Here is a 124,727-nt window from a genome sequence, read left to right on the forward strand (position 1 = left end):
ATTAGCATTTCCGTGTTTTCAGGTAACTTGTCAATTTTTTATTTGGAAGGCATCTTTGTAAAGCATCTTAAAGAAAACATTTAAAATTCAAATGCAATATATTTTTAAATACAGCAGTCAATGGAGTAATGCTGTAACTAATTTTATAAGGTATCTTATACATAATGTTGACTTTAAAACTGTGCCAAAATTAATGCCAGTATTGTCCTAAAAAATAATATTTAATCTTGATATAGTGTACTGAGTGGCTTCTGAAATGTGCATTTCATCACCAAGCCACCTTATATATTAAAGTGTTTTTCTATGCATTAAGGACTAACATTTTTTTTATGTTCTCACTTTTATTGTCTTCATTTTTTAAAAAGAATAACAAATAGAAATGTAATGAGAAACTTTGTTTTAGTAAAGTGAAGTCTGATAGAATTTTTGTCTTTAGTTATAAGCTTGGTTTTCTGTTTTTTTAAATATATTTCCTATTTACATCTCACATCTTATTCCAAAAAGGATATGAAGCTTTAAAAATATATACCAAACAATAGGATAACATGAAGTAGATGAGGAAATTGAGATGATGGGAAATGAAGACAGGAAACTAATAATATGTAGTTGTAGTTTAGATTAATACTTTCAAATGCATGTTGTAAAAGCCTTTATCTTTGATAAAAGGGTAGCTGTAAATTGGTCTGAGTTTCCTACTTCTCAAGGTGAAGAAGGACTCATGAGCAGTTTCAAGATTCACACTGTTGATAAGAAAAACCAAACAACATGTTTAGGAGAAGCCCAGCCTTTGCTAGGACTAAGAACCAATAAAAATCATAGGTTTTTATACTGGCTCCCATGGTATACAGCACTGTGTTTTCAAGTTCCTGGCAATGTCGGATTCCCTTCAATGCAAGCTGATGCCTGCACAGCCAAACTCAATTACATATAATTTTAAAAGCCCCCCAAATAATACTCAACAAATGTGCAACTGTCTGATGGTTTGACTTGATTCAAGAATAAACTTTAAAGGGTGGAGTGGGGGCTGACATTCTTTGAGTTATGGACCACTTTGAAATTCTGATGAAGCTATAGACACTTTACCAAGAGTTGTATGTACAGAGTGTCCATCATTTGTGTATGATTTTTGGGGGAGGGGCCATGAACCCCAAGTTAAGAATCTCCAATATATTTTTTTAATTTTAATTTTTTGCTTCAATTTTTAAAGAATCCCCAATATTAAAGAATAAATGGATCACATAGCTTTCAAGTTTTATCTTACCAATATTTCATATAACTGAGTTTTATGTAACTGGTTGCAAATAATATGAGGTTTTAAGTCTAATGAATTTCCACACTGAAAATATTTTATCTTGCCAATTAAGGACAGATCGCTAAGCTCATAAAATCAACTGGTTGGAGGGTCGGTCTTATGTTCTCTTATTCAAATGACCAGAAAGATACACAAGAAGTTGCCTAATTAATTTCCTACAGGTGGAGGCACAGGGTCATGATTTTCCTTAGAGATTATCTCTCTTTTACCTGTGGGCAAATTTTCGAAGCTCAAAAGTTCAATGGCATAAAGCAAAACCAGATAATTTTAGCCTAAAAAATGGTTCAACCAGCTGTCATCACCATAGTTGTCATAAAAATTTCTATTGCAGCAATGATGAACTTTTTAGTGTTAATCAATTAAACTTGTTAGCCTTCCAAAATAGGTTAATTGCAAATTGGTTTCTAGTTCTCCTAAGTGAATTTACAGGCTACATTGGATTATTAAACGTAGGAAAAATAAGGACATTTGCCAAAATGGGTATTCTGGTTTTAGAGCAGTTCATCTTAAGCCTTTTTCCTGGTACTTAGATATCATGTTCTGTTAAAAATTCCCTCCCTACCCCGCAATTTTTGGTACAAATCAAGTCATTTGTATATAGAAAAAATTATTTTTTTTTTCATCGTTCATTCAACAAAAACTCATTGAACTTAGAAGCATGCTACTAAATAATCCTTGACTCACAGAGCTGTCATTGCAGTGGGAAAAAGGTAGAGTAGGAAATAATACAATAATTCAGAAGTAGTTTTATGTTATCAAAATATAAGTTAAAAGGGGCACCTGGGTGGCTCAGTCATAAAGTGTCTGCCTTCGGCTCAGGTCATGATCCCAGGGTCCTGGGATCGAGCCCCACATCGGGCTCCCTGCTCTGCAGGGAGCCTGCTTCTCCCTCTCCCGATCCCCCTGCTGTGTTCCCTCTCTTGCTGTGTCTCTCTCTGTCAAATAAATAAAATCTTAAAAAAAAAAAAAAAGTTAAAAAAAGAGAAATGGTGATCAAAATGTGGTTGAGTGAGGAATAATGTGTATTTCTCTTTTGCCCTATTCAAAATCATCTGACTAGATGAGTCAAAAGATCATTTTTTAAACTTTAAATAAAATTTTTATTTTAGAATACTTTTAAGTTTGCAGAAAATTTGCAAGGATGGTGCAGAGAAATCGTGTATACTCCCATCAATTTTTTCCTATTGTTAACATCTTACATTAATATGGTATGTTTGTCATAACTAATGATCTAATAGTGATAAATTATTAACCATACTTCACATTTTATTTGGATTTTACTAGTTTTTCCCTGATGCCCTTTTTCTGTTCCAGGATTCCATCCAGGACACCACCTTACATGGAGTTATCTTGTCTCCTTAGGCTCTAAGCAGATGTTTTCAATGACCTTGACAATTTTGAGCACTGGTCAGGTATGTTGCAGAATATCTAATTTGGGTTTGCCTGATTGTATTTCTCACGGTTAGACTGACTTTATAGACTTTATGGATGAAGACCTCAGAAGGATTATTCTCAATACTTCAGATCAAGGGTATATGCCATCAACATGAGTTATCACTGATGTTTAACCTTGGCTAAAGTAGTATATACCAGGTTTCTCCACTGTAATGTTATTTTCTCTTCTCTTTCTATACTGTATTCTTCAGAAGCAAGTCACTAAGCATAACCCACACCTAAGGGAATGGGCAGTTATGTCCCACTGACTGGAGGAGGCAATATCTACATAAATTATCTGGAATTCTTTGTATTGGGAGATTTGTCTACCCTCACTCCCTCCCTCTCTTCTGCTTTCTTCATTCCTGTTCTTTCATTATTTCCTTATATCAGTAGGGACTTACAGACTTTTATTTATACTTTGGGTTATAATCCAGTACTACTACATTATTTATTTTGTTGCTGAAATTGTTCCAGCTTTGGTCATTAGGAACTCTATAGGATGCTCCAGACTCATCTTGTGTATTTCCACCCATCCCTGGAACCAGCCATTTCTTCAGAGACCTGGTTTCTTTTATTGGAGAATATTAATTAGAAATCAAGATCTGGGCAATAGGTTTTTCTGTAGAATTTTGACCTGATAGTACCGGGCCAGTTCCTGAATGTCAGGGGCTGCTTTTTTCTTTCTCAAAAAGCATCCTTGACTGGAAATTTAATACAAGCAATTATGAAACATAATTGCTAATGAAACTAACGTAAGCATAGGCTATGTTGGCAGAAAGTGTGCAAAAATGAGGAAGACTAGTTTCAGTATATCCTTCATGGGACCTACTACACCTGGAAATCTTTGTTCAGTTTGGTCACAGTTTAGAGGAATATTAACAAATTGTGGCCCTTCAGAAGGGGCTGGCCAGATATAATGTCTGGAATGATTAAATAAGAATGATTACAGAAAATGGATATTTGACCTGAAAAGATTTAGGCTGAACATGATAGTTTTTTTCCCTGTGATATGAAATGTACTTTGTGTTCCAGAAGACAGACTGAGGATGAGATGAATGAGTTATTCACCTGATTATTCACTGGTTTTCCTCCAATATAAGCAATAACTGGCCAACAGTTTAACCAAGGAATGAGCTCCCTCATGTGGTAAACATCTCATTGCTGACGTGTCGAAACCATTTCATCTGCATGCATTAAACTCCATTTTTATTCTTTTGACTCTATTTTCATTTAGCTTATTAGCAGAAGTTTCAGTTTGAGAGCTTGAAATTTTGTCTCAACTGACTCATGGAAGGGAAATATATTGTCCGCCTTTCAGTCAGACTGGATAGGCTACGTGGACTCAGGAGTGCCTTGGAAGCACTGGATGTGAGGAGAGACAGAGACCTATTATAGTTAGTGACATCGTCAGACCGATTCACTTGCTCACTGCAAGGGTGGCTGGAATTGTAATCTGCAACCTCGATGCATGTCTGTCTACCAAGCGCAAGTATCTGGATTAAGCAACACTACGCTTCATCCACCTACATTTCTTCAGCTGTTAAATTTGCTGCTAGGTAACAACCTGCCCTATTTTACCTTTCCTCTTCCTGATGAGTAAGGTCTACACAGCAGGGGGGGGAAAGGTCCACAGATATCACAGATTATTTTGATTGTAGTCAGTCCTAATTAGTTTGGAGATACCAAGTTGTACTACATACAGAAATTATATTCAACCAAATGATATCAGTTCTATTTCTACACATTGGTTTCGTAATAGTATCGGTTAATGTAATAGTATTTCTGTCTCATCATTTTAGAGAAAGTCTATCACGTTATGGAGTAAATGCATTTGAACTACTTTAATAATGTTTGTGTTTAGCCTTGCGTGTATAGTATTTTATTGGATGAATCTTCCTTTCGAGCTCAGGACTTTGCTGCCCTTGCACAGCTCAAGCGAAAGGCTGCCAGGAGCTGAGGCCGCCATCACACTTATTTAGCAATTTATTTACTGATGTGCTTATTTCAATGATGAATGAAACGTGGTTTCTACCTTGTCCTTAGGGAGCTTAGCATCTGAGAAAGGAGCTTATAGGCTACAAAATGAGGTAGAGATTTATTGTTCTTAACCATGGACTCTTCATCTTGGTTCTGTATCTGATATACTTGAGGTATATCTGTGCTTTTCGTGTGGTCATCTCATTGCATGTTCCTATCTATGTCCATTCTTGTCCCAGTATCCCAATAACTACTCTTTGATGGAATCTTTGTGCTTAAGGCTTCCTGTGTGAAGAAGAGGAACAAATTATGCCTTCTAATATCTTGGTGGTGGTGGTGATAACAGAGAAAAGATTCAGGAGAGGCAAAGTTCCCTGGTAAGCTGATGTACATTATCTACTCCTATGGGCCCCAAGAATGGGCAGTTGGGCCAGGATGAGAAGCTGCTGGCTAATGGTGTACTATCAACTCATTCTAATTAGAACATTAACAACAGTTGCAGTTTCTCCCTTCATTACAGATTCTACTAACTTCACAGATGGGGATAATGGAAAATTCCTGGAGGAATGTGAGTTGGGGGAAGAAGAGGAGGATGAAGGAGAAAGTAGGAGAAGGTGAGCCCAAGGGGGTGATGGAGCCCTCTCTTATTTGATAAAGTAGATTTTATGCAGGTCTTCCCAACTTTGCATTCAGTAGGATCATGTTAGTAGCTTGTAATTGGTCACAGTGGGAGTATTTACACCATCCAAATTGGCAAACTCTACAAATTAGGGCCTTCTCCCCTTGAAGAGCTGTTTGTTACACATTTACCAGTACACTGCTGAATGTGCCTATGGGCCTAGAATCTAGACTCAAATTCCAGTGTATTTCCCAATTTAAGAAAAGAGGTTCTTGTCTCTCCCAGTGCTGGACATGAACTCAACTTTGTGGCTTCCTGGGCATGGAGACAGGCTATGGAAATCTTTTAATAGCATACGGGGGCACTTTGCTCTACATCCAGCATTAAGGCATCTATCTCTTATTTTTTGGCAAAATACCTTCACCACCAAAGGTGGGAAAACATTTCCTCACTCTCCCCTTCCCTTCCCCATTAAAGAAGAAAAGTAGTAGCTTTAGAGTTTGCTTTGCATATTTATATATTAAGAGTAAAACCGTCTATATTTTTATTTTTTATTTTTATTGTTTAGCTGATGACTAACATTTACTTTTTATAACAGAGATAACTTATTTTACTTTGACCAACAAATTTGTTGCAAATGTTTTTGCTGCCCAGTATTTATATATACGTAGGATAACAATATCCTGATTCCCCACTCCATCCATATATTTTGGTTGGAGTTGGCCTACTTTTGGCTCTGGGAATAGGCAGTACTCAGATCTGGCCAAAGTCATGGTGAATGGCTCAGGAGTGGGCATGTGGCCAATCAAGGGTCCCAAGATGCAGAGGCAGTGGCAGAGACTATTGAAAAACAGGCATGTATTCTTTTCTACTGAGTATCAACTCAGGAGAATATAATCCAGGAACTGCTAGGGAAGGAGAAGATCCTACTCACAGAGTTTCATTCCTACATCCAACAATGCCTGTAGTCTTAATTACTCCTACATTTGATAGCTACAGAGCCTATAAGAGTTTTTATTGGCTTAAACCAGATGGAGTAGTTCACATGCAACCAAAGGAGTTGAACTGACACAGTATGTTTTACAATTTCAGTTAAGAGAATTAGTGATCTATCCAAAGAAATTAATGACAACTCTTCTGATGCTGTATGTAGATATTTTCAATACAAATAAATTACGTGCTTGCTTTTATTTTTCATAGTATTTTACTAAATTATTTGCTTTGTTTATAAAGATATATTTAACTAAAAAATTATAAGCAAACTTTTTTTCAAAATGTCTGTAGATTATTTTATGTAGGAACACTCTTCTTTGACTCATTCACAGTTTTCACTGCTTTCACCTTTTGTAGGGCTCCTCCTCGAATAGGCAATTTTTTAAGAGCAATATCTGTATCAGCCAGAGGTCCTCCGAGTAATCGGGCAGGAGTGCTTTCCACTGTTACTACCGGACCAGAAGGCACCTGACAAAGCAAAAGGTATATATAAGAGTTCATTTACAAAATTTTTCAATAAGAGAAAAACCCATTCATCCTTCAGCTGACTTTAGAAAAGATACAAACTTATAGCTGTTTCTTGGGAATCCTGGAGGGCTGATCAGGTCTAAACCAGTACTGGGTGAGAGTAAAGGTATCTTGGATATAAATATGGCTTAATTATGTGAAATTTGACCAAAGAAAAGAAAAAATATGAGGAAAAACCCCCATGGAAATATCATTCTATGGAGACTAAATTCAGTATCTACTAAGAAAAATTATGAAGCAAAACAAACAAAAAAACTTACCGTTGTGTTAAGGCCTTTAATATCTGTCCTGTGAAATATTGCATTTGGTGGATGCTCACCATATCTAGAGGATTCTATAGCTTTTTCCTGAAGTCTTTTTACTTTCTGAAGATTTTTAAATTAGAAAGAAAGTAATACGAATTACTATTAAAACATTAACTATCATACTTGCAATGAAGTATGTGAAGTACATTTAATTGTGCCTGATTTCTACTTGAACTGTTTATTAAGTAGCACTGTAACCTGTACTTTCTCACTTAGGCTATGGAGATAGTTATTAGTAAGTTACATCTTTTATACATTGCAGAAGACACCAGTCACCTGAGAACATTACTGAGATTTCCAGAGGTATCACTCATATATGACCAAGGAATAAAGCAGGTCCTACGGAAATCACATTTTAGCACATAATTTAATAAAATTACTAAATTTACCTCAGGTGACACATGTTTTCAAAATATTTTGCATAAATACTAATTCAGAACACTTAATTATTTTCAAACAGAGTAATATAAATTGTATAATTTGTTGCACTTTTGTTCAAACTCAGTAGTTGAGGCACTAGAACATGTAAAATTTGTGGTAACAATCTGCATGGAATGGCTGATTTTCATTAATTATTCCTTCAAAGTACAGGCAGTTGTGAGGATATTTTTTAAGTAGAGTTGGGAAGAATTTTTAGTGAGAAGGGGGAGACACAGTATCTCAAGTGAGCTTTTGTTCTTAACTTTGGTTTCACTACCTTAATGTGGTTTCACTGTTTTCATGGACTAATTTAACATTCAACAATTTCATATCTAGCCGAAGAATTGTAACATTACATAAAAACATACCCAAAGTATTAGTGGAAAGAGTGGGAAAAGCAATGAGGTTTTGAAAATACATGGTGCTTCTCACATATTTCAAGTGAACAATCAACATTATAAAATTTTTAGATGAGTTTCCAGCTTATTCCTAAAGCAGCTTATCACCTTTTCCCAAAGGGATGCTTATCCTCAGTTCTCATTTAAGTGTTAATATAATGTTTCTTTTGATGGTCACAGAGGGGAAATACCCTTGGGGGAGAGGGTAACCCAGACAGTTGTTTTTTCTGTTCTTCACTCTGCTTCTTACAGAAATGATCAATGACACAAAGTGGAAAGTAGGAGCACATTTCTCCTGCTTATTCCTGGCTAATCATCATCTCCTTTAGGCAAGCCAGGAATATCACCCCTGCTCCCCACTGCTAGAGCAAAAAAACTCAAAGTAGCATCTTCTGAAACTACGAAAATGCATAGTTATCATCCTACATTGCTTATAAGGATCTAACAGTGTTGGTATTCTATAGAAAGGTCAGGAGAAAAGGTCACTGAATATTTATTACTGAAAAAATCTGCCTGTCAGCATTGTCTATTTGTTGTGGATACGACAATATTTTAAAAATCCTACCTTTAAAGTTTTAGCGTTTGATGTTCTGGCCAAGAAATTTTCCCATGATTTATTAGCCAATTCTCTTTGCTTGTGTGTGGCTTGTATCTGAAATGAGAAAGATAATTAAGAGTTCTAGTTCCTATGAAAGGATAACAAAGGGCGTTTTTAAAGCCCTTATTTTGAAGGAAGACCTAGATTTTACCAATGTTAATTTTAGGGCTGACTAGCAAAAGAATTAGAGTAAAATCCTTCCTGCATTATGTGGCTAAGATTTGAACTGCTTTTCATTAAATGTAAAGTAAAACTGTTGTTATGAAAATATTAAATATAAAAATAACAATAATCATTCTCAGCAAGACTGATTGCTTTATGTGATTATCACTTGTGAAGACAGATTATAATTCAGAACAAGCTATATAAATGACCCAACAGCAAATTCACAGGAGAAAATAAAGAGATTCCTGCTGCCACTGATAATAGTTTACGGAAGGTTATATTGGTAAAACTACTAATTTATGACTGTAGCAGTTTAAGATAAGCGGTTTTGTGAGAGTGCTGAGTTGGTTGTGGTGATGCAGTCTAGGGAGATAACCACTAACAAACTGCAAAGACTATATAGTTCTCTAAATATATAATCAGAGAACACATGCCCTTGGTTAGTAAATAATATGTTATTAAATATAGATTATGAACCTAAGAGTATTTAATTAAACAACTGCTTAAAAATAAGTGGGGTCAAAGCCATGATAACAAATCAACGATAACCAACAAATCAACAATAGCTCGTCCACACAGCAGACATTCTGCCATTCAACAGAACTAATGAGGCAGCAGAACTTCCAATAGGGCTATCCCACTTAAGAACAAATAAATTACTTAAATGGCAGCATCTATGCAATAAAAACTCTTAAATAAAAGTTTCAAGCAAATTGGTGTCTAAGATGGAGTGGAATTCATAGATGGACGCAGACAGAATTCCTACTAGGCTGTAGATATAAACATTTAATAGACGATGTGAAAGATCAGGCAATAGAAAACACTTTGGAAATCACCTTAAAGAGTTTTAAAAATTTAATTGTAATCATGAAGGGTCACCAAGCAGAAGTGGGGAATCTGCATTGTCTTTGTATTTGGGGGACAAGCTAGAGCCACTTAAAGACCCATTTGCTCAAAAACTTCTGTTGTGTTCAGTTTCCGACTGAACACAAAGCTTTAGGAAAATGGCTTATATTTTCCTGGCAGGCTTTTTCCTGATTAGTTAAAGTCAGAGACCAGCTTACCTCTGGATCTATAGATAGAACATTCATTGTAAGTTTTATGGCACTGAAGTGAGGATTGAAGCTTTTATCAATATGCCTATGGTTGGCATACCAGTAAGGACCTATCACAGAATGAGGGATGAGGGTCAACTTTCTCAGTGAGGTTATACATATATAGTCACAGAGATAACACTGTCAGATAGAATTTGCTAAACATATACACCTAAATAGGCCACAATTTTTGGAACTCTGACATTTCAAAAAATGTGTCTCAGGTGTCTGTTAACTTTTTTTTAAGATTTTATTTATTTATTTGAGAGTGAGAGCATTAGCAGAGGGGAGGGGCAGAGGGAGAGGGAGAAATAGGCTCCCCACTGAGCAGTGAGCCTGACATGGGCTCAGTCCCAGGACCCCGGGATCATGACCTGAGGCAAAGGCAGACGCTTAACCGACTGAGCCACCCAGGAGCCCCAGGTATCTGTTTACTTTTTAAAATGTAAGCCTACAGAAATCAAATCATAATGCCATAAACCCGTCCTGAATATAGTAATTGAATCTCAGGCTGTTAATTCCATGGTTTCTTTAAAAATTGCACAGAAACACTGAAAATAATTGTAAGAAAAACTACAATATAACTCTAAGTGCTGAAACATTCAGAGGTAAGGCAAATATATCCTATGGTAAGCTTGTTTATTGAGATTATTATTTCCTGCCTTAATGGTATATGTGACTTACTTTTGTATATACTTTTTGTTCATTTTGCACATCTTGGTTTGCTTGGCTTTCAATCATCTCGCTTTGAAGAGAAGCAACCATCTTTCCAATATTTTCTGATGCTGTTGTAATAACTTCCAAAATTTTTTTATCTGTATTGACTGGTCTTAACTTTTCTAATTTTATTTCTTCACATATTTCATTCCATATTTCTCCAATCTGTTATAACAAAGTTTACGTTTAAAAAGTTAAATTAACCAAAAATAAATGATATAATTTTGGGTAATCCTTTATTTGGGTGGTTGTTCCAAAGTTAACACTTACTGAAACACTTCTCCTCATCTTCCTACTTGGGAATAAGTGCATTGGGAATGATTTGAGGCACCAGTTACAGTTGAGTATTCGGAAGTAATTTCTCAAATGTTTTACAATGATAAGGTATGCATGGATGAGGCTCCACTACCTAGGTTTAGTTCACTACCATTGTCACTGCCCTCTGGTTTAGAGTCACACCATTTTCACAGCTGCAGAAACTGCTGCTTTATTCTTATCCTTTTGAACTACTGATGTATTCCTCCCAAAAGCTCTGTATTAATAGCTAGGTTGAGGGGGTGCCTGGCTAGCTCAGTCCGTAGAGCATGCAACTCTTGATCTTGGGGTCGTGAGTTCGAGCCCCACATTGGGTGTGGAGCTTACTTAAAAAAATAAAAAAAAAAAATAAAAAAAGAATAGGAATGCTTTTAAAAAATAAATCAAAGTTAGGTCAAGCTGAACTTGTAGGGCAATTACCATGGGAATAACTGGGGTTCCAGAGCACTGTCCCCTGCCCCTTACCTTCTAGCTCAGAAAGTAATTGAATCTCAAGCTCTTAATTCCATGGTTTCATCATACTGACAGCTCCATCTCATATTCTAGGTTGTCTGTAAATTAATGTGCTTGAGTATGCTTATATTTGTAGAAAAATTTATATATCTAGGATTGGGATAAAATTGAGCTTTGTTTTCAGTTGAAAATAGAGACTTATTCATTTATAACATTCAAAAACATAGTACTAATATCAGAAGAGAATGTACTTAAAAAGACTTTGCTGAAACTTCAAAAGTATTCATTTGCCAATAAAAATATAACGAACAGGGTGAGAAACCTAATATCCTTTAACTGATATTTGATCATCATATAAATTAAGGATAAAATAATCTTTAATAAACATTAATAATTTATGTTAATAAGCAATAATTCATTTAACTATAGTTCCTAATGCTCTCTAAAGAGAAGAAATTATATATATATATTTTTTTTTTTAAAGATTTTTTATTTATTTATCTGAGAGAGAGAATGGGAGACAGAGAGCATGAGAGGGGGAGGATCAGAGGGAGAAGCAGACTCCCCGCCGAGCAGGGAGCCCGATGCGGGACTCGATCCAGGGACTCCAGGATCATGACCTGAGCCGAAGGCAGTTGCTTAACCAACTGAGCCACCCAGGCGCCCCAAGAAGAAATTATATTTTTAAAAATTCTGTTAAGCTTCTGAATAGCTCTGTCAGTAACATCCATCTTCTTTTATAAAGTAATAGTTAGATGAAATCATATCCTATGGTAGATACCCAATCAACTGTAGGTTTCTTGAACAGTACCAGATGCAAAATGGAAAATAAAAACTATATAGAGTATATAGAGTACATGGATGATTGCTTACAACTATGAATAGATCTTTTATTTCCCAAATGATTTTTTTGTCGTATTAGAGTTTAATAGTAAGATTATTAAGAAGGTACTCACTTTAAAATCAAGGTATCTATGTATGATACAAAGAGTGACAAAATCTTCAGCAGATAGGCCAGGTAAATTTTCAAAATCTAAACAAAGTTTATAAAGAGAGAATTACTGTAACAAAGCAAGTGATTCCAAAATGTATGTATCTATCATAAAAACTAATGCCCAGAGTTAGTTTTTATTTCATCTTGATTATGAAAAAGTTAGTTCTGTGAGCCTCTGGCTTGCTGAAGAGTGTTTGACAACTTTTTTCCTTAATAGGAAGCAAGGACTTTAAAAACTCAGGTACTTCAGAATTCTAATGTTTAAGCCTAATCATCTAAACCACCTTTAATCCTGGAACTGCCTGGGGAGCTTTGAAGGATGCTGATGCCTGGGCCCCAAACCCAGAGATTCTGATTTTAATTGATCAAGGGCATAGCTTGGGCATTGGGGTAACAATGGAACATGCACTTATCTGTATAAAGGGACTTTTGATCATCATGGTTGAAAAGACTCCAAAGCAAAATCACCTGGCAAACTCAGCAAAACAGAGTCTCTTGAGAATTTGACAAGTAGCTTCTTACCCAGTTTGCCCAGCACAGCATAAATTTTTGCTCTGATATTCTCGGCAACATCCATTACTGCAAGAGTCGGGCAGTTTGCCGGCAATGGCATGATTTTTTGCTCTTCTTGGAAACTGGTAAATAGAGGTTTCTTTGTATCTAATCATTGTATATCATGAAAACAGAAAGGACAAATAAAAACATTAGTAAATATCTAATTTTGAAATTTTAGTCCAGACATAGAATATATAAAAATATTATAACAGAATAAAATAGTACATTGTATATGGTTATTCTTTTGAAAGCATTAGTAATCAGTTATCCCTCATTCTGTGGCAAAACTTAAAGCTTTCATTTTAATTATACATAAAATATAGAAATTTCACAAAATAACTTTTTAAAAAGTGAAACTCTTATGTAAATAACTTTTCTAATTTTGAGATCCAGAAATTGAATAATGTCAGTTTAACAAATTTGTAATCTCCTTTGCTATTGAGTTCTATATATTATGCTATAAATATAAAAACAGTTTTATGATGTTACAGATCAAAACTCAGAAATAATAAATAGAAATAGAAATCAGAAGTTAAAGGGGAACTATTTTTATTTAAAAATTAACAATATTAACAGTTTAGATGAAAAGAAACTTAAGAGGCTTAGAAAATGTACTCTAGAATTGTAGATTGCTGGTAATTAAAATTTATGAACATTTGATTTATTTTTACTTAGAAAACAATTTCTTCTGGGGCTCCTGGGTGGCTCAGTTGGTTAAGCATCTGCCTTTGGCTCAGGTCATGATCCCAGGGTCCTGGGATTGAGTCCCACATCGGGCTCCCTGCTCAGCAATGACTCGGTTTCTCCCTCTCCCTCTGCCCCTCCGCCTGCTTGTGCTCTCTCTCTCCCCCTACCCCTCTCTCAGGTAAGTAAATAAAATCTTTATTTTATTTTTATTTTTAAAGATTTTATTTATTTATTTGACAGAGAGAGACACAGCGAGAGAGGGGAGCGGGAGAGGGAGAAGCAGGCTTCCCGCAGAGCAGGGATCATGATGCGGGGCTCGATCTCAGGACCCTGGGACCATGACCTGAGCCGAAGGCAGACGCTTAACAACTGAGTCACCCGGGTGCCCCAATAAATAAAATCTTTAAAAAAAAAAAAGAAAACAATTTCTTCTTTTATATAAAAAGTAAACTTGCTTCATGAATATGGATCAACAGAAATGTACAAAATACTATAAAAATTGTTTTCAGGCACTCTATTTATATCCCAAATTTAATTGGTGAATGAAATGTTACTGAATCTATTTGTAAAAGCAAGTAACTCAACGAACTTCTTTAGGACATGATGTTAGGTTTTTTGGGTTTTTTTTTTTTTTTTTGAGTTAAACAATATAATCAAATATCACTTCTTGAAAATATTCTATAAAAATATGAACCCACTACTAATTTACTTGGTTTTCTTCCATTCATTCAGAATTTGATAGCAAGTTCTACAAACTCTTGTGAGAAGAACTTTAAACAAAGCGGTGGAAGTCCTCATACTTCCCTAATATCTTTTAAAGATCTCTTTTTAAAAATATGGATGAACGATGAATAAGCCCAGGGGATGTAAAGAACAGGGTGGTGACTATAGTTAACAGTACTTTATTGTATATTTGAAAGTTGCTAAGAAAGTAGATTTTAGGGGCGCCTGGGTGGCTCAGTCGTTAAGCGTCTGCCTTCGGCTCAGGCCCTGATCTCAGAGTGCTGAGATCGAGCCCCGCATCAGGCTCTCTTCTCAGCAGAGAGCCTGCTTCTCCCTCTCCCACTTCCCCTGCTTGTGTTCCCTCTCTCGCTGTGTCTCTCTCTGTCAAATAAATAAAATCTTAAAAAAAAAAAAGTAGATTTTAAAAGATCACAAGAAAAAAAAATTGTAACTGTGTGGTGATGGATGTTAACTAAACTTGTGGTAATCATTTTGTAATATGTACATGTATCAAATCATCATATTGTACGCCTAAAACTAGTGCAATGTTATATGTCAATTATATCTCAATTAAATATATGCATTTAATTTCTACTACTAACAGTTATAAATACACTTACCAATGATCATCCCGTGTTTATCACGTTTTACTCCCAGTTCTTTTTCTTCCTTTCTCCACAATTTAATTAAAAGACTAGCAGCTGTCTGGTCCTTCTTCCCTCGCCAAGCATTGACATGAGCCACAGTTTTGGGATTATCACAAAATTCAACCATTATTCCAAGTATTAGATTACAGAATTTTTTTTGGTTCAACTTTTGCAAGAAAATGGAAAAGGAAAAGAGTTGTGATAAATTTTAAGAATTATTGCCTTCAAAAGAAAAAAAAACCAAACAAACCCTAAGAAACACTTTTATTAACCAGTAACTTTCTTCTAAATGACTGCCTTAAAAAATTCACACTCTACTTAAGTATGACTTGGGACAATCTCATTAAAAAGTATGTTTTCAGACATTAAGACTTAGAAGAAAAAGATTCAATATAATTCTGATGTAATCATAAATATATGTCATGACCAAAAATGTAATTGATTTGGTTCAGTCCAGAAAAAGAGAGATTGTAAAAATAAGTGAAGATGTTCATTTTAAGTGGAGCAAGGTAAACAGTACTATACATAGTTCACTGTGATTATAGGATCTTTCCAATTTACATGCTTTATTAAGGTTTGTAAAGACTCATAACGACTACAACCTTGTTGTGACTAAGAAAATAACTGATGGTAACTGCAAGTGGCAGTCACATTTGAAAAAAATCAAAATGAGATGTAATTTTGTATTTTGCAAAGTAAGTATTTAAGAAAAATTATCAAGTATATTTCCTTTGTTTTGATACTAGCTTTCAGCAAACCAAAATTTAGGTATAGAAAAGTCCATCTAGAGTTATATTCTCCACACAGTAATAATTTGTGTCTGGAATATTTTTTGTTGATTAAATCATAGTATACCGCTAATAGAATATAGCACAGGAAACATGTAACCTGTTGTTTAAACTGCAAACATTATCAGTTTCCTCTTTTATAAAATGAAGGATAATATTACCTGCTTTAGAGAGTTATTATGATGAATTACACAAGACTGCCTGGCACATAGAAAGCTCTAAATAATATTTAACATTATTAGCAATTATTATCATTGCACACTGAATAAATATTTTAGCAGATTGTATTAAACAGAGCCTCAATTGGGTTTTTATTCCTATACTTCACTTTCAGGAGAAAGAGGCAAATTTCAAGGGTTGGAGTTGATTTAAAAAAAAACTTCATTAAATCATATTTATAATCTGTAATTAACTTGATTGATTTAATCCACCTTAAGCACAATCTAATAATTATATTTATAAAAATAGAAAACACTTACATGGCAAAAATATGTGTCAGGAACTATTCCAAATACTGTATGTAAGTGTATATGTGTATATATATATATGTGCATTTGTGCACATGCACACATAATCACTCATGTAATTCTCCCAACAGTGCATGGGATAGATACTGTTGTCATCTCTGTTTTACAGACGAAGAAACATATAACAGAGATGTTAAATACTTGTCCAAGTTACACAGCTAACAACTATTGGAGGCCTCAGTCAGACTGATTGCAGCCTATGCTCATAACCACTGTACTATATGGCTTCTCCTACCAGTCTTCTTCATGCCTTTCCATCAGAGAAACCCTAATGGTGAAGGAGAGTGAACACAAGTGAGAAATGTCTTTGAAGTCTTTTATATAACCTTAAATATTCACATCGAATTTAATTATTTAGAATATACATGTTTAATATAACCCCCATTTCCTAGTCTTTAACTAAAAACAAGATTCTAGGAAGACGTGCCAAATTAATTCTGTGACTTTGAGAAACTCCTGACAAATCACCACGTGTCTCTGGGCATACTTGTACTCTCATCAGAGAAACATGGTGAGCTATAGAGCATTTAGTAAAGCCACACATATATCTTTCTGTATTATGTCCAATTTTCTGAACCTTCCAAGGGCTTCTAGTTACGACTCACTCCTGTTTATCAAAATGGGTTATTATTATTATTAATTTATTTTTTGTTTGTAATGTTTTATATCTAATGAGTTTGCTCTCCTATATGTAATACCAACTAATTTTCCTTCAGAGAGATGAAGGGACACAAATCACTTTAGTACCTTTGCTAAATCCAAGTAGGTTTGTTATTCTGGTTTGTTTTTTTTTTAAGATTTTATTTTAATTTATTTGAGAAAGAGAGAGAGCATAAGAAGGGGGGGGCAGAAGGAGAAGCAGGCTCTCTGCTGAGCAGAGAGCCCGATGCGAGGCTCGATCTCAGGACCCTGAGATCACGACCTGAGCCGAAGGCAGACGCTTAACGGACTGAGCCACCCAGGCGCCCCATGGTTTGTTATCTGTTAGTAAAATCATGAATGGTGGCAGTCAAGGCAGTGCCATAGGTCGGACTCTACATGAGACTAGCTCTCAAAGTTGTTGTTTTTTTTCCTCAAAGTTTTATTGAAACCAAATTACACTTGTCCCACATCATCTTGACATGGACCTACTTAGAATTGAGGCCAGTAGGGAATTACTTTGAGGATAATTGAGGGTCTTTGCCATTCTTTGTGGGTGTTAGATGGCAACTGTCTTTTCTGGCAAACTTATTATACTCATTCCTGCTCATTCTGTAAAATGGTCTAAGACACACTCGATTCGTCACATTACCTACAAACTATTCAGTTCTTTAAAAATGCTAATCTTTACTCCTTTGTCTAATGTGGCCCTTAACTTTTAATACTAAGAGAAGAAGCTAGACGTTATTAATAATGCTTATGGGTTTTGATGTTGTCTAGCATTTCACAAACTATTTCTTTAAAGGTGGGTGGGGAAAATCCCATAAAACAAACTATCTGCTGTTATGTGTTTGGGAGTGCTGACCTAAGTAAATAGGTTTCTTCGCAGGAGGAATTTTCAGAGCCTTTATTATGCCAATGCAATAATAATGGATCTTCAAGTGAGATTTTGTTTTTTAAAACAAACATTTAAACAATTTGTGGGCATATTTAATTATAGAATAGTGGCACTTAGTTTTGGAAAGAGTTAATAAAAACATATTTATTTATTTGTTTACAATTATTAACAATCATACTTACTGCCAGTAAGTCCAAAAGGAGAAAAATGCCTTCCTTTTCAAGAAAGTAATCTTCTGAGGGATAACACCCCAAAATACAGCACCTTAAATAAAAAGGAAGTTACTCACTTAACAAGGATTTTACTGTCTCTATACTTTTGTCTACTAATATATTTTTTGAGTGTTTTAGATGCCTCATATAACAGAAATAATGTATAAGAGATAGTCTTCTGTCTCACATTTAGACAGAAAAAAAAAAAGATAGTCTTCTGTGACTGACTTATTTCACTTAGCATAGTGTCTTCCAGGTCCATCCATGCTATAAATGGTAGGATTTATTTCTTTTTTAAGGCTGAGTAATACTCCATTATATGTATATACCATATTTTCTTTCTTTATCCATTCATCTATTGATGGACATTTGGGTTGTTTCCATATCTTGACTATTGTGAATAATGCTGCAGTGAACATGGGAGTGCAGCTATTTCTTCAAGATCATGATTTCAATTCTTTTGGATATATACCCAGAAGTGGGATTGTTGGATTATGTGGTAGTTCTATTTTTAATTTTTTTGAGGAATCTCATACTGTTTTCCACAGTGGCTGCACAATTTGCATTCCCACCAACGTCAAGAGTTCTCTTTTCTCCACATCCTCACCAACACATATCTTTTTTTTTTTTTAATAATAATCATTCCATCAGGTATAAGGTGATAATTCACTGTGGCTTTGGTTTGCATTTCCCTGATGATTAGTGGTTCCATAGGAATCTTAGGATTGTTTTTCTATTTCTGTAAAAAAAATATCTTTAGGATTTGATAGGGATTGCATGAAGCTATACATCAGTTTGGCTAGTATGACATTTAAACAATATTAATTATTCCAGTCCACGAACACAGGATGTCCTTCCATTTATTTGTGTCTGCTTTAATTCCTTTTATCAGTGTTTTACAGTTTTCACTGCATAAGGTTTTCACTTCCTTGGTTACATTTCTTCCTAAGTACTTTATTCTTTTTGGTTCTATTGCAAGTGTGATTGTTTTCTTAATTTTCTTTTTGCACAGTTCGTTATAGTGTGAATAGAAATGTGTATAGACATGCAACTGATTTTTTTATTATTATGTTAATCACCATACATTACATCATTAGTTTTTGATGTAGTGTTCCATGATTCATTGTTTGCATATAACACCCAGTGCTCCATGCAGAACGTGCCCTCTTTAATACCCATCACCAGGCTAACCCATCGTCCCACCCCCCTCCCCTCTAGAACCCTCAGTTTGTTTTTCAGAGTCCATAGTCTCTCATGGTTCGTCTCCCCCTCCAACTGATTTTTGTATTTGATTTTGTATCTTGCAACTTTATTGAATTCATTTATTAGTTCTAACAGTTTTTTTGGTGGCATCTTTAGGGCTTTCTACATAAAAGATCCTGTCATCTGCAAACAGAGATAATTTTACTTCTTTTCTGATTTGGATGCCTTTTATTTCTTTTTCTTGCCTAATTGCTCTGGCTAGGACTTATAGTACTGAGTAGAAATGGTGAGAGTGGGCACCTTTGCCTTGTTATAGATCTTAGAGGAAAAGCTTTTAGCTTTTTACCATTGAGTGTGATGTTAGATGTGGAATTTTCATCTATGACCTTTATTGTGTTAGTTTCTTCTCTACTTAATTTGTTGAGAGTTTTTATCATGAAAGGGTGTTGAATTTTGTCAAATGCTTTTTTTCTGCAACTACTGAGATGATTATGTGATTTTTGTCCTTCGTTCTGTTAATGTGGTGTATCACATTGATTTGCTTATATTGAACAATTCTTGCATCCCAGGGATAAATCCCACTTGGTCATGGTGTATGATCCTTTTAACGGGTTGTTGAATTTGGTTTGCTAATATTTCCTATAGGATTTTTGCTTACATGTTCCTCAGGACTGGCCTCACAAAGTGAATTTGGAAGTGTTCCCTTTTCTATATTTTGGAAAAGTTTAAGAAGGATTGGTATTAATTCTTTAAATGTTTGGTAAAATTCACCTGTGAAGCTGTTGGGTCCTGGGCTTTTTTGTTGGGAGGTTTTTGATTACTGATTCAATCTCCTTATTGTAATTGGTCTGTTTGGGCTTTCTATTTCTTCTTGATTCAATCTTGATTGTATGTTTCTAGGAATCTATTTCTTCTATATTGTCCAATTTGTTGGCATATAGTTGTTCATAATAATCTGTTATGATCTTTTTTATTACTGTGGCATCTGTTGTGATATGTTCTATTTCATTTATCTTAATTTTGAGTCTTTTCCCTTCTTTCTCTTAGTCTAGCTAATGGCTTGTAGACTTTGATGTCTTTTTAAGACAAACCATTTTTTTTTCTATTCTCTCATTTATTTCTGTTCTAATCTTTATTTCTTTTATTTTGCTAACTTTGGACTTAGTTTGTTCTTCATTTACTAGTTACTTTAGGTTTAAAGTTAGGTTGTTTATTGGAGTCATTTTTTTTTTTTTTTAGTTTTATTTATTTATTTTGGGGGGAGGGGCAGAGGGAGAACAGACTCCCCACTGAGCAAGGAGCCCTACACGGGGCTGATATCAGGACCCATGAGATCATGACCTGAGTTAAAACCAAGAGTCTAACACTTAACCAGCTGAGCCACCCAGGCACCCCCATTCTTCTTTATGCTTATCCCTCTCCCTCTGCACTTCCCCCCACTCATGCTCTTTCTGTCTCTCTCAAATAAATAAATAAAATCTTTTAAAAAATTACCTCATTAACATAAACTCAGATGTGGCTGAAAGGGGCTTGTTATGAATAACAAAAGACACTACCTTCATAGTTATTACTCTGAAGCTATTACAGGAACTGAGAATAAAAGACCAAATACTGTAACAAAAGATGTTCTCATTGCTCTTATTGATTAGGAAATGACAAAAGTTTTAGGAGCTGTGTACTAGGAATGGACCAAATATATATTTCTTAATATAAAGCACAATAACATAGCACTTAAAAAGAATGTGTATTCTGCTGCTATTGAGTGGAATATTCTGCATATGCCTGTTAGGTCCATAGTCATTATTTTTCCCCCCAAATATGTTGCAATGTGGCTTTCATGAGTCCCACCCAAATAGGACAAAAGAAATGTGTTAAGTGTTAATGATACATGAAACTCAAGTAATTTTGTCCAAGACAAAATTTTTTAAATTAATGTTAAGAAAAGCAGTATGTGTGTATGTATATAGGTATGATTTATTTTTGCCCTTTAGGAATGCTAAAAAGTTTGAGAAAAAATATTGCTTAGGAAATACCTAATCAATTGGTTTTCAGCTCTTGAAGAGGAGATGAATGAGGAATTCAGCAGTCTTCAAGTATAAGAATACTGTGTAAGAGTAGATGCTGTGTTTTCCCAGATGAGGCCAAAATGGAATGGATTCAAATAATAAAAACAAGGATTTAAGTTTAGATACAATAATGGTTTTATAAATGAGCTATGGACAAGATTACTTTCCAAAGGACATTGGTAAGTGTCATTTCTGGACTATTGAAAAAGGTATTGGAAGAGTTGTCTTTCTGGTGTGGTTTTGAGGGAAGAACTTTTTTTATGAAGTAAGCAAACTTTTACTGAACCTTAAATTATGGTACAGAAATACATTTTAACTGATCTAAGTCCAACACCATGAAGAAATTATAGCACGCAAATGTTCCCTCCTCTATCATGCATACTAGGATTAATTTTATTTATTTATTTATGGTTTTTAAAAAAGATTTTATTTATTTGACAGAGAGACACACAGTGAGAGAGGGAACACAAGCAGGGGGAGTGGGAGAGGGAGAAGCAGACTTCCCGCAGAGCAGGGAGCCGGATGTGGGGCTCGATCCCAGGACCCTGGGATCATGACCTGAGCTGAAGGCAGACGCTTAACGACTGAGCCACCCAGGCGCCCGGATTAATTTTATTTCTATTCAATCTACAGTTTTAATTTTTCTAGGCTTTATTTCATACGAATTTGTGTAGTTTTTCAAAATTGGATAGAAATCTTAAATCTATCAGGAAAAAAAAAATCAGACCTCAAGCCAACAAATATCATAAAAGTAATTTTCTTGTATTGAGGTTCTAACTAGGGTACAGTAATACTCACCAAATGCTGTCCAGTGTACTAAAAAGAAGTACATTATAGCCTAATCCAGTCTGTAACTTTGTGGGGTCTGTTTTCATTACACGAAGAATTATATCCACTCCTTCAGTTCCAAAAATTTCCTAAGAGATTTATTTAAAATTATTTTTTGAAATAATCTAATTCTTTCCTGTTTCATCCTGTCCCCTAAAACTTTTTATAACAGAAAAATAGAACAACATTGTTAGTTTTATACAAATATATTTTTTTTCAAATTTGCACTCACTCTCAGGAATTTAAGACAAATTATTATAAAGCTAATCATTTTTAGAAATGGCATCAATCAATATGCCAGCTTAATGTCCCTTTCTATTTTTTGTTTTTCCCTTTCTTTTTTAAAAAAATAAACCATAAGCTTGCCCCATGATTTTCTTCTGCATTATAATAATGTAGTCCAGTATCCTGTCAGATGAATACTAGGTAGCAAAAACTAATCTAAGAGGCTAAAATTCTATCATGGAAGACTTTTTAATATTCCCAAGAGAGAAATAAACATCTAAATGGTAGTTAAAACCTTTAATAATTTATATTAAGTTATTACCACTTATTATTTGTTGCTTACCAATTACCTTTCTCATTGTTTTGTTGTTCAGTTCTGGTACCCAGTAAGCAAGACTATGAGTATTTTTCCAGAAGAACACAGGCACAGGGTGGCAGAATATAAGAAAAAATTGCATCAAAGTTCAGAGCTGGTATGCATTTACTGTTCTTCTTGCCTCTCACTAGAATCCCTCTATTGGAAACTTCATAATTTAAAATTTTTATCTTTCCAATTCTGTCTTTTGCTATTTAAGTTATTAATCTTAGAGACTCAGAGTTTGTTACAAAATTTAAAAAGATCAAAGGGAATTAAGCTCTTTTTGTCTAAGTTTTAGTTCTAGGTATGAACCTGATTTTTTTCTTTAAGTTTTTATTTAAATTCCAGCTAGTTAACATACAGTGTAATATTAGTTTCAGGTGTAGAATTTAGTGATTCATCCCTTATATACAGCACTCAGTGCTCATCACATATCCATCACCCTGAATCCAATTTAAACTCAAAACAGCATTTATAATGCGATAGCCACTTTGGAAGAACTGCTTGCCAGTTTCTTAAAAACATATACCTTCTTTATGAACATTAATTGCACTCCCAGGTATGTATCTAGGAGAAATGGAAGCATTAGGTCCACAGAAAGACTACTACAAAAATGTTCCACTGAAGGTTTATACATAATAGTCCCAAATGGATACAACCTAAGTGTTTATCAATAGGGGAATGGAGAAAAAAAAATGGGTATATTCAAACAATGAAATACTATTCAACGATAAAAAGGAATGAACTGCTGATACTTGCAATAACGTGGATATATTTGAGAAATATGACGACAGGACCAGATATAAAAGAGTAAATCACATTTATATGTGATTCATATAAATCACACTTATATGAGTGTGATTCCATTCATATAAAGTAAAAGAATAGGCAATACTAATTTATGGGGACAGAAATCAGAATAGTGGTCACCTGAAGGCAAATAGGGGGATGGCTACTAAGGGGCATGAAATAATTTCAAAGAGAATAACAATCATCTCTGTTTTAATTGAGGTATTGGTTAAATGGGTATATACATTCATCAAAACCTATCAAATTTACACTTAATATATATATATACTTTATTGTATATAATTATACTCTCCTTATAAAAAAGAATATTACATTAAATCCTCACAAGATTAAAAAAAAACCAAATTTATGGACACCAAGAAACAGTTCATCTGGATTGGAAGATCTGAACAAAACTTTGATTCACAGGCATACATACCTTCCTAGGAATATGATGTTCACAAAGACCAGATAAGATAAGTAATATATCAGATTGAATTTCCAAAACAATGGCTTCTTCTTTGTCATTAGCCTTGCTTATTGTATTTTTAAAAACTCCTGGTGTGAAAAAATTGAAAGAATGTAAACTTATTGGACATTGTATTTTTATTTTGATCAATTACTGTTTTGAAATCCCTTCTTAAAAAAAATCTCTTCTTATAAACTTTCAGTTAGAGAAACTATTTTAAAAGGAGCTATTTTAATTGCACAGTTATGTAGAAGCTGTAGACAGAAGATGATAAGTGGATTCTTTGAGCTCTGAATACAATCAGTAGCCCCATATATATAGCATTTCTAGTACAGAATTAATGGAGTGTTATTAAAAGATGCCCTAACAACCTGATACTTTGCACAGCAAACAGAACTGTTTATAGAAGTATGCAGTGTCATGAAGCAGAGATGAGTGCCTTTGCAAATATATGACTAAAATGCCTCATCACAACTTGCTCATCTCCTCATGGTTAACAGGGTCAATTTTAGGCAAAGATAGAAGACCTCTCTAAGTATGTTTTCTCTTCCTGTTACTTCTTTCTGCATTCTCTCCTTATGCCTACCTGTAGGTATCTTCAATAACTTTAAGTAGCAGTATTCCCATGTCCTTTGAAATATCTCCCTTGCTTCTAATCAAAATTTAGAAAGACTGGAAAATAGCCACTTACACTGATGGAATGACAGTCACAATAAAATTTTGCCTCATAAAGGAATTTTCCTTTAAGCTTTAAATGGGGAACAAAAATCATTGCTTCCTATTAAAGGGGTCCTTGGCACTACCAGGAAGGAGTGGACTTATGTTCCAAAGTGAGAGGGACAGGGAAATCACAACTTATTTCCAGAGCTGGCCCTGAAGGGATGATTCTTGGTCCTGTTAGGATGAATGACAGGTGCAGGATCAGTCCCTAGCAGAGCTAGTTGAGTATGCTGGAGGCTCAGTTCAGGAGCATGCCAGGAACAGATGGGCCTATGCTCCTTTATTAGGAACATGTAGGAATCCAACCTAGTTGGCCACAGGTCTGCTTCTCCTTTCTAGGTGATCTCATTTTCCTTCCTACGTTGAGTGCCGGCATGCCACTTTCTCTGTTGTCTGTAACACATGTTATGTTTTGAATTATTTCCTTCATATTTCAGTATCCTTTAGCTCCCTGCCTTTACCCTCTCCTTGTTCTATTCCAAGTCATCTGATAATTTCTTCCAGATTCCTTTTCCTAAAACAGCACCATGCATATAACTTCCCTGATCAAAACCACGAATGGCTCCCCACATCTAAAGAGGATGCTATTTAAAACTCTTCCTAGCTTGCCCCCTGAACAGACATATTATATCTCATATTACTTGTTTTCATAAAACATTTTTCCAATTTGTTTTTTTATTTTTAAATTGAAGTATAGTTGATAGATGTCTTCATAAAACTGACTTCATTTAAGCTAGCTCTGAACACACTGTCATACATATTTTAACACCATGTCTCTGCTTATGACATTCCCTTGCTTTAAAGACCATCTCCTCTTTTCCCTCTCAGAACTAGCTTTACCCTCACACCCAAGCTCATTAAAGGTACTTATCAAGATTACCTAGCCTTAAAAACTACTGAAAACTCTTGGTTTCTGTGGTATTTACTCTCTGTATTACTCAATAAGGGCCTTGCTGATGGTGTAGGGTAACATGCTATCTTTCTAGGATACACATCTTTTTTTTATTCTGATTAGGGCAAGGTCCACAGTGTCTTGTTCTATACATGTTTGTGATACCAGTGCCTGCACAAAGAGTATTGTAAACATTTGCAATTACAATGCAATTACTATTTGTCGAGCCAACTATTTGTTAAGTCCTCTGTTAGATTGTGTAAGCGAAGGAAGGTTACTGCCTTTAAGCACTCCCGTGATAAAGATCAGCTTCTTTCAAGTTAAAGGGAAAAGATCCTAAGAAGAAAAGAACCCTTTTCTCTACCCCACACCTCCTACCCAGGTAAGATTAAGACTCTTACCTGGACATATAAAATATAGTATTTTCTGGACTCCATCCAGTTAGGTTGGAACCTTAACACTGAGTTCTGTACAATGGGATGTGCATGGAAGTGATAAAATCTACTTTCAGGTTTGGTCATCCTCAGTAAACTCATCAGAAAGTGTTTTTGCTTAGCACCCTTTTCAGTATCCTTATTTTAAAGAGCACCACTCCACTCCACTAATGATGGAAGAGGAGGCACTTTAACTTAACATGTAGAAGAGTTTTTGAGCAGGCATTTGTAATTAATTGACATTCAGCAAATTATCTCTTACTCATGAGGCAATCACTGAATTTGAATATGACCAAAATAGATCTTTTCAAAGTCAAGAAATGTTAGGGCCAGAAGACTACTTATTTTTTAATTAACAAAGGTAAAAAGCTTTTGTTTGGGGTTCTGAATTTTATTCTGAGCTCACATGTATGTATTTTGGGGATAAGGTGATTCATTATAGTCAATTCTAAGTTGAAAATCAAGGATATCCTGCTATATCATAACAGAAAAGAATCTCCTGTGTACATTTCTGTATATCCCAGCATACTAGTGCTCTGGTATGTCAAATGCACTGTAATGTTATCCTCTTTTAAATGACTTCAAAAGCCTGATCTAAAAGTGGTCATCTTACTACTAGAAAAATGAAGATAACAGTAGCCCATTAAAAAAAAAAAAAAAAAGATAATCCTAAATGAAATAGTATCTGGAGTAAACAGATGTTTACAGAATGAGTGATCATGATGTTTTAGTATTGACAAACTGATTTATAGCAAAAATATGAAACAAAAATCAAGAGAATATTCAGGAGTTTCTTAGCTAGAATGATAAAATAAATTTGTAAAAAGCATTTTAAACAAAACCTCTAATTTATAAGTATTCTACTTTGATAAGTGCACAAACATGTTTTACCTATCAGTTGCTGAATTGTTCCCTTTTCACAAAGATCACTGTTTATAGTCTCATCCTCAAGGTAGACCATGGCTCTCAAGAGTCTTAAACTGTAACGCATCTGGGCAAACTTGTTGCCACGGCCACCTGTACTGTGAAAACTATTACCATGGCTGAAGAAAGAATCTGTGGAGAAATATTAATAATTTAATACCTTACATCAAGAAATTTAAAGCAAAAACATTTCAAATAAAACAGAATATATCAAATACCTTATATATCTACCCTTGAGTTTAAGCAGATGTTAAAATTTTGTCATACTTGCTTTAGTTTTTTTTTTTTAGAGGAATAAATATTATCCTTTCCCCCTTCTCCTATTCCCAGAATAGAAATATGCTTTAAAAATTTACTTGAGGGGCGCCTGGGTGGCTCAGTCGTTAAGCGTCTGCCTTCGGCTCAGGTCATGATCCCAGGGTCCTGGGATTGAGCCCCGCATCGGGCTCCCTGCTCAGTGGGAAGCTTGCTTCTCCCTCTCCCACTCCCCCTGCTTGTGTTCCCTCTCTCGCTGTGTCTCTCTCTGTCAAATAAATAAATAAAATCTTAAAAAAAAAAAATTTACTCGAATGTGTCATATTGTATCTTTTGTAACTTGCTATTACTAAATATTATGCTTTTTAAAGTATTTACATTGTCACAAGCAGATCTAAATCATTTAATTGCTTTCAGCATTCATTTTATTTGTTTTAGAGAGAGAGAGAGAGAGTGGGGGATGGGCAGATAGGGAGGGAGAGAGAATCTTAAGCAGGCTTCATGCCCCGTGTGGAACCTCATGTGGGGCTCAATCTCACAACCCTGGGACCATGACCTGAGCCGAAATCAAAAGTCCGATTCTTAACCGACTGAGCCACCCAGGCATCCCTTGGCAATCATTTTGTAAATAAATCACAGTTTATCCATTCACTAGTACAAACTGCTACAATGAGCATTCTGGTTCATGTCCTCTTATTCCCACTGAGAAAGGTTTTGCCATGTGACACCAGAATCATATAGAGTATACCCACACTGAATTTTACTAAAGTTCCTAAATTGCTTCTCAAAGTGGTTATATGGACACAATGTACAAGACGAATAGATTTTCCCAATCTGTTAAATGAGAAATGACAGTTCATTATTATCTTAATTTGTGTTTCTCTGATTACCAGTAAGATTGAACATCTTTTAATGTTATTTTTAAATTTGAAATTTTGTCTGTGACTTGGCAGTCTCTATTCTTTGTCTACTTCTTTGCAGAGTTATTTTCTTTTTTCAGTTCTTTATGAGTCTGGATTCTAATCCTTTATCAGTCACAGGGGTGGAAAATGTATTCTCTCAATTTGAGATTGTTATTTTATCCAGATTTAGTCATACAGCATTTCTAAATTTTACATTATTAAATGCATTAATCTTCTGTATAGTTTAAATTCTTCTGGTTTTTCAGTCTTTTCCTACCCTGTTATCATAAAGATATTTTCCCATGTTTTCTTCTAAGATTTTTACAGTTTAACTTTTCATATTTAGGGATTTAATTCATTTTGCACTTGATTTTTTTAACAAAGTGAAAGAACCTAATTTTTATTTTCATTGAAGGCAATAACATCTTTGTTAATGCCAACCTCCCATATATGCTATTTCATTGGTCTATTCCTTGTCTAGTACCATACAGTTTATTTTTTATTTTTTTTTAAAGATTTTATTTATTTGAGAGCAAGAGAGAGAGAGAATGAGAGAGAGAACACAAGAGGGGGTAAGGTCAGAGGGAGAAGCAGACTCCACGCCGAGCAGGGAGCCCGATGTGGGACTCGATCCCGGGACTCCAGGATCATGACCCGAGCCGAAGGCAGTCGCTTAACCAACTGAGCCACCCAGGCGCCCAAGTACCATACAGTTTAAATTACTATAGCTTTATGGTAGGTCTTGATAAACAGCAAGGCAAGTTCTCTTTTCTTCTTTACAATAATATGCATTCTTTCAAAGGTTCTTTTATGTTTAAAGCTAAAAAAAATTAAAAAATACTGTTCTGAGTATTTTGTATGGGTTAAAAATGTAGGTTCTAGAGCTAGACTGCCTATACTAAATCCTGGATCTGACACTTCCTGTGCGACCAAGAACATGTTATTTAACTTTTCTGATTGAGTTCTACCCATCTGACCAACATGGATAGTAATAGTACCTTCAACCCCTGGATTTGTTGTGAGGAGTAAAGTTAATACTTATAAGGTGTTTAAGGCCTACCACACAGTAGGTACTCAATAACTGTTAGCTATCAGTCTTCCCCATGTTAGGCAGCATTTCCTCTTTTGCTTTATAGTATTTTGTAGACATAAATGACATAAAGGATAGACAGAATAATTGTTTTATTTAATGCATAGCAACTTAACAAGAATAAATTTAGTAATTCTGCATATTAGAAACTAGAGAATAAAAAAAATCAGCTATAATTTTTTTCCTTCCTCATGGATATATGATTTTCTTGATCTACTGAAAATGTATCATATAAAATTATTTCCAAAGCAAAATGACTTCCAGAAAAAAAATGCAGTATCTCCCTTATAAACATTTTTTTAAAAAGAAAGTATTTCTTATATCCTTTCTAAGAATGAGAATTGAAATAAAGTATTTGTACAAATTGGTAGTCTGCTAATTTGGTAGACTGCATGTGGAATCATTGCTTCTGGCTGGGGATTTTAAACTCCATGAAGGTAGGGATTTTATTTATTTTGAATATAAATGTATCTTTAGCAGCTAAAACAATCTAGTACCTAGTAGGCAGTCAACAAACATTTGTTGAATGAATAATTAAAATATTTCCAGGACTTAGTATAATTGTTGGATAAGCCTAATGATACAAAAATTTAAATCAGGTTATATGAATGATTTCTTTTACTGAGAGGTATGCATCAATTATAGTTATGATAATTACTAATGTGTCTAACCTTAAATGAAATCTCAGATTTTTTTCTTTAAAACAACATGTAAATACGTAAAAATCAAAGGGAAATCAGATCTATATTTTTATTTCTCTTTTCTTTAATTTTATTTTTTCTATGCATATATTGAGAGTTAAATTGAAATATGTAAATTAGAATTTTGACAGATATCACTCACCTTCACTGTCACACCATTCTAGAAATGCAAGGACTTGAGCATTACCCTGACACAACATATACTCTTCTGTTAATAAAGGAGCCACTGATGACAAAGTGACAATTGCATGCAGTTGTAATTCTTCATACTGTGCCGCAGACCATTCAATTATTTTGTGTTTCTCAGGCTTTTTAAGATAGGTAAACAAAGCCAAGATAACTTTGCCATCAATTAATAGCTATGAGGAAGGGCAAAAAGTACTTTGTTAGAAACATAATTAAAACAACTTTAATCTAAGAAAATTAAAGATTTCCAGTGTGATGTTTTATTAGGAATTTAAAAAAATTTCCTTCCTAAAGATCCCAACCTACAGTAAGTACCAAAAACAAAACAAAACAAAACCAAAACCAAAAAACAACCAGTTGGCTGTGATCCCCTTATCTCGGATATGCACTCTCTAGCTGACAATAATATAATAATATAATATAATATGTCTGTGCTTATATATGTAATTTAACTCCTGCTTATGATCAAACCACAAGAGCAGAAAATTTGGGGCAAATAAACTGCTGGCATTTCTCTCTTCCCTCACTTTTTGAAAAAGAAACATTTCACAGACTCAACTGTATACTATAAAAATATCAATTTTTCCAAAATAATGACTGTGGCTAATTTTTTTATTTTTATTTTTTAAAGATTTTATTTATTTATTTGACAGAGAGAGAGACACAGCAAGAGAGGGGACACAAGCAGGGAGAGGTAGAAGCAGGCTTCCCGTGGAGCAGGGAGCCCCATGCAGGGCTTGATCCCAGGACCCTGGGATCATGACCTGAACCGAAGGCAGAAGCTTAACAACTGAGCCACGCAGGCGCCCCATCTGTGGCTAATTTTTAAGCACTTGCAACAGAACTTATACAAATATTCTAGTCAACCAATGCCACTCAGGTCACAACCCATATTTATAATTACATGCCTAGAATTTTAAAATTGTACTGAATCCATGATTTCAATAAAATAGAAAAATGCATAGCTATTATAATATGACAACGTAGTTAATATTATGGCTGATTCTGATTGATACTTATATATGGTTCACAAGATAGCAGCAGACAATGTGCCATATTCTATTCAATTTTCTTTTCATTTGGCATTATTTTATAAAGACTTTTTCACAATAACACCTATGAACTTCTCTAAATTTTCTACTAGTCCACTGGGAATGAACACAAGATTTAGAATTGAGAAAGCAGGAATAAGAACAACAGCTAGTTCTAGCATTACTATAAATGTTAAGTGGATAATGTTTTCAAAATACTCCATGAACTAAAAATAACAGTACACATATTCATTATCACTACAATTACTGGGCCACAAACATATGACATAAAAAAAATTAGTTGATTCCACCTCTCACATAGTGCTTTAAGAAGCTCACCATAGTCTTTATGCCATTTGACTCTGTTGTCAACTAAAGTGGTTTATAAACTGTAGTGTACATTTTGTCTCCATAGAGATTTTAATAGTTATATAATACTTCACTGTACTAATAAAACCATATTTTATGTAATGATATTTTATTTGCATTTCAGAAAATACATTTAGATTCTATAGAGCATATATTTTTGATGTAAATAATAAAGTTGTAACTGTAAAGACAATTTTTTCCTTCTCTGAGCATATTTTAGTGCGTATATATGTGTGTTCCTCAAAGTGGTATTACCAAAAAATTCTGAGCTCTTTTAACTCATAATAATTCCGTGAGATAGGTGTTATCCTCATTTTGAAATTAAGATATCTGGGATTGGGGCACCTGGGTGGCTCAGTTGGTTAAGCATCTGCCTTCAGCTCAGGTCATGATAGTCCTGCATGGGGCTCCCTGCTCAGCAGGAAGCCTGCTTCTCCCTCTCTCTTGGCCTGCTGCTCCCCCTGCTTGTGCTCTCTCTCTCTCAAATAAATAAACAAAATCTTAAAAAAAAAAAAAAAGATATCTGGGATTTACAAAAACTAAACAGCCTATTCAGGATCACATTGCTAAAAAATGACAGCACTGCATTCTGCCTGACTAAAGCCTTAACCACAATATGGTCAGAGGTAGACTATTAGGCTGGATGGACCTATATGGATTTTTTTTCATTTTATGTTTTCTTATTCAGGAGATCTAAATACATAAAAAAATCTCTAAGGTTCTCCTGCCTTTTTTTTGTTTATGTGGTTTAAATTTGGTGAATTCACTGTTTATTAACAGGTAAGCAAAAGAAATTTTGAGAAGATGAAATTCTGGCCAATAAGAGTTACTTTCTATGGTAAACATATGGGTTAATGAAAGATTTGCCGTCATGACTTTAAAAAAGTTATACTACAAAGTGAGACACTTTGGTTATTTTTACCTGTATAGTAGGTAAATCTTTACATAAGATCACAATTATATTGAATAGCAATTTCTTCAATTCAAAATCTTCATAGGAATTAGAAAGCTTAAGACCTTTTACCAAAGGATTTTGACTTTTAACTGTGAGAGGGGAAAAAAAAGAAAATAAAGTAAAAGCTAAAATAATGTATAAGACTCATCAAGATAATTATAGGTTGAAAGTTTTATGGTTTTTACCTTCATTAAAGGTTGCAAATAGTATCAAATCCCTGGTAAAGCCACATTCCTAATATAAATACACAGAAGGATAATTTAATTAGATGGAAATTACAGATGCCTGTATTTACCTAGTATTTATCTTAACCAGATTCCCCTTGTCATTCATTTGAATTCATAAAGTACTAATAATAGAAAGGGATGAAAGCAGGAAACATATAGCCCAATAAACTTGTAATTAATATAAACTTCTGTTGGCTCTAAGAAATATTTTTACAGTATTCTATGAATATTTTATAAGATGCTGTTTAAAATTTGGTAATTACCCAAAATGTATTAAGACTACAAATTACTTATCTAACTCATTATCTATACCTTTAAGTGACAAAATAAGGGTGAAAGATATTTTCGACAGCTTTTCTTCTTTTTTTTTTAAATTTTTATATTTTTTATATTCTTATGTTAATCCCCATACATCATTAGTTTTAGATGTAGTGTTCCATGATTCATTGTTTGTGCATAACACCCAGTGCTCCATGCAGAATGTGCCCTCCTCAATACCCACCACCAGGCTAACCCATCCTCCCACCCCCCTCCCCTCTAGAACCCTCAGTTTGTTTTTCAGAGTCCATCGTCTCTCATGGTTCATCTACCCCTCCGATTTCCCCCCCTTCATTCTTCCCCTCCTGCTACCTTCTTCTTCTTCTTCTTTTTTTTTTTTCTTAACATATATTGCATTATTTGTTTCAGAGGTGCAGATCTGAGAGTCAACAGTCTTGCACAATTCACAGCACTTACCAGAGCACATACCCTCTCCAGTGTCTATTACCCAGTCACCCCATCCCTCCCACCCCACCCCCCACTCCAGCAACCCTCAGTTTGTTTCCTGCGATTAAGAATAATTCCTCATATCCGTGAGATCATATGATACATGTCTTTCTCTGTTTGACTTATTTCGCTCAACATAATACCCTCCAGTTCCATCCATGTCGTTGCAAATGGCAAGATCTCATTCCTTTTGATGGCTGCATAATATTCCATTGTATATATATACCACATCTTCTTTATCCATTCATGACAGCTTTTCTTCTTAAACAACCCCCTTCCCACCTTGACCCCAACCACTCTCATGTGAAAAGTTTCGTCAAGAGATAACATAACAGTTCCTACTTAACATGAAAAGCCCTGAAGAATAACCAGAATTCCAAATATTTCAGCATGAGAGAACCCATTCCTGCCAGAGATATCCTAATTGGACTTTTTAATTAGGGAGAGTTTACAGGGGCAAACCCCTAGGTTTTTGAGCTTGCAGTGTTATGGTGCTACTGCTTTAGGATCCATATGGCTTCTTTAAATGTGAAGATGTTATTTGACTCATAAAACTCACCGGAATGTTTGCAAGGATGCTAATGAGTTTATTAACTAACCAGGGGCTTCCAAAGAAACATAGGTTTACCCAAACATTGCAGCCTTGACCAGAAAGCTAGGTAGGATTGTTGCCCCCATTTACACATATAAATTCTGTGATTGTTCTTTGTTGAGATCATTTGATAACCAATAATCATTTGATAATCATTTAGTAACCATTGGGGTTGAGGACTTCATTCCCAAATTTCCTTTAAATACAACTTAGAAAGTTTGTGGCTATGTGAATATCATTGCCAAAAATCTCAGCTTCTGGGCCTCCCCATATTTTATAATGTAAAAATCACTGAATGATTGACATCCCAGAGTAGAGATCAGAAGTCTTTCTGATCAGAAACATGAGGCCAGGAGACAGTGGAACAATAGCTTCAAAGTGCCAAAAGGTAAAAATGTTCAACTTAGGGGCACCTGGGTGGCTCAGTTGGTTGGGCGACTGCCTTCGGCTCAGGTCATGATCCTGGAGTCCCTGGATCGAGTCCTGCATCCGGCTCCCTGCTCGGCGGGGAGCCTGCTTCTCCCTCTGACCCTCCCCCCTCTCATGTGCTCTCTGTCTCTCTCATTCTCTCTGTCTCAAGTGAATGGATAAAATCTTTAAAAAAAAAAAATGTTCAACTTAGAATTCTATATTCTATGAACACAGACATCAATAATTAAGCTGAATTAAAGATATTTTCAGATAAAAGAAATTAAGCAGAGTAGCTTCTATAAGAAACCTTCCTACAGGTAACAATTATAAACTCTGAACAAAATATAAAAACAACTGTCTTGTGACAAGTAGATACTGGAGGGGAGTCAGAACTTTGAAGGAGATGGTACTGCATGAGTTTCCCTTTTTTAAAAAATGGCTTTTAGATTGAAGCCAGGCCCTAGTCCACACCATGTGTGGATGCTACAACTCAGGATAAAGCTGTTATCTTAGTGGTTTGAACACTCAGAGGGCAGAGGTAATCTCAGGGCAACTATTGCTCCTGGAAAGTGAAGGGAGAAATCCCATAAAGGAGAGAGCTGTGGAAAGGGAACTTCAACTTCTGTGTATAAACTGCCAAGTCTCTGGCTAATGCCTGAATCATGCTAAGGTAGGGACTACTCAAGCATCCTAGGTAAGGCTAAAAGAAATGAATTGAGATTTGACCTGCCATTCACCGTAGGGATGAGGAGCCAAACTAAATGCCTATTAATACAAAAGAATAAATATTTTTCAGAAGAGTACACCAGAATCCATGGTAAAGATGCTCATATTAAACAGAAAGACAAGAACTCTCAGCAGAGAAATAGAAACTATAAAAAGGAAACAAAAATTCAAAAACTAAAAAAGACAACATCTGAAATAAAAATGCACTGGATAGGATTAATAACAGAATGAAGATGACAGGGAAAACAAGTCAGTGAATTTAGATATATAGACCAATACAAATTATCACATCTGAAGTATAGAGAGAAAAATGATTGAAAAAAGTGAACAGAACCTCACGACAAACATGCATGTAATCTGAATTACAGAAGAGGGGAGAGAGAGAAAAGGGCTGATAAAATACTTGAAGAATAATGACCAAAAATGCTCCAAATTTAGTCAATTTACATACTCAGGAAGCTCTATGAATCAATCTCAAGCAGGATAAATACAAAGAAAATCCCATCTTGGCACATTACAGTAAAACTGCTGAAAACCAAAGGTAGAGGGAAAATCTTGAAAAACAGCCACAAAGCAAAGTGATACATTGTCCATGGGGAAACAACTTGAAATAACAAATACTTCTGATCAGAAACATGAGGCCAGGAGACAGTGGAACAATAGCTTCAAAGTGCCAAAAGGTAAAAATGTTCAACTTAGAATTCTATATTCTATGAACACAGACATCAATAAATAAGCTGAATTAAAGATATTTTCAGATAAAAGAAATTAAGAGAATTTGTTGCCAGCAGCCAGCAGATCTGCATCATAAGAAATGGGAAAGGAAATTCTTTAGGTGAAAGAGAAATGATGCCAGATATAAACTCGTATCATCAGCAAGGAAAGAAATGCATCATAAATGGTAAATATGTAAGCGAATTATAAAATATGAAAGAGAATCTCAAGTTTCCAAAAGGTTGTAAAGAACTGGCAGAACTACTGGTGACCATAATGACATTATAACATAACTTGCTATCACAACAAAGTTAATAAATTTTACAATGTTTTTTAGGACTCCTTCCCCCCACACCAGCTATTTCCACAATCAAAATTAATGCAGTCTGACTCATACTTACGATCATTGGTGCTCCGGGATTTTGAGCTATAATTGTAGTGATTACTAATATATCATTTCTAAGCTGATGATCATAATGACTAAAACCTCTCATAAACAGATTTTTAAATACTTCCTTCAAAGTCCTGGAAAGTAAAATCAGATCTTTAAAACAGTATTTCCATACATACAATGCTACTTAAGTGTCTATCAACAAAATCCCCTTTTTTATATTATACTATTCATTTCAAAGTATTTCTGATCGTTTCTACATTTCCAAATATGCCATGGAATTCAAGTCTGTATCAGATAAGAATCCATCAATCCAAATCTATACCTGTGGGCAAAGTGACTGCTCTAAAGTAAAGATTAATTCATATCATTTTCCTTTTTAAACTACTTAAAGGTTTTTCTTTAAGATTAAAAAGTCCTACCTTCTTACCAAGGCTTATCAAGCCTTTCATGTTATGGTCCCTGCTAACACTGTTCGCTTCATCTCCCACGATTCTATTTTCTGCTCCCAATATATTGAGTATCTTCCAGTTTTTTATTTTGCTAAGTTCTATTTTCACTTCTGTTCCTCTGTCTAGGATGCTCTCTGAATGCAAAACTCTTCTGTGTTGCCAGTTTGTATTTATCATTTAGATACCAAATTAGGGTTCATCAGGTTCATCTTTTTTTTTAAGATTTTATTTTTTTAAGTAATCTCTAAACCCAGTGTGGGGCTTGAACTCACAACACCGAGATCAAGAGTCGCATAGTCTACAGACAGAGCCAGCCAGGTGCCCCTTACTTGCCCTTCTTATGATAATAGTTCCTTTATTTCTATTTAGGCATTTACTCTTTTGGTCTTGCGAAGTTGCCTTCAATTTCCTTTTAGCCAGAGCATTTCTCTGTCACTAGTAAATCATTCTGGAATGGCATATGGCCATCCCAGACCACTCAGGACCAACAGGGACTCAATTCAAAGAATTTTCTTTGGCCTTTCAGAAGAGGAAGTCTTCTCTTCTGCTTGATTTGGGGTTGTAATTATGTGAACCTAAACTTCCTTTAGGTCTCACCATGTGGAGCTTGGGAATAAAGCTAACACTGTGGAAGACTGTAGAGGGATGATGAAGGTCACATCCTGTTATTTGCTGAGCACATGAAACCAGTTTTATCCTTGACCTTGTAGTTATATAAGCCCATAAGTATCCAATGTGGTTTAAATCAGTTGGGTTGGGTGTGTGCTGAATTGTTCTTTTCTAGAGAACATGTAGCACCTGTGATAGTCTCTTTCATAGCATTTAGTTGCCTGTTTACTTGTCCATCTTCTAACAATGCAAATTCCTTGGAAGCAGAGATCATGTCTGCATTGTTTTCGTTTGTATTTCTACGGCCTAGTACTGAAGTTGGCACAGAGCAGACAATAATTATTTGATGAATAAGTGAATAAGTAACTTAAAGGCTCACTTATATTTTATTGCTAATGCTTATTGCAATATCCAGAAGAGAGTAAGTATTTAAAAATAAGTTATTGAATGAACAAACAAAATAGTTCTTTTAAATGTCTAATTTATTTTATACTTCTTCAAAGACATAATTTCGTTTTGTTAACAAGCTACTTTAAAAGCTTTCCAAATAGAAAAAAAATGGCTTGCTATTGCACAAATGCATTTCTACCACAGCATAAAAATGATGTCCTGAAACATAGTCATTACATGACTCAAAAGCCTAATCGAAAACAAATTCAAACAAAGACGTTAGTTATGTTATTGGTTATCATTTTAAGGTTAAAAAACATTCCTACCTAACTGTTTACTTACAGCAAACATTCCAAGTTACTAAGCTGTTGTATGATTTCTTCTTTTGGAGATTTTTCCAATAAATTCCAAAGTATTTCTGATGAACGAAACAGAAGCTGTCCAGAGGGATCTGGGTCATTGAGATGAGCACAGATTCCACTGGCTGCTTGTGCTTTCATCATTAAAGTGCAATTAACTTCTGAAAATAAATTTAAAAATTATTTACGTTGTACAGTCTTGACACGGTTAAATAGAAACAAAAATAGTTGAGAAAGAAGTATTTAATAATATACAAACCAGAAGTTGAGAGATGTTGCAGAGCTTTAAGCACCCAAAGTTTCTCAACAAGTTGATTTTCAAGTAAGGTCAATGATTGGACCATTGTTTTTGCCAATCCTCCGACCTCAGCCATCTTAATCTTGTATGATGAACTTGCTTGCTGGTAACCTAACAACAATTAGTTAATAAATATGTAAGTTACCTCACATAGTAATCATCCGTGTTCAGACAAAGGAATGAGTAATATTATTAAACGACAGCAATAACAACTTTAAAAAAAGTGTATGGCATTTTAAAATGGTATTGAACAGGGATAGGCAAAATTTTTTCTTTTTTCTTTTAAGGATTTTATTTATTTATTTGACAGAGAGACAGCAAGAGACGGAACACAAGCAGGGGGAGTGGGAGAGGGAGAAGCAGGCTTCCCGCTGAGCAGGGAGCCAAATGATGCAGAATCTATCCTAGGACTTCAGGATCATGACCTGAGCTGAAGGCAGACGCCTAACAACTGAGCCACCCAGGCGCCCCTGGGCAAAATTTTTCTATAAAAGGCCAGGTAATGAGTCAATTCAAAAATTTAAAAAATTAAATTTAATATATATATTATATATATAATATAATGATGTATGTCCTCCTTATAAAGGTCAAGGATTTAATTATTTCTTTGGAGTCTTCCTGCAGAATAGACAATATCTAAAGAGTAACTGGGCAGAGTCATCATAAACATTTTCCAAGAATATTGACTCATCAAGACACCTGGCTCAAGGGCATAAGTGACTTAATGGAGACACCTATTGTTTCTGGGAGTCTGAGAAGACAGGTGCACCTGACCATAATCCTCAATAAAAACCACAGGCCCCAAGCAAGGACAAGACTCACTCTTCTTTCCTTTCTGAGTCTTCTGGATGCTCTGTCCATATCTACACTCTCTCTATGTCTTCAATAATCTCTGCTCTCACTTCCACTTGGCTTGTGTTTGATTCCTATCCTGCACAGAGCCAACGACCCTTTTGGCTGGTCCAGTGGGAACCCCTCTGGGTCCTCGGACCTAGCTCGCCTGCATCAATCCCACTGTGTCTTTCCAAGTTCAAAGAGAATGAGAAAGAATATTATTTTACAGACATAAGTTATTACTAAAAGACCTTTGAAAACTTCACCTGTAATATGCTTCTTTGGTGGTTCTGCATGATAAAAGTCAACAATACACTTACAAATTTGTATCCTCAATCCAGAATTTGGTATTTTCATTAATTCACCTGCCAGAAAGAGAAATGACTGCTATTTAATAACACTGTCATGTTTACTTGCAAATTTAAATGTGTTAGTAATATGATTAAAAATATCCTCACTAGAAGTTCAAACTGGACCATGTAATTTTATACATGCGCACATGCATACGTGAAATATCTTGGACCTATCCTTATAATATTTGGCCCCTCAATCAACTCAGCCTCTCCTTCCCGGGAAGAAAAGAAGAAAATATGGTTAATAACATAAATAATGGAACCAGACTGTTTAAGATTAAATACTGGCTCTGCCACTTACTACCTATGTGAACTTGTGTCTTACTTTTCTCACCTATAAAATGTGTATAACGATAGTTACTACTTTAAAGATTGCTGTGGGAATTAATATGAAAAAAAGCTGAGAATAGCGTTTGGCATATAGTAAGTTACTGTTATTATTCTGGCAAGATATGGGTTAGCATTTTTCTCTTTAACTAGAGAATCAGTAATTTGTTGCCTCTAATAATGCATCCTTTGCTTAGAGAAGTTCCAAGTGTGCTCTGCTTTTCAATTTGCAGACAGACTGGAAAACAGTGAGTTTCTAGGCAATCTTTGCCCTACATATAATAGTTTCATGTTCTAGTTATCTTGGTGGAGATGAAGGATTGGGAAGGTTCTTTTTCAGGCCTATCTAAATTACTTCTGAACTGGCTTCAGCCTATACTTCAAACTGGATTGTTCTTGCTCCAATGAACTACAAGTTATGATCCCTAAGAGAATCTGAAAATGATCTGTGGGATTCTGGAACTATTCCATGTCCTCTGCATGCCTGGGACAACTGGAGTTGGGAGAATCAGCTTCAGGGCTGAACCAGATGTGAGTGGACTCTGTGAGGGAAACAGTTAATGAGGTGTTCCTGGAACACTCCTGTTTTGCATTAGGATTTGCATAATGTTCACCTCTGGAAATGATCAGTGAGTGGGGATGCAAATGGACAGAAGGAGGAAGCACATAGGAAAATCTCACCCTTGCTTTAGGGGAATCTATCTGCAAAAGATACCACTAAAAAAAGAAGAAGAAAAGAAGACAGTTTCAAGATGATTCCCTTAATTTCTTTTGAACACTTCCTTTGATGTTGAAAAAAATCACTATGTTTTGGAAAACTTTATTCAATAGGAACAACTAAAATTTTCCAACAAAACTAATGTTCAAGTTTATGGGAAATTCTAAGGTTTCTCATCTGCTTCTCTACCCTTTTTTAAGTTTAGATCATTTCTCACAGTTTCCTGTTTCATAATCTCAGAATAGAGTACCAACTTTTTCCCTCACACATTTCCAAAATCCTACTCTTGAATCAGAAATAACTATCGCTTAAAAGAAAAAGTAATATGATTTAATACTACATAATAGAAACTGGAAGTTTTTAGTAAAAACGAACAGCTTTGTTCAACCCTTTATAATCTATACAATTATTTTAGTTTAAACTCATGTTTCCAGCTATTAAAAAACAAGGTAGAGAACAGTAGCACTTGCAGTCAATAATCAGTGAAGGGAGCTCATTTTAAGCTAAGAGTTCATACTTTCTTCAAGTGTTCGAAGGCAGGCAAGCAATTATTCAGCAAAAAGCAGACTGACACAGTAAGAAAGAGCCATGTATTTATCATACAAATGCCTATCAATACTCTTAGAGACAACATTTAAAAATAATAAGGGTAACAGAGGCATTTTTTAATGTTATCAACCAAACCTACATCTTTTATCTGTTAATATTATGATTAATGATCATTAATGATAATGGGTTGGCTTCCCAGTGTAAACTTCAATGCTAGAGATTCACAGAATTAAAGTTTCCTGTTAGTTTCCAACCTGGTTGTTCCTTGTGGTCACCTTATCTAACTCCCCATTTATTCTAATTTCCTTGATGCCTTTATCCACTCTAGGCCATAATAATTTCTCCCAGAATATCTACCGTTGAAGACTATGAAACTTATTTAGATATAAAAGGATTAAAGTCTCCCTATTTTATGATTTTATTTAAAATTTTAGATTATTTAATGAATAATTTGGATCTCAGTGATTCTAGCAATTAGATTCTAGCAATTATTAGAGTTTAATTTGAAAACATTTTTGTGATTATTGAGAGGTACATATACTTCAGATTTACAAAAAAGTTATATTCCAACAAACTAAATAACATCAAGACAAATAAGCATCTGCCAGTCCTTCAATTAAGGAACACAGAATCTTGTTGGTATCATAAAACGCCTCAGTGGAAAACAATACAAAAATTATCAACAAGCACACTATGATTAATTGCCAATCAGAAACAAGAAAAGGACCTACATTTGGAAGAGTACTCTAAAACTTAGTAATTAAGACATTTCTTTCTTGTCAGTAGGGCCTGTCATATGCTACACCCCTTAATCTTGAAGAAATCTTAACTTACCCAGAAGCGCGATTGAATTAGCAGTATCTTCAGCATATGTTATTTCATCTGATACTTTCTTTTTCAAAAATGGCAAGCTTCAATAAGAATAAAGAATGCAGGAGTTATGTTTAATGAAGTCCTTAATTGAACCATCATTGGCAAAGGAGGGGAAAATCCTTTCTAAAGAATAAAATGAGGATAATAGCCTGTTCCGTAGCCCTGGGAGAACTGGCAACTATCAAAGAATTTTTGTGTTTCTAACTGATCAAATAGAAGATAGAATAGGTTTATGAAAATGAAGAGAGATGAACATAAAAGGCAAGGGTTAAGAAAGCCATCTTGCAACACTGTATAAATAAAAAATTTAAATATTTAATTACATAAAAACAATAACAAATATTGATATTAGAATTATACTTCACAGCTACTATAACAAAAGTTACTTGAAAATAATTTATTTAAAAATCATAAAAGAGGGCGCCTGGGTGGCTCAGATGGTTAAGCGTCTGCCTTCGGCTCAGGTCATGATCCCAGGGTCCTGGGATCGAGTCCCACATCGGGCTCCCGGCTCAGCGGGGAGCCTGCTTCTCCCTCTGACCCTCTCCCCTCTCGTGCTGTTTCTCTCTCGCTCGCTCTCTAAAAAATAAAAAAAAATAAAATCTTAAAAAAAAAATAAATAAATAAATAAAAATCATAAAAGATAGGGCATTCAAACCTAGGTCATTAGTCTAAATGTCAAAGGAGAAATAAAAATTATTTCTTCAATACAAAATATGAACTATTTTGGTATTTCATGAGTTCAAAATTTGAACCTCATGTGCTATATAAAAGTATAATATATCCTCTCTATAGGACTTTTAATTCAAGTTTTTCAAGAAAAAATTTCAAGATATTTCAAGGGCAAGCTATGAAAGGACAATTTTATAAATGCCACAGAGGTTCATTTTTTAGTGTTTGTTAGAATTTTTCATTTGAAACCAATAACTTATTACTTGTTATCCAGCTCAAGCTGGATCTCTAAAGTGAAGAACTCTAAAATTACTTCTTCTTGTCCTCAAACTTTTTCCTTTTCTACCAGAGGAAACAATCTATAAGATAAAGCACTAGAAGAGTTTCCCCCTCAAAAGGTTATAAAAATAACATGCATTATACTTCTGAAGTAGTGAGAAAACATATTACATAGAAGCCAAAACAGAAAGGCTAGGTTTTATTTTTTATTTTCAATGTTTTTATCCCCCAAAATTGTCTTGAGAAGGGGATCAAGTGAGGGTGAGGTGTGGAGAAATATACAGGATGAAAACAGAAATTAGGAAAGGAGAAAAAAATTAAATAATGTGAATAATTATGAAATCTGAGGGAAAGTAAAGAGTGTAATTCAAAAGTCTTGTCATTTTATGTAAGGAAACATTCAGTCACAGCTTTCACAGAGAACCAGTTCTTGGTGGTGCTCTTCACTGGCATTACTCAAAGTAATGCTTACAGGCCTGGTATTCTAGGACTTGCAGAGCCTTGAAATTTGAAATGATAACAATATAATCTCACATCAATATAATAATAATTTCTGATTAATACATAAAATTTCCTTGAAAGCACCAGAGCAATAGTTTATTTCTTTATTTTTCACAATCTGTATTAAAAAGTAAGCCCTGGTAAAGGCATTCAATAAAGTATTTTTTATGATTTTGTTCAGATATCAAAAAAAATGAAGTGTATATAGTTATAAAATTTTTAAATGTTACTGCTACTAAGAGTTGAAACTACCATGTATACATACTACTACTACCATTTGTATACTAAAAGAAACATGCTATTGAAAAAGTTAAATTGGTAGAAAGATTTAGAAGGTTAAATTTATGGAAAGGTTTATTCCTACTTAAAGAAATCTCCTCTACTATATTATTTTGAAAACTAAAAATGGATATTTTAATGTATATCTGGATTAGCTACTATGCGGCAGCAAACAAGCTGAAGATACTACTAGTTCCCCCAAATGGTTGGAGAAACAATAATATAGAGGATAGGATATATTAATCTTATAATGCTGACCTCTAATTTACATTTTAAAAATTATATTTATGTAATTTACATTTACATAAACAAATTTAAAATTGATTTTATAATGCTGACCTCTAATTTACATAAAAAATATATACCAGAAATGACTGGTGATATTTTATACTTCATTCAAATTTGAAAAATCAATAAAACATGACTCAGAAATTAATATATCTTGGAGAGTCAAATTTTCTAAAAAGAGAAAAAAAACTAGACTGAAACTATTTAGCTGTGTTCATAAATTTCCTCAAAAATTCTCTAAAAAGTCACAATTTCTTGCTTCCACCTCACATTTATTGCTCACTTGAGAACAACTTATTATGACAAAACATTTTAATATACTTACAGTTTAATCTCTTGTGGCTAGCTATCTCAGACTACAATAAAATTGACTACCTTTGAAATATCAACTGGAATCAAGTGATCAGGTGAAGTTTTCTGAGTCATCTCTTTACTATACCATACTGCATATCTTTGTAATACAAAATAAAACATAATAAAATACTGCATGCTAATGTAAATTAAAGAAAAAAAACTTACCCACATAATTTTAGGATATTAGATGCAGATTCTATAAAGTGGGGCTGGTTTTCAATTTTTTCTGCACACAGATTCAAAATTTTAAATATTTGTGCTAAATCCCTTAGGGGCTTTAATACTTTTAGTTAAGAAATAAAATTAAGATTAGTATTTATTAGCATAGTCTTTATAGATTTCGGTCAAGAAAATCTATAGAATTCCATCTATTTTGTTAAATGTGGTTGACAATGTTTTAATTATACTAATTTTGAACTGTATATAGGAAAACTTAGAACCATATTTTTTTCAGGAACAGTATTTAATTTTTGTCTCAGTAACCTCTTATTCAAAATATTGTTTTCTCTTCTCACCATATCTTTAGAATTTGATTACTAACTATTATACCATGGATTCAGCTGATCAATAACTATTGGCAATAAGTAATAACACATTGAAAACAGTTAATGACTCACTTTTATCCTTCATCTTTTCCCCACTCACACATAAAACATACAGTGCTCCAGAATAAACAACCCAACCCTACCTTTTCTTTATTTTATTAACATTATTCAGATGCATTTTCTTGCTTTCAAGGTATAAGTTGAGATTTTTTTTCATTTAAAACTAGTATAAAAGCAAAATTTACCTCTTCTAAATCTTGAAGTAACAGCACTTTTTATCTATTTAAAAAACTCAACTGGTACATAAACAAATTTCACGGATATTCTTTTAAAGCCAAGGAAACATGATAGTTGTGACATACTTCTTTGGTTGAGTCCTATCACTTCTAGTCTCTTTCTAGGAGCTTCTTAGGAAAAGATGGGAAAGCTGGATATACTGGAAGTACAAACCTCTGTACCTACGGAAGTGACCAAGATACTTCTCTAACTTATTTTTGCTTTGTTTTATCATATGTAGAGCCAGCATATGAAAGGCCTTCAGAAATAGAGCCATTTGGGGGCACCTGGCCAGCTCACTCGGTTAACCAGGTCTGACTCTTGATCTCTATCTCAGGGTTGTAAGTTCAAGCCCTAGTGTGGAGCCTAGTTAAAAAAAAAAAAAAAAAAAAAATAGAGCCATTTGCCACCAACTCTCTAACTTGAAGAAGAAAAAAATGATGGAGGTGTTGAGGTATCAGGGTCAGACAGGGAAAGAAATTACTTGCTAGTAGACTTTTTTGGCTACCAGTAAATAATGCTCGATATCCACAAGCCCTCAACAAATCCATATAAAAGGAGGCTAAAATAAGGCAAGAAAAGAATTCAAATAAAATTTTAAGGCACATTTCCCTGAGTGGGAGGCTTAAGATGTTTGAAATACTGAAACAAGCTAATATTAGAGACTTACATCTTTAGACAATTTTTGGAGGTTGTGGAGACCACTACTACTGAAGGGGTGCTCTATGGACCACTGCCAGTTCTGAAATTCTCTGTTACCAGTCTGTGGTAAGACGACTACAGACAGTGAGAGTTTCCTGTGACAACTGTATTGCCTTCTGTAATAGCTAATGCATGCAAAGCTTGTAACAAAAACAACAACAACCTAACAATAAACTGGTTCTTAAGCACAGACAGTTCTGAGTTGCACTGGTTTCCATATATTCTGATCAGGTGGTATATACAATGGGAATAACATATTTATATAATATCTTACTGGTTATCAAGCACTTGCATGTACATTATCTCATCTAGTCTTCCTAGCAAACTCAGGGGGTGCTGTTATCCCCATTTTATAAGGCTGGAGAAGTTAAGAAGCTTATCAAAATTACAACTAATCAAGTATATTGGTCGAAAGAAGACTTTGACTTGGCCCTCCTAACTATATCCACTGTCTCTCTGAGTCTATAAAAACTGCCATTAGCTGCACAGAATTAAGTACATTAATCTGTTTCTTCAATTTTATATTCTGAAAACCAAAAAGTATAATTCTGTGAAAAACACAAAATGTTAGATATTTTCTGTGGTAGACAGAATAATGGCCTGCCCAAAGATGATCACATCCTGAGTCCCAGAACTTGTGAATATATTACCTTACATGGCAAAGGGACTTCACACGTGATTAAATTAAAAATCTTGAGATGGGAAAGTTATCCCAGATTATCCAGATAGGCTCACAGTAATCAGAGGGATCCTACCTGGGAAAGAGAGAGGCAGGAGAGGATCAGAGAAGATGGGACCACAGAAACAGAGGTGAGAGTGGTGCTACTTTGAGGGAGGGGCCATGAGCCAAGGAATGCCGGCCACCTTAGAAGCTGGGAAAAGCAAGGATGGGGATTCACCTCGAGAGCTTTCAGAAGGAAGCCAGCCCCGCCAATATCTTGACTTTAGCCCAGTGATGCTGATTTTGGACTTCTGACCTCCAGAACTGTAAGATAAAAGCTTTAAGCTGTTTTATGGCACTAAGTTTGTGGTAATTTGTTACAGCAGCAAGAGGAAAATAATATATTTTCTAATAAAAATTCTCTCATTTCAGGATAAATGAAACAAACATACAATACATATATATGTAAAGGATACAAGTCCATTCTGATAACACTGCATCAGTTTCTTGACAGATTGAAGTTGTTTTTCTTCTAAATCATCCTAAAACAAGTTATCTATTTTAGTTCTTTTGTACTATTAAATCTGTTGAGATTTTTAAAATTTCTTTAATATAAAAAGAAAGTAGACATTAAATTTATCAAGTAATTCTTAAATTACTATATTATAATGTAAGCATTATAAAATGTTTCCTGAAAGAGTGAAGGTAAAAATAAACGTATCATTTAAATTTGACCAGGCAACTGAGAATCAAAACTAAGTTAATATAAAAGCAGCATTTGTTTTCTTTTTCTTTTTTTTTAAAAGATTTTATTTATTTATTTGACAGAGAGACACACAGTGAGAGAGGGAACACAAGCAGGGGGAGTGGGAGAGGAAGAAGAAGCAGGCTTCCTGCAGAGCAGGGAGCCCGATGTGGGGCTGGATCCCAGGACCCTGGGATCATGACCTGAGCCGAAGGCAGACGCTTAACGAATGAGCCACCCAGGCGCCCCAGCAAGCATTTGTTTTCAGAAATAATATTAACAATACTTGAATTTGCTGAGCAGTTTTCTATGTCATGCACCATATATGTACTATAGATACATGTCATTTCATTAATTTTTAAAACAACCCTATTAAGAAGGTGCCATTACTATCTCTCTTTTCCAGAATAGGAAACTCAAGCAAAACACTCATTTGTCCAATATCAGCTAGCTGATAAGTGGTGGTGTTAGAAGTCAAATTTGGCAATCTGTCTGCAGAAATTGTATTTTTAACCTCTAAATTATGCCCAGTATACTGGCACAAACATCTTCAGCCAGTTAAAACAAAACAAAAATCAATACAGTGATGTGTTTGTTTACATAACTGAATCACTCTGTCCTTTTAAAGTTCTTGTATCCTTCATGAGAAGCTGTGGCATTTTATACATTTTTAATTTTTTTTGGTCTACCCTTATTTAACAACTAGTAGGAGCTCTATGTCATTGAGTTTTGTTTTTTTTTCTTTTTTTAAAATGCAGATATATTCAAAATTAAAAATAACTTTTACAACAAACACAGCCAGCAAGAGATACATTATTTTTATTGTGTTTTTTTCTATCTTAAAATGTAGAAACTAGGGCGCCTGGGTGGTTAAGCGACTGCCTTCGGCTCAGGTCATGATCCTGGAGTCCCGGGATCGAGTCCCACATCGGGCTCCCTGCTGAGCAGGGAGTCTGCTTCTCCCTCTGACCCTCCCCCCTCTCATGTGCTCTCTCTCAAATAAATAAATAATAAAAAAAAAGAAAGAAAAAGAAAATGTTAAACATTTAAAAAAAAATGTAGAAACTAAAAAATGTAAAATAATAAGTAAATTTTTGTGCCTACTAATCACTAGACATTGTTTGGTTTTGATTGGCTCTACCATGATCAACCCATTTTCCACATATTAAAAGTATGCAATCTTTATCCTGTAGTAATTTTATACTTTGTGTTGGCTTTTAGGCACTCTGTTGATTCTTGGGTAATGTCAGGAGAGTGTGGTGTGTGAGCATGCATTAAATGGATTTATTGTCTTTTCTCCCAATGCCTAAACTCTCCACTTTGAATCTTATATCTGAAATAATTTCATTTCCATTTCCATATAAGATTCTTCTCAAAACAGATTACTTATGAGTATGTATGAGTATGTATGTGTGTGTGTATATATATCTCCAGATTTCATATCAGAAAATTTTAAGTAGTACATCATGATATGCTTTTTCTACCCTTGCTCCCCACATCCTACTTGGTAACAAGCAATTAATAAAGCCTAGAAGAGTCTTCCTCTACTCTTATGATACCTTCTGTTTATAATCACCATTCATTTGTCCATCCCACAAAACCAAATGTAATCTCCTCCTCCAGCCTCCCTTCCAGGTTAAATACATTCATACTAACTTATTTAAACAGTTCTTGAATACAAGACACTTACTAGTTGAAATCTTTTCAACAAAAAAAAGAAAGGAGACTTATTTTGGGGGAATACATGTTACCTTTCAGGGAAATCATAGTTTATAAGTGATATAGCAGAGAAATTTTCTCTCAAAGCTTACTTTATCAGTCTCTTCAAGGAGGTTGATGACACGATTTAGGTCCATGGTCTTGAAAGCACCCTAAAAGCACACACAACTCTTAGAATTTGTGTCATGAGAATCAAGAAATCACATCAAACACACTATTTTTACATGATATTCCTTGGCAACTTAAAAATATCTTACGACAAAAAGATAGGGGAAGGGGATGATGGAGGGATGGACAAGATGGGTGAAGGGGGATGAGAGATATAGACTTCCAGTTATGGAATGAATATCATAGGGATGAAAGGTACCAACAGCACAGGAAATATAGTCAATGGCATGTAATAGTGTCTGGTGACAGATGGGAGCTACACTTGTGGTGAGCACAGCATAACTATAGATTTGTGGAATGACTATGTTGTACATCTGAACCTAATGTAACATTGTGTGTCAACTATACTTCAATTAAAAAAAGGGGGAGAGTGAAAAGCTTATAAGAGTAAATCAATTTTGGAGTTAAAAGAAAAAAAAAAACAAAACGCAGAAATATTAAAGTGGTCCTCTAAGTAAAGAGAGAGCCTAAAAGTAACACAGACCAGAAAGGAACACAGACAATATACAGTAACAGTCACCTTACAGGAAATACAATGGCACTAAATTCACATCTTTCAATAGCTACCCTGAACGTAAATGGGCTAAATGCCCCAATCAAAAGACACAGGCTATCAGATTGGATAAAAAAAGACCCATCAATATGCTGTCTGCAAGAGACTCATTTTACACCCAAAGACACCTCCAGTTGAAAGTGAGGCGGTGGAAAACAATTTACCATGCTCATGGACATCAAAAGAAAGCTGGGTGGCAATCCTTAGATCAGACAAATTAGATTTTAAACCAATAAGAGAGGAGGAAGGACACTATATCATACTTAATGGGTCTATCCAACAAGAAGATCTAACAATTGTAAATATCTATGCCCCTAACATGGGAACAGCCAATTATATAAGCCAATTAATAACAAAATCAAAGAAAGAAACACATCGACAACAATGAAATAATAGTAGGGGACTTTAACACCCCCCTCACTGCAATGGACAGATCATCTAAGCAAAAGATCAACAAGGAAATAAAGACTTTAAATGACACACTGGACCAAATGGACTTCACAGATCTATTCAGAACATTCCATCCCAAAGCAACGGAATACACATTCTTCTCTAGTGTCCATGGAACATTCTCCAGAATAGATCACATCCTAGGTCACAAGTCAGGTCTCAACAGGTACCAAAAGATTGGGATCATTCCCTGACTATTTTCGGATCACAATGCTTTGAAACTAGAACTCAATCACAAGAGGAAAGTCGGAAAGAACTCAAATACATGGAGGCTAAAGAGCATCCTACTAAAGAATGAATAGGTCAACCAGGAAATTAAAGAAGAATTAAAAAAAATTCATGGAAACCAATGGAAATGAAAACACAACTTTTCAAAATCTTTGAGATGCAGCAAAGGCGGTCCTAAGGGGAAAGTATATGGCAATACAAGCCTTTCTCAAGAAACAAGAAAGGTCTCAAATACACACCCTAACCCTACGCCTAAAGGAGCTGGAGAAAGAACAGCAAATAAAGCCTAAACCCAGCAGGAGAAGAGAAATCATAAAGATCAGAGCAGAAATCAATGAAATAGAAACCAAAAGAACTGTAGAACAGGTCAATGAAACTAGGAGCTGGTTCTTTGAAAGAATTAACAAGATTGATAAAAGAGAAATGACCCAAATAAATAAAATCATGAATGAAAGAAGAGAGATCACAACCAACACCAACAAAATACAAACAATTATAAGAACATATTATGAGCAACTATATGCCAGCAAATTAGATCATCTGGAAGAAATGGATGCATTTCTCGAGATGTATCAACTACCAAACTGAACCAGGAAGAATTAGAAAACCTGAACAGACCTATAACCACTAAGGAAATTGAAGCAGTCATCTAAAATCTCCCAACAAACAAAAGCCCAGGGCCAGATGGCTTCCCGGGGGAATTCTACCAAACATTTCAAGAAGAATTAATACCTATTCTTCTGAAACTGTTCCAAAAAATAGAAATGGAAGGAAAACTTCCAAACTTGTTTTATGAGGCCACCATTACCTTGATGCCAAAGTCAGACAAAGACCCCATCAAAAAGGAGAATTACAGACCAGTATCCCTGATGAACATGGATGCAAAAATTCTCACCAAAATACTAGCCAATAGGATCCAACAGTACATTAAAAGGATTATTCACCACGACCAAGTGGGATTTATCCCTGGGCTGCAAGGTTGGTTCAACATCTGCAAATCAATGTGATACAATACATTAAGAAAAGAAAAAACAAGAATCATATGATCCTCTCAATAGATGCAGAAAAAGCTTTTGACAAAGTACAGCATCCTTTCTTGATTAAAACTCTTCAGAGTGTAGGGATAGAGGGTACATACCTCAATATCATAAAAGCCATCTATGGAAAACCCACAGTGAATATCATTCTCAATGGGGAAAACTGAGAGCTTTCCCCCTAAGGTCAGGAATATGGCAGAGATGTCCACTATCACCACTGCTATTCAACATAGTACTAGAAGTCCTAGTCATAGCAATCAGACAACAAAAAGAAATAAAAGGCATCCAAATCGGCAAGGAAGAAGTCAAACTCTCACTCTTTGCAGATGATAGGATACTTTATGTGGAAAACCCAAAAGACTCCACCCCAAAACTGCTAGAACTCATACAGGAATTCAGTAAAGTGGCAGGATATAAAATCAATGCATAGAAATCAGTGGCATTCCTATACACCAACAACAAGACAGAAGAAAGAGAAATGAAGGAGTCGATCCCATTTACAATTGCACCCAAAACCGTAAGATACCTAGAAATAAATCTAACCAAAGAGGCAAAGAATCTGTACTCAGAAAACGATAAAATACTCATAAAGAAACTGAGGAAGACACAAAGAAATGGAAAAACGGTCCATGCTCATGGTTTGGAAGAACAAATATTGTGACGATGTCAATGCTACCTAGAGCAATCTACACATTTAATGCAAGCCCTATCAAAATACCATCAACTTTTTTCAAAGAAATGGAACAAATAATCCTAAAATTTGTATGGAACCAGAAAAGACCCCGCATAGCCAGAGGAATGTTGAAAAAGAAAAGCAAAGCTGGTGGCATCACAATTCCGGACTTCCAGCTCTATTACAAAGCTGTCATCATCAAGACAGTATGGTACTGGCACAAAAACAGACACATAAGTCAGTGGAACAGAATAGAGAGCCCAGAAATGGACCCTCAACTCTATGGTCAACTAATCTTTGACAAAACAGGAAAGAATGTCCCATGGAAAAAAGACAGTTTCTTCAGCAAAGGATGTTGGAAAAATTGGACAGCCACATGCAGAAGAATGAAACTGGACCATTTCCTTACACCACACACAAAAATAGACTCAAAATGGGGGCGCCTGGGTGGCTCAGTCATTAAGCGTCTGCCTCCGGCTCAGGTCATGAGCCCAGGGTCCTGGGATCGAGCCCCGCATCGGGCTCCCTGCTCAATGGGAAGCCTGCTTCTTCCTCTCCCACTCCCCCTGCTTGTATTCCCTCTCTCGCTGTGTCTTTCTCTGTCAAATGAATAAATAAAATCTTTAAAAAAAAAAAATAGATTCAAAATGGATGTAAGACCTAAATGTGAGACAGGAGTTCATCAAAATCCTAGAAGAGCACACAGGCACAACCTCTTCGACCTCAGCCGCAACAACTTCTTCCTAGAAATATCACCAAAGGCAAGGGAAGCAAGGGCAAAAATGAACTATTGGGAACTTCATCAAGATAAAAAGCTTTGCATAGCAAAGGAAACAGTCAACAAAACCAAAAGACAACCGACAGAATGGGAGAAGATATTCACAAATGACATATCAGATAAAGGGCTAGTATCCAAAATCTATAAAGAACTTATCAAACTCAACACCCAGAGAACAAATAATCCAGTCAAGAAATGGGCAGAAGACATGAACAGACATTTCTGCAAAGAAGACATCCAAATGGCCAACAGACACATGAAAAAGTGCTCAACATCACTCGGCATCTGGGAAATCCAAATCAAAACCTCAATGAGATACCACCACACACCAGTCAGAATGGCTAAAATTAACAAGTCAGGAAATGACACATGTTGGCGAGAATGCGGAGAAAGGGGAAGCCTCCTACACTGTTCGTGGGAATGCAAGCTGTTGTAGCCACTCTGGAAAACAGTATGGAGGTTCCTCATAAAGTTGAAAATAGAGCTACCATAGGACCCAGCCTTTGCACTACTGCGTATTTATCCTAAAGATACAAATGTAGGGATCCGAAGGGGTATGTGCACCCTGATGTTTATAGCAGCAATGTCCACAATAGCCAAACTGTGGAAAGAGCCAAGATGTCCATCGACAGATGAATGGACAAAGAAGATATGGTGTATATATATATATATACGATGGAATATTATGCAGCCATCAAAAAACCCCCAAATCTTGCCATTTGCAACGATGTGGATGGAACTAGAGGGTATTATACTAAGCGAAATAAGTCAATCAGAGAAAGACATGTATCATATGATCTCACTGATATGAGGGATTCTTAATCTCAGGAAATAAACTGAGGGTTGCTGGAGTGGTGGTGGGTGGGAGAGTTGGGGTAGCTGGGTGATAGAGATTGGGGTGGGTATGTGCTATGGTGAGCGCTGTGAGTTGTGTAAGACTGTTGAATCACAGACCTGTACCTCTGAAACAAATAATACATTATATGGTAAAAAAAAAAAAAAAAGAAGATAATAGGAAGGGAAATATGAAGAGGGGTAGTCGGAGGGGGAGATGAACCATGAGAGACTATGGACTCAGAAACAAACTGAGGGTTCTAGAGGGGAGGGGAGTGGGGGGATGGGTTAGCCTGGAGATGGGTATTAAAGAGGGCACGTATTGAATGGAGCACTGGGTGTTATATGCAAACAATGAATCATGGAATACTATATCAAAAACTAATGATGTAATGTATGGTGATTAACATAACATAATAAAATAAAAATTAAAAAAACCACGCCTCTTGAATTCTAGTATTATCTTATAATTTTACTCTCTTTAAATTTTATTAGTCCTGAAAGGCCCAAGGATGCATCTGGAATAATAGCACTTCCATACTTTGTAAAGTGAAATGATCCTGTACATAGATATTACACATCCCAAGCATGCAAATTACACTGAGTTTGCCTACGCAGATATACATAAGACTTGTCTCTAAACTACAGGTAGGAGATTACCTTCCTGAACAAGGAAGATTATCCCCTCTCTCGGTTAGTACCAGCATTCTTACAGTCACCTGCATTAGAAAACAGAATGTTGCGGTTCCTGGGTGGCTCAGTCGGTTAAGCATCTGCTTTTGACTCAGACTCAGGTCATGATCCCGAAGTCTGGGGATCCAGCCCCCTGTGGGGCTTCCTGCTCAGCAGGGAGTCTGTTTCTCCCTCCCCCCCCACACCCCCTGCTTGTGCACACTCTCTCTCAAATAAATAAATATAATCTTAAAGAAAAAAGAAAAAGAAAATAGAATGTCCAAGGTCTATAAATTTTATATCTTAAATATTTCTTGAGCCCATGCCATCTTACTGATTTATTCAGTTCTCATCTCTCACTCAGTTGGGAAGTTTCCCTGTTGCTCTCCTTGCCTCTACTCTTGCACAGTTAAACATGGGTCTTCTACTCTAGGTTTGGATAATAAAACTCAAATCTGAATATAACTCATCTAAATCATTCAATGACTCTCCATTAATGGCCCTCACTCCTCCTATATTTTCTTTTTTCTTTTTTCTTTTCTAAAGATTTATTTATTTGAGAGAGCGAGAATGAGAGAGAGCACATGTGAGGGGGGAGGGTCAGAGGGAGAAGCAGACTCCCCGCCGAGCAGGGAGCCCGATGCGGGACTCGATCCAGGGACTCCGGGATCATGACCTGAGCCGAAGGCAGTCGCTTAACCAACTGAGCCACCCAGGCGCCCCTCCTATATTTTCATTTGTTGTGATAATCCTATTCCTCTCCTTGGTTAACCCCCACATGTGCTTCAAAACTCAGCTCAGGTGTTTGCCTCCCCAAGGGATGAAAAAGTATAGAACAAATATCCTTCCTTTGTGCTCCCATAGTACCCTACGGGCATACCCATTACAATTCCCATCATAGTTCTAAAATGATTTGCATGTTTATCCCCTACCACACCCGGCCCCAAAGCTCACTTGAAGACGAAGACTTGTTCTCTGGCGTCCCCAGCACCAAAAACTGGGCCTGACATATAAAGTTACTTGTAGGTAAGTGGAGAAGGGAACAGAGGTGCTATCATCCCAAATTTAAGTAGTTATACAAAAATTTTTTGTATACTATTTTCTCTTTGTTTACATGTATAAATACATGTATTTATATACTGTTTTCTTATTGGTTACATGTGTAAATACCTAATTTCACTTAGTGTTAACACCATTTTATTTTCGGATTTTTAAATCTATAATACATACCTTTCCATATTTCTACATAGGTATTATTCCATTGCCTCTTAAATCTAGAATTTCCTTTCCTTTCACAATGACAAACTCATATTCTGATTTCAGGCAATGTCTTTCAAAAACAATTTTGAGCTAGGTATTCTAATTTTAAGTCTGTAGAATAAGTAATTGGGTGAATTTATTAACTCCAAATGATTTTTCTTAAAAAATTAATGAAAAATGATTTACTAAATACTGATCTATACCTGGTATTATGGTTATCCTTAAAAACTGTTATATTTTACTGTTAACTGCTTAACTGATTACATTTACTGTTACCAAAAAATTTGATGAATACAATTTTGCCTTCTAAGATTTGGGGATTTAACAGTGCCATCTACCACTACCTCAGTTGTCTTCTTTTTTCCTTTTGTGTTCTCTGAGAAATATATATAGTGAGTTTTTATTTTCAGATTTTCTGAAATATTGGCTTTGAGGGCTGGAAAGCATATGGAAGTGTAAAGTCAATGCAAAATTTTCTTTTTAATACCTGCATGTATTATCAGAATTGTTCTCCTCAAATGAGCAGGTATAACTTTTATTAAAAAACAGAGAGTAGTAAAGATTAGAGCATAGGTTCCTCTTAGATTTCTGTTGCATTATTACTTCATATTACTCTGTGTTTTACTTGCTTGGCATATATTATATTTTTAAGATTTCCCCTTCACTCCTTCCGTTAGCCTTTTCTCCTTCCACAGGTATTTATAAGCAGCTTCTAGGTTTCAGAAACTGCTAGGTATGGGGAACAACATTGCTCTGACTTCAAGTAGCTATCAGTCTGGAATGGAATACAAGTACAGATAACATGCTACAAAATGCTTCACGGATGCTGCAAAGTGTACTCTGGAAGCATACAGACTAGGCACAGAAAGGCATAGGACAGCTTTCGGAAGAAGTAATCTGCAGGCAGAGGTGAGACGGAGTAAGATTTGTGAGATGACCTGAAGGTATGAGAGATGGAGATGGGGGAGTAGCATGTGTGAGGGCCTGGAGGAAGAGAAAATAAGACATTGAGAAGATGGAGAGGAGCTCACTAGGTTGGAGAAGATAGTACAGGGAATAGTGGCTATAAATGATGCTAATTAGGTAAGGAGAGGTCAAATAGATGTGAGAAACAAAGGCAAAAGAAAACTTAAATTTCCTTACTACTTACAGCCCAATCCCAAATCCTTGAAACAGGCGGAGTGACATTCCTCTAGGGACTCAGCTGCCTCAATGATAATACTTTGCTAAGGGCAAAAAGGCAATCTTAGCCCAACCCCCAGGATCCTGTAAGTCTACTTTAGCATATAAAAATTCTTTTGGAAACTTCCTTTCTCTCACTCCCTCCCCTCCAAGATACATGTTGGCAATCATCCTCCAAGCATATGACCCACCAATATATATCTGAAGAGTCTCATAACTGAGTTTTTACTAAACAGTAATAAATGACCTTTTCCTAACAATAGCTAGCCCCCTCAGGATCCTGGAAACCTTGTTTCCAAAAATACCTGGGAGGCTTACACTATCCCTAACCCCCTCCTAACTTGAAAGTCTATAATGGGCCACTCCTCAGGAGCCCAGAGCAGCTCTTTCTGCCCACGGGTCCTGTCCCCATACTTTAATAAAACCCTTTTGCACCAAAGACTTCTCAAGAATTCTTTCTTGGCCATCAGCTTTGAATCCTAACATCTTTCCTACAACAAAATCATGAATAACAATAATGATCATAACATGATGGCGATATCTATTTCCAGGTACAGTCATAAGCACTTTACATGTATATATTAATTGAATTCTATGAGGTAGGTACTATTATCAACTCCATTTTACAGAAGGCCTTGTATGTTACGCTAAGGATCTTTAGAGGCTATTGAATGGTTTGAGAGACTGTATATAAACAGACAATGGCCAGACTGTATATGGCAACAGAACTCTCGCCTACAATCTTTGCAGCAACCAAACTGAAGAGCAATTTACTCAGGGAAGTCAGGATTTGGCCAATGACTGCCAGATTCCCTTTTTTTTTGCCCCTCATATGCTATGTAGGGCCAACCAGAAAAAGCCAAACATGCTTCCCAAATCAATCACATAGAATGCCCTGTTTGTAGGTAGCCCACCTCCAGCTTCCCCATGGCAACAACCTCCAACCAGAGCATACCAGAAGCATTCCTTTTTTCCACTTCAAAGCTTCCCTGTCTGCCTTGGAGTCTCTGCCAAATTAAGTAATGATGGCTGACTCTCTTTCTATAGTAAGTTCTGAATATTAAATAGTCCCTGCTTATTCTCATTAAGGTGGTCTTTGTTTATTTCCACAGGCTTTAACCAGAGGAGCATAACAATAAAAAGGTAATTTAGTTTGCTGAGTAGAGACTGAATTGGAAAGGTCTAGGATGAACTGGAAAGGAGGTGGGAGACATCTGTAAAGGGCTCTCACTAAGGTACTGGCATAGACAAAAGGGAATGGACTGAAAAACATCAAGGAGGTAGAATCAGTGGGACCTAAGGAGTGATTTGATTTCGTGGGAGGGAGAAGCAAAGGTGATGATGACTCCTGGGCTTGAGGAATTATAGAAGTATTGGCAAACTTTGCTGAGACAGGAAAGTCTGGACGAACAGGCTTGTGTTGAGGCTGGAGATAAGTTAAATTGGGGGGCAGAGATTTCCAAATCAGAGGCTTAGAGTAATAATTGTAAGAGTTTGGGTAAATGAGAGCACACAGCAGAGTGAAGCAAAAGAGGACATACAGAGGTTAAGTATCAAAATAATTGCTGTTATATTTATGGAGAATTGTAAAAACATTTAACAAAACCTTTTAAAATCAAAAGTTTAATAAGCTGTTTTAAAGAAAATTGAACCTTCACTTACAGGTATAGGATCAACTTATCTTCCCATTTTACCAAGAGACATGTCAAAGGGGAGAAATCCTGCTCATTTAATATATACTTATAGGAAAAGGAATTAACATTTACTGTGGTCCTTTTATATATCTGGCAATTTATGTCTTTTTTTATGTGTCTGGCACTTTATATCTTTTCTTTCTTTCTTATTTTCTTTCTCTCTTTCTTTCTCTTTCTCTCTTTCTCTCTCTCTTTCTTTCTTTCTCTTTCTCTCTTTCTCTAGTAGGTAGGTTCCATGCTCAACGTGGAGCTTGAACTCATGACCCTGAGATCAAGAGTCGTATCCTCTACCAATGGAGCCAGCAGGTGCACCTCCCTTTTTTTTTTTAAACTTTATATCTCAATTAGTCCTCAATTTTACCATATAAACTTAGTATTATTATCCTGTTGAAACTGGGACCTGTTAAGATCACAGAGCTAGTAACTGGGCTAGCAGGTCTGTCTGATGCAGGAGTGCTGGTTCTTTGCACCTTAGTTCTCTGCCTGACTTTTCAATTGAACACAGAGATTATTTCTAGCAATTACTCTAAAACCTGGGTAGGCAATTTTAATGACACAGTCCATGACAGTATTACAGACAGTGGCAGGATAGGACATCAACTAGAAGATTGTGGAGGTTTTCAGAGGGAGAGCAAATTTGGGCAAGGAAGCTCAGCCATGATATCTATGCAAGTAATCACAATTTACTTATTCTACAAATATTTTTTAGTGCTTACACTGTGTCAGACATTGTTCTAGATGCTAAAGATACAGTATTGAATAAAACATACAAAATCTCCTGCTTTCATATAGAATCAATATATTTTGTTTTGTACAGTGAAGAAAACCATCAAGAAAACAAAAAGACAACCTACTGAACGGGAAAAGATATTTGCAAATGACATTTCTGATAAGGAATTAATATCCAAAATATATAAAGAACTTACATAACTCAACACCAAAAAAACCCCCCAAACAATCCAATTAAAAAATGTGCAGAGGACATAAATCGATATTTTTCCAAAGAAGACATATAGAGGGCCAACAGACATGTGAAAACAACAACAACATTACTAACAATCAGGGAAATGCAAACCAAAATCACAGTGAGATATCACCTTATACCTGTCAGAATGGCTAAAATTAAAAAGATAAGAAATAACAAGTGTTGGTGAGGATGTGGAGAAAAAGGAATCCTCGTACACTGTTGGTAGGATGTGAATTGGTGCAGCCACTATGGAAAACAGTATGGAGGTTCCTCAAAAAGTTAAAAAGTAGAACTATCATATGACCTAATAATACCACCCCTGGATATTTACCCAAAAGAAAACAAAAACACTAATTCCAAAAGATATATGCACCCCTATGCTTACTGCAGCATTATTTACAATAGCCAAGATATGGAAGCGACCAAAGTGTTCAATGACATGTGAATGGGCAAGGAAGATGTAATATATACATACTTTGGGATATTACACAGCCATAAAAAAAGATGAGATTGTGCCATTTGTGACAACATGGATGGACCTACAGGGTATTATGCTAAGTGAAATAAATCAAACTGAGAAAGACAAATACCATATGATTTCACTCATATGTGGAATCTAACAAAAAAACAAATGAATAAACAAACAAAAAGCAGAATCAGACTTATAAATACGGAGAACAAACTGATGGTTGCCAGAGGGGAGAGAATGGTGGGGATGGGCCAAATGGGTGAAGGGGAATAGGAGATACAGGCTTCCAGTTATGGAATGAATAAGTCACAGGGATGAGAGGTACAGCATAGAGAATATAGTCAATGATATTATAATAGCACTGCATGGTGACAGATGGTAGCTACGCTTGCGGTGAGCATAGCATCATGTACAAACCTGCGAAATCACTGTGTTGTACAGTTGGAACCTGCTAGCCCAGTTACTAGCTTTGTGACCTTAACAAGTAAGGCCCCAGCTTCAGCAACAGGATAATAATACTAAGTTTATATGGTAAAGTTGAGGACTAAGTAAGATATAATGTTTAAAAAAATTTTTACTCTGAGCTCAGAGTCACAGGGGAGAAGGACACATAAGCATTAGGATAAATTTCCTACACTTAAGGAACCCATATTCTAGGGGCAGAGACAAAATTTAGACAAATGAAACAGGTGCCAACATAACACAAGTGATAATTAGGGGAGAAATGGTGTGACTCAGACTTGGACTATGCTCATTTATGAGAGGATTTATGAGGGTGAAGATAAATGGGAAGTGCTTCCTATTGGGAGAGTACTTATGTCAGAGAGGCAGGATCTGGAGGTAGGGTAAGGTTTAAATTCAGAAAAAAGGGGAGGGCATTCATTCAGTAAATATTTAATATCACCTCTTGAGTACCAGGTATTGTGCTGGGTGCTACTGGGGAATCCTGGGAGATTATGGGGGGGACACTACAGGAAAAAACTACCAGCAAGAATTCTGCCCTCATGGCACTAAACAGAGCATCCAGTACAGATGAGTTCAGATAATGCATTGGGAAACCCTGAAAACACAACAGAATAGACCTGAGGCACTTTAGGGATGGCAGACTTTGGATATCATCTAGTTCAGTGGTTTTGAGGCTAAAGATCACTTGCGAGAGCTTTTTAAAAAGTCCCAGACTCCACACAGGGGATTATGATTCAGTAGGTGTGAGTTAGGGCCCAGGTATGTACAGTTTTTTTAACTGCTCAGACAACTGTGATGGTCACCCTGGTTCGGGGAACACTCATCTAACATAGGCTTGTTTTATAGAAAAGGGAACAAAGCCTAGAGAATTAAATGATTTGGTCAGTGTAATTATATTTGGTGAGGTAAGCAATAAGAAGCTTCTGTGGAATCCTAAAGAGGGGTGGGGCTCAGAGGGAGAAAGGAGGACAATAAAGTGGTATTTACAGGAAACAGACTGGGAAGAGAGGGAGAGGTGCTGACTAGGATGTGATATTAATCCAAGATTGACTGAAACCTGGTGGTGACAAGAAAAGAGATCCATATGAAACTACCTCCTACAGCTTTCCAGGTGTTACCTGTGAAATTCTGTAGCACTCTTCATACCCTACTGCAGCTATAACACAGTAAGCATTGCTACTTAGAGTGGGAAATGGGGTCTTCCAACCAGTAGCAATGGCATCATCACCTGGAAATCTGTTAGGCAGAATCCAGGGCTCCTCCCCAGCCCTACAGAATCATAATCTGTATTTTAATAAGATCCCAGGCGTTCCAAATGCACACTAAAGTTTGAGAAGCACTGCTCTAAAGGGCTTCCTATTCTTTAGAATGAGAGCAACATTAAAATAAATAGGAAATAGATAAAGGTAAACAATTTGCGATTTCAAGCATAGGGTGGAGTTGGCTTAATGAACTGAGGTAGACTCGCCAAAGTCACTTTTAGCTACCGGATACACTGTATCTCAAGTGTTCCAAGAGTTCTAAGAATCTTTCCTCCACTGGTCTGAGGCAAAAGTCTAAAAGTTTATCAGTTTAATGATGGCAAAGACTGCTAGACCCCACTTGAGTAAAGAAACTGAGTAACTGTTAACTTCTCATGGCCTTAGGGTCCTCATTTGTAAAAATAACCAAACAAAACCCAAAAATGCTGAATGATCATTTCTCCCAGCTCTAAAAAGTTTTTATTTCATTTCTTTTGAGAGAAACTGCCTTCTTCTGCTCCAGTAATTTAAAAAATATTAATGCTTCTACAAATAGTTATTAATAAGCTAAGAACTCTAATAGAAATCGATTTCTTCCTGGATGACAATCCAAGGCTCTGTAAGGACGGGTAATAATGAAAGAAGAGGAAAAAAGAAAGAGAAGGGAGAAAATACACACACATTCACACCAGGTTTACTTGTTTTGCTTTACTTGATAGGTTGTAGACTATCTTGGCAATGGCTTGTTGAAAGTTACTTCCATTTTTTTCTTTTTAACCCGTACTAGCCTACCTCATATAACCTTGCCACCGCCCCTACCCTTCGGCTCTCGTCCCCCCCGCCCCCTTTTTTACACTGAGTGAAGGAACAAGGAGAGCCGTCAGATACCAAATTCACCTACTTCTCAGTCGTGCTGTGTCTGGGAGAATGGCGGTAGAGTTGAGACCCCCTGTAGCCTTGCGAGTGGAGAGCTGCTGTTCCTGAAAGTCCTTCTCCCCGTCAGATTGGAATACTTCCACAAAACTGATTAGGTCAATTCCCCTAGCATTCCGCTCCTCCTCGTGAAAAGTGTTGTTGCTCCGCAGGTTACTACAGTGTAAATGTCACACGGTACTCAGAGAGCTCAACCTTATTCCCAAAGAAGAGGTCCCCAGTCACCTGGCCACTCCCAAGGAACTCTCCAAGGTTCCAGGATGTGGACGTAGGAGACAGGGTTCCTGACGCAGCCTGAGACTAGCAAAACCTCAACAGGAATTCCCATAGTGACCCCACGCCATCAAGTGTGAGGAGGCAGGGCAGGATTCCTCCATAGTATTCACGTTTTAGGGTTTGATCAGTACTCTCTAGGGAGGAGCAATGGAACCCTAGCATGTCAACGACTTGGAGTTTCTAAACACCTCCGCCACCAGTGGAGATCCAGCCGAGGGTTCCGAAGTGAAATACCTCAACAGACCGACTTGGAAGAATTAATATTGTATTCATAATAAAGGTAAACTCAAAACCAGATACAAGTACAGTCAAATATATAAGGTTTGTTCTTTCTCGATTCATTCCGACTCCATCACCAGCTTCCGATTTCATATGAAAACGAGGCTAATTTCTAATTTTAACAGCGTTTTCCTCCCCTCTAGGTGCAGGTTTTAAAATAGCAGCAAATTTAAACACGAGAGAATTTAGGCCTATATCAAGAACATCACTTGATAACAGGTATCTACATATAAGCCCAGTGCAAACAAAATGGTCATCAACTCCATTTTTTTTCCCCCCACTAAAAACGCTTCATTGCCTCCCAGACCTTCGTGGTCACACTTTCCGAAGAAGAGCGGCAAAACCTCGCGTACTCTGTTTAGAGAGACGCTCCGGGAGAAGCTCGCGCCACAAGTCCCCGGACAGGTTGGCTGACGACAGCCAACCCCTCCCTCAGGCGGCGCAGTTCTCGAAGGCCTCAGCTCCGCGCCTGGAACCTCGGTCCCGCGGGTTCCGATCGTTTCCATTCCGGCCCCCATTTCCGCTCTTGATGCCCCCAGTGCTCGTCCCTGTCCCCAGATCTCAACGTCCCCCCCCCCCCCCCCACTTCCCAAAGCACAGACACCCGTCCGTACCTGCGCTTCCTCGTCCTCCGTCACCACCCCCACCACCGGGATGTGGCGGGTGCTCCTGGGCCTGATCTTGCCTCCGGGTTCCTGGACCTCGGCCGTCGCACCGGCCCCCGCTGTCCACATGGCTGCAGCGGCGGAGTGAGGGATGGAAGGGAGGGTGCTTCTGTCCTACCCTGTTCCCGTTAGCCGCAGGACCCAAAGAGACCCCGCCACCGAAAAGGGAAGGCCGCCTGAGAGCCGCTACAGTCGCGAAAAGCCCCGGGGGTCCGACAGCGGCCCCGGCCACCGCGACGCCAGCCGCATCACCCCGCCGCAGCCCACCGGCCGACTTTGGCTCTAGCGGGCCGGCCGGTTGTTAACAAGCCAGCGCGTTGCTAGGGGCGGGGCCGGGGCTGCAGAGGCGCCGGCTCTTACGGAAGCCCGGGGAGCCAAACTACCCCAAACCCTAACGTGTGTCTTCACGCTCGCGGTGGCTGGGTTTGCTCGCGCGCGGGAAGGAGGCAGTAGAAGACTTCGGTACGTAGTAGTGGAGTGTTACCTTGGCGTTACGTGTCTCAGTCTTGCTAGTTTGCGCTGGGCCTTCTTAAATCTCCCCTGCTAGAACCTCCAAACAAGCTCTCAAGGGCCTTCTTAAATCAATCATGAGTGGGTGGAGAAATGAGAGGTGGATGTCGGACACGAGAGTGATGGATGATGGATAGATACATAGTGGTAGAAGCGGAGCAGTTTATCGTCGCGGAGAAGTGACCAGTGTCACCGACATTCCCTGCCTTTTATCTCTTTTGTACTTTAGTGGCTCTACCAGACAGTTAAATAACAAACAAGGTATTGTACACAGTGTTACAGGCTTTTGAGTCAAATCATGGAATCTAGAGCAAATTAACACAAGGAAGCCCCACTTTCCCCATCTTTTCGCGTCAGTTTTTCACTTTTCTTACCAGTAGGATTGCTGTGAGAGGGTAGTATGAGATGGTAGTTTTGTAAAGCGGTGCTTGGCATTTAATAAGTACTCAGGTAAATGGTCAGGATTATCTTTATCTTTATTATTGTGTTATCTATCCATCGTATCCTGAGTAATGACACAAGAAAGGTCAAGACTTTAATGGAAAGCTGCTCATGATAATCACCAGTATAACTTAATCACCCCCAAAGCCGTGGCTATGAAAACATATCTTAAAATCCTTTAAACCTTTCAGTCTTTTTTTTTTTTAGCCTTCGGAAACTCTTCAAGATTTAAACGTGAATTTTTATATTGTCTATAAAGTTTATAGCCTTAAAAATTACACGTAACAAACTTCGTGAAAATTTCACTTCACCTCCCAGCATTTCTCTCATTTGTAGAATGAGCTGGTTGGTCGGTGATTTCTAAGGTTCCTTAACCGGTTCAAACATCCGACATTTGACTGAATGACATTTCTGGTGGTACAAATAAAAAGAAACAGAAAAACTAGATTGGGCATGGAAGCACTTGATGTAAATCATAGCCAAAGGAACCAAGCTTTTTTGAAAGAGAATTGAGCATTTCTAGTAACTATTTCCTCACTTATGTTTATTCTTCCACTTTCCTCATCCTAGGTTCCTTGAAACTGCCCTGAGGTCACCTACACTGTGGTCAAGGTCTGTGGACACTTTCCTGTCCTCATCTTGCTGTACTTAATCTCTAGTATTTTACCCTATTGACCACTCTCCCCTCCTTGTAACTCCCTTGCCTCGACTTCAGCATTCTTTTTTTCTTTTATCTTTACAGCTACTCATTGGTATTTTTAGAGCTCCTCTCAGACCTTACAACTAGAGGTGGGTTCAGTAGGTCTAAGGTTGCTATTACTCCAGGAGAGTGTAAAGGGTGTGTCAAGTGTATTAACGTCAGCTGAATTGCTGTTGCACATTCTGAGTATACCACATCAAAAGGAGAGACTGAAATCACTTGAATAAACACAATGGAATTCTGTGAGAATGGCACCCAAATATAGTATAGTAATGGAGAGCTGACAACTGGATGATTTGGTTATCCTTTGTGTGTTGAGCCTGGCATCTCAGAAGGAAAGATGCAGAGGAGGGACTGTGAAGAAAAATTTTCCACTTAAAGCAGAGCTTATTTGGTGGTTATCAACTGACTATTGTGTTTCAGCACAATAGGCTGATTCTGATAAGGGTCCATAAACCTCAGTGACTGGAAAGTGACACTGTCCTCATTGGACTTAATTGCACTTTCCTGACACACAAGCACAAGGATATTTACTTTACTTCAATTGTTTACAAACCTGTATATTCATTCTGTCCTATATCCAGAGCACCAGTTTCCAATGCTTAATTAGCATAACTCCCATGAGCTTCCCCTTTCTAGCACTTAAAAACTCTTCTCCGTCTCAGTGAAATCAGTGAAATTCTTCATAGAAATGGGTTGCCTTACCTGGGAAGTTAAAAGATCCCAATTTTGTGTTTTTTTGTTTTTTTTGTTTTTAGCTCTAATGGTATTTGTTTTACTCTGAGAGTGAGAGGCAACCAGGTGAGAAGCAACCAACACTCCACATTCAAGCCATCTTGAATGAATTATTTGTTGTTTTACAAAGCTACCAAGCTTCTTCCTGCCTTACCTTTGCATATGTTGTACATGGGACTGTCTGCAGATGTTTAGCTCTCTATGAAACTCAGCTCATGTGACTTTGGGGGGGGAACCTTCTTTACATCCTCTGTTAGATGCCACTTTGTCATATGGTTTTGTACTCACCACATACTTAGTGGTATTTATTGACTCAGCTGCCCAACCCCTTCCTACTAGAGACTTTTGAAAGCAAGGAGAACCTCTTATCCAGATTTGCACCCCAAACCCTCAGCACAGTATCTAGGGTAGTGTTTCTCAAAATTTAGCATGCATCAGAATCATCTGGAAAGCTAATTAAAACCAACACCTGAGCCCCACCTCCAGAGTCAGCTTCAGTTAAGTCTGGGGTCCAAGGGTTTGCACGTGTAACAAGTTACTGGGTGATGTTTTGCTCCTGGTCTGGCGAATGGTGCTCAGTAAATGTTCATTAAATTATAAATTCGTTTTTAAATTTGATTTGAAGCCAAATTAAAGCATTTCATAAGCTATCCAGAGTAAGGTAAACACGAAGTCCTTGTTACTCAAAATGGGGTCCTTGAACTACCTACCTACATAGGCATTACCTAGGTGCTTGTTAGGGATTTGTAAGTTCTGGCCCCAGGAGAGACTAAGTGAAGCAGAATCTCCATTTTAACTAGATTGTCAGGTGATTAGTATGCACATTAAAATTGAGAAGCACTGGTCTAGTGTGTATGTGCTTGTGTTTTCATTAGTATTATTTTGGAGTTTTTTTTTAAGATTTTAATTATCTATTTGAGAGAGAGACAGAGCATAAGTGGGGTTTAGAGGGAGAGGGAGAAGCACACACTCCACCGAGTGGGGAGCCCTTCATGGGGCTCGGTCCCACGACCCGGAGATCATAACTTGAGCCAAAAGCAGATGCCCAACCGACTTAACTTTTTGGTAAGTGCACCAATTAAGCTTTTAAAAAGCTTTCAGTGGGGGCACCTGGTGGCTCAGTTGGTTAAGTGACTCTTGGTTTTAGCTCAGGTCATGATCTTGTGGTTGTGGGATGGAGCTCCACGTTGGGCTTTGTGCTACTGTGGAGTCTGCTTCAGATTCTCTCTCCCTCTTCCTCTCTCTCACTTTCTCTCAGGTTCTCTCTCCCTCTTCCTCTCCCTCCCTCTCAAATGAATAAAATCTTAAAAAAAAAAGCCTTAAGTGTTTAAATTAGGTAGTGGATTTAAGTTTAATCATTATTCATGGAACCTTCTTTAATACAGATTTCTGAAGGCTCTAAGTCAAGAGCACAGGACATTTTCCAGACACCAGAACACAAAAGGACGTAAAGGTAAAATGGCTAACTACTGAAATGGTAAATTATTTCAACAAAAAGATAATAGTAAAGAAACATATGAGAATTAAAATTAGAGAATAGAAATGCTTCACTCTGATAACAATTTTGTAGAATTTAACATCTTTGTTAAGTTAAAATTGCAATTTCTTAAAAGCTGTAGATTGAAGATTAGACATTTTAATGATATGTTGACGTATATACATTTATTTTTTATTTTATTTAAATTCAGTTAGCCAACATATTACATCATGAGTTCCAGATTTTTAACTTTTAAAATAAAGTATATTTTTAACATAAGTGTAATATTAAGAAATAACATTGTCCTTCTGATATTTTTTCTGTTACTTGTTTGCACCTAATTAGCAATGTTTAGTAAAATTATAATTATGCATTAGTACAACTTAAGAATGTTTCTATTAAGTATTTTAGATTACATATGAATTTTGTAGTCTCTAAACTCATGCCAGATGTTCCAAATGTTCAAGCAAATGTTATTCCTTTGTGAGTCAGAGTAATCTATTTTAAACAGAGAATTTTTATAGCACTTAAGAAAATGTAATTAGAGTATAGTCTTAGTAGATTAGCTTTAGGGGAATTATGTAACAGGAAGAACAATATAAAGCTGGAATTTCATCTACTTTAGTGTTTTAAAAAATCTTTCAGGTTGATTGTTACAGAAACAAAGCCTAAGAGAGAAAGAAAAGTAATTGCTTCTTTCCAACAGAATCATTAGTTCAAATCTGGGAGTAAGAAGTACATGCAACAGAAAACAAAAGTAAAAGAACAGCCACCTCTGAAGTCAACCATTCTAATAAAAAATGTACTAATAATCCAAATTGCAAGTGATTTTTTAAACAGGAATGTGGAGGAGCTATTCATGCTTAAAGGAGAAACTAAATCAATGGTAATATGTAAATGAAACAAATTTATGGAGCACTTCTTACCTGATCAAAGCTTCAGTCCCACGACATAGGAATATTCCATGAAATGAAAATGCTCTCAAGCTTTTAAAACTAAAAACTATTGTATTTACATGGTGGGAGGTTAGAGGTAGTACCCCCAGGATAGAACTGTCTTTATTGTGGAGCAGGATTAAACAGATAAGTTTATTCCAATAACATTAATTATTCAAGGTCTATAACTGACTTGACCTGCTCTGATTCCATATCTATATTAATTTGCTAGGGGTGCCAAAATAAATACCACAGACTAGGTGGCTTACACAACAGAAATTTTATTTCCTCACAATCTGGAGGCTAGAACTCCATGATTAAAATGTCCAAGATTGGTTTCATTCTTGAGGCCTCTCTCCTTGGCTTATAGATGGCCATTTTCTCCTTTTGTCATAACACGGTCTTCCCTCTCTGTCTTTATCTCCTCTTCTTTTAAGGACGCCAGTCATCCTTGGATTAGGGCCTACCCATATGAACTCATTTTAACTTAATTACCTCTTTAAAGGCCCTATGAATTAATATGAATTCTAGGGAGATATAATTCAGTCTGTAACAAATCCCAGCATACTTTGGTTTATAATATAAATTCTTATAAAGAACAAATTAAAGAATATAATATGCTTAGTTAAGGCAACACTGCTATCCTTACCTGTAGGACATTGATTATTTCTCACAGTGGTGATAAACGGCTATTCTGATTTAACAATCACTGTACATTTGATCAACGTGAATCTGCCCTTGGGAGATGTATCCACTCTGAGCTCTCAACCGATCTGAATTTTGAGCCTGAGTGCCTGACTTTGTCAAAATCATCATTTATGTCATGTTTCATTTTCTATTTGAAGAATCCACTACCAAAGTTAATTTGCCAGCCTAGGTTCCCTAGAGCCTACCATAAACAAATGACAAACATTTACCTGCTGCCACTTTAATGGGTGGCACTCTCTCTGGGAAGCAGGTCAGGAAAAGGTAGAAGTGGAGGCTGGCAAATATAGGTGTTACTGAGCTGGCCATAGCTTTGGAACAAATGCAGTTTAATTGCTTAGTCTTTTATGATATTTTCATGGAGGCCTTAAGAATTACTGCACTAAGGAACAGCTTATCTGGGGAAAAGGAAGGGAGAATTTATGCACCAGCTCCCTCTTGTGCTACATCTCTTTGGTCAAAGATAACCCTCAGGTCGTGTTGCCAGATTTAGCAAACACAAACAAAAAAAGTCCCATGCAATATTTGTAATAGAATTACATAAAAAATTATTCATTGTTTGTCTGCATTTCATAATAACTGAGTGTCCTGTATTTTACCTGGCAACTCTACTCTCAGGACATTAACACCCATGCATTTCCTGGCAGCTGCAGGGCAAGCTAGAGCTTCCCCAGACCCATGCACAGGCACCAATGTCCGTTTCTCCTCAACACAGTGTTAAGACGGTGGTGATGGTGGCCAGCAGGCAAGGCAAGAGGTAGAGACAATGATGGGGAGGGGTGTGGGCAGGAGGATGCAGGCACAGCCGCATGAAGGTAGGGTGATAAATAACATAATTTTCTCTAAAGATGAGTCAGCATTATCTCATTAGTATCTGTGGAATCATCCTGCATTAGACACTGGGAATATACTCGTGAATAAGATACAGTTTTTTGCTATCAGGGAGCTTAGAAAATATAGCTTGACTATTATATGTTGAGCCCTGGTTTAAAGATACTTAATGAATGCTAGTAAAATGAAATAAATTTTTTTTTTTAAAGATTTTATTTATTTATTTGACACAGAGAGACACAGCAAGAGAGGGAACACAAGCAGGGGGAGTGGGAGAGGGAGAAGCAGGCTTCCCGCGGAGCAGGGAGTCTGATGCAGGGCTCGATCCCAGGTCCCTGGGATCATGACCTGAGCCGAAGGCAGATGCTTAACCGACTGAGCCACCCAGGTGCCCCGAAATAAAATTTTTTAAAGTCTTTATTTTTAAGTACTCTCTGAACCCAATGTGGGGCTCAAGCTTACAATCCCGAGATTAAGAGTTGCATGCTCCACGGACTAAGCCAGCCAGGTGCCCCTGAAATAATTTTTAAAATATTACCTCATTCGGTGGGTATTTTCCTAAATGACTATCTTGGCAAAAACAAACAAAGAAAACCTCCAAAACCCCAAAACTATTACATGTATTGCTTTCTAGATACTTCTACAAAGAAATAGATGGTCTCCATCAAATATTGAAATTATTATTCAGTAAGAAAGAAAAATCCATTTGTATATAACATTTCAAAAAAGAAGTTAAAACACATTAAATAACACTTTTTATTTAGATGTTCATAAGGCATATCTATGAGAATGATATAAAAACATGGCATGTAATTTGATAGCAATATTTTGGAGATTACAGAGTTTTAACAAATACCCATTACACAGTTATAAAGAAGATGGTATTTTTCCAAGCAGATACAAAATATCTAATGAAAGATCAAGGCAAGAAAATGAGTATAATTAACAGTGGAAAATCAATTCTAATGTGAATCGCACATTATCCTTTAAAAACTTTTAAAGGTAAGATTTACTGCAATCTAGTTCATTCAAACAGTGTTAAACAGTATCACGACAAAGAACTGAAGGCCAGAATGGATTTGTTTTGACTTCATATAAAGAAACCCAAATATACAGCAGGTCAAATATAGGAAAAGGGAGTCGAATAGTGAAGGAGTCAAGATCTTTCTAGTTTCTAACTGGCATTCCTTCCGGTGTGGCCTTGGTCCTCTTGGACATTTGCCAGGCCTCCTGTTGTATCCACAATTCCGGCAGCAAGATGGAGGAATGAGATAAAGAACACATGCTGCTTTTCTTTGAAGAGACTTCTAAGAAGTTACTCATACGTCCCCCTACATCTCACTGGCCAACCCTCAGTCCCATTGGGACACCTAACTGCAAGGGCAGTTGAGTAATGTGATGGGCAGCAGCTTTTCAAGAAGTAGGGTAACCAGACATTGGGAGACAACCTCCAGTTCCTCTGCAGGCTGGATACCTGCAAAGCTATGAAGGACCTTCAAGGAAAATCTTAAGAGGATACTTCCTTGAAGCTGGCAATTGGAAAATCATACAAAAGCACCTGTTTTGGTGATTTCATTTAGCCTATCCAGCCACTGGGAGAATCCTATATGTATAGCCTGCCCTAATTTTGGATGACTGCATGATGGAAGGCCAATGATGTGGAAAATTAAAAAAATAGCAGTATGTATGTGTGTTAGGCTGAACTAAATATTGTTTTGGACAGAATCTCTGAATATTAGCACTTTATAATTTTCTTGCATTAAAAAAATTGAAGAACCCATTCATTCCTGTAAAATTCACTGTTCAAAGGTAAGAACAGGCTGTGTTTCCACGAAAATCAGTACAGGTTCATTTAGAGCAATTACATATACTGAATATTTACCAGAATTTGTTTTACTGACTTATGAACAATTGAGGGTAGAGCATCTATCTCCTTTTCATGACAACACATCACAAGTAGAAATCATAACACGACTGAGACATGTTATACTATGTGTAGCAATACTTTAGATCAGGAATTCACAAAATAATTTCAACACCAAATTTTAGGCTGTTTGAATACTTATTTCAAAACAGATTCTACAGACACAGGTTCAGTGTTTAAAGTATTCCTAAAGAAATAGTTATGAGTTACATTTATGGGTACTTCATTTAAAATATCACATAAGAAACCTGCCATTTCACAAATAAACCTCTATTTGGGGGCAAAACTCTTCGTACAGAATTTATTATGAAACAGTTTAATGGCAAAAGGCAATTAAAAACAATTAAAATTTTATCATGTAAGAGATAAACAATACAAAAATCGGATATGATATATTCTTTTTTTTTAAAGATTTTATTTATTTATTTGAGAGAGAGAATGAGAGAGAGAGAGAGAGAGAGAGAGCACATGAGAGGGGGGAGGGTCAGAGGGAGAAGCAGACTTCCTGCCGAGCAGGGAGCCCGATGCGGGACTCGATCCCGGGACTCCAGGATCATGACCTGAGCCGAAGGCAGTCGCCCAACCAACTGAGCCACCCAGGCGCCCCGGATATGATATATTCTTGAAGCCCTTTTACACAAATAATTTTCATAATTTGTAAGTATGAATATACCTTAAATTACTATTATCAAATTAATTTTGAAAGTAAAATTCCTTAATCAAGTCAAGATTAGGCTAATTTATAAGAAATTAATCAGGTAGCTTAATACTGGAGCTCACTAGCCAATCTTGTATGTAGCACAAAATAATTATCTCCAATAAATACCTATAAATATAATTTCTTCATACTTTAAAATATTTTAAAATTTAAATAAAAATCTCTACATGTAGACAATCTGGGCTAAATTTCCATATATGCTTTGAAAAATATATGTTAGCATGAATATAATCTTATTTAAACATGGTTTTAAATATTCTTAATAGAGGAGACATATGAAATCTGCACACAAACGCTAAATAGCATGATTCAGCCCATGATTATTTTCCTCTTAGGAAAAAATTACTTAGTTTTTTTGCATAGGATTAAGACTGGGTATATTTTCTACATTCTTATAATTTTCTCAGGGGCACTTCTCAAAATACACATCAGGAAACAAACCGCACTACTTGAGTTCCCACCACTTTCTCATACCTAGCAAGAGCAGAATTCCGTCCTACTTCTGAGGCCAGAGTAATGACTTAAAAAAAAGTGATTATGAGAAATAATGAGTAAGAAAAATAATCTGGTAGAAAATGGTAAAATAAAGCAATTAAAAGTCAATTAAATAAACAAAAGTCAATATTTCTGTATTTTTAGAAAGGCTTTTAAACATTTAGAATTATAATGAATATATTACATTTATTCTAAAACTTCAAAATTATTTCATCTTTGTAGTACTAAAAAGGAGATATTATCATTTGAAACAAAAGCTACATCCTATATACATTTTCATAAATTTTGTTTTTATTTTCACATTTTCAAAGGCCCCATTTATCTGTAGTAGTGATAATGTTATTTATAAATGATTATTTTTTTTTAAAGATTTTATTTATTTATGAGAGAGAGAATGAGAGAGAGAGAGCATATGAGAGGGGGGAGGGTCAGAGGGAGAAGCAGACTCCCTGCCGAGCAGGGAGCCCGATATGGGACTCGATCCCGGGACTCCAAGATCATGACCTGAGCGGAAGGCAGTCACTTAACCAACTGAGCCACCTAGACGCCCTTGATAATGTTATTTATATTATTGGCTACTTAATATACACATGCAACAATATAATTCAATAGTCATCTAACTTTTAAGAATATTTCATTGTATTTTTACATTAACTGGTGAAAGCATGGTCTTGAGAGTGAAACTTGAGGAGCAAATATTGAAAATATGCTGTTAATTTCAGTAATGCCCTACAACAGTTTATGGGTATTTCCCTTTAAAAGTTATCACCCAACTGAATTCTACTAAGAACTAGCAAGTAAGTGATTATCAAGAGGGAAAGAACAGAATTAAAATAAAGAAAATGGAGAGCTCAATTAAGAAGTACAAGATACTTAAAATTCACTGAGAACACCAGAGAATCATGAGTGATTTACCAAATTGACAGGGTGCAGCAGTAGGGAAAGAGCCAATGGTGGGAAAGGTAGCTTCCACTAAATAAAACTCCTTCTATGGATGCCTGGGTGGCTCACTTGGTTAAGTGTCCGACTCCTGATCTTGGCTCAGGTCGTGAGATCAAGCCCCCCAATTGGCCCCTGGGTGTGCAGCCAGCTTAAGATTCTCTCTCTCCCTCTGCCCCCACACCAAAACTCCTTTTATTGTGGCTGCATTCAGTAGTACCTCAGTGGGTAAGTTTAGAAAAGTTATAATTTCAGGCTGTATAATTACATAATGCATACTTGTATCTTATCTGCAACTTTCTAGTTTAATAAGGAAAGAACAAATGGGAAAAAAATGTTGGGCATTCTAATCAAGGTTTGAACAAAATGCAGTTTTAATGTGGAATGTCAGCACTAAAAAATTTTATGAATAATATGTATGATTATTATATCTCTAGAGTAGATTTATAATTAACCACTTTTCTTTTTTTTAAAAAAATATTTTATTTATTTATTTGATGAGAGACACAGTGAGAGAGGGAACACAAGCAGGGGGAGTGGGACAGGGAGAAGCAGGCCTCCCGCGGAGCAGGGAGCCTGATGTGGGGCTCAATCCCAGGACCCTGGGATCATGACCTGAGCAGAAGGCAGACGCTTAATGACTGAGCCACCCAGGTGCCCCTAACCACTTTTCTTAATATCCTTAATGCTTGCAAACTGGTCCCTACTGAACGGTTGAACAGGCAGGAGGACTTCTCTGGAAGAGAAAAAACTCTACAGGGATTTTTAAAGATTCTATAGGACCTCAGCCATTCATTAAAACTGCTATGGTCCTATCTCTCCTAGAGTCCCTCACTGCATAGGGAATCGTATTGGACCGCCATGGGTCTCCAAGGTCATGTCCCAGGCAAGATCCTCTTGCAAGGTAAGGAACTGTAGTTTATCCCACAAGCAATCATAAATATATGATTGTAATATTTTCATAAATTTTTGATACCCACAACACACTGTAAAGAATGTCAATGCCTTTACTGACCAAAGAGGAAGCATCCAGATTGGCATCATGGTAATGCATGGGGACGGAGCAGGGACCATCAGCCTGGCGGTTAAAACTGGAGCCTCTGAAATAGGACTGCCTCGACTTGAATGCTGGCTCTGCCTCTTACTAACTGCATGACCTTGGGCAAATTACTCTTCTAACTTCTGTTTTCTCATACGTAAAATAAGGATAGTAACTACCTCTGTCGTGGACTTGTTGTAAATATCAACATGGGATAATATAAGTAAAGTGCTTAGAACAGTGCCTGGCATGTTACCATCCCTCAGTGAACGTCAGTAAAATCTTATAGCAGATAAAAGTGGGGTCTGACCAACGTGCAACAACATAGATCAGCTGACAAACAACTATTGGTGGGTAAATTTCACACCTTCCCTTTAAGTGGAAACAACTGTAAGATTCCCAGGCTTGGTACCTTATTAGAAAAATCACTTTTGGAAGCCAAATATCATGGTCTTCTCCCTAACTAACATAATAACAGGCAAATGAAACTGCTCTGTAACAAGATAAGGAATAAAATCTTTCATGAGGTACATATTATCAGTATGCATTTCATGTCTCCATTGCATTTCAACTATAATTTCAGATTCGATTTTTTTTTTAATTTGTGTTTGTTCACAGATCACACTGGTTCATATAATTAATTACATTCTTCAAAATCGATCTTATGAGAAAAATATAGGAATGTTACCATTTACCCTTACCTAGATGCTAATGTAATGTGACCTTTCTTAAAGTTAATGTGTGATTATGCATTTCTATTTCTTGAGCTGGATAACAATGAAAACCTTAGGTAAGCTTCAGAAAAAAAAAAAAACACATATCCATTAAATTATACTAAAACTTAAAATTCTGCTGGTTTTTTTAACATTATGTTGTATCTATATTATTAACCAGAAATATCTTTGCCTGATTATGGAATACAGTTTGTTAAAATAACAAGAGTGTTATGGTTGTGCAAAACAAAATGGACAAGTTGACAACAAAAATTCATATTGCCAAAATACGACATCTGTGAAAATTAATTTCAAGAAACTCCTACCACTAATTTGGTTGAGATCTTACTGGACAGATTTCAGCCCACATCAATTTGACAGTGCACTTGCAAATGACATAAAGAAAGTCATAAAAACAATGGCATGAGTGGAACTCTACATGGCATCAATGAAGCACCATTTATCATCACATTACTGTAACCCTCTCCGGTGAGAGATGAGGGACTGCTCCTCCAATACCTTCTTCTAGAAATTGGCTCTTTTCCCAGCCTTTTTTAATTCTCTTTAGCTTTCGGCTTACACATGGAAGGAGTAAAATGATCTTACCCAGAATTACAATTGAGGGCAAAACAAGAGCAAGAACGAAGTTTGGTGGGGTGTAAAACCGGTAGTACTCTTCTTCAAAAGCTCGTTTCCATCCATAAATTAAAACATGGAAAGTACTTATGAGCAGAGCGACATATCCAAGTGTAGACTTGGGTAGAGGAGGAAGAAAAAGAAACAGAGAATAAGGAACAAATTATTCAAACTCATAAATTAACCTGTCCAGCTACACCATACTTACAGTGTGCTAAAACTATTTTATCTTAAATTATTGTGCTACTCTTTGTTCTCTATTGAATTAAACAATTTTAATATTTCCATAAATTTCATATATATTTATTTATGTGTTTGCACATCTTATTTTATACAAATAAAGCCACACTGCATATAGTTTAATACTGATTATTATATCAAGAACCTTTTCCTCATGTCATTAAATATGAAAACATGACTCAAATGCTATATAATATTCTATTGAATGGATGTGTTATAAATTAATCATTCCTTTTTTGTTGATCATTTACTGTTTCCAACTTTCCTCCACTATAAGCCCTTTTCTGTATTTTGGTTTATTTCCTTAGAACTTATTTCTAATAGGGGGATTACTGGTCAAAACATCTGGGTTTTCCTTAAGAGTACTGATGAAAACTGCAGAACTTCTTTACAAAGGTTATCCACATTTCCACCAGTTATGTGTATTAAAAAATATGTGTATATATATGTATATATATTCACATATATATACATATATAATAAAATTAAGTGCTGAAAAGCATTCTCATTGGGTATACACTCCCCCCACACCCTGCCCCACATATATATACTAGCTGGAGGTAAATATGAAAAATCTTATAGTATTAGCATGTAATATGAATAACATTTCAAACATGTGGTTTTATTGACCACATTAAATGAAATTATTAAGAGTACTTCCATTAAGCGGTTCATAGGTGAAAATCTAAAAGGTCAGGATTCTGGGCTCCCTAAATTACTACGTTTGATTGCTTACTTTGAGAAATGGTCTCTGTAACATCACATCAGTCTAATGATGTAATGTCTAACTTCACTGGGAAAGGATCAACTCTCTAGCAGAAAGCTGTTCTGTTTTACAGTTACTCATCTCAATTTAATGATCACTTGCACCCATCTTTTTTTTTTTTAAGAATTTTTTTTTTTTTAAGATTTTATTTATTTATTTGAGAGAGAGAGAGAGAGAGCACATGAGAGGGGGAGGGCCAGAGGGAGAAGCAGACTCCCCGCCGAGCAGGGAGCCCGATGTGGGACTCGATCCTGGGACTCCAGGATCATGACCTGAGCCGAAGGCAGTCGCTTAACCAACTGAGCCACCCAGGCGCCCCCACTTGCACCCATCTAACACCTTTTATCAGAGGGCCTTCTATTTCTATTCAGGTGTGATTAAACTGACAGTTGGAAAACTATTTATGTTTTCTTTCCTTCAAAAAGGAAAAATGAATTCAGATAGGGAGATGCCCTTAACTTGAATGAGCTCTTTAGATGACTTGGGGAAAAAAAAAAAAAAGCTCAAGCACATAGACAAACAAAACAAAACAGAATTGAGTGTACCACCAAATGAGAGTCACCCACATATTGTGCTATAAACTATTTGGATACAACCAATACTGACTTTGTGATAATATAGGTGGGGTCTAAATTTGAGTTACATATTTTATAAATATGTACATTTATTAAGTAACTCTTATTGGAGAAGGTGAATGTTTATTAAAGAACACAGAGCCGTTTTGAAACCCTTTTGTATATACTCACAGACACATATATACAACTAACACACGAAATACATATACGAACAGGATTCATAAGGGTGGTTGCTTGTTGCAATCCATCAGCCCAGTCACCTAATCTGCCACTATTTGTGTCTGTGTGTTTACACACACATTTCTTTTACAATATTCAGACTGACCTCCCCACTTGAATTCAAATTAATGATATTTTTCTAGACGGATCAGAGTGACTCAAAATATAAAGAAATTCTTCACTCATTGGTCAAGTAACAAACTGACTTTTGGCACTGAACTTGATCTAAGCTTACCCATCCCCCACCTTCATTTTTTTTCTTTTTAAAACAAACTTTATCCATAACACAGTAGGCAGGGCTATCAAAGTCTTCTAGTAGAATACTGTACTGGTCTTTTGCTTGCTAAACCAGAATGGTCCTAGGCTGGCTTCCAGCAATTTTCGTTCCTTGAGCTAGATACATAAATGCAGCCCCAAAGGCATTCTTTTAAAAAAAAGCATATTTAAAATTAAACTGTACTTAACACTTAAATTCTATGCCGCCCAACCTCTCACCAAAAAAACCCACGTACCTGAATAAAACTGAATTCCCTCCAGTTTAAAGCATTGCTCACTGACGGGATAGAGGTGACTGCCAGGAGGGACAGTAAGCCAAGGCTCATTATGCCAAAGGAGATATACATTTCAATTCTCCAAACTTCTTCCTCGTTCCAAGAGTTTTCAATATTTGCATGAACCTAATGAGAGTAAATGTGAATTTCCTCTATTTGGCAGAATATTCACAGATTCAGCACAGTTCACTCTTGGCATAAGAATACATCATATATAGACATATTTAAGCTGTATTTTTTCAATTTAACAGACTGGGATGGAGAACCTATTACCGGATGGTATTGTGCCAGATGTGGGGAAAAGAGAAGGGAGAGTTAAATAAAAGGAGGACTAAGAGTCTCTCTTTCCTTGCATACATGCGAGGGGGTGGGTAAATCTGCCACCTACACTGTCATACATCACAGTTACAGGGAGTCTGGAGTCCCAAGACCAGGAATGCCAAGTGGTTGGTTCCAAGGTGACATAAAAAAAGTACTGGCAGTTAGACTTAGTTTTGAAGTACTTTTCTAAGTTGGTTTAAACTCGGTTGACTATTTTGGGTACATCCTGGCTTTAGATCAACTTAGAATCCAGGAAGAGAATTTCTAAATTATGTATCTCTTTTTCTCACTTGAAGAATATTTGTATGTAATTTATTTCTTTTTTCTTACTTTCTTTTCCTCAGGAAGCTGAGATTTCCCTATGGATAAAGTGAGACTGAACGCAAACATTTATTCTCTTGAATTGCCTCACTGCTATGCTTTTCCAACTGTCCTATTGCCTCATTCTTCTATAGTACTTTTCCAAATGTCTTTTCCTTACATTGATAATACATATATAATCAAGTCAGACTTGATTAACTCTGAATGTGTGGTATTCTCTATAGGGACTACTTTCAGAATTGTCTGTTTACATGTAAACAATAAAATTAGAGTATAAATCAAAGGTTGGACTCCCTGGGCTAAAGCTTTGATTTAAATAACTATCTATTCATGGATAACAGATTCTAACTTAACATAGTTTAACTCTGTCCAGTTCCAGTTAACCAAACAAACTTGGAATTAAAAAAAAAAAAAGTTAGTTCTGAGCCTTAGGCCCCTGGAACAATCATACCAACATCCCGAAAAAAGCCACAGAGCTCCTCTGTGGAAAAAGGCTCTTATTATCTTGTTTGATGTCTACACAACAATACAGAACAGCAACATACCTCGGTAGACCCAGAGCTTACAACCTGCACCTACCCGGCCTCCCAGTTCATTCATTCGTCCCACAGATAGACTTCGTGAGCACCTTACTAGGTGCCAGGCACAGTTCTAGGCATTAGGCATATATCAGTGAACAAAGCAGACAAAGGTCCCTCCTCTCATGAACTTACATTCCGATGAACTTACTTGCTGATAAGTCATGTTGAGAAACAAGTGTCTCTCTGACCTTCTCATTGGTAAGCAGTTTATTGTACATACAATAAACAAGGAAAACATAAAGTGTATCAGGAGGTCGTAAAGGCTATTGAAAAAAGTGAAAGTAGAGCAGAGTAGAAGGGCCTCAGGGAGGGGGAGGGTAAGGGCTGAGGCAGAAGGAGCTTGAAGAATTTAAGATGGTGTCCAGGCTCAGCCTCCGTGAGGGGCTGAGATCTGTGCAAACAACTCCATGCCCAGTGAGGGGGCTGGTGGAGCAGTTATCAAAGCCTTAGTATTCAGTTAAGAGAAGAAGGGTTTTACAGAGACAATGGCTTAAAGAACATCAATTTACTAATTTTTTTCACACTATTTTAGGTTGAAACTGTTGAAATAGGCCTAAGTACCAAGCGCTACATACTTGGATCATGATGCCTTGGTTCCTTATGAAATGCAAAAGCTCCCATTTGTTTTGGTGCAGTGTCCTCGCTGTCACTGGTAAATGCTACATCAAACAGCATCAGTGAAACCCCTCATGTTACATTTGCTGAATGGGAATCATTGAGGAAACTCATACTCGGCTCCATCATCAAGCTCCTTGGATGAAGCTTTGTGAGATTTTCGTTCAGAGCTGAGTGCTATAAAGGTTCGCGTCAGGAACTAAAGCTTCACCTGAGTGATTTCCTCCTCTTTTTGATAACAAAAGCCTTGTATATGTATGCCTCCTGATCTTGGCTTCCTATTTTGTTTTGTATTTTCAGTGGTTCTAATTTTATTGCATATGTTTACTGAGAATTGCCTATCATTTCACAGAACACGGCCAAATTAAACATTGAAATAACTGTTTAATGCAAAAAGCAATCATTGCAGTCATGACAAAAAAAAAGGAATGAAAAAACCTACTAACCCTTTATTTCTGTTCTTATTCTTCAAAGAAAGGGATAGCAGCAGCTTTTAGCCTAAATGATTTTGAATCGGCCACATAATTCTTATACAGAAACACTGTATAAAGAACAAATTCTTTCCCCTCCCTAAATATGCCAAAATTTCCATCACAAGGTCTGTAAAATTTGACACTATTTTAAATCTCACATTTTACAGATTATACTGATAAAGTATTTTACTAGTATCTGATGAATAACAAGCATGTTCCATACCTGCTGATAAGCCATGTTGAGAAACAAGTACCGCTCTGACCTTCTCATTGGTAAGCAGAGGCTGTAGGCAACATGGACCGAAGCGAAGAAAAAACTTAGTAATCCAAGCTGCTTTCTGCACTGTAACCAGGTCTCCAACCAAGGTGGAAATTTCCTATACTTGGTGCCGTAATAAAGCTGATAAGCAGCTCCCAGGAGACCTGCTAGGTATACCAGGGACAGCAAAGTAATGGCAACTATGGGCAAGGTTTTATTCACAATCTCAATAGGAATCTTGTAAAAATCACTCTGCTGGTTTCTAGCATATGGATGTATCACATCTCTGATGAAGGAATAAAGAAAGAAAAACGTGGCTAGGCTAATGGCGGCTACCACTGGCCCTCTCCAGAGAGTAAAGAGTCGCAGGGGTAAATTTTCAATCTCCCTGGCTGATGATAATGATCCCAAGTCAACAGGAATGAAATTCAGCTGACGGGCAAGTTCAATAACCTGTTGTCGAGCTTGAATATTGTTGCTGCATATATAGACCTGCGGCAAAAACAAAAGACTCATCAGTACTATTGTTTATAAAAATGGTGACGTTCACAAGGTCCACTTCATGTATGGAGCATGTGATGACCTCGAGTGATGCAAAAAGTTGAGATAAAGCATTTATTAACATATTAATCTATTTATTAATAGGTTAAAACAGTGTCATAGAAACAACAAAGTCCTTGCTACCTGTGATGATATGAAAATAAAATGCAGGAAAAACCGGCTGGAACCTGGGATTGGGGCATCTGCAGGGGAAGGAAGGAGGAGGAAAGAAAGGTTTCTAGAACGTGTGGTTCAGTAGCGGCAAGGTAAGGTCTAGGTGGAGTTCAGGGTGGGGTGGGCTCCCCAGGCTTCCGAGGACAATACCTTATTCTAAGACTGCAGTGATTCTGTCTAGTAGAGGGATTACAAGCGCTGTCCTTTACAGACATTCAGCAAGAGAGAAGATGGGCATGGACTTTGGATGGTTGAATTTGCAATTAAAAATCTCTAACTTATGTCACAATGCTGTACTATTTGTAAAATTTATCTTTGGCTTAGAAACCGATTCACCAGGTTATCTAAAAAACCATGAATAATCTCAAGTTATTATATTGCTTCATTGATCAGAATATGAAATTCTTTCATCTGTAAATAAGGATACTATACCTGTGTGGGGGAAAAATGGTATTATAAGGCTTAATTTAAACAGTAAAGCAACTGCCATTATCTAAGATTAAGGTGTTACTTCTATATAATGAAGTGACGGGTGGGGGTGAGGTTGGACTTTCAAACTACCTAAACCTCTTAGAAATATTACTGTAGTTGAAAATTCAACAAATACTTGTTGAGCACAAATTCATTGCTGAAGTGAGCCACCCTTACTTATGGGTAGGTCAACTCACTCAGGGCTCGAAAAATATTGCCATAAAGTCTCTGGGTAATGTTTGGGGAAAACAAATTCCTAAATATATCCCTGAAGATGTTTATATAAGGTCTCTGGAACAGACCACACTGAAATATTTGCATGCTAAAATCTGCATCATGCTGACAATGTAGAGCTCTTTGGATTATTAATCTTACCTAACGTTAGCCAGATGAATAACAAAGTCTATATTATTACACAAATTTTCATGAACTTCTAAAGTGGAGTGGGGAAGAATACCCATATTCCAAAGAAATAAAGAAAAGCATTCTAAATTAATTTATTACAGCTGTGACAATGCTGACCTTTTTTTATTTCTTGTAAAAAAAAAAACAAACCCTGTAATAAAATTTAACTATAAATATAACCTATAAACTGTAACATTTAAATTGAAATAAATTTAAAATTCATTTAATTTACAAACCTAAATGTATAAATCAAACATTCATAACAAAGGCAGGACTATGGAATACAAATGAAACTACTTCTGTAGCTCACTTTGAATTCAATTCCATATTTTTTGTAGTTTGTATTTTTTGTAGTTGTTAAAGAATTAAAATTACCACAATGATGGGCAAAGGATTAAATTTAGGTTTATCCCTAGTTTGTTTGGTATGTATCCATTCCTAAACTTTGATGGATATCCAAAAGAAAAAAGGATTTAGAAAGTATATAATCTTTTACTAGTCTTCCAAATTAAAGATTTGAAAGTGAATGGTTATCACGGTGATACAATACTTGAATTCATTTTCTAAGACACTGAATCTAAGGCATGAACTGTCTTTATGAACAAAAATAATAAAAGTACTTTATCATCATGCTCACCTCTAATGCATAACGACACCTTTAAAAATATTTAAGGTGCACTATTTTATGTGTTTACTTATAAAAGCTCTCGTTCCATAAAGGCATTGATGGAGCTCCCCATCTTCTTTATTCTCAAGTTGAGCTAGATAGAACCCATACCCTAAAAAAGAACCTAAGAAATCCAATCTACCTCCCCACACAGATTAAAATCTACACTTTAAATAAAACGAACTGCACTGTTTTAAATTCTACGAATAATCTTCATAAAATAAAAAGGCTCTTCTAAAGCATTCTTCTTGAGGATCATACTAAATAGTGTTTCTTACACAGATGGAATACTGTTACCAAATAGCTGCCAGGAAGGAGGAGGGAGGGGGGGCGGGAGAGAGGAGAGTTGGGGAGATAGACAGAGGTAGAAAAAAGACATGTTTCTTATTGTTTCTATTTTTGAGAAAGCCAGGAGAGACCCAACGCAATGTGTCCCATTATTCGTCAGCCAACTTTGCCCTTTCCTGAATTAGCTGGTTATGACAGGAAAGTCCAAGTAATTTTCTCAGCTTTCCACATTATTTTATAGGGATAGAAATGTACCCTTATAAGGTCAGGACATGAATTTTCAGGGGCTCATACACGGTTTTCAAAATGATAATCACTGGAGAGTGTCAGAATGTGGTTTTTAAATGTCTGACATTTGTTTCACTATATGAATACAAAATACCAGATAAATACCAATAAAATTGGGGATTAAGAAGTACAAACTTCCAGTTATAAAATAAGTAAGCCACGGAGATGAAAAGTACGGCAGAGGGAACACAGTCAATAGTACTTTAATAATGTTGTGCGGTGACAGATGGTGACCGCACTTCTCATGGTGAGCACCGAGTGCCGTACAGAATTGTTGAACCACCATCTTACATACCTGAAACTAATATAACACTGTATGTCAACTATGCTTCAATAATTAAATAAGAAGAAACTAAAATTTTAAAAATTAAAAAAAAAATACATACCTGCCGGCTGGCGTCCTTAGGTCCTAACTGAAGTGCCCAAGCCGAGACAACATTAAAGCCTTTGACAATCAGGGAATCCGGGAATAATGAAGCCAAATATTCAGCATTGGATTCTGGGTATTGGTTTATCCTCATATTATTGCTCACATCAATCAGGATTTTACCCACAAGCAGATGTCTCAGGTCCCAAAGGGAGGTGTAATGTTCTCTATGTATAGCAACAAATATTATATTTGTTTTTGTGAGAGCATCTTCATGATGAGTGACATCAACCACATGAGGGAAAAATTCGGAAGCAAACTTGGGATTTCTACTTCCTATAACCACATGATAGCCACACCTAATAAGTCGAATCGTTAGCGATTTGGCAAAATCCCCACTTCCAATTACACCCACAGTGACCTTCCTTGCATCTTTGATACCATTTATGCCATTCGGCAAAAAAGTTTCGCTAAGGTTCTTAGGGCTTCCCATCATAGAGATCGATTCCATGATACAGGCTCTTTCAAGATCACCAGAGAAATCCTAGGGGAGAGAAAATAAAATCATCAATTACCTATTACCAGGCATTCATCCACTTCCAGACATTATAATAACACCCCTCATTTCTAGAGGTAAAATATTTTGGCAAGCTATAAAAACCTTGAACCCAGCCAGACATAACTTGTAAGCTAACAAAGGATGTCAGAGTAGAAAAATGAACTGTCACAAAGTTGATATCCTAAAGTGGGGCTTCTAAAATTTTAATGTGCACATGAATCACCCGAGAATCTTGTTAAAATGCAGATTCTGATTCAGTAGGTCGGGAGTGAGGCCCGACAGTCTTCCTTTCCAACAAGGTGGTGCCAATGGCTGCTGGTCTCCTGACCTCTCTTCGAGAAGCAGAGCACAAAAGGCAAGAGACTGAAGTTTTCGCCTAGAATTTTTTAAAAAACACAGTTCTACCAAGTGATTACCCAGATCAGAGGCAGCCAGTCAGAAATGCCATTAGAGGTGGCGGGGACTGTGCTAGCATGTGAGGGTATACATGACAAGAGAAGACAGAAAAGCCACAAAAAAACCCTATTTAAAACTGGCTAGAATCATTCGGGGTGGAGTCTATAAATTATCCTAAATACCTCAATAGCTAATGAGTGACCTTATTATTAAATGACAGTAAGATAGACCAGTTAATAAAAAATGAACCCCTCCCTGGCATTTAAATAATATTTTAAGAAAAACAGACTTTAAAATATAACAGAGGATTAATTAAATACCACTGACTTCTATCATTCATGATAGAAGGGATATTTCTCAAGAAATGATATTTCTTGAGAAAGTTTTCCAATGAAAATGGGATTAGCAATGTTTTTATGGTCTTAAATTACACAATACTTATGAAATCTTTTTCTTCCCCTTTTGTTGGCTTCATAGAATACGATGCAGTTATTTTTCCTGAAAAAATCTGTCAAATTCTCTTTTACTTAAGTGACTAACATCGGAAATGTTGATATTTGTAATAACTTGCTCAAGAAAACACATCAGATGGCCATGAATCAGTGTCGCTGTTGGATCTGAACAAAAAATACTCTTCCGTTCCATCCCCATTGTACAATTTCTCTTATGCTTACAGCGGATGTGGGTCACCACAGAGGATTTAATGGATTTTACAGGAACAGGTAGAATGCTTCAAAAAACATGTTTTGGGGTTTTTTACGAAAGTTAGAATTTAGACTAGACACGGAAAAACTCAACTTTTTACCCTACAAATGGATCACAATGATCACAATGACTCCAAAAAACCTGTAAGTTCATCTTTAGAAAAACAATATTACCTAATACTCATAAAGCACATTCTATGTACCAGCTGTTTGTGCTGTTTGTGTTAACAGACTGAACCCCACGACCGCTCTATGAGATAGGTGCTAATATTGTCATGCCCATTTAGAAGATGAGGAAACTGAGGCAAGCAGAAGGTAATTAATTAATATGTCCAAGGTGATGAGTGCGAAAGTCGGGGAGCCAGGATTAGAGCCCAGGCAGTCCAGCTAAGGCCCGTGTCACTTTGGTGCAGGTACAGAATTTAAGGGCTTTTTCTTTAGGGGGTGGGGGGACAAGCTGGAACAGTGATGGTTGTGCTCAGGTTAGTATATTCTCCTTCTCTGGCCGTGGTTCACTCCTCAGCATTAGCTAGTGATCTTAATGTCTAACTCGGATCCTGGGAAAGGAGAAAATGCACTCTTTTTGAATCTATTACACGTTTCATTTCACACTTTTCAAGACGGAAGGGGTGGTAATTATCTGCTCCCCATGCACTCAGAAGACCAGGCAGAGGTCAGAGGCGCTGGAGTAATACAAAACATCAACATCCTCTTGGAGAGATCATGGGCTATCTTAGGAATCAAGAGGAGTTAAAGGAACCAGAAGTCATTAAATTAGTGCTCATTTCATTCAACGATCCAAGGTGACCTGGCCAACATACCCCTAATCATATATGTTGCCTAAGGGGGAAAAGAGTTACTAGACTCACACACAGGAACCCAAGTGTCCTGCCTATATCCCAGTCCCGAGTTCTGAGTAGAGATTGTGGCATCTCCCAAATTGCCCCATTGGCTTTCAAACACACAAGCAAGAGCATGAAGCTTGCTGACTCTGCCTGGTGCTCTGGGAGTCACAGAGGATCCCATCACTTGAGTAAGTGGAGAGGCAGAATTGTAGTCAGAGCTACTAAAGCAGTGGTTCTCAGCTCTAGCTGCACACTGCAATGACCTAAGGAGCTTTAAAACACAGTGATACCTAGTCACCTCCACCCAGATTTGTGTTTAATTGGTCTGGAGTCCAGCTTGGGCATCAGGATTTTTTTTTTAAGATCATCGGGTGTTCTAACGTGGCCACGTTTGAAAACAACTCTACTAAACGATTCAGGATTCAAGCCAATATTTAGTTTGCTATTTGGAAATAACAAATGTGGCATTTTGATCCTCATTTATGCTCATTTTTGCATTGTTGTAATAATGAAAAATAACACTAGCCAGAGAGTAACAGTTGCCCCGAATGCGGGAAGCTGAGGAACATGTGTGCTGCCCCGCCCCCTCTCCTCCTCTGGCAGGAGCAGTGTCAGAAGGACCACTCACTATTTTGCAATATCCCTTTCCCCGCTTTCTGGAAAGGTCAGTACCACTCCTTAAAATGTGTCATCCCACTGCACAGCATACTTTGTTCCTGTTGTTTCATAACATCCAGAATGGTCATAACATCCCAGAATGGTCCAGCAATGGTATCTTTTCTTTCTGTCTCACAAGGGACTCCAGCTCTCCAGGCATCAGAGGCCCTGCTGATTGGAGTGGACGGGTTTCCAAGTGGACTGACTTGCTCTAGAATGCTGCCTACCAAATTTCCATGTGAATATGAGATCTTGTTAAAATGCACATTCTGATTCTCTACGTCTGGCGTGAGGCTCAAGATGCTGTTTCTCCCAAGCTCCCAGGTGATGCCCCTGGTCCTAGTGGTTCATGGGCCACACTTTGACTAGCAAGGCCCGAGTCTCTCTACCTTTTCATTTAATGCTATTCCCAGGTAATACAGACGAAAGAACTGAGAAGACTATGGCATTGAGGGAAAGTTTTGTTTTTGAGGTATTGAGGAGGAAGGACAGGCTGAGGCTTCTGAAATCTTGTTTTCTGAGTCTGTTTCCTCTGTTACATGGGAAACAAAGAGGTTGTACTTGACGCCTGCAGTCCAATACTAAAACCCTTTTGTTTCCAAGTCTTAAAGCTATATAATAATAGTAATATCACTTTATATTTAACACTGTGACACTTCAACTTTATGAGCTTGATTTAAAAGTGTATTTAAGTAGCACATGGGTTCCTTGAAATTTCAAGGTCACAGTTTTCTTGAATGGCCATCTGACCTGCTCTTTGCATTTAATACTTCAAGTATTAAATCATCAGGGTCAAAGAACTGGATTATACTCAGCTACGTGGCCTCCTAAGATTTTGTTTAGAAGGGTTTCCTTGACATTCCTCTGGCTGAATGGCAGCTGTTATGCTATATAAATAGAACCTAATTTGTTTCACATATAAACATCTAGGGCATTAATTTGTCCTCAGAGATCTGGATGACATCTACAACCTGATGATTTAGATAGGTTATCAAGAAACTGTAATCCCCCAGAGCCACAAGGATGGGGTAGGTGTATTTTTGACTTTGCAAGGCCACATCTGAACCTTTCTTCTCCTTTCCTACAGACACTCAGCTCCTCTGAGGCTCGTGGCACCTCGTAAAACCTCCCTCTAAGCACTGTTGTCCTCTACAGACTTCTAGCTTACTCTATCACTAGTGACTTTGACAAACATAGTCTTACACACAGTCTTCCTCTCTGGGCCAACCAACAGTTGTCATCCTTCTCCAGGATGTCTTCATTCAAATGGATAAGGCGTTCAACCTCATGGCCTCTTGTTTCCATCAGTCATTCATCAAAAACAATGAATCTCTGCTCCACCCCACTCAGTCATTCACTTTCTGACATCTCCAAACACCATCTCGGAGCCTTCCAATAATCTTAGTCAAAGAGTTGCAGTGATAATTCAAGTCAGCGAAGAAAGCTGATGCACTGATCCACTCTTTTCTCACTCTCCATCAGCCTCCTCCTGGTTTCTCTTTACCCACCCTAGATTCCACAGCATATAGTTATGGTCACTTGCTTAAAAAGATCAACTCTTGTTAAGGACTAAATGCTTGTGTTCCCACCCCCACCCCCCACCGCCTGCCACCTTGAATTCTTATACTGAAATCCTAACTCCCAATGGAAAGTATTAGAAAGTGTGGACTTTGGAAGGCGATTAGGTCATGAGGGTAGAACTCTCTTGAATGGAATTAGTGCCCTTATAAAATAGACCTTAGAGAGCTCTTTCTCTCTTTCTCCCAAGTGAGGACAGCAAGATGATAGTCTATGAACCAGGATATGGGTCCCCACCAGACACTGAATCAGCCCTGTAAATAAGAATGCAATAAATATTCTTTGTTGTTGAATGTATCAAAAAAATGTGAGGACCAAAAGACATGTAATAGGTCTACAGGTAAGATCCCTCTCTTTGCTGATCAAGACATGGCAGGCCAAAGTAAGTGATATGTCAATGTCATGGTTACTGGCTGAGCACTGAATAAATGCCTCTCCTGATGTCCTGATTGTGTCCTTTTTGGAAACTGCAGTCCTACTCTTTCCAACTTCTGAGGTACCCTCTTTCTCACCTTTCTTACTCATTTATGATCCTTTCTTTAAAATTGTATTTGCCTTCATCTGTGCTACATTTTCAGTATTAAAATATAATTACGCTCATTCACTACAAGTATATTTCCCATGTCACCAGTAAAACAAGAAGTGGCTTGAATACAGCTTTTCATTTCCTTTTTGTATAATTAGCTCAATTTATCATTGTTTATACTGTCTCAACCACCCCCCCCAAAAAAGACTGACTAGCTAAGTGAAAGAAACCGCAAACCATTTCTAAATAGCCTGCAAAATATCTAGGATGGGTATTGTTCTTCTGTAAATAGCTTTTAAGCTTGGAAACAAGAGAGGGAGAGATGCAAGGTAAAAAAAAAATACAGACTCACCAAAAGAAAAAGAATAAACAGAGGAGATCAACACAACCAAAAAATAATAAAAGTGGAAAGACTGTGTGGGGGGTGGGTCTGGGCAGGGAGGCCGGGAGGAGGTGTTTTGGAGAGAATTTTAAGGGTCCCCAGGAGTGGGGCTGTTACTAGGACTCAGTCTTAATCCTGAGGGTGGGGGAAGGGGCAGGAGTTCAAATTCTACTTCTCCCAATTTCACCCACCACAGTGATGAGTGATAATTAACCATGGCCCGGAATAAGTTTTTCCATCTAAAAAACGAACTGCCTGAGGAGTAAAAACTGACACCAATCCTTCTCCAAGGGGTGGGGAAGATAATAAACGGAAATCTCTGGACAAAATTTTATCTCTCTGCTCTATTTTAAGAGCAAGATTTTTAGGGCATAATTTTCAACAAGTTTTGGCTGTGGCTGAACACGGGGCTCAAAGATAATTTAGGACACTTCAAAGAAGAGGCCAATTACCTCCTAACACATAATGGCCTTAACACACCAGGGTCGCATAATTGGCTAATAAACAAAATGACTACTAGAAATACTTTTTCGCAAAGCAGCGCTGCATGATATTCTGTGAGACGCGCTGCCTGAACCCAAAGTGGTAGCTAGACTATTAGGAAGGCGAAGGTAACCTGCCCGTCCTTTTCCTGTGGGGCACATCCTACCTGGGACGGTGTCTCTCCCGGCCTCCCTTCTCCTGGGCCCAGCCTCAGGACTTTCTGGGGAGCTCGCGGAAGACCAAGAGGAGTAGAAGGCGCAATCGGTGGAACAGACACCCTTCCCCCGCCTTCCCACTCCCCACCTCCCGGTGCCGGGAGATGAGGACGGACGCCCGCAGAGGGCGCGGAATCCGGGGGGGACCCAGGCAGCGTGTGGCAACGACTGCATCTTGACCCTCAACCCCGCCGCCGCCACCTGGTCTCGCGCTCCTCCCCGACCCGCTCACCTCTGCGCCCCCCACGCCGGGCTGGGGCGAGCCTGGCGGCTCTCCGGGCGCGGCGCCCACTCCCCCAGGGGCCCGCCCGGGCACCAGGGCCTAGGGACCGCGCCTCCGTCGGGCGGCTGCAGGGTGGCTGCCGCGGCTGTCGAGCTCCGGCTGCTTCCCCGCCTCCCCAAGCTGGATCGCGTATTGCGGGAGAGAAGGAGGAGGAGGAGGAGGAGGAGGGAGGCGCGCGGAGGCCGGCCTCGCAGTGACGCGCCGCTAGGGGCTGCGCGCGGGGAGGGCGCGGAGCCCCAAGCGGGCCCGGGAACGCCGACCGGAGGGCCGCGCGGGTGGAGGTGGGGAGCGGTGCGGCGCCCGGGAGCTCGGAGGGGCCCGGGCGGGGGGTGCGCAGAGAGAGCTGGGGGAGGACCGTGAGTGCCGACCCGGGCAAGCAGTGCCGCGGGGAGCTCGGCTGCTTCGCCCCGGCTTTGAGTATTCCCCGGCCTGGGAGCTGCGGAGTATTCGCCGCTTGCCTGCGCCCCGCACCCCGCCTTCAGTCTCCGCAAGGCTCCCCCGTGGTTCCTTTTGAAGCAGCTCTGGAAAAATCAAGCCCACTTCTCTACTCCACTGCTTTTGTGCTGCGTAGTCGCCTTTCCACTCTACACTTGGCTTTTTATTACGCCGTGCCCCACCCCCTCCCCGATCCCTCTTCCATACTCTCAGCTCCTGACAAGTCTCCAAGAAACTGCGCTTTTTTTTCCTCTACGTGTTCTTTTCCTCACCTCTACCCACCCAAACCATCTTTTGTCTGGATTGTGTCTTTGTAATAAAATGTTTAGAAATTCCCTTTCATGAACCATGTTTTAAAACTCCCTCAGATAGAAGGATCCTCACAGCCAGCAGACTGCAGATTAGTCTGTTGACTTTGACCTTCACTCTAGCCGGTGCCAAGCTAGCTCCGGAGTTGGGGAACAGAGAGTTAGACCGGGAGTCAGGAGAACTGTGTTCCTAGGAAAGCCACTTCACTCTCAGGGCCACAATGGCCTTGAATGCCCAGGGGATCTCTGAGCTTTAAGGGCTCTGGCTTTGGGATTCTGTAAATTTTCTCCCTGCAGATTACCAAGTAGTCATGACTCCTTTATGTTTTGCAAGAGATCTTTAATCTCACAATGAAAATCAATTTAGGAAAATTCTCAAATTGGGGTAAAATTTTTTATACGTTAGTAAATTGTCATCTAGCAAATTAAGTTTAAAAATTATCTCTCCCTGGTGGTTTATTAACCAGGAAAAAAAGCCGAGAAGGGGGTCTTGGATCGATCATTGGACAACTGCACTTTCCCCTCTGTAGTCCACTCAGATTAACCTTTGCAAATGCTGCTTTGGAAATACATTCTTTGTTTGACTTGACATTTGCCCCCTCCCCCACCGCCAAATATTAAGGTTTCAAATTTAGGCATAAGCTAAGCTTGTAGTGATGTTGAGGTATTGACAGCTGGTGAAATTCTTTCCATTTTGGTAACTGGAAAAAAAATAGTTAAATTTTATACCAATTTTTATTTTTTTTACTTCAATACTACTCTCAAATAATGAAATTAGCTTTTTTTTTTTTTTTAGCACTTCTGGAGGACAAGTAGAGGAAATTCATGAGTCTTAGTAGTTAATGAAAAGTATGCAGCTTTCTCATTTTTTTAAACAATACTATTATGTAACTTTCACAAAAGGTTATTTAAAAATATAGCACTTTCTAACTATCCTAAAACTTAAACATGTAAACCATTTATTTTATTTTAAATTATTATTTATTTTTAAAGATTTTATTTTTTTCAGTAATCTCTACCCACAACTTGGGGCTCCAACTCAGGACCCAGAGATAAAGGGTTGCATGCTTTACTGACTAAGCCAGCCAGGTGCCCTTAAACTGTATATTTTAGATTTTTTTAAAGATTTTATTTATTTAATTAATTGACACACAGAGAGAGACAGCGAGAGAGGGAACACAAGCAGAGGGAGTGGGAGAGGGTGAGGGAGAAGCAGGCTTCCTGCTCAGCAGGAAGCCTGATGCAGGGCTTGATCCCAGGATCCTGGGATCATGACCTGAGCCGAAGGCAGTTAAGAGCCACGCAGGTGCCTCTATTTTAGATATATATATATTTTTTTTATAATTTTTTTTTAAAGATTTTATTTATTTATTTGAGAGAGAGAGAATGAGAGAGAGAGAACACATGAGAGGGGATAGGGTCAGAGGACGAAGCAGACTCCCTGCCGAGCAGGGAGCCCGATGCGGGACTCAATCCTGGGACTCAATCCTGGGACTCCAGGATCATGACCTGAGCCGAAAGCAGTTGCTTAACCAACTGAGCCACGCAGGTGCCCCTATTTTAGATATTTTAAAAAGCTATCTTAACAGTGGACCATCCCCCTCCACCAAAACAAAAAAACAAAAAAGTTCTATACAAAATCACTTAAAAGAGAATCAGTCAATAATTTGCAATTTCCAGAAGGAATATCTGCTTTTCATATTTGAACTATTAAAAGAAACAAATATCCTTGATGGAAAAATCTCATGTTGCCAAATGTGTCCCCAAAATTGTTGGCATGGATGCATACACGATTCCTTTCAGCTTATTCCAAGGTAACTGAAATTTTTACTACTGTTTTTGAGTTGGAGTTTTTAGAGTATAAAAATGATTTTTGCAAGATTTTTCCAGGTCATGATGTGCTCTCTGAGAAATCTCTACAGTTCCTGAAGTAGTAACTGATTCCACTGAAGTGAAGCAGTAATTTCATTAAATGGATCTCTAGTGGCCTAGAGGTGTTAACACATTTTTTTTTCTTTGAAGTTAGTTATTATACAATTGAGTAACTTTAGAATGGTAGTTCCCAAAGTGTGTAACTTAAGCACTAGTCCCTGAAGATGCTCCTCCAATAATTCATTCACTACAAAAATATTTATTGAGCTCCTACTATATCCCCTGGCTGGGGCACTAGAAACAATGGTGAAGAACACAGATACATTTATCCTGTTAGAATTTATAGTTTTAAACACTAAACAAATCACTAAACAAATGCAAATAAGATTTATACAAATTTGTTTATGCACGTAAAATAAGTATAAATCATGATGAAAATAACAGACTTTGAGATAAATAATAAGAACTTTTTTCATTTTAGAGATTCATGATGAATATTAATGGATTAGAGCCTCAGAATTTCTACCATAAAGACATTTACCTAATCTATTCCCCCAAATTCCCATATTTGTTTTGAGCACTGAAGTATTGTGAAGAATGCTTATTCATAAAATAGAACCATTTTTTCTGAAACTGGTTTTTTGAAACCAAGGGATCCAATTTGTCAATGCACATTCATATATTTTAATAGATTCATAAATATACATATAATCCGTTCAAAATAGGTTTTGTTTGAAGACAGATGACATAGAAACATTTATAAGTATATTCATATATTTTAATAGATTTATAAGAATAAATATATTTTTATGGATATTGTCTGAAGAAAAAAATGACAGAAATACTTATAAATCTATTACAGTATATGAATGTGCATTTGTATAAGATAGGTATTTTGTAGTTAACATTGTTTCATGAATATATTTCCATGGTCTAGATACTTATAATTCTTAATTACTACATGGTCCATAATATTGAAATACAGTCATTTTGTATCCTAAGCTTTAGGAAAATAATTTTATGATGCTTTTACTAGTATAACTAACACTGCTTTAGTTTCTTTGAACAATTTACTTTTCGGGGTAATAAGTGGAGGGAATATTTCTTTATTAAACATTTAAAATGTGTACTGAGGGGCGCCTGGGTGGCTCAGTCGTTAAGCGTCTGCCTTCGGCTCAGGTCATGATCCCGGGGTCCTGGGATCGAGCCCCGCATCGGGCTCCCTGCTCGGCGGGAAGCCTGCTTCTCCCTCTCCCACTCCCCCTGCTTGTGTTCCCTCTCTTGCTGTGTCCCTCTCTGTCAAATAAATCTTAAAAATAAATAAATAAATAAATAAATAAATAAATAAATAAATAAATAAATAAATAAAAAAGATGTGTATCTATCTATCTATTTATTTATTTTTTAATGTAGTGTTCCATGATTCATTGCTTGCATATAACACCCAGTTCTCCATTCAATACGTGCCCTCTTTAATACCCATCACCAGGCTAACCCATCTAAAATGTGTATTTTTTTTAAATGTGTATTTTTTAAAAAGATTTTAAAGTAATCTCTGCCCCCAATGTGGGGCTTGAACTTACAACCCCAAGATCAAGAGTCGCATGCTCTACTGACTGAGCCTGCCAGGCACCCCTAAAAATGTGTATTTTAAAAACTTCAGTGCAAGCAGATTTGATTCTGGATCTCATGGATGACCACCTTATAACTGAGTATAACCATGCAATTTCTGAGCCCATGTTTTCTGCATTTATTATTGCATTGGTGTCTAGCAATATCACCCTGTCAAACCTTAATGAGAACTCTTACAGCTGAACAAAAAAAGGACAAAAAATCCAATTATAAAATGGATGAAGGATTTCAATACATACTTCTCCGAAGAAGATATGCAAATGGCCAATAAGATCATGGAAAGATGCTCAACATCATTAGCCCTTAGAGAAATGCAAATCAAAACCATGTGAGATATCATTTCACATCCACTAGGATGGGTATAATTAAAAAGTCAGTATCACAATATCAAGTGTTGGTGAGGAAGTGGAGAATTTAGAACCCTCTTACATTGCTGTTGGAAATGTAAAATGATGCAGTTACTTTGGAAAACAGTTTGACAGCTCAACGTCATGATGTTGAAAACATGTCTACAGAAACACTTGCACGAGGGACGCCTGGGTGGCTCAGTCGGTTAAGCGTCTGCCTTCAGCTCAGGTCATGATCCCAGGGCCCTGGGATCGAGGCCCACATCGGGCTCTCTGCTCAACGTGAAGCCTGCTTCTCCCTCTCCCGCTGCTTGCAGCTCCGCCTGCTTGTGCTTTCTCACTCTCTGTCTGTAAATAAATAAATAAAGCCATTAAAAAAGAAAGGAAACACTTGCATGCAAATGTTTATTGCAGCAATTTGTAATAGCGTAGAAAAAGTAGAAACAACCCAATTACCAGTTCTATAAATTAAGGAATGTATAAATGAAAGGTAGTCTATCCATATAAGGAATATGATTCCCATGTTATTATAAAAAGGAATGAAGTACTGATACAGACAACACGGATGAATCTTGAAAAAGTATGCTAAATGAAAGCTGCCAAACACAAAAGCCCATATATTTTATGATTCTATTACATAAGATGTCCAGAATAGGCAAACCCATACAGACTGAAAATAAATTAGGAGTTGCCAAACCACTGCCTGGTGGGGAGGAGAATGGGGAATTGCTGCTAATTGGGGGGAGGGGTTCTTTTGATGTGATGAAAATATGCTGGAATTAGGTAGTAGTGATGGTCGTACAACTTTGTGAATATACTAAAAACCACTGCGTTGCACACTTTAAAAGAGTGGACTTTACGGTATGTGAATTATATCTCAATAGTAAAGAAAAAAGAGTAATCAGGGATTGTCTCAAAAAAAAAAAACCAAAACCCAAACCTTAATGAGTGAGCAGATGTAGACAATTTCTAACAAGCATCCCCTTCAAATGAAGACCAAATGACGTTAATCTGTGCTCTGCTATGGTGTATTTCGCAGTTGACAGAAGAGGGAACAAGTGATGGGAGAAATTAGCCACTCTCCAGCTTATTTTCATGCAGGTATGTTAAAACCCAGAATTCTGCACTGTTATAGTCAGTACCATGCCCACATTACAAGCAGTGATTTAATTCCCATCAAACAATGTCATTCTTCACATTCACTTAATTATCTTTGAACTTTTTGTGAAACCCAGTTCTCCCACTTACCAGCTGTAGAACACTGGACAAGTTGCTCAGTCTGCTGCTGACTGTTATCTCTGTCTCAATTTGCTCATCTGGTAAATGGGTGTAATAATAGTGTGCACCTAATATTGGTTGTTGTGAGTATTAGATGAGTCAGTATATGTAAAGAGTCTAGTACCTATTAACTAGCATAAATGCTGGATATTATTGAAGAACTTGCAAGTTTGTTTTGGTTTTATAGTTGTGTACGTGCTCTAAGCATAAGAAATTTATACCAAGTTTTATATTTGAATATATTCTTGTAATTTTTAAATAAAAAGTTTAAATCAACAATATGGCTATTGAGGGCTTCCCCCCCTTCTTTTTTCTTTAAAAAGATTTCATACTTCAAATTTGGAGAACACTGGTGTAGAATAAACTTGGGCTTTTTTTCTCTCCATACTTCACTCTATACTCTTCACTATCTCAAAGCTATCACTTTTTATTTATTTTTATTTTTTAAAAAGATTTTACTTATTTATTTATTTGGAGCATATAAGTGGGGGGAAGGGACAGAGGGAGAGAGAGAATCTCAAGCAGAGATTCTGTGTTGAGCACAGAGCCCAACGTGGGGCTCAATCTCACAGCCCTGAGATCTTGACCTGAGCCAAAATCAAGAGTCATTGCTTAACTGACTGAGCCACCCAGGCACCCCACAGCTTTCACTTTTTAAGTCTTAAAACTTAAAAAGGATCAACCATACCCAAGTCCAGTTGCCTTGTTCATAACTTAGCATTTTGATTGAAATACTACCAGGTAAATGAAAAAGGCAGCATGTTATAGTGCAAATTTGTGGACCAGAAGTTAGAATGTGTTCAGTGATTTATGTGAACCTTTAGTAAGTTGCTTAACTACTCTGGGTCTTAGGTAGAGTGTCTTGAAGATGAAGACTGATCTTCAAATCCCTTCAAGGTCTAAAATTCTATGACATTTTCAGTATACCACCTATTGTTCTGTGATAGGTTGTTATGCACACCTAGTACTTAATACAGAGATGTGCCTTTCAAGGTGCCTGACTTTCTTGTGGTATCACCCAGTTGAGAGTGGATGGGTGGTCGGCCCTTTTCTCATTCTTTGGTATCAGTTTGAATACACAGGTAAATTCTCCAAAGTAGCAGAAGGGAAAATGGTCACAAGTTGGAGCTATATGGATTATCTAAAGATTGAAAAATAAACTGGGAAATTCACACTTGGCTGCATAGTAATTAAAGAATCATTCCTGATTTTTTTTCTGTATTTTTTAACCACATCATATTCTTTTTTTTTTTTTTTAAGATTTTTTAAATTTATCTGACAGAGACAGAGAGAGAGGGAACACAATCAGGGGGAGTGAGAGAGGGAGAAGCAGGCTTCCTGCGGAGCAGGGAGCCCGATGCGGGGCTCGATCCCAGGACTCTGGGATCATGGCCTGAGCCGAAGGCAGATGCTTAACGACTGAGCCACCCAGGCACCCCCACATCATATTCCTTTGATGTCATTTTGGGCACCATCTTTACCAGTCACCATGTAAAATGTGGTAGAAAACCGTTGCGGTAGCTGGTCTCCAAAGATGGCGTCCCAGTGAATTCCACCTTCCAGTAGGCATGTCTTGGTGTAGTCTTTCCCCACACCGAATCTGGGCTAGCTCCATGTAACAAATAGACCGCAGTAGTGGCGATGCTTTGTGATTTCTAAGGCTGGAACACAAGAAGCCTTGTAGCCTCCGCCTTGGTCTCTTAGAACTCTTGCCCTGGGGAAAGGAAGTAGCCATTGGAAATTTACCTTGAGACCACCATGCTGTGAGGAAACCCAACCTAGACTCGAAGAGAGCTCAGTGCAGAGACAGATACCTGACCAACCCACCCAGTTGAGGTGTAAATCATATGAGTGAAGAAGCTATCGTGGATGTCCAACATAAACCTTCAGATGATGTCAGCCCCAGTTACCATGTGATGGCAAAAGCATGAAAGACTCCAAATCAGAATCACCAAGATGAGGTCAGTCAACTCACAGAACTGTGAAAAGTAGTCAGTTGTTGTTTTAAGCTGTCAATGCTGGGGCAATGTGTTATGCAGGGATGGATAAACTTGTTTATGCACCAAAAATGTGCACTCTCTTTTTCAATCAGTAATACCTATTTCCCATATCTCTCATAAGAACTTTAAAAATACAGGGACACCTGGGTGGCTCAGTCAGTTAAGCAGCTGCCTTCGGCTCGGGTCATGATCTCAGGGTCCTGGGGTCGAGTCCCGCATTGGGCTCCCTGCTCAGTGGGGAGCCTTCTTCTCCCTCTTCCTCTGCTTGTGCTCTCTCTGTCAAATAAAAATCTTAAAAAAAAAAAAAAAAACTTTAAAAATACAGCCATTAACATTTTTTTTTCAGGAGACTATTTCCTTGTTTCATTATTTAAAAAAAAAAATCACAAAGACATTATTTCATGGTTTCATGTCATTTCATCATTTTTTTAATGCCTGGTTTAAGATGTAGGTTCCAGGAATAATTGAGTCATCTCCAACATTACAAATCCTGTTGTTAATACCCATGAAAGAAATCAGCTTTAAGAAACAAAACCCAAGGGGCGCCTGGGTGGCTCAGTCCGTTAAGCGGTTAAGCAGTTAAGCTTCTGCCTTTGGCTCAGGTCATGATCTCAGAGTCCTGAGATAGAACTCCCTGCTCAGCGGGAAGTCTGCTTCTTCCTCTCCCTCTGCCTCTCCCCTCTGCTCGCTTGTGCTCTCTCTCTCTCTTAAATAAATAAATAAGATAAAAAAAAAAAACCAAAAAACAAAACCCAAGTGCTAGTTCTATAAACATAAATGTTTGACACTGTGACTGTAAAGGAATCAGAGAAGATTAGGAAAGGAAGAGATATTAAACAGGAGTCTATTTTAATCAGTTTTATTATTTTTAAAGTTATATTTAACCTAGTTGATTTAATTTAAAACACATTTAAGTAAAATTGAAATGTTCTTCGAAATGTTGGAATTTTATGACTCTAAACCCAACTATCTCTAAAAAAGATATTACCACTTAATTTTATACAAATGTTATAAAAACTGATCACAGCATTTATAAATAACGATTGTTTTATACTTAATTTCCTGCAATACTCCAAAATAAATTCTATTTAGGTCAAAGGGTTAAGTCAGATGATAAAGACTAAAATAAAGAAAATCAGATAAAACCAAAGTGAATATTAGCCATATTTCTAGTGGGGAAAGGACTTTTTAAGTTTGAATAAATGGAAGCAATCCCAAAAATGAAGAATTATAGTTTTAACAGAATAAAAGTTGAAGCTCTATGTTTTATAAAAACATAAACTGAGGGGAAATGTTTCCTGTCAACTTAACAAAAGATTAATGTCAGGGGCGCCTGGGTGGCTCAGTTGGTTAAGCGACTGCCTTCGGCTCAGGTCATGATCCTGGAGTCCCTGGATCGAGTCCCGCATCGGGCTCCCTGCTCGGCAGGGAGCCTGCTTCTCCCTCTGACCCTCCCCCCTCTCATGTGCTCTCTCTCTCTCTCTCATTCTCTCTGTCTCAAATAAATAAATAAAATCTTTAAAAAAAAAAAAAAAAAAAAAAAAAAAAAAAAAAAAAGATTAATGTCAAATATTTAAATAGCTCACACAAATTCAGAAAAGGAGCAAACCTTTAGGCTTCAAAAAATATGCAAAATAATTAAATAAATATTTTAATAAAGAAGATATAAAATTGTTTAATAAACAGAGACACTGGGAAAGATACCGTCTAGAGGCTTTCTATAATCTCTTTATTCTTTTCCTGTGGGTTAATTTTGAGCAGTAGTGAGTATTTAAGCAAATCACCAAAGGTTTTACCACTTAAAAGAACTCTTTAAAATTTGCAGGGAATCTGTGCGAAGGCAAAAAGTAAGATGTAGGCCATTGGCTTAAAAATGCCAGGGACAACATTTCTTTTGTTCTTATCTTTATTATGCACTTACATAATAAAGGAGTTCCCAGACTTTCCAATCTTCTATGTATATACTGGACCTTTTTATCTTCCTAGGTTATTTTACTGTAGTAAATTTGCTGCAGGAAATACACCCATTTTTGGGTGTCATTACTGTTTTGCGGCTAGATTTTTCAGTATTATGTCATTTAGTTAAGACATAAGTTATATGAATTAATCCTATATTTTCCAGGAGTATATCATTTAGTTAAGAGGGCCCGTGTTTTATTTTAAAACAGTAAGTAACTAATAACTTTTACTTTATGTGTTTTTTTTCAAACCATTAATTTATTCTACAAGTATTTATTGAGTGTCCTGTGTATGCCATCCTAAGGGGCTGGGACACGACAAGCAAAACAGATCTCTGCTTTCCTGAAGCATGCATTAATACTTGGGGCTATCAGTCCTGAGTGTGATAATGCACTGTCCAAAGACACTTGGCTGAGGGGTGCCTGGGTGGCTCAGTTGGTTAAGCCACTGCCTTCAGCTCAGGGCGCCACGTTGTGCTCCCTGCTCAGCAGGGAGTCCGCTTCTCCCTCTGTCCCTTTCCCCCCACTTGTGCTCTCTCTGTCTCTCTCAAATACATAAATAAAATCTTAAAAAAAAAAAAAAAGACACCTGGCTGAGCCATTGAATGGGGGAAAGGGCAGGTGAGGGGAGTGAGTAAAATTCTCATTTGCACCAATGTGCTAAAAGTGAGACCCTAATTCTACTGGGAGAAGACGAAAAATAAATAAGCTACATAAAGCGTGTCTGATGATAGTGCTATAGGAAAAACAAAATAAGACAGGGAAATATGGATTGTGGTCAAGACGGTCTCCAATGCAACGTTCTAAAAGTGAAAGAGATGAGGAAGAAAGCCATGCAGTCAGCAAAGGAAAAGTGTCCCAATAAGGGGGAATCAAGCAGAAAGATCCTGAGGACTGACAGGAGCCATGTCCAGAGAGTGGGCCTGCTTGGCTAGAGCATGTTGAATGAGATCAGCCATGGGAGGTGAGGACAGAGATCTCCAACAGAGAGTGGGATGTGGGGATGTGGGTGGGCCTAGATTGTGTAGGTCTTTAAAGGCTAATGTAAGAAATTGAGTTTTCGGGCGCCTGGGTGGCTCAGTTGGTTAAGCGACTGCCTTTGGCTCAGGTCATGATCCTGGAGTCCCTGGATCGAGTCCCGCATCGGGCTCCCTGCTCGGCAGGGAGCCTGCTTCTCCCTCTGGCCCTCCCCCCTCTCATGTGCTCTCTCTCTCTCATTCTCTCTGTCTCAAATAAATAAATAAAAATCTTTAAAAAAAAAAAAAGAAATTGAGTTTTCATGAAGAGTGAGATGAGAAACCTCGGAAGATTTTAACATACTAACTGTGGCTACCATGTTGAAAATTGACTGAAGGGAGACCAGGATGGAAGTTGGGAAACCATTTAGGGGGCCATTGTAATAATCCAGGTGACAGGTATTGGTGGTACAGACAAGGGTGGTAGGAGAGGAGCTGGGAAAATTGTAGGATTCTTGATATATCCTAAAGGTAAAGCCAAAGAATGTGATTGCGGATTGGATGTAGTGTCTGAAAGAAGAAAGGTATCTAGGATAATGCTAAGGATCTAGGCTTAACCAACAGGATCAACAGAGTTGCCATTCATTGAGAAGGGAGAGACTGTGTCTAGATCAGATTAGGAAGGGTGCAAGATCAGGAGTTCAGTCTGGGAGTGTTACGTTACAGACAAGGGCGGTATTGCCTATGAATCTGATCTTCAGGAGGGAGGTCTGGCCTGAGATATTAACTTGGTAGTTATTGACAGACAAAATATTTAAACCAGGAAGTCACCAATGGAGTAAGAGTTGTTAAAAAAGAAAAGAATTCCAAGGATTGAGCTTTGGCACATTCCAAGATTTGGTGGTGTGAAAGATAAGGAGTAAAGGACAAAGGAAATAAGATGCCACTAAGGAGCTAAGAGAACAAGGGGACAGCTGAATGTCTTGGAAGCCAAGTGGACAGAATAGCTCAAGGAAGGGGGAATAATCCACTGTGTCAAATGCTTTTGTATGATCAAGTAGGATGAGAAATGAGAACAAGATTTAAAACGTGAAGGTCATTGGTAACTCAGCTCATGTTAATTGGTTCAGAGAATGGGAGAACAGAAACTAGAGGCAATAAGTATATACAACTCTTAAGAGTTTTGCTGTAAAATGAAGAAGAGAAGTGGAGTGGGAGCTGGAGGAGGAATTAACATCCAGAGACAGGAATATCTTAAGATGGAAGAAGAAATCATACATATGACTGTGGGAAAGATCTCAGAAAGAGCAGAAGATGGATGATACAGAACAGAGAGTAAAGAATTGCTGGAGCAAAGTCACTGAGAAGGCAAGAAACAGGATGGGGGGGGCGTCGGATTTAGTGCACAAATGGTGGGGCTGGTCTTTGCTGGGAGAATGAACAGTTTATACCCGGTAGAAGAAAAGGCACACAGATGGGTTCAGATGCATGGAAGTGACTAGATGCCATGAATGAACTTGTGGAGGTTCTCCTCTGATTGCTCATTTTTCTCAGTGAAATAGGAAGCAATATCCTCTGCTGTGAATGAGGATGGGGGAGAAGAGAAATTTGAGGAAAGAGAAAAAGGCATGAAAAATGGACAAATAGAAAGCACATGATAAGAAGGCGCAATTAAATCTAAATGTACCAGTTATCATCACCACAGCTGTGAATGGGAGAAACTTTGCAGTCAAAAAGCAAAACCTTCAGACTGTGTTGAAACAAGTATTTATGCTATTTGTAAGAGTCAGGTGTAAAACACAAGGACATAGAAAAATTAAAAATCAAGGATCCAAAAGGGGTACCAGGCAAATATCAAATAAGGAAGACATGATCTAAGTATATTACTACCAGACAAAATGACTTTAAAGAGGGTTATTACACAATGATAAAAATCAGTTCACCAAGAAGATAATTCTAAATTTGCATTTCTCCAATAACAGAGTTTTGAAGCATAATGTCACAGAACTATAAGTATATTTTTAAAAACCTACCACCACAGTAAGAGATTTTAACACATTTTTTTTGAGAAATTGAATCTTTAATTGAAATCTTTCCATAAAGTAAAAACATAAGCAACAAACAAACAAAATCAGGCCTAAGAGACTTGACTGGTCAGTTAGTCAAACATTCAAAGAACAGACTAAACCAGTATAACACAAACTTTTCCAGAAAACAGAATGGGAAAGAGTGTTCCTCAATTCAATTTATGAGGTATGCATAACCTTGGAGCCAAAATTAGACAAAAATAGCACAATTTTGTTTTTGAACATCAATGCAAAAATAAAAATTTAACAAGTTGAATCTAACAAATTAAAAAATGTAATACATTATGGTTAGGTTCATTACAAGAATGTTAGATGATTTAATATTTGCAAATATATTAATGTAATTCACTCTAGTAACAATTCAAAGGAGACAATCTGCAACTCAACAGATGCAGAAAAAAACATCCTGCCTGTCTCTTTTCATGAAAACACTCTTGGTAAACGTAGACTACAAGGGAACTTTCTTTTTTTTTTTTTTTCTTTTTTTAAATTTTTTTTTTTTTTTTTTTAAGATTTTATTTATTTGCGAGAGAGAGAATGAGAGACAGAGAGCATGAGAGGGAGGAGGGTCAGAGGGAGAAGCAGACTCCCTGCTGAGCAGGGAGCCCGATGCGGGACTCGATCCCAGGACTCCAGGATCATGACCTGAGCCGAAGGCAGTTGCTTAACCAACTGAGCCACCCAGGCGCCCTACAAGGGAACTTTCTTAACCTGCTATTGAGCCTGCACAAAAACCCTACAACACTTCCCAATGTAATGGGTAAAGCGTGTCCTTCAATGAGCGACAAGACAAAGATGTCTCTGTCACCATCACTGTTCAAACCTGTTGAACTTGCAGTCCTAGATCCTGTAGTAAGGAAAGAAGAAATAAAACGTATAATGATTAAAAAGGAGGAAACAAAATTGTCATTATTCACAGAGGAACTGACTTTATATAGAAAGCCCAAGAGTTCACAGATAAATTACGAGATTTAATAAGAGAGTTAGGAAGGTTGTTAGATAAAAACATCGCTATAAAAAATCGATTGCATGTCTCCTACAGCAGCAACGAGCAGGTAAATAATGCAATCAGGGCAGATACTACCTGTCATAGCACACTTACCACCCAGCACCTACTGATCTAACAAAGATACATTAACTCTTTACAGAGAAAATTATAAACCACATTGAAAAAGTATTAAAGAATATCCAAATGAATGTGAGGTTCTTCCATAATCTTGGGTAAAAAGACTCAGTATTGTGAAAATGCAATTGTCCCCAGATATATCTGTAGAGTCAATGTGAGTCCAGTGAGTGTTCTGTCCGGGTTTTTCATGGAACTAGACACACTGATTTTAAAATTGTTACGGAAGAGCAAGAGGTCAAGAGTTGTCATGAAATTCCCAGAAAAGAAGAATATAGGATGATTTGCCCTTCCAGATACAAGGCTAATATAATGCTGTGAAAATTGTATAACACAGAGTTAAATAAATAGGCCATGGGAATAGAACGGGCAACATTAAAACTGGCCCAGGCACAAAGGAAAAAAAGAACATGATTTATGACAGAGCAGGTCTTGTAATGTCAGTGGGAAGGAAGCGCTATTATTTATATTAACATAAAAAATCATTTTATGAAAAAAATGAAGTTGTACTTTATCCCACAAAAATCAGTTCTAAGAAAAGAAAAGACTTACTACAAAAGGAAAACTTGAAAACCTAGGAAAATATCTTTACAGAAGAAAACACAGGAAAGGGGTGCCTGGGTGGCTCAGATAGTTAAGTGTCTGCCTTTGGCTCAGGTCATGATCCCAGGGTCCTGGAATTGAGCTCCACATCGGGCTCCCTGCTCAGGGGGAGGCCTGCTTCTCCCCCTCCCTCTGCCTCCTTCTTGCGCGCTCTCTCTCTATCTCTGTGTCTCGAATAAATAAAATCTTAAAAAAAAAAAGAAAGAAAACACAGGAAAATATCTTTGTGACCTTTGAGTAGGATAGATCTATTAAATAAAATGCACATACAAGGATGTGAAGCAAAAGAGGAAAAGATCCATCCTTTTGATGCCGAAATTGAAACTCGTTATGATCAAAAGAAACCACAAAGGGACTGAAAATTACTAGTCACATTGTAAGAACACACATGCTACACATATAAGCAAATCATTAGTGTCCAAAACTAAAGACTACAAATTTATAAGAGCAACAGCAATGCAAAAGAAAAATGGTTAAAAACATGTGCATACAATAGCCAAACTGTGGAAAGAGCCAAGATGTCCATCGACAGATGAATGGATAAAGAAGATGTGGTATATATATACAATGGAATATTATGCAGCCATCAAAAGGAATGAGATCTTGCCGTTTGCAACAACGTGGATGGAACTGGAGGGTGTTATGCTGAGCGAAATAAGTCAAACAGAGAAAGACATGTATCATATGACCTCACTGATATGAGGAATTCTTAATCTCAGGAAACAAACTGAGGGTTGCTGGAGTGGGGGGTGGAGTGGAAGGAATGGGGTGACTGGGTGATAGACACCGGGGAGGGTATGTGCTCTGGTAAGCGCTGTGAATTGTGCAAGACTGTTGAATCTCAGATCTGTACCTCTGAAACAAATAATGCAATATATGTTAAGAAAAAAAAAAAGAAGAAGATAGCAGGAGGGGAAGAATGAAGGGGGGGAAATCAGAGGGGGAGATGAACCATGAGAAATGATGGACTCTGAAAAACAAACTGAGGGTTCTAGAGGGGAGGGGGGTGGGAGGATGGGTTAGCCTGGTGGTGGCGATTAAAGAGGGCACGTTCTGCATGGAGCACTGGGTGTTATGCACAAACAATGAATCATGGAACACTACATCAAAAACTAATGATGTAATGTATGGTGATTAACATAACAATAAAAAATTAAAAAAATAAAAATGCTAATCCTAGGAAAAAAAAAGATAGTAGGAAGGGAAAAATGAAGGGGGGAAATTGGAGGGGGAGATGAACCATGAGAGACGATGGACTCTGAGAAACAAACTGAGGGTTCTAGAGGGAGGGGGGTGGGGGGATGGATTAGCCTGGTGATGGGTATTAAAGAGGGCACATACTGAATGGAGCACTGGGTGTTATACGCAAACAATGAATGATGGAACACTAGATGAAAAACTAATGATGTAATGTATGATGATTAACATAACATAGTAAAATTAAAAAAGAAACTTAAAAAAAAGAGAAAAATCCAATAGGTGAGAGTTTCAGGTATGGTTTGATTCAGAGTTCACCCCTGTAGCTGGGGAAGAGGTCATTTTCCTTCAAAGCACATAGACTCCATTGGGAAAAGTTGAATGCCAGAATGAATTACTCAAAGAGGAAAACTTTAGGCAGGAAAAATTAGAAAGGTGTAGAGCCACAAACATAAAATAGGTATGATAAATATTTCAGTTAGCATTTCTCATCTTATACCAACTTTTAAAATCCTTGTTTTTCCTGTTTGACTTTTGCTAACCTGAATTTCTAGCTATAATGAACCTATTTAAGAGGCATAATGATTTTATTAAATCCCTCAATTAGGGCGCCTGGGTGGCTCAGTTGGTTAAGCGACTGCCTTCGGCTCAGGTCATGATCCTGGAGTCCCTGGATCGAGTCCCGCATCGGGCTCCCTGCTCAGCAGGGAGTCTGCTTCTCCCTCTGACCCTCCCCCCTCTCATGTGTTCTCTCTCATTCTCTCTCTCTCAAATAAATAAATAAAATCTTTAAAAAAAAATCCCTCAATTATTTTGTATCCATAACTTTCCAACTCATGCCTTAACTTTTGGCTAGAAAGGGATTAGGATTCAGTAAGAAGTGCTCCTTTAAAGTGTGGTGGCATTCTGACTGAAAAATACTGTTAAAAACTTGTTGAGATAGTGACTTCTATATTGTATTCCTTGTATTCCAGTTGTTTCCACAGGTCATTAGAATCATATTGACTTTTAGTATAATTGCAACTTTCATGTTATCTTATCATTTACTTTAATATTTTATATTTTTCTAATTGTTAAAATGTTGTAATAGACAACTTTCCCAAGCTATTATTATCACAGCTTATCATTTTGAGTAATTATGAAATTATTTAAATAATTGAAAATTTCTCTTTTAAGTCCAAAAGTTTTTAAAAAAATTATGCTTGATAGTCATCTCTCAAACTGTAGTAAACATATTAAGTGCTATGTAATTTTGTTTTCTTCATGATGCAAGGTCATTAAGAATGTAAATTACTTTGTTATAATTACAATAATTTTAGACGCAAGTAGCTGTTTGTTTTATACTTAAGGGGACTACGCTAACTAGTGAGTGTAAATTTTCATGTTTTTTTGATCTCTATTCTCAACATGAGCTTTAATTTTCTGATGTTATTAATATGCCAGCACCTAGCAGTAAAACTTCTCTAAGCTGTTGTATCCAAAGTGCTAAAAACAGATAAACTAGATAAAAGCTTGATATAACCATGTCAAAAGTATCTGTAAATAGGTTTTGAATGAAGTTTTCCCTAAAAACAATGTATTTGCATTTTAGAACAAAGATTTTTGATATATCCCTTTTATATCGCAGAGCTTTTAAATTTTTCCTTTAAATTTTCCTTCATACCAGGTTTCCAGTTATATTTTACAGAGTTAAAATTTCTCAGGATTTTTTCTAGGCAGTGAATATGGATTGTTTTATAATCAAGAAAAAGCATGAAATGTGGATGAAAGTACTAAATTATTTCAGTTACATAATATTATTACTTTTTATGGTCCAACCGCTATAATGTTACAATCTGTGCTTCCTACGCATCAGGTAGACTCTGACTTTTATTAATTCCTTTTTAAGCTATCTGTGATTTTTATCGAAAAAGATTGTTTTTAGCTGTCTATTTCTTTTTTTTGAAAATGATTTTAGTGACTTAATTATTCCTCACTTTGATATTAAAACACTATTTTGCAGGTGCTCCAAAACTTTCGATCATCTCCGTTGTCTATAGGATAAAACATGGACAATTAGAACTCTTCTCTAGTGTCCTTCCAAATTCCCTAGCTTCTTTTACTTACTACACCCTTGTGTAAGCTCTCTTTTTACATCTTATTGGTCTACAATAGGTCATTTGCAGTTCTGTCCACTGGTGAGACTACTGAATGATCCATCTCTACTAATGATCCACTGGCTTGATTCCTTTCCTTTAGGAAACCTCCCTTGAGGTTTCTCCTCTCATTACATATGGCACTTATCCTATTACTGATGTAGAGCATGCTCATTATTTGGTATCCCTTCTCTTACTGGAGTAAACTTTGGATGATTTTGTAGGTCTGCAACACCTAGCACAGTGTTTTTCATAATACCTAGAACATTGTCTTGTCTTATTAGACACTTGGTAAGGATGAAATGAGGGGTGGGTTCACTGCATTTAGAGTACGTGCCAAGGGTCTACCTGGAAGAGCTCTTGTCTTTTCACAATGAAGGAGTGTTCATTTTCTTTTGGTGGGGCGTTACCAGGATGCTGTGAATACATGTTTCTGTGAGGAAAGCAAAATAGAGATTGCAAGCCAAAATTCAAATAATTCTGGCCAAAGACATAAACAGCCAAATTCTTTCAGAAATGACTTCCTGGAAGCAATATGCATTGACTGTGCTCTGGTCCAAAGAGGCTCCTTGAAAAGTGACGTAGCAGTATGTAGTAAATCTAAACATTGAAGATAACTAGATTGGCGTAGCCGTATTTAACTGTTGGTTAAAATCATCTATATTATTGCATCAGCAATTCAATTTGTTTTAGAAGGTTGAGATTCATTTTCTGTAGATAATGTAGCAGAAAGTACACATCTTTTTAGAATGCAGTACCTTCCTAATTACTGAACAGCTCTTCCTTGAGTGTGGAGTTTGAAGCTAATTGTGTTGACTGGATTAAAAAATATATATGAGGGCGCCTGGGTGGCTCAGTTGGTTAAGCGACTGCCTTCGGCTCAGGTCATGATCCTGGAGTCCCGGGATCGAGTCCCGCATGGGGCTCCCTGCTCGGCGGGGAGTCTGCTTCTCCCTCTGACCCTCTTCCCTCTCGTGCTCTCTGTCTCTCATTCTCTCTCTCTCAAATAAATAAATAAAATCTTTAAAATATATATATATATATATATATGAGTGTCAGTGTACGGTAACTAAAAAGTCAATGGAAACTTGACATTTTTCCTTAATGTGTACATTGATCAGAGAGTCAAATTCCTAAACTGGGTTAAAGACTTTCATATCTACAAATATGCAGGGCTGTATGATCAAAATCAAATAGACAGATGCTTATTAATTGTAACCTAAGCCTTACATTCACTGAAAAGAAATAGAAGCCATAATCCTTGCCTTTAAGAAGTTTACAATCCAGATAGGTAGGTATAGGTAGATAGTGTGTGTTATTTATTGAAATATGAATTCATGATAAAATAAAGCCAGTACAGGGGCACCTGGGTGGCTAGTGGGTTGAGTGCTCAACTCAGCTCAGGTTGTGATCTCAGGGTCCTGGGATCGAGCCTCTCATCGGGCTCTGCACTGGGCATGGAGCCTGCTTAAGATTCTCTCTCTCCCTCTCCTTCTGCCCCTCACCCCCACTAAAAAAAAAAAAAAAGAAAGAAAGAAAAGAATAAAGCTGTATATCATATTTGTCAAACAATAATACAACAAAAATGTTATGAAAAAGGAGAGAGGAGTTCCTCTGTGCTAGGATGACTAAGGAAAATTATGGAAGTAAACTTTGAGTTGTACTTTATAGAATGAGTCGACTTTGAATAATGGAAGAAGGGAGAAAAAGGCTTTCTTGGAGAATAAAAGATACGAACAGTGTGAGTGAGACTGTGGAGACAAAGCCATTTTTGGAGGAGAGCGAGTAAATTGGTTTTACCGAGAGGTGAAAAATTATAGATTAGACTAAAAAAGGAATTTGGGGTGAGATGGTGGAATACTGTGAATGCCAGATTAAGGACTAAGGATTGATTTTGTAAGCAGTGAGGAGGTATTTGGGGAAGATTTTGATAAAAGAAAAAGCTTGATCCAAGTTGAGTTTTTAGAAAGAGTACTTTGTCAGCCTTGTGCCATTTGAAAAGGAGGGCAAAGAGACAAGGTGATATGTGGATGTTTAGAAGACTTAGTGAAGCATCAGGTGTGAAGTAGAACAGAGGACATCATGTTTTTCTGTTTAGCATGCCTTTCTTTCTGATTCAGTGGGTCAGGTGGAGATGGCACCATTTCCCCCCAAGAGCCACAGGTAGGCACAGGACCCTGATCTACTTGACTACGAGAGTCTATTCCTAAAGGTCATAATTATTGGTTCATGGATGGGCACATGATCTAAATTGAGCCAATTAGTGTTATCTCTAGAATTTTTTCTGCTAGATTGATCAGGAAAAATACCCTCTTCCCCAGGGATCCTAACATTGTCAGTGGTCATCTTTCCCGTCACATTGTGTGCTAGCCAGATTCCAAGATAGTCCTCAGTGTTCCCTCTTGATATTCATATCCTTGTGTAGTCTCCTTCCATATTGTAGTAGGGCTGGTCTTTGTGATACATGAGTATACAGCAGACGTGGTGGTATTTTATACCTGAAACTGGAAGCTACAGATTCCAAAATGGAATCAACAAGACTTGGTAATTGATTGGATTTTTAGTTGTAAGAGAACACAAAGTTTTTAAGTTTGACAAAATGGTTATATTGTTAACAGATGTAACAATATCTGGAAGGAGGATTTGTTATTGTTATGCAAGATGAACAGGAGGAGATAAGGAGTTTATGTCAGGTTTAAACTCTGAATAGCAGTTTTGTGCACAATGGCTGGTATTTAGAAAAAGTAAACTGTCTCACAAAATAGTGAGTTCTCTGTCAGTTTGATTCCTTATTAAGGATGTTGGAGACTGGACTTATTATAATAATACGGCATCCAAAATCACTTCTTTGTTTTTGAGAGAGAGAGAAAGAGAGAGAGAATGCTTGAGTTAATGGGGAGAGGCAGACAGGGAGGGAGAGGGAGAGAATCTCAAGCAGACTCCCTGGACACAGGATTCGATCTCACCATCTTGAGATCTTGACCTGAGCTGAAATCAAGAGCGGATGCTTAACTGAGCTCCTACCATAGAGCTCTTAACAGTTTTCTCCTTGTTTTTCACTGTTGCTTCAGGTGAATTATAATCTCTGTTGGGGCACCTACCCAGTTTAGTAGGCAGGCTGAAACCAGGATCAGGGGACTCATGGTCACATCTCTTAACTTTGCGAAATACTTTATTTATCTCCACTCGTACTTGATTCTATGCTGTATAAAACTGGCCTTCTCATGAAATAATAATAATTTAAAAAAAGAGGAAACCAAAAGGTACTCCAGCAAACTGACAACCTCATATGTGTTCTTTCCATCAGAAATGATTTTATGCCCCATGAATATCTTTCCTATAGTGTCCAATACACTTAAATTCCCTCCTCCCTTAATTTTCTTCTCCCTTAAAAAAGGGTTATCATCTAGTCCTCATTTCCAAAAGCATTTCTCCTTTTCTCTAACATAATCCTGAAGCAAAAACAATACACAGCTTGGGGACAATAAAACAGAAATGTAGAACAAGGAAGTTAGACTAGATAATTGCTAGGATTCCTCTTAGCTTACACATTTAAATAGCAAATCCTATGTATTTAGTATGCAGCATCGCTGAGCTCCTTTACTAATAGTTAAAAGTATTTGTAGTGATAAAATTTATGCAAGCTACATTTTTTCATCAAATTGTTGTAAAATTCTGTGAACACTTAAAAGGCATTTATGGGCTTGAAAGGGCTAACATGGTTCTTTATTAAGTATCTTATTCAGGAGAAACCAAATCTTGATATTTAATAGTGTTTGTGCAGCACAGAAAACAAGGAAGTGGGACAATGCAAAGAAAGCAGGTCCATCAGATTCTTGCCTCATTCTGTCTCCTTTCAGCCACACCTTGGAGTCGCCGAGTGCTTTTTTCTTTCAATTCTGGAAAAATCTCTTCTGCCTGCATGATTTGGTAGATGCTGACCCTAGAGATTTATTATGTACTTTCCCTGCATCCAGTTGAATGTTTTAACAAAAAATAGAGCCTTTCTTTAAAAATATTTGTTTTGGCAAGTGTAGAAGGATTAGCAAAAGCATTGATAATTTTAATGATTTTTCTAAAACCACACAGGAGAATTGTTCATCACTGGAAACACACTTACCATTTTAAGGTTTTCTTATGCCATCTAGGAATGTTAAAAAGACCAAGCTGATGGAATATTCACTCATCAATTGTTTAATGAAAGCAGGGAAATTCCCAGTCAGTCATTTCTAACTACACCGTACCTGGCTAACAGGGCTATTTGACTTTTTAAATTCTGTTTGTATAAATAAACACAAACCAAGAGAGTATTGTGACTCTGTTGGAATCATAATTTTCCTTTCCTTCTGTCTCTCCAGCCTCCCTCCTTTTGTTAACAATTTGTTTTACCGTCAGCTATTATAACACAAAGATATTATCTTTCAGGATAAAGGCAGAATGCCCAAGTGGGAGGCAGAATTTTGGCCGCATTCTGGATTTTTTTTTTTTTAAAGATTTTATTTATTTATTTAACAGATAGAGACACAGCGAGAGAGGGAACACAAGCAGGGGAAGTGGGAGAGGAAGAAGCAGGCTCCCCACTGAGCCAGGAGCCAGACATGGGGCTCAATCCCAGGACCCTGGGATCGACGCTTAACAACTGAGCCACCCAGGCGCCCCCACATTCTGGATGTTCTTAAAGACAATGTACATTCTTCCTTCTCTATCCCCTTAGAAGTGAGAAATAGATCCCATCAGCTTTTATGGAACAAATTTAGCTGAGCCCTCAGCAGACAAAATGTTCTTTTTTTTCTATAGTTACCTCAGGGAGAAGATTCTTGAGCATTCCTTATAAAAGACTGTTTTAAGAATGTTTTGCTGTTTCTTTTGGTATGATTTGTGCAGTATCCTGGTGTCATTTAATAATAAAATTCCAGTTTTCATGTTGCAAATCAGGTTGCCCTAGTTTAAAATTATATGTTGAACTATGAAAATCAAGCATTTGGTTGCCAAGGAGAAAAGTGATTTCTACCTTAGGATTGTTTAACTCTACAAGCTTGGTGTATTTCCCATTCATATTTTCCTTCCAGAAAATTGTCTGGAAAGCCATTCTTCTTTTATTGGTGACATTGTGCAACTGTAGTGAAAACTTGAAATAACTTTGGTTTTCACTGACGTCTCCTTATGAATTAGTCACAGTTTCTGTCTTATTCTCTGAAAAGAACAAAATGATAGATTTTTTTCAAAGGACTGTTATGTGGAAGGGAACGTGGTTTGGGATTGACTAACAGAGATAGGAAAAGCAGGTAAAATACTGGTCTATATTAAAACAATTGACCTCAAAGAAAATTCAGGAAGACTATATTTGACTTCTTTAGATAAAGACAAGATTTCATTTCATAGCCTGTGTAATATAGATTTAGGCAACTCTAGTAGGTATGGAAAAGTTAGACATTAATAGGCTATTTTGTATTTGAATTTCAGGTTTTTAAGGCAGTATTTAATAAATTTCAAATTAGATTTGCTTTTTAGAAGATTAGGAAAAAAACCAAATTTTTAAAAGGAAGAAATGGTGTCTCTTAATTTGTAAGCATAACTCGCTATTGTGACTAGTCCATGGGATTTTACTGATTATTCTAGGGTTACTTTGGAGGAGGAATGATTGCCAGAGTTATTGTTTAAATTTTACCTACAAGGCCCAGGGATCTGAAAAACTGAGATGAGTCAGGAAGTTATGGTGGTGATTAATGAGGGTGTCAGACTGTTTCTAGCCTTCTGTCTCAATAGAAAGAAGAATTTATTAGTAGTCATTAAACAATGCCTAGACATGGGTTTTCAGATGGCTGTTTTCCCAGCACTATTACGCACCTCCCTCATCTGGTAACCTGAAGTAAGCTCAGATTTCCTGCCTCTGAGTGGAGAGCTTTGCTGAGGATTTCTGCAAAAGACAGGGAAATTTGCTTTGTTTTGAGTCTCTGGACTCTTTGCCAACCCAGTGACACAAATGCCCATCCTTTATCCCAGAGGAGAGCAAACACGAGAGTGTAGAAGGATCAGTGCTAAGCTCTCTGCATGACACAGTGGTTACAACGTCAGGAGCTCTATGTCTCAGGCTTTGTTCTGCCACTTTCAAGTGTGACTCTGGAAGAGTCTCCTCTCTTTGGCCTCAGTGTCGTCTGCAAAATGGGGGACTTTATGGAGGATTTATGACACAAAATTATACTACTTATTAGAATTTACAGAAATTATTTTGGATTGTGGATATGTAGAGATTAGAATGTGATCTTATAAACTCTGCTTCTTTTGTGAGATGGATGTTAGGCCAGTTTTACATAAAAAGTTCAGTGATGGTGCATTGATATTTTGGGACCAGTTCATTTATAGAAAGGACCAGAATTATAATTGCCTCGTTCCTGTCAGAACATGAGGCTTTATGAGGAAAGTAATAATTTTAGTATCCTTAGCTCATTATTAATGACACCCCTTCTAGTAATACCATCTACTACCCAGCTTTTGTCTAGAGCCAAATTTTAGGGATGCACATAACCACCTACTCTCTGCTCAATTGCTTAGAACTTAGAAATTTTTTTTCTAAAGTGAATAGTCTGGTTTTTTTCCTCTTTTTGGGGATTTTTTTTTTCTCCCTTATCCTTGGTGGCCTGAAATTTCACCAAGATTGTATAGGTGTGGATTCCCATACTCCCTCACATCCTAATTCAACTTAGGGAGCCCTTTGATCTGAAGTCTAGTGCCCTTCTCTAGCTCCAGAAAATTGTCTTTTATTATTTATTTTCTTTTTAATTGTTTCCATTCCATCCTTCTGAAACTTACACGAGAGGTATTTGATATCACCTAGGTCCCTTTTCCAAGTTCCTTAACTTTTCTTGAACATTTTCCATTCCATGAATTTTTTTCTTCTGCACTACTTTCTGGAGGAATTCTTCAGTTTAGTCTTATAGTCCTATAAATTAATCTTCAATTATATCTATTTTGGAATTCCAATTTTCCACTAATAATTATTTTCCTTTTTGAATCCCTCGTGTAGACAGTTGGCTTAATTATAACACCTTAGTTCACAGCACAACATTATCATTTGTTCATGTAACAGTCTTATTTTATTTGTTTTTCAAAACTTCCTCCCTGATTTGCATTCCCATTCTCCCTACCACTGTTTCCATTTAAGATGTTTGATATATGTTCTTAACTATGCATGTAGTTTTGCATGCCAAAATATATTTTGTTGTCTTCTCTGCATGCTTTTTTCCTGACCTGATAAATATACAGTATTGTGCTATGCATCATAAAATTTAAAAAAATTTTTTTGTGGTGGAGATCTGATTCCCAAGAATTCCAGTTGTTTCTGTTTAGCAGTCATGTTTTTGCTAATGAATGTAGTATCTTCTTAGATCTCTCCAAAAATATACTTATTTTAAAGTCGTATTCTGTTGCCTCCATTAATTTTCTGTAGGTTTTATTTATTCTGTTATTTGAATCAGATGATCCTTTCTAATGATGTTAATTTTTCTCAAATATTTGGTGATGATTGTCTGTTTTTATTGTTGGTGAGGGTCTATGTCCTTGGCCTAATGAGAATCCCCGTTTACTTCTCTGTGAATGCAGGTTCCACTTTGGGTGATAATGGGGGAGCACAGTGGAATGTGTGGCCCAGAGGGCTGGCGATTTAGATTTCTAAGGTTGCCCTAACAAAGTACCCCAAATTGAGTGGCTTTTAAAAAGAGAAATTTATTCTCCCACAGTCCTAGAGACTAAGCATCCAAAATCAAGGTGTTGGCAAGGCCATGCAATCTCTAAAGCCCCAATGGGCAAATCCATCTTTATGTCTTCTGTCTTCTGGTGGCCCCAGGAGTGCTTTGGCTTACAGCCACATAACTCTAGCCTCTGCCTCTGTCTTCACATAGTGGTCTTCCCTCTGTATCCGTGTATCTTTATGTCTTCACATGACCTTCTTGTCTCTATATCTCTCTCTTCTTCTTATAAGGACACTAATCATATTGGATTAAAGGCTCCACCATACTCCATTACAACTTCATCTTAACTAATGATATCTGCCATGATCTAGTTCCAAGTAAGGTCACATTCTGAGCTACTTGGGTTTGGGACTTCAACATATCTTTTTGAGACATACAATTTGACCTACAATAGTGGGTTTGTAGCTTGTCCACTTAGTAAAAGTGGACTTCCCATCCTTACCTTGAACATAGTTCTGCTTCTCCAGTGCCAGGAGCTACTCTGGGAGTCTCTGATTCCAGAAATCCAAATTTGGAGAGCTGTGCATGACAGTTTATCCTGGTACAAATGTTTGAGTCATATGTCCTTTTCTTTCTGTCCTCTGCTGCCACTGTGGATGTCTTGCCGGACTCTGCTTGTCAGTCCCCAGCACTGAAGCCAGGAGCCTTTCCCAAAGTCTTTTAGCTTTGTTTATAAATGAGGTCTACAGCCAGCTGTTTCGATCTTTGGGTGAAAGGGTCACTGGCCAGATTCTCTGATTGGTCCTTTAATGACTCATCCAGTGATTTCTCCAGGACTGATTTGGTTTGGTTAGCTTAGAGTGTAAAACTCACCCAGGGTTTTCTTAAGAAATTTTGCTTCCTTTTGGAATAGCTTTTATTTGAATCTTGTGTTGCAGCTTCTCCCATTTGTTTCTCTGTTAAGCTGATCTCATCAGCTTCTCCCTAATCTCCCCAAAATGCTGTTTGTGAATTGGAAATTCCTTAAGTTTTCTGCTTCACTGATACCACCTTTTCTTGTTTTCTGTTATGGATCCTTCTTTAATCACAGATTTTCTTTAATTTCAGTGGCATTTAGGTGGGAAAGAGATAGATATATAAATATATGAGTTTACATGGCCATCATCACACAGTTAAGGTGCTAATCTATACTGGAGGTCATCAAACTTTTTCTGCAAAGGGCTGGATAGTAAATATTATAGGTGTTTTGGGCTATAAGGTCTCTGTTGCAACTATTCAATACTGCTGTTTTAGTGCAAAAACAGCCTAGACAGTATATAAATATATGAGAGTGACTATGTTTCAATAAAACTTTACTTATAAAAATAGGCAGTGGGCCAGGTTTGGCCTATCCCTGAAACCAGGGGTTCTCAAACTGATTATGCAACAGAATCTCTGGAAGGGATTGCTCTCTTCACCTCCAGTGTCTGACTCAGTGGGTCTGGGGTTGGAGGGGGTGTCCCAGAATTTGCAGTTTTAATAAGCAACCAAGTGATGCTGATAATATTGGTCTATGGACCATACTTTGAGAGCCCACTCATCTAAATAATTTTTATTTCCTAAATACCACCATCTCAACCATTTATTGATAATACAACTGTGTTCCTTATTCATGCATTCATTTGTTGGTTCATTCAGCAAGTATTTATTGAGCTTCTACTATGAGCCAGGCTCTGTACCAGGTCATGAGAATATTGTCATGAACAAGACACAGTCTCTGTTCTCATGAGTGGGGGAACCAGATGACCAAACACAAGTATTTCTATAAAAGATATAACATTGGATAGTAAGAAGAACTACACAAATAAAGCCCAGGAAAAGGAGAGAGTGGCAAGGAAAGAGAAATATGTTAGACAGGATTGTCAGGGAAGGTCGCTCTAAAGAGATGACATACCAAAATAGATGTAATGATGTAAAAGACTTAATTATGGGAAAGGGAGAGAATTCCAGGAAGAGGAAAGAGCAAGTATGACTATTGTGGCTTGGACCAATATGATTTTAGTAATGAGACATAGCTGGATGCAGAATATATTGTGATAGTTGAGCCAGTAGAATTTGCTGATAAATTGGATGTGGAATGTGAGGTAAAGAGCAGTGTTAAAAATATCTCCTGAGTGTCTGTCTTGAGTAACTGGTGGAGATAGGAAAGACCTTAAGATTTTACTTTTAGGATTTTATGTTTGAGATGCTTTTTAGATGTTCAAATAAAGTTGTCAAGAAGGTAGTTAGATGTAATAAGTTGGAGATCAGGTGAAAGGTCAAGGCTGGAAATAAAATATAAATTTGGGACACATCAACATACTTTCAATGTTTTATACAAGGCCATGAGGTTGAAGGAAGATCACCCAAACTGTGGGTGTAGACAGAGATCTGGCCAAGGAGTTAGCCTTGCTAACCAAGATGATGGGAAAAAGAAGAGGAGCCAGCAAAGGCAACAGAGAAAGCATGTAGGAGAGAGAGTATGGTTGCTCAGAAGCCATGTAAAGAAAATGTTTCAAGAAAGAGAGAGTCATCAAACTTGTCAAATGTTACTGAGATGAGGTGAGCCAATGAGATGAGGACTGAAACTTGATCACTTGGTGATCTTGCAAGAGAGGATGCAGTGGAATAGTGAGGGATAAAGCTGTTCAGAATAAAAGACAGAAAATGGAAGAAGAGGACACAGAAACAGTAAACTCTCTCTAGGGACTTCTGCTTCCAGTAAGGCTTGCCTAAGTTATATGTTCCAATCCTGAGAACCACTAGAAAAACAAGCCTCATTATAAAAACTATTTGCCTGAAGGTATTGGATAGCTAACAAAGTGGTGAAGAAAAATAAGTTTTGGAAGTAGAAAGAAGCCCAAAGAGACAAACTCAGCACCAAAATCTATTTTTTTATTAGGAGAATAGGTAGCTGAGAGGTTGAGAAACTCAACAGGATTTTTAACAGCCTCAAGAGATTATTTGGACAAAACATGTAATCCAGAGTATGCCAAGGGAGAGAGCTAGGTAGTCATCATCCACTAGGCTTTGCATTGAAATCCCAAAGAACTAACTCTATGGAAGAAATGTGAATCAGAAGTAATTCAAGTCTGGCAGAAACTGAAACCCAGCTTCAAATAAACTCAATTATCAAAATGGAATTAAAGAAATCTTACATTGTTAGTGTCCCTAACTACCTGCCAGAGGAAACATAAATTTGTTCTGGAGTAAGATAATATCATTTAAGGCCTCAAATTATTTTCACAATGTCTTAATATATGGTGTCTTGCACTCAATAAAATAACCAGTCACATGAGGAGATAAAATGACATGAGTGAAAACCAAGTGGGGAAAACCCCTAATAATAGAAACAGACTCACAGGAGCATCATGAACTTATCTTTAGGATTCTTACTACACTCAAGGAGATTAAGGACAGATTAGGAAATTTGACAGAAAATTGTAAGCCATGAAAACAAACCACACTGAAATTCTAAAACTGAATGTACATGGTAACAGAAATGAAAAACTCTATGGATGGGCGGGGGGGTGGGGTGGGGCCTGCCTTACTGGCTCAGTCAGAAGAGCATGTGACTCTTGATCTCAGGTTTGTGAGTTCAAGCCCCATGTTGGGTACAGAGATGACTTAAATAAATAAATAAATAAATAAATAAATAAATAAATAAATAAACTAAAAAAACCCACACACCCCAAAACTCAATGGAGGGACTTAATAACTGATTAGGCAGAGTTGAAGAGAGTACTTGTGAGCTAGGAGATAAGTAAAAGTGATTACCAGAATAAAGTATAGAGAAAAAACGAATGCAAGAAGGTTATGAAATAGGAGATATAGTGAGAACATTGGCATGAGTGACTGGAGCCCAGAAAGAAGCAGAGGAGAGAGAAAATGGGACAAAAGCAATATTTGAAAAGACACTGACTGAGAATTTTCCAAATCTGTTGATGAATATCAAACCACAGTTTCAAGAAGCACTATCAACCCTAACTAGGATAACTATAAGGAAAACCACACTTAGCCTAATTTTAGTAAAAGTATTGAAAACTGAGACAAAAAGAAAAAAATCATAGAGTAGCCACAGGAACCTCATAAACCAAGAGTTAGAATGAGATTTCCCTTCTTTCATGAGAACAATGGAACTTTCTACAAAGTTCTGAAAGAAAATAAATTTCCAACCTAGATTTCTAAACATTAAAAATAGAGCTTTCAATAATGAAGATGTAATCAAGATATTTTCAGACCAACACCTTATGAAAAAAAAATTTTTTTCCAGTAGGCATACATTATGCCCTGGAAGGAACACTAAAGATTTTTTTTTCAGGTAATGGGAAAATGAAATCAGATGGAATCTAGGGGATGCAGGAAAGAATAAAGACCAACCAAAAGGGTAAATGCATATAAATGTAAATGACTGTATAACACAATAGTTATAATTCTTGATGGGCCTAAATATATGTAGAATTAAAATATACAACAACAATGTCAAGAGAGGGTTAAATGAAGATAAAAAGGTTTAAGTTTCATACATTGCACAGTAAGAAGTAAAAGTGCCGATTAATGTTAGATTTTGCTAAGTCAGTGATGCTGTACTCCAGTGTAACTTCTAAAAATAGTAAAAAAAAAAAAGTATAACTGCTGTAGGGGGGAAACTGGAATAATTAATAATCTCAATCTGAAAGAAGGTAATATAATAAAGAAATTTAGAACAGAACTGGTAAGCAATAGGGCGCAAACAGTGAAATGGTAGAAGTTCAAATGTTTCAATAATTATGTTACATATATATGGCGCAGATGCGATCATTAAAAGCAAAGGTCACCAGACTGGATAAAAAAACAGCAAATATGCATTGCTCTCAAAACACACACCTAAAAGTAAGGGAAAACAGAAAGTTGCAAGTCATAGGATGGGAAAATACATACCATACAAATATTAATCTAAAGAAAGCTGAATAGATAACTTACTATCAAAATAGGCAAGTTTTTTGAGGAACTTTAAATTTGCTGAGGAATGGGTGAAGAACTAGAGGGGGGCGTTGGTTCAAGCCAGTTTATTTATTTGTTTTTTTTTTTTTTCAAGATTTTATTTATTTATTTGAGACCGAGAGAATGAGAGACAGAGACATGAGAGGGAGGAGGGTCAGAGGGAGAAGCAGACCCCCTGCCAAGCAGAGAGCCCGATGCGGGACTCGATCCAGGGACTCCAGGATCACGACCTGAGCCGAAGGCAGTCGCTTAACCAACTGAGCCACCCAGGCACCCTATTTGTTTTTTAATACTGTTTCCTGACGGGAATACTACAGTGGAGACAGGTAAATTGATGACACAGGAAAGATGTCTATAAGTTCTTTGAGTAGAAAAAGGGATGGGATTTGGCCCCGCAACAGAAGTGTTGACCTTAGGGACAGGGGACAATGCTTTAACAAGCAGAGGATAAAGGCACGAGGTGTGTGTATATTGGTAGATAGATTTCTAAGAAGCTGAGACAGTTCTCTTCTGAGTACATCTATTTCCTAAAAAAAAAAAAAAAAAAAGTACCAGTGGAGTGTAGGAGGAGAGATTATTATTGGTTGGAGCAGAGGGATGGTGTGATACAGTTTTAACAATAGGAAAAACAGACTTCCTATGGAAATATACAAAGGTCATAGGTTGAGAGTTCAGAGCAGCGTTGAGAGTTCACATAACATTTGTTAATGATCTGTGTCAAGCAGGGCTAGTCAGTGTGGTTGTTGTAGGTCTTTTCCAGCCAAGTCCATGTGCATTGAGGATGCAAAGAAGGTGAAGAGTTTACTCTGTGCTCGGGTGAAGTGAGGTAAGACGTGTGCATAGTTTCTCTTCCCAGACCAAAGGAGACCCTCACCCCTCCTTCTGTCCTCTTAGAGGTATTGGCGATGAGGTGTTGAGTGGTTGTAGGGCTGGTTCTGCTGAAAAGAACGTCTCGGCAAACCCCATCTGACCCCACAGCTGCTTGTCCACTGAAATGAGGAGAATTACTTAGCGCTTTTGGTTCTCAGCTGTGGGCCTAGTTGCCAAATTTGAGACAAAAGGCAAGAACCCACTTTTAACTTCACGTCATTGTGACATCTGTCTGCAGAGAAGGAACAAGCAGAGGCACTTAGATCCTGGCTTGTGGGACCAGCTCTAGGGCCCAGAAGGGTAAGTCATATCCTCTACCTGTGGGTTATATCAGTGTCACCTTTACGTTATCAATATTTTCCTCCTTTACCTGTGCGACTTTGAGTAGGTTTCTGTGCTTTGCAAATAAGTAATCTTTGACAAAAAGATTAGTTCCCTCGTGTGTATAAGTGAGGAGTGGTTTTCAAACTGTGCACTGTGGAGTCCAAGTTGTCACAGAGGCTTGTGAGCAGGATGGAAGAAGGAACAAAGAAGTATGGCTTCTGGTCCTACTAGCCCACTTCAAATCTGACTTCTATTACATGCTGGGCTTTTGTTAGGGATTTTGCTTAAAAATGTTGTATTAAAGGGGTACCTGGGTGGCTCAGGAGGGTTAAGCATCCAACTCTTGATTTCAGCTCATGTCATGATCTCAGGGTCATGAGATTGAGTCCCATGTAGGTGTCTGGGCTGGGCATCTCTCCCTCTCCCTCTGTCCCTCCCTGCTCTCTTTCTCTCTAAAAAAAAAAAAAAAGTTGTATTAAAAAAATGAAAATAGAACCTACTCTTCCAACACATACACTGTGTAAATCCATTAATATTTATCTTTTGTGGTCAGAACTTCATGTTACAAAACAGGGAAGGTCTGAAGTCATTTCCCAGATTATGGGCCAAGGCATCAGGAATCCCTGAGTTTAGCTTCCTGGTTCTCTGACTCTCAGATCTTGTTCAACCAGCCACTCCATGATCTGGAGGTGCAGGGGTGCATTGGTTCTGGGAAGATCAACAGGTTCTTCACATTACAATACCATCACCTGTGTTTTCTTTCCCTTCTTCTCTCTCTTTAGTATTATCCAGAACTACAAACATTTTGCTGAGGGAGCCTCATTTCAGTGGGGGTCATGCCTCCGGGCAAGGGATTAGCAGCTCAGGTGATCTCATCGGTCTCTTCCAGGTCAATAATTTTACAGCTACATGAACTGGCAACTTGTTTTGGCACGGTTAAAATGGGCATCCATTAATAGATCTGGGAATCTCACAACTTACTAGCAAGAAATGTGAGGACCCCCTGACCAGCTGAAGAAGTAGAATTAGCTGAGAAGAAAGGACTGAACTTTAGCCTCAGGTCATGTGTAATGGTCACAAGTCAGTGATTCATTAATTTCTTCAAGCATAGCATTATTTTCCACAAATGGATCACATAATTTATTACCTCTTCAGAGGGCCTCTTGAAAACACCTGGAAAAATTGGCATGAAGAAGGAAGACTTCCAGTTAACCGAGTAAAACTTAACATTAAATCCAAGCTGGAAAATTTCTAATGCTTGTATTCTGAAGACCAGTTTTAGGAAAAGGAGCTACTACAACTTGTTCATTTTCTTGGAAGAAAATTCCAGAGTTAATGTTACCAATGAAAATCACATATTTTTGTTATTAATTTATATGTTTAATTTTATAGATCCTGTGCTTAATAATTCTTTACAGGTTTCCTCAGATGTGTGGTCTATGGTCTGAAAATCAGATCAGAATCATACATTTTTTTTTATTGTGTCTTAAAACATTAAATGAACTCATTATTAAAATAGTAAAAAGAGGGGTGCC

General features: G+C 37.2%; 2 protein-coding genes and 1 long non-coding RNA gene across 7 annotated transcripts; 1 reads left to right on the top strand and 2 right to left on the bottom strand.

Moving 5' to 3' along the window:
* Positions 1-5,958: 5,958 nt before the first annotated feature.
* CFAP69 (cilia and flagella associated protein 69) lies at positions 5,959-64,146 on the bottom strand. 4 transcript variants are annotated; one of them, XM_045864765.3, is made up of 23 exons: positions 63,781-64,146; positions 49,100-49,159; positions 47,020-47,085; positions 44,525-44,634; positions 41,948-42,024; positions 39,433-39,531; positions 38,294-38,443; positions 38,018-38,195; positions 36,235-36,358; positions 32,584-32,632; positions 32,366-32,487; positions 30,000-30,216; positions 26,877-27,041; positions 23,910-24,028; positions 22,069-22,187; positions 17,972-18,053; positions 14,911-15,103; positions 12,848-12,985; positions 12,288-12,364; positions 10,531-10,728; positions 8,555-8,641; positions 7,127-7,231; positions 5,961-6,806 (listed from the first exon to the last, which is right to left on the bottom strand). In XM_045864765.3, exons 1-23 carry the CDS (start codon positions 63,898-63,900, stop codon positions 6,636-6,638), a joined length of 2,826 nt encoding a protein of 941 aa, XP_045720721.1. In that variant the 5' UTR covers positions 63,901-64,146; the 3' UTR covers positions 5,961-6,635. The 4 variants fall into 4 exon arrangements, with proteins under 4 accessions (XP_064431372.1, XP_045720721.1, XP_064431373.1 ...); XM_064575302.1 differs by lacking the exon at positions 7,127-7,231 and having other exon boundaries at positions 5,959-6,806; XM_064575303.1 differs by lacking the exons at positions 49,100-49,159; positions 63,781-64,146 and having other exon boundaries at positions 5,962-6,806; positions 41,948-42,565; positions 47,020-47,038.
* Positions 64,147-64,151: 5 nt separating this feature from the next.
* Positions 64,152-90,104, top strand: LOC123835602 (uncharacterized). Of its 2 annotated transcripts, XR_010406544.1 has the most exons (6): positions 64,154-64,293; positions 65,353-65,394; positions 67,603-67,670; positions 75,067-75,145; positions 82,196-82,356; positions 88,051-90,104. It is a non-coding gene; the product is annotated as an uncharacterized LOC123835602 (long non-coding RNA). The 2 variants fall into 2 exon arrangements; XR_006788784.3 differs by lacking the exon at positions 82,196-82,356 and having other exon boundaries at positions 64,152-64,293.
* On the bottom strand, positions 71,001-91,873 carry STEAP2 (STEAP2 metalloreductase). Its single transcript, XM_045864766.3, has 5 exons — positions 91,328-91,873; positions 84,770-85,294; positions 81,515-82,042; positions 78,942-79,106; positions 71,001-76,747 (listed from the first exon to the last, which is right to left on the bottom strand). Exons 2-5 carry the CDS (start codon positions 85,259-85,261, stop codon positions 76,460-76,462), a joined length of 1,473 nt encoding a protein of 490 aa, XP_045720722.1. The 5' UTR covers positions 85,262-85,294; positions 91,328-91,873; the 3' UTR covers positions 71,001-76,459.
* Between the last annotated feature and the right edge of the window lie 32,854 nt (positions 91,874-124,727).

This window comes from Mirounga angustirostris, unplaced genomic scaffold (genome assembly GCF_029215605.1).
Source record: "Mirounga angustirostris isolate CCGP_5_RB_7025 unplaced genomic scaffold, mMirAng1.0.hap1 SCAF_12, whole genome shotgun sequence".
Lineage (NCBI taxonomy): Eukaryota > Metazoa > Chordata > Mammalia > Carnivora > Phocidae > Mirounga > Mirounga angustirostris.

Excerpts from the sequence above, each read along its gene's own strand:
- CFAP69 (XM_045864765.3), bottom strand. The coding sequence starts at position 63,900 with ATGTGGACAGCGGGGGCCGGTGCGACGGCCGAGGTCCAGGAACCCGGA. Across the intron at positions 44,635-47,019 it reads AGTGTTATCAGAATGGACTT|CCCCTAAGGGATTTAGCACA; the intron begins GTATCCTTTACA and ends AAAGTATTAAAG. Across the intron at positions 12,986-14,910 it reads TAAACACGGGATGATCATTG|ATACAAAGAAACCTCTATTT; the intron begins GTAAGTGTATTT and ends TACAATGATTAG.
- STEAP2 (XM_045864766.3), bottom strand. The coding sequence starts at position 85,261 with ATGGAATCGATCTCTATGATGGGAAGCCCTAAGAACCTTAGCGAAACT. Across the intron at positions 82,043-84,769 it reads CTAAGGACGCCAGCCGGCAG|GTCTATATATGCAGCAACAA; the intron begins GTATGTATTTTT and ends TTTTTGCCGCAG. Across the intron at positions 79,107-81,514 it reads TCAACATGGCTTATCAGCAG|GTTCATGCAAATATTGAAAA; the intron begins GTATGGAACATG and ends TACTCTCATTAG.